This window comes from Cololabis saira, chromosome 24 (assembly GCF_033807715.1).
Source record: "Cololabis saira isolate AMF1-May2022 chromosome 24, fColSai1.1, whole genome shotgun sequence".
Taxonomy (NCBI): Eukaryota; Metazoa; Chordata; class Actinopteri; order Beloniformes; family Belonidae; genus Cololabis; species Cololabis saira.
The window spans coordinates 5,694,472-5,838,650 of NC_084610.1; the positions used below are offsets into that span (position 1 = coordinate 5,694,472).

The 144,179-nt window shown below is 42.2% G+C and overlaps 2 protein-coding genes and 2 non-coding genes across 4 annotated transcripts; 1 reads left to right on the forward strand and 3 right to left on the reverse strand.

Moving 5' to 3' along the window:
- Nucleotides 1-8,357: 8,357 nt before the first annotated feature.
- On the reverse strand, nucleotides 8,358-55,300 carry klf7a (Kruppel like factor 7a). The gene is made up of 4 exons (XM_061715623.1): nucleotides 54,985-55,300; nucleotides 24,428-25,055; nucleotides 14,522-14,645; nucleotides 8,358-8,496 (listed from the first exon to the last, which is right to left on the reverse strand). Exons 1-4 carry the CDS (start codon nucleotides 55,084-55,086, stop codon nucleotides 8,445-8,447), a joined length of 906 nt encoding a protein of 301 aa, XP_061571607.1. The 5' UTR covers nucleotides 55,087-55,300; the 3' UTR covers nucleotides 8,358-8,444.
- A 10,237-nt stretch (nucleotides 55,301-65,537) lies between these two features.
- Nucleotides 65,538-67,472, forward strand: LOC133425444 (uncharacterized). Its single transcript, XM_061716299.1, has 6 exons — nucleotides 65,538-65,671; nucleotides 65,814-66,003; nucleotides 66,105-66,129; nucleotides 66,275-66,341; nucleotides 66,520-66,685; nucleotides 67,311-67,472. The coding sequence occupies exons 1-6, from the start codon at nucleotides 65,566-65,568 to the stop codon at nucleotides 67,423-67,425; spliced, it is 669 nt and encodes a 222-aa protein (XP_061572283.1). The 5' UTR covers nucleotides 65,538-65,565; the 3' UTR covers nucleotides 67,426-67,472.
- Nucleotides 67,473-125,471: 57,999 nt separating this feature from the next.
- trnai-aau (transfer RNA isoleucine (anticodon AAU)) lies at nucleotides 125,472-125,545 on the reverse strand. Its single transcript has one exon. It is a non-coding gene; the product is annotated as a tRNA-Ile (tRNA).
- A 511-nt stretch (nucleotides 125,546-126,056) lies between these two features.
- On the reverse strand, nucleotides 126,057-126,130 carry trnai-aau (transfer RNA isoleucine (anticodon AAU)). Its single transcript has one exon. It is a non-coding gene; the product is annotated as a tRNA-Ile (tRNA).
- Between the last annotated feature and the right edge of the window lie 18,049 nt (nucleotides 126,131-144,179).

Consider the following 144,179-nt stretch of genomic DNA (forward strand, 5'->3'; position numbering starts at 1 on the left):
GGTTTGAATCTTTCTCTGTCAGTTATAAGACAACTGCTGTTAGATTGATTGTAAGATCTCTGGTTTTAGTGTTTATTACTCTGGAACTTGTACCTTGAAAAAACCCATGTATGCATGCATGTGCATGGGGACAGCATGTGAACTCCTCATAACAAGAGCCCCAGGAACCCTCTAGCTGTGAGGCAACAGTCGTTAGCGCTGTTCCACGGGGCTTTGTGTTTCGCACCAGGTTGCAAGGTGGCTTAGTGATTAGCTTGCTGTTGTTCTTGCTCTGTCCTGGCCCTCAGGTACAACCGCCCTGCAAGATGCGTCCTGCTCCAGCACACCTGACTCAGATAATGGATCATTAGCATTATTATGCTGACCTTCATGACAAGCTGAGAAAGGATACATTCATTTGAATCAGTTGTGTCGGTGCAGGAAAACCTCTAAAACATGTGGTTGGGTTGGTGGTTAGCCTGGAGTTGACCACCAAATATGTTAATAATTCATAAGTATTAAACTTACATGACATCTTTATGCATCTTGAGTCACTTTGTAGTATATGTTAGTGAAGTTGGTTCACAACCAAGTGCAGATCAGAGCCCTTACCAACTATTACCCACATGATTTACAACTGTCCTCTTTAAAAATTGTCTTTGAACTTGGATACCATCGTAATCTGCTGTACATATCAACTGCAGCCTTTACTGGCTGTCTGGCTGTGCATCTACCTACGCCAGATGCTTTGTTGCTCTCATTGGTTGCATGCCTGTCCAGTGGCGTCCAGAGGCAGTTTCGTCTGTGCAGGAAAATTCTTCTAAGCAGGAAATAAGAAAAACTAAAGTTTCTCGACTGCTGGTTCTAAAATCGAGTTAATTTCCATTTAATTGTTGCAACTCTGTCTAATGACTATTAACAGCCGGGTTCAAGAAACAGTTTTGGTAGATTTTCCATCAATGACATCTGCATGAAAGGTGAATGTATTCTGTCATTTCAGGTATGATAAAAAAGGCAAATAATGCTATGTATTGGGGTTTGGTGGCCTGCAAAGTTTAGAACTGTATTAACTTCTGAGCTGTGAATTAAAACCTAACAGAGTACAATCATTCATATTAAAAAAAAATTAAAAATGATGCTATTATTTTGACTAACACAGCGCTGTGATTGGCTGTGTTTATTTAAGCAGCTCGTGCAAGCGAACTTTTGGCTAAACCAAATCCAGAGGAGCCAGACTCACTCTACGTGCAGAAGTCTGACTGTAGCCACGTTTTACTTATTATTTTAGCTGTTTAGCCAAAGTCACTGCCATAGTTACCTCTGTAGCGCTTTTAGGTGAATTGCAGACATCTTCCGTGCTCAGTGAATACAGGAAGTGGCCAGACTCTGTAAACAGGCTCTAGCGAGACTACGTGGAGTCACTGTAGGACTGTGGATGTGTGTGTTAACCTTTAATATGTACTGATGTGCGTGCTGTCCATTCTCTGCCGGAACACATTAAGACCACTTAGCTCTGCTGTGAACTCACAGACCAGCTCATTTCCATCACATGGGATGAGAATGATGCTCGAAAAGCGCTCATGGGACATGCGACCTTTACTGAAAAATGACTCCATCGTTTCTAATTTCATAATGTGTCTCCGCGTTTGACGTAGTAGGTGTAGTTATGTAGATAATATGCAGTCTGTCTGTAATTACAGATAAAAGAACATTAGGTTCGACAGATACATGTAAGCTTCTTGATGAGGGTGCCCATTTCAATTAGGGCGCATTAAATGAAACAAAAAACCTTGTGGGAGTTTCTCACTGCCAGACCTAAGGAGAATTAATACACTGCATAGGGCCATTTACCAGGCAGTAATTACTCCCTAATTAGCCATTAGTTATTCGATTACCCTTTTATCAGCTAGTCATGGTCAAAAAGCAGGAATAGTGGATAAGTCATCACCTTGGTTGGTAACAGATGTAATTAACATGCTGTAGCTCCCTTGGAGGGAGACGAGTGTGTGCATTCAGGCAAAGTGAAGGCATTCTGGCCTATTTCCTGTGTTTGATGAAAGGGAACAATAAATCAGAAGTCCTTTTATTCATCCAAAAGAAGGTTTGCTGCAAATAGCAGAAACAGGAGCTTTTCACTGTGATTTCCCTGTCCGTGCATGTATTTAACTCCACCAACGCAGGCAGTCTATAAAAATGCACTGGTCAGTGAGAAATAAAGCAAAAAAGGGGTATGTAAATGTGCTCTGGGCACTCATTGTTAACAAACTGAATGGATCTGTGATTGGGACTTGATAAGAAATCAGACAACATTCAGGTTGAAGATGGATGATTGGTGCATATTGTTGCTGAAAGAAACCGCCATTAACAGACCAGCCAAGAAGCGTGAATACTCCATGCCAAACTGCTTCTACCATTTATTACACATAATTACATTCTTAAATAAAAACGATTCAACGAACAGTTCCTTGCATAGAGATATTACAATACCAATTTAAAAAAGGAATTATGAAACAAACTGGTAACAAAAATAAATCTTTCTCATTTTTCCATAATAAAGAACATTATCGTACCCATACATCATAATATACAAATGATAAATTTGAAACACTTTGTACAGAGAAAGAAAAGGAGAAAGACAACAGAGGAAAAAAAGGGGTTAGAAGAGGGTGGTTGGGGTGGGGGAGGGTCGGGGCGGTCATATGGAGGAGAAGAGTTGAAAGGGATCATAGCTGAGAAAATGGCAGGACGGGATGAGGGAGAGAAGGGAGAAACAGGAGGGGGAAGCGATGAGAGGATGCTGGTACAAAAAATGGGGAGGTTTTGATTTAAAATTCAGACCTGGTGGAAACAGAGGTGGTGTCACACATAGTAATGTGAACCCCCCCCTCCCCAAATACACCCCTCGGCTGAGAGCAAGAGCTGCAGACTCTGACTCGCACGAGGTGGCATGAAAAACGGAGAGAAACACACAGGGAGACCGCAGAAAAACGTGTTTGTGTGCATTTCCGAGTAGGTGTCTGACTACCATGTGTTTGTGCAGGTGTTTTGAGTTCGTCAGCAGGTGCCTGGATGTATTTGAGCGTTTAACGGCAATGTTGTTTGTGCGTTTGGGCATCTGTGGTCCCAGGTAACGACAAAGATTTGGCCCATATCTGTAGCTTTTCTTCTCCATTGACTCAGCCCGGCCACATATCCACCAAATTCCTAGACTTTTGTTCAGGATGTGGTCCACACCTGGCCTTTGAAACACTTTGGTCCCAATCTGGCCCATATGCCAGAGCCGTCACTGAGACAGATGTGCCGATAGTAGCCCAGATCAGACCCCGGTATGTCTGCTATCTCTAGTGTATGTAAATGCATGTGGCATGTATGCATGAGCGTGCTCACTTTGTGCTAAAAAACAGCTACTATACAGATTTCGTGACCATCACCAAGGATTGCGTGGAGTGTAGTGTACAAGCAGACGGTAAAACAACAGATATGCAAGTGATTTTTCCAAAAATTCAGAGTGCAAATACAAACAGACGAAGAACACACAGGCACAGCAGAATTGACAATCATTCATTAAGATGACACAGAACTGAAGCGCATCCTCAGAGACAACATGAAACAAGCTTTCAAGAAAACACATTCACATTTGAAATCCCAGTTTATGAGCTCCTGGCATACACACAAAGAGAACTATTTGTTTATGCCAGCTTCCAAGAAGAGTCGGACAAAAATTTTAAACCATCTTGCAATTGTTATGTTTTCATGTCTCGGCTCCTTCAAGTCTAAATGAACATGAAAAACAACACATTTAATGCTTCTTTCCGGAATCCTCAGCTGTTCTCGATTGATAGGGGATATGAAAAAGAAAGGAAAGAAAAGAAAAAACGACACTCCAGAGTCCATTTTCCTCACATTCTTAGCAGTTCAGTTTGACGAGAGTGTCTCACTGAAATACTGAAACACACACATAGAGCTGCCATCAATGACGCAGGTTTCACGCACAGGTTAACATGCTTTCTTTCATTTGTCTTCCACCTGAAGAAAAGGCTAAGTAGGGGGAAAAAAAGGCCAATAAGACTGTCGGTTGACTAAATATCAAATGTTTGATCTATTAATGAGTTTTATCAATGCTTGGATGGCTTGTGGCCTTCACAAAGATAAAGAAGTTGTGGTCGATCCCATTTTTCTTTGCAAATGTCGACTTAGACACCTCTGTGTTCAATCAGCTCAGTCGCCAGAGTAAGTGATGCTATTTCATAGTTTTCAAAACCACTGACATGACTAAAAACCAACATTCTTCAACCAAAATGAGTCCTGCGTTGGGGGGGATGCTGTAGAGAAACTGCAGTTTTCAAAGGCTCTGTGCATGATATTTTCCTAAACTTGACCCGCTTGGTTTAGATTTAGGAAGGATCGTGCGGCTTGTACCTGAATTTACAGGGCATAATGGAGAGCTGAACTGCTGAACAGAAGGCACCTTCAGGATCCAGTGTGTTTTCTTCGCCCCCTCAGTGGAAGTTACTGTACAGTTATCACGCGAGTTACGATAGAACGGGTCACCCCAAAGTCGAAATTTGTTAACGCTGCAGGAGGTGACAGAAAACTTGATTGTATTCTGATTAAATATTCTGACAGGACTTTTGGATCGACAAATGTAGAAACCCTTTCAGGAAAAAAAAAGCCCATTGTCTCTACCTACAAATAAATACATATAAAATGTAGATAGCTGTTGTATCTGGATTGATATCTCGAGCAAAGAGTGATTAATAAAGACTGAACACGTCTAATCACGTCTCACGGCCATTTATCCCGACCAAAAGTGCTTTGAATCCCTTTGCTTTGGCTGGCTACACTTCTTTTTTAAACCTTAAATGATTTTAAGGATATTGGGAGTCCACACCATAGTCTGATCATATTTTTATTATAATCTCCCGGACGCACAATATGTACGATTTAGTTAGGCTGCACACCAAAAGCATTGAGTAAGAATTTAACAGTGATGATTCCATAGACAAAAGATTTCACACAAACCCGTGTGTTTAAATATGACTAAACGTTTAGAGACGCCACCCACTCCGCTCGCTCTCACGGGATATTTGGTTTTCCGTTAGAGGCTCAGAACAGAAAACGTTCAGTGTTGACAATTTGGGCTCAGGCAGGCTCTGACATGATTAGGAGCAGTAAAGACAAAATCTTGTTAACACCACATTGTGAAGAATTTTTGGGAAAAATCCTTTCCAATAGGATTTAAATCAAGTCGCGCCCCCACAATGTTGCGGAGGTCAAATCTTTAGTATGTTGAAGCCTGGATTTATGTGATCCCTCACCCTGAAGATCTGGAATCATGAATGTGAAACGCTCCTGCGTCCAGATTCATGCGAGTATCATTTATCTCCTGCATCGACAGTGAAGAGAAGATTCAGCTTCGATTTCCAGATCTGCGTGTTTTATCTGAGCCGATCCTGATTAATCAACCTGGATCTGTCATTTGTGTTGTGCCTGTGAGAATTTCTGCAGGGAATTTCCTGCAGGACTTCTGTTCCAACTCCTTTGGCATAAAAGTCTAGCAAACTCGCTACAAGCTTGAGCAGTAGACGCTGAAAGGTTTGTTCAGGATATATGGTAAAATTACAGTGGTAAAATTACAGTTGATCAAGTTTGGATGTATGTATTTGAGCTCCTGTTTGTCTGGTAAGATTTCTACATTTGTGTATTCAAGTCAGGGAACCCAAAAGCTTTTTCTATTTATGAATGTTTGACCTGCCAACAAAGGGATCCTCAAGTCCATATAAGCGTGTTTAGGGTTGTTCCTGTAATTCGCAGGTCCGCCACATGGTGGCAGCACCTATTCCAATGCTGTTCAGAGCTGCATTTTTTGAAGAGAAAAAGAAAGGCCCACGCCAAACCCGAGCTCGACCTATTAACATCTGCTGTTACAACTTTCTAGCTGACTGATGTTGATTAAAAAACTACCAAAGAACATTGTTTCTATGTCCATATCGAGAGCTGCTAGTAGCTAAAACTATAATTCCCAGGTACTGTAAAAATGCTGGACAAACAAGCTCTAAAGGGTCAACTGTAAATCGCATATGTTTCTAAGCTTTTAAATTATTTCTCCTTTTTATATGTTGCGTCCTATTTTTTTGTAGGCTTCATACACCTTTGGTTTTCCAGATAAAGGTTTAATGATTTCCTGTCTGTCTTAATTCCTTAGGTTAAGGCTTCTTACTCTGGCGACTTTGTTCTTGAATCCAAAAAAGAAATCGGGTTGTTTCCACATTAAGAATGGGTGAATACACTGTTCTTGCAAAGCAGGACTTGATCCACAGTCTACTTTTAGAGCTGCTGAGAGATCATGTCTAGATAAGATTGATCTGGACTCCATTTGTACGGTAAAATTGAAATGTGCCTCTGGTAAACAGTCCGAAATCAATTTCCTCTCCATTGCCAAAACTGCTTTGTGCCTCGCTTAGCCTCAAGTACAAAAGAAAAGTAATAAAAACCCCTTAATATATCTGTTTCCAATAAAGTTCAACAGTATCTTTACAATTTACTTTTGTCCAAGCTGCCCGTTTGACTTGTGTGCGCTTGTATGTTCATCCAAAATGTATCAGTGGATTCAAGATGGGACATCTCAGAGCTGGATTTTATTCGTTTTTGTTCCATTTGACAAAAGTCGGGTCACACGGGATAAATGCTAATTCCACTTTTCATGGAGTGAATGCATGTGTGTCTTTGTGCGTGTGGGTTTCTCTCTGCTGCAGCTACATGAGCTGATGGGGCAGTTATCATCGCTGACCGAGCAGATCCATCCTCCCTCAACACATTTCAGCCGCCTCCTGGAAATGTGCTCTCACTCTGCTCCGAGAGAAGTAGTGAAATGTCAGAAGCTATCGCAGCTTCGACCGCCCGGTTATTCCGAGTCACAAATGGCGTCTGTTATGACGGCGCCAACCGTTCCAGTGTTTCCACGGCTCTGGCAACATGTTCAGGCTCGCAACAGATACATTCATATTGATTTTCTTTGACAAGACCCAATTGATTGGAAGTGCTTCCCTGCGAGTCCTTCCAGCAGGGCAAAACATCTGCATTCAGGCGTTCATGTTGGTCGGGAAGTCAGCGGGAATGTCCATGGATATGCATAGGGCCAGATTTTTTCAGAGAGGTGCTTAATTGGAAGAATTCGGCATGAATATGGAGAGGACCTTTCTCAGTTCAGCGGCTAGTTTGGTGCCAATCACTCTCAAAGGTCAAAGAGATCATTTCAGGCATCCCTATTTATTTTTTTATTTTATTTTCTTAACTCCATCCTTTCCCACTGAGTTTTTCCAAGCCGTCTTTTTTCCGACAAAATTGGTCAATCCTCTTGGAAGGTCTGTAGCCTTGAAATATGCGGTGAACTCGTTTGTTTCTCGTGTGCTGTCGCAGTCGGCTAGCTAGCTGCTTTGGACTTGTGCATGTGGCCGTCCACGCTTCGAAAGCCAGCGTTGTTTCCAGACGGTGGAACTTTTTTTTTTTTTTTTTTTACAAAAAGCTTGCAAAGAGGCAATTGTGCAAGAGTTCCTAACAATCCTTAAGAGCGAAGTTCCCAGAGAGGAGGAAAAAAAAACCCCACTCTCCCCGGATCGCTTGCAGTTCTCTCTCAATTCGCTCAGTTTCGGCCGACATTCCAGGAGTCTTTCCCAGAGTACATTAATTAGTCTCAGTGGATGATGATCATAAAGTAAGCCAGCCCCCTGGATGACCTCAATCAGTCTTCACGGCACATCAGTGCAACACGCTTCCTTCTTCAAGTCTTGCAGAAATCCAATCTAACACCCTATTCAAACAAACGCTCCGCTGCTATCAAACTAGAGGGGTTTATAAATGGATCCAATTGGCAGATGTGACAGAGGTCAGCTGTCATTTTATTATTTGTGCAGAGGAGTGGATAATAAACCCTTTGGTGAATAGTAAAGGCGCTGGCGAACTTGAAGGAGTGAAAACAAGCTTTCTTGCTGAGTCTGTTGGAACTGAAGAGTTCTGTTCAAATTAGGGAAGTCTCTAAGAGGAGGGGATCTGTGATGGTTCTGGCACAAAGTTAGCGCTTTGGGAGGCTTTCGTGGAAATTTTGCTGGAAAAAAAACCACAGAAAAACAAAAAGGGACCAGCAGCATCCTCTCCATAACAAAGGTAGGACGGAGCATTTCTATCGTCCACAAAACAGGGGAAGTTGATAGGTGATGTTGTGTTACGGTGGATTTCTAGACCAAACGGTTGGTCGTAGATTTGTGTCAGTCATCCCTGTGTGGCCACTCCCCCTTTGCTTCATAATGATCAAATCCAGTGTTTTTTTTTGTTCGTTATGTTTTTTTTTATACCCCATCTCCCCCAAGTCCTTCTTTTCCAAGCCTCTCTGTGTTATTTTCCTGCAGTTCGCTCCATCCCGGCTCTTCCACTCTCTTCCACTCCCGCTGACCTCTCTTTCAGATTCCTCAGATGTGCCTCTTCATGTGCAGCGCCAAGTGATCCGACCGCGAGAAACACCTGCAAGGGGAGCAGAGAGGAAGGAGAGAACGGCTCGTTAGGTCTTTAACAGTGCAAGGGGAAGAAGTTTGTTTTGTCGATTGGGCTAAATGTTGCTGTTAGCTAGTGAGTGCCGAGCCGCTAATGCACACACAATTAGTATATGTGTAACTAATTCATAATCAGCATTTTCAGTGCCACTCCTAATGACTTCAGCTGCGCCATGAATAACGAGAGCGCCTGCAGATGAATCTGTTTGAAACAGTGTGGGAGGGAGGGGAGCAGCATGAGAAACATGTGCTGCAAAGCGCTGGCTAAATTAGATGAATCGAAGCCTCTCATCCAAAATCGCGCTTGTGGAACTGTTGGGGCGTTGCTCCACGATGAAAAATCCAACTGCTCAGAGCTCTTTAAAAAATGTTCATTAAATATGAGTATTTCAACCTGATTGCCACAAACTGACATAATAAGTGCTTTCAGATGGTGTTTGCTTGTACACACAGATGCCGCTATAATGAGACATATTTCTTTCTGAAATCAACTATTTCCTTTGCAAAGTAATACAAAAGCTGCATTCCCAAAGGAAGTGCTTTCCAAAACAAGTGTTTCTCTCTTTGAGATAATTGGGAGTTGCATGTTTTGGTGATTAGCGTGACAACTTCCTTTAGGCTTTAAATTTAACAATGTTTATCGCAGGAAAAGACCACAAACGCTACTAAATTGCTCTTGTAACACCTCTTTTATATGTATGTTGTAAATTAAGGACTTTGAAGAACATTTGCAGCGTGTAAATTCTGTTTGTTGTGCCAAAAAGAGTTTCTTAGACCTCACAGGAGCCCATCTTTATAATGCATTACATTGCAAGAAGGTACACATCATCTGCAAAAAGCGGAGATGAAATCATCTCCCCACCAAACAGGACCTCCTCCTCCCTTAGGCTGTACCAAAAAAAGATCTGTCTATAAATGTTATGGAGAGGGTACTTGCAGTGTACTAGGTTATAATTTATGACAAAAAAGGCCTTTTTGTTCTTGAGGATTCATTTGTGTGTCTGAAGTCTGTGCCAAGTCAAAAACTAACACCCTATCAAAAACGTAAGAAACAAAACCCGGTAAGTCACCTTAGTCTGAAGATGAGTCTTAGGTAATGAGTCGCCCAGATCTACAAGGCACCGTGACATCACAGACCCAGATGAGATAAGAATTGTTGAGTAACTGAGTCCAAACCCTAAACTGCTGCTATGAATAAAACATTTATGATATGGCTGGTTTTTGTACTCTCAAACTGCATTTTCACTACCCTTGAAATGGGATTTGCAATAGAAAATATGCAAAAACTCCCATTTATCACAAAAACGTTTCCATGAGGTGTTTTTTGTGATGATAAAAAATTGATTAAGTTGCAAAACTGCAATGGAAGCTCGTTTTTTGCCTCTAAACAGTCATATTTGCTTTTCTGTAGGAACCTGTTCCCTTTAACAAGAGGAGATACCTCACGTAATTTATCAAAAGTTGCGTGAGTCCTACTGAAGTTATTTTGTGTAACAGTGGGCAATGACTTCCCAGAAACCCCTTCCCTTGTGACAATTAATTACATCTTCGGGTAAAAATAACGACTGGTTGGTTGCAGAAATAGAAACCTGTTAAATTCAACAGTCTGGCCTTGTCTCATGCAACAGACTACATGTTATTCAAAGACCCACAATCTCAAGTTTGTGACTTGAAACACTGACTTCAGACGTGAAACGGTGTCATGGATTTGTCTTTGCAAATGTTTTTGCAAAGCCTCCTCATACGAGTTTCATCATTGTTGATACAGTATGTGACTTGGTGCTATTAGGTGAAAGTTGGACGTATCTTTGGTTACTTTTTTGTAAGTCATCAAAAGTTCCCTTAAAAGAAGTTGAAACCAATATTTTCACATGAAAAGACCTCTTATGTTGCTTTAATATTTGTGATGGAGGCAGAGCTTCTTTGCAATTTCTGCCAACTTTTGAAAAAAAAAAGGTAATCATAGGATGAAACAGCATGGAATTTGAACCCAAGAAAAAAGGCGTCTACATGTCTCCACCTGTTGCTCGGTCTCTCCTGCGAGCGACGGGGCAGCTGTCTGAGGTGCCAGTGTGAGTCAGTGTTTGGCCAAGAGGCGGAGACGTCCCATGTAAATGTGACATGTGGGGTACTGCTCATCTGTCTTACTGTCACCTGCATCTGTGTGTGTGTCCGTGTGTGTGTGTGCGTTTCAACATGAGAACACACACGTGAATGAACGGCTTCGGAGGCATTCAGCTGTGTTCGCGTGCCAGGTTTGGTGCATGTGCGCGCTCATCAAGACAGATGGTAAAGTATGAGTCACGACCCGGGGGCACGGCACCAGCTGGCACACTGTGGCTCTACCCCCCACCCCCCCCTCGATCTTCAATCTTCCACCCCGACTTCTCTGTCTCCCCTGTTTTCCCCACGGTCTTCCTTCATCTCAGCAGGGTGCACGCGTTCGCTTGTGTGTCGCGGCCAGAGGGGGCCGGGCCCTTTGTGGCACATGACAGAGGTGGGAGCGATTTGGGGTTGTGTCTGCAGGGGGTGGGTCTGGGAGATACTGTATTTACAGTCTGGCCAGCTGAGACCTGATGAAGCTGACACTGCCAGGCCGGCTGTTCCCTCACACACACACACACACACACGCCCCCCAAGACGTCCACTCTCATGGACATTAAGGCAAAGTACCCAGGGTCATCTGGGGTTCCTTTTTGTCCTTTCACAATAAACCTATGCATGATTCAAGAGGTCACATATTCAATCAACCACTGTATTGTGACCGATTTTCACACTGTCACTGTTCTTCAAAACGTGCATGCAGATCTTTGTTCGTGCCTCACAGTAAAAAAAATGGATGACATCTTTGTCAATTTCCAGGTTCATGAATAAATAAAACACTGCTGCGTTTCATTTCATTAAGAAGCATGCAACTTAATAAAACAGAAGGTTAGAACCCTGCAAAAGAAATGTGTAGGGGACAAAAAATACCGTATGTATAAAAAATATTGGAAACTGTTTGAATATGAGAATAAACTCATATTAAGGTGACTGTACAAAAAACAAACTGCAGTCTGCAGTGGCAGAAAAGTGTAATCTAGTAGTAGAGGACATGTGAAAGCAGTATGGCAGCAGTAGGAGTAACAGGGGGCTCCAGGTGGAAGTGGGACCACATCAAGGACCAGCCTGAGCTGTCTCTCGTTCGCCATGCTGACTGACAGGTTGACAGATTAGCTGAAACAGGCGTCTCCATGGACTATGATGTTTGCAGATGACACCGTGACCTTTGGTGAGAGCACGGAGCAGATGGATGAAAAGGAGATAAGTGCTAGAGAAAAGAGGGATAAGGTTTATCGGTAGGCAGGTGTCATGGTGAGGATGCAAAGGGTGGAGGTTAAGAAGCTTTAGGAGTGGATAAACTATGACAGAGCCGAGACTGAGATGTTCTGGACATGCAGAGAGCAGGGATGCTGCAGATGCTGTCAGGCAGGAAAAATACAAAAAATTAACCTTAAAAATAACTTGTTTTTTATATATATGTAACCATGTACATTGTTGTATGCAACATTTAATTTACCCTTTTAAGAGGGGGAAAAATAAACATTTGAAAGCAAAATATTCCAACTTTATGGGCAACGGTGTAAAAGTGAAAAGAGATCTGTAATGTAACTTCTTAAAATCTTAAAATCTTCTTAATTCTGCTTTTCTCTTATAGGTTAGGTTAGTGGTTAGTTACCATCGTGCACTCTCTTCTGCATCTAAAAAAAATAAAATCTAACTCATCTGAACTCAAACTAAAGCACAAATGTGGCTCGTTTGGAACTACAGAGCAGGATTGTGTTGGCTTAGTATTGCTGAGACAATACGGTCAGATGCCAGAAAGAAGAATAAAAATACGATTGATAGGTTTGAGCTGATGTTTTTGCACTGCAAAAACTCAAAATCTTAACAAGAATATTTGTCTTATTTCTAGTTAAAATGTCTCATTTTATGTAAAAAAAATCTCATTACACTCAAAACAAGACTCACCACTGGAAAAAATAACAATTTTCACCTGTTTCAAGTAGATTTTCACTTAAAATAAGTAGAAAAATCGGCCAGTGGAACAAGATTTTTTTGCTTGTAATGAGAAGATAAATCTTGTCCCACTGGCAGATTTTTCTACTAATTTCAAGTGAAAATTTACCTGAAACAGGTGAAAATTGTCAAATAGCAAGTTATTTTTTCTGGTAATGACTCTTGTTTTAAGTGTAATGAGATTTTTTGACAAAAAAATTGACATTTTAACTAGAAATAAGACAAATATTCCTAGTAAGATTTTGAGTTTTTGCAGTGTGCCAGCCAATGCTGGCTGTCAGCTGTTATAATGTTTCATTTTGCTTTATAGTTCAACAAAAATCGGGGTGACGAATCATGAAGTGTCACAGGGGAATTAGATCAGCACCCCCGTACGACCGACTATCATCAAAGAGGGTTTTCAAAAGGGGGAATAGTATGATAATCTGAGTAGAATTATCCAAATTCCACATCTTTGTCTCCTCTAAACATCACGTTATCCTGCGTTGACTAGACCCCTGAGATGGTTAGCAGAAAGCTGTAATTTCCAAAGAGGCACAACAACCTGCATAACACAGGTCCACTGAAGACGACCCCCCTCCTCCTACACTGATGTGATCTGGTCGGGCCCAGGTCGGCAAAATGGACCCATTACTCCTGTCATTAGTGCAGCTGCGATTTGCCACTTTAACCGTGTCCTGTTGGGACTCAGCTAGTTTTATGTAATTTGCTTACAGCTGGACTCGGCGGTCATGAAATGACCTTGACTGTACCAGGAGCCGGGGCCTCAACTTAAGTCTGGTAAGGAGAAAAAACGCTCTACATTAGTCTGTCCTGGAGTCGGTGCTTTGGATTTGATGCTGCAGGTTGACTCGTACTTGTCTGTGTTTTCTGTTGATTTTGCATCCTTTTTTAAATAAAATAAAAGACTTTCTGTTTAACCACTCCAAACCAGTTTTAGCACTCAGAGAGATGGCTAATGTTATACAGAGGACTTCATAAATGGCTCCGTGACTCTAAGGTGTTTTGGTTCACCAGTCATCAAAAAAAAAAAATTCTAGTCTGGATTTCTCTTCATGGATGACTTGAATGCGTTCCACTTGTGAATAATCGTCCTCACTGCAGAACAGTAAACTCTGAATTGTTTGAAAATACAAGCCTTCCAGACAGATCTGCAGCAACGATTGCTTCTCTCAAACCAATGCTTATATCCTTTCCTTCTGGCACTGTTTTCACAGATCAGCAAGCTGCCAAAACATCTGCTTTTGTGGAGGTCTGAACACCTGCTGATGAACAATTGATCAAGAGCTGAGCCTATTTTCTATTCAAGCAGAAGGGGGGTACTTAGTATTGATTATTGATTTTTCTTTTTAAATCAATAATGGCTTGGCGTAAACTTGTATGTCTGAGGTCGTATTTATATATCCCCCAGTAAAACCAGACAATTCTTCTGTTTTTACACTAAAAACATTATTAAAAGAAGGGGTACCAGCTTTTTGCGCAGGACTTTATTTGTAGTTTCATTAACGGCTGAATTCACAACCCCAAAACTTGAGTTTTACGTCTGTGCGGTTGTGTGTGTCAGTACTCGCGGTTCCGCACCTCTGCTCTCGTCTGAAAGCTGCACATCAAGGCCGTGCATTATCCTGCGAGAAGATTCGCTATTAAAATGCAGCACCCGGTCTAATTTGAGCATAGAGAGCGCCCCTTTGGATCCTCGCTGAAAGTCTAAGCAAGTCGGAGCGCACATTAGTAATCCTGCCAACGTACTTTCAAACTGGGTCAGTACCAAACACGTTTCGAGTCTGTTACCGGCATCTTGTAGTGCTTTTTTTTTTCTTCTTTTTAAACTGCACCAAAATGTACAAAAACAGCGTACTTCAAATGCTGCGCCTGGAAAACGGAAGAAAAGCGTATCAGACAGAGGGAGAAGGAGGGAGAGTTGTGTTTTGACAGACCTGTCACAGTGGTTGCACTTAAAAGGCTTGGCGCCGGTGTGTTTGCGGTAGTGCCTCGTCAGCTCGTCGCTCCTGGCGAATCGCCACTCGCAGCCCTCCCATGAGCACTTGTATGGCTTCTCACCTGGGGCATAAAAAAGGAAAAGAAGTTGAATCGCTTACACACAGATCACACGCTGATTTTGTGCACCGGCGTGAACTGTGACCTCAAACACCATGTGGTATTCTGCAGATTCCAGTTCCACCTGCACACTGTGATTCATCTCAGCTTCATTCCTCTCGTAAAGACCCCCGTGCTTTTGCTTTGCGTCACTCTTTCCCTTTTTTTTTTCTTTTTACGGGACTAAACAGAGAGCAATGTTTAACGGGAATGGAGAAGTTCCCCCTGGTCTGCGATCTTGCTGAACATGCAGAAGAGAGGGTGGAGGGCTGAGAGTGAAGTGGAGCGAGAGAAGAGGAGGGGGAAGGAGGAGGGGGATTAGAGACGAGGTGGATGAGAGACTGAGAGGAGGAGGTGAGATGAGACCAAGGAGAGAAGGAAAGTGGAGTAGGGGATGGGTTAGGGAAGTGTTGCTCAAGTGGATTAGGGCAGAGGAGGCTGCAGATATGCCGGCAGGGAAAGGTGGTGGTGGTGGTGGGGGGGGGTGATTATTAGGCCGGTCTCATAATGGCAAGGAAGCCACAGTCTGCCAGCTGCGTCCAGCTCCAAAGACATCACCTGACATCACTCACATCCCATCTGGACCGGTGCTCACGTCGGATACAGGCCGCTTGAACGGCCTTGACACAAACGCTGCTTTAAATCAGTAAGAGCGATTATCAAAAAGAACCCAATCAATGGGTCAACGGCTTCCAGGATAAAGAAAAGTGGTTTAGCACCTACAGGACTGTGTCAGAAAATTAGAATATTGTGATAAAGTTCTTTAATTTATGTAATGCAATTAAAAAAACAAAAATGTCATACATTCTGGATTCATTACAAATCAACTGAAATATTGCAAGCCTTTTATTATTTTAATATTGCTGATTATGGCTTACAGTTTAAGATAAAGATTCCCAGAATATTCACATTTTTTGAGATAGGATATTTGAGTTTTCTTAAACTGTAAGCCATGATCATCAATATTAAAATAATAAAAAGGCTTGCAATATTTCAGTTGATTTGTAATGAATCCAGAATGTATGACATTTTTGCATTACAGAAAATAAAGGACTTTATCACAATATTCTAATTTTCTGAGACAGTCCTGTATTTGTAGGAAGACCTGCAGAAACTCACACATCCTGGGGATGAGAGAGATCCAGTTTCATGAAAAAGTTGAGCAAAGCTGGAAATCAGGTGAGAGAGATGACAGAAATCTATCAAGGAACGTAGTAAGGCGAGAAACAGAGAAGCAGAGGGTTCTGACGCTGATGAGGTGAGGAATACAAAGTGATAAAACAGTAGCCTCCCCTGAGTCTAACACTGACAAATATTGCCTGATAACACTTTATTTTGACCGTCACCGTTGAGTTCTTTTGATTTAGATCCAGAGATTAGACTCATCCCTGTCCATCATGGAGATGCATCTTCACATACACCTCATTTCCCAGAAAGGCAGGTTTGGGCCATCCGGCTCTGGCCAATGAAATTCCCAGGAGGCAGAGATGCCTGAGAGTGTTGCCTAGCAATGGCAGCAAAGGGGAGGGGCTTCTCTGTGAATGTGTGTGTGTGTGGATGGGGAGGGGAGGATGGGAGGACGGGAGGAGGAGAGGAGGAGAGGGGGGTTGTTGAAAGACGAGGAGGCAGTAGTCAGTGCAGCTGGCTGGATCTGGCAACAGCATGCCGCCACGCCACCGGCCAATTACCGAGCACGCTGGCAGGGGAACGGAGCGCGGAGGCAGTTGCCTAGTGACGGTAACTGTAGAGCCGTACAGGGCAAGAGGCGGGGGGTTGGCAGGAGGGGGGCGGGCGAGGGAACGGGCTGCAGCTCCGATGGTGGTGGTGGTAGTGGTGGTGGTGCAGGAGGAGGAGGAGGAGGAGGAAGGCACTAAGAGACCAGAGCCTGCAGCAGTACATAACCACTCAGCTACCAACTCCTCCAACGATACACTGCCCACGTCGCCTAGCAACAGACCCCCCCTCCAGCCTCCGCTCTCTCTCCCTCAAGATTCTCACATAGAAACAGGCACAGAGTTGAACAGGTACATGCTTTGCCTTCGGGAAGTCAAAAACAAACAACAAAAAAGTGGGCAATCTTAAGCACCGGAGGAGTGGAAGGTCTGGAGCGGAAACTTTAACATACTGACTGACAGTTTCAAATGCCAATCAGTGAACTAATCCAGTGGATTATCCTGAACTCTGAAGATTAATCTGATTATGTTATGTTACTTTTGGATTACTTAGCCTGTAAAACATATAATATAGATTATAAAGCTAAGTGGATTATGTGGACTGTGGACAGAGGGGGGGTGAGAGTGGCTTAATAAGAGCACCATTAACTGCCATAGTGCCACCATCCATTCAGTTCAGAAAAAAAACATATGTGCAACGAAAACGCCCCACCCCGCCTCCACTTCCAAAACATAATTCTCATCTGTAATCTGATAACTGGGTGTTTCCTGAGTCGCTGTAATCCCATTATGTGGAATCTGTTACTTCCGAATGCTCTCACACGCACGCACGGGGCTCGTGCACACACGCTCTCTCCAGCCTCTCAGGTGCCAGCGTTGGAAGTTAATTACATTCCCTCCATTAGCCGGAGCTGGAGCAGGGCATCCGGGTCTCTGAGGTCATTACGGAGGCTCTCGGAGAGCGCTTTATGGGCGCCCGCCTGCAGCTACCAGTGTAGGCTTTTGGAGATGAGCGAGAGGAAAGAGAAGCACGCTAAGAGCTAAAGATGAGAGAGAATTATGACAGAGGAAGGCATGAAAGCGAAAGGGGATGTGAGATGAACACGTATGCAAAGTTTTTAGATTTTGTAGGAGACGATCCGTGGCAAATATTATTTAAATGCACAAGAAAATGGAGGAAAAAGAAAGAGCAAAGTGATGATAAAATACGAGCTGGATAAATAGGAAGACAGAGTATTGTTGAAGTACCAATTTAAGAGGGATGGAGATGGGAGCAAAGGAGAGGACAAAAACGAACGACGGAACGACCGAGGGCAGAATAACCCAAGAGTCCTCGTGTTTTACCCTTCCCCAAAATCTAATTGTACCATTCCTTATCTCCCATAAGCCTATTCACAAAAAGCTCTACAGGGCACTGTCATTTTAACTCAGCCCGTCTAATTCCAGATTAAATCGTAGCCTTTTCTCCGTCTGTAATTTATGGAAATAACAACTAAGAAAAAAGAGGATTTGAGTAATGACATCTTTAAACTTGTCAGGATAATGGCTGGGTGAATGAGGGAGCCCGTGGCACCGCTGTCTCTTTCTGAAGAGGGTCCCTCCACTGTACCTCCCCCATTCTTGTCTTCATCTACTCTTTGTTTCACTCCACGTCGCACACTCGCCTTTTATGCTGCCTTTTGTGTTTCCTTCTGTCATCTTGTGTCAACTAGTTCCCCCTTCATCATTCTGCGCTGCTGGTTTGAATAACACGACAGATGTTCCTTTTCCACGCTGTTAAGATGAAGCACCTAAAAGTGATGCTGATGAGGGGGAGGGTCTCCTAGAGGAACCTTGTTCTTTATATAGAACATATACCACAATCATTAGATCATTATTATGGAAACGCTTCATTATTTTCCTGGGTAGAGGAAAAGGAATGTCACATTAGCTGAAATATGACATGGCGGGGACCTTACTCAGTTTCTAGAATCAAATAATAATTAAGTCATCTATCAAGTAAAATAGACTGAAATAAAACAGCTGCTCTGATAGGAAGATTTGAAAAATGAATAAAATGGTTAATAACTAATCCCTGAAACAATAAAACATAGCAGGACCTCCTTCCAGGAGTATTACACCTAAGCTCTCGACTTACTGAAGTTAAAAATGTGATGCTGTATTTAGGGTTTAAATACAAGAAGCCGGGAAAGAAAACACAAAAGCACAAATTTTGGACCTTGACAACTTAAGTGCAGCAGACAGTTTGTCATCCAGCAGAGGGCGGCCTAAAAACTCAGCTCAACCCCTTGTACTTTCCTTTGGATGGTCCCAAATGTTACTACATGTTGCAACGATGCTCCACCAGTCATCATTGTTCTTCAACCCCGGTCTGTCCTGCATGTTTTAGCTTCTCCTTCAAATGATTGGGTCATCAAGGTCTACACAGCTAGTGGCCCTACTGTACCTTTCTTCTGCAGATTGGGAAAGACTTGTGATTTTAAAAGGCTATTTGAGGCAAATGCTTAATGCTTCCCCCACCACAACCAAGTACTGTTTAAAAACAGCAAACAGTGGGTGAAAACTATAAAAATGGCAAAAAATTGTTCAAGAAATCTATACTATGGAGAAATTGACATTTGCTCTAAGGCTACAATCAGAGACATTTGAGAGATGGTACTACAAATGGACAGGATACATAGGAGCACGGAGACCTGAACTGCTATAAGTACCTTTGTGCATGACTTGAAGTTTTTTTTACCAGATTTCTGACTTGCAGATATTGGAAAGGAAGTGTGACATCCATTGTTCCGATGTTCATGTTATATTTTACATATTACAAAATGGAAGGGAGAGTAACAGAGGGAAATAAGTAAGTCAATCTGTAACATATCTGTCTGCCTTGCTGTGAAAGTATGGTTGTGTTGAAGCATGTATGTTTCTCTCAGAAAAATAAAATGATAAATAAATATAAAAAAAAAGAAAACTATAAAAACTTTGACAAACTTCCACTCATAAATGTCTTCATGCTCTGAACGTCTGCCTGTGTTAGCAGGCTGAAGATTGAATGCCTGTATATTACGATCTGGGCCATTACTGTCCATGTGCTCGCTTTAATAAGAGGATTTTGGTATTTGTGGTTATCATTTGGTAAGATCTTGTAGTCATATTCAGAGAGTCAGATTGGTGTGTAAAATCTTCTCCGCGACGTCCCGCAGATTCCCGGTGGGACTAAGGTTGGAACTCTACCGTGGGCCATCCATGCGTGAAAAACATGCCTCGTGCTCCGTGAAATACTCCTTTACAGCACAACTGATGAATCCTGGTGTTGAATATCATCAGGAAAGAAATAAAAACCTGTTAAAAACCTGCTAAGGATGAAAAACCTGGTCAGGTGTTCAGCTAACCTCATTTTTTGGATGTTGACCAGTTGCTGAAATCCCAGGTGATAATACTGCCCCCTCAGGCGTAGGACCGAGGCATGACGGGTGAACCGGTTCAGGAATTCTGGGTTGGCTGCAGTGCTCTTGTGTTATCAGCTGAGCTTATTTTGCACTCTGCATTCTAGAAACCAAATATGAGCCATGTGTAGATTCCTGTTTGACTATATTTACACTTCCAGTCCAGCACGGTGGGCAGCATTTGTGACTGGACATCACCAGTGGCACGCTGCTCTGGTCTCCCCGCGCTGGCCCAGTTGGCAACGTATTTAATTAGAGCAGCTGTAGACATGCCTCGCTGGGGGAAATCACCGATGGCATGCCTGTGCCCTCTGCTGCAGTCGGGCTCATGCATGTGTGCCGCAAAGAGTGTGATCACACATACAGCGTGTTTCTATTATCCCCAACATGCAGAGGTTGACAGGTTGAATTTCTTCAAATTCACACCCATCAAAACACAAGCGCATACATGTCGGGTCTTTGCAGGGCAGCTTGGTGATCTGTCAACTGAGCAGCGGATAAATTTAGAAGGCGGGGAGCAAAGAAATCTAATCTGAGATGCTGTAACTTCATTTAGCATGATGGACACACATTTGAAGCAGCTTTCTCTAGCATGTGCCAATACGCATCTGATTATACCCTTGAGCTGCTTCTTTGGAGGGAAGTCCATTATTTCTACCAAAATATGAGAAATACTGCTCCTACCTTGGGAATCAAACCAAAATGGTATGGTACAAGGATTATAGTGTCATTAAAGCAGCTAATTCATAACAATAAACACTAATATCTATATCAAATATTGTTTTTTGCTGTATTTATACAGTAAGCACACTTAAAGGGGACCTATTATGGCATCTAATACCATTACAGTCACTCTATTTTACATTTTTTGATATTTTAATTATTTTTTTGTACATACGATACATGCTTTATTTATCTGCATTTATTCTGTACTTTCAACGTCATGCTGCTTAGTTGTTTTTGCCATTGCCCCTCGGGATAAATAAAGTTTTTCTGAATCTTAATCTGAATCTGAATCTAATACCTATTTCAAACAGGCCTTGAATGTCTTAAAAACAAGCTTTTGATTGTTTTTGCTAAATAAATTAGAAATTCAGCCTCTAAACCATGTCTTTATCATCCCATTCTCTAACCTCATTATCTATGCAGGATTCTGAGTGGGCGGGGCTATGATAATGAGGCTCTGTGCTGATTGGCTGCCTGACGCAATGACGCAATACACCGCTACGAAAAAATGGCGGAAGCTCTGGCTAGCGGAGTTAGTTGTGGGCGTGGTTTCACACATCGCTCCTTTCGTTACGTAACGACAGGAGCAGAATCTGAACGGCTCGTAGCACTGCAGAATTTGGTTGCTTTCTTCCTTCTCTGAGTTGGCAGGCTGAGGGGTATGAAGCTAGAACAGTCTCATAATTGACAAATGCACAGGACAAGTTTTACAAATGCACAGACCGATTTGCAAATACACACACCGTTTCACAAATGCACAGAACAATTCACAGACAAAAAAACATTTGTAAATCAGGTTATATTTGTGTGTGCATCAAAAATACATTTGTATATCTTGTCCTACGCACGTGTGAATTGTTCTGTGCATTTGTGATACGGTGTGTGTATTTGCAAAACTTGTCCTGTGCATTTGTCAATAATGAGACTGTTGTAGCTCCATAGAGGGGAGACAACTTTATATATGTTAAAGCAAGAAAAAACGTGTTTTTCATAATAGGTCCCCTTTAATCATCTCTCAGTTTGTAATATACATTAAAAACATATTTTCCAGATCTTAAAAACTGTTGCCCTGCCATTGGTGTGATATTAGACGGTCCCCGACATCAGACTGAGAAATGTCAACCCAGACTTACAGAACAAATAGAGGACAGGAGGACCTGGAGTAAAGCAGGGAAATGGTGGCCTATCCAGGTCAATCCATCCATCACCGTGCAGTTACTCAGACAGAGGACAGCTCCCTGACAGAGGTCTGAGTGGTTTGGGATTGAGATGGAAGAGCGGCAGAGTTATAGCATCTGAACCCCCCCCCACCCCTCCTTTCTTGAGAGGAACCTTGAGAAGGAGGACCTGCTCCGGTTCGGCACAGAGAAGTACTTAGGTAGAAAGAGTGCGATAAGAGAAGTGGGTCTTTCTTAAATCATCACGTTTTTATCTTGCTTTGTGATATTTCCACGTGGCACGGAGCCTGTTCTGCGATTACAGAGCTCTTTCTTTTGACATCTTCTTATCTTGTGCATTTTGTTCCAAGAAGCAGATGGATTTTCCTCAATTATCTCAAGTCAGGTTATCAAGGCGTTCAGAAACGGAGAGGGTTAGAAGGATCGGAGAATGAACGGGTGGATTGATCTGATGCCCGTAAAGATAGTGAACTTTCCAAAATGGTCCACTTCTTATTTCTCTTCTGTAGCAAAAAAAAAAGAGGAAAAAAGACTTCAGTAGACCAAAATCCCAGAACTGAGAAGCTGAACCCTGGACAACAAGTGGTAGAACATTGAGAAGGAGGCAAAAAGTAAAATCCTCATGCAAAGTAAAGAAGTGAGTATAGATTACCAGCCGAGGGTTTGCAAAGGTGGGCTCAAAGTTGCCTCTCTGAAAGTCTCCCGAGGTGCTTTAGCCGATGTTCACACTGCCAGCCCAAATCAGATTCTCAGCAAATCCAGGCAATAGATTATTTTGACAGTTTGAACCACAGGAAACCACATGAAAGGCAAGGTTTCCAGTCCAATCCAATTCTAATCAGATCTGCACCAATGTCACTCAATATGAACAGTGTAACTGCTCAAATACGATTTTAAATAGTCTTTTCTGTCACTTGCACTGGGACACAAACATCTCGAGCAGTATTTATGTTTGCTTTCACTCCTCTGCATGGTTCAATCCAACCGTTCATAGATCTACGTAAACGGCTTTCACATGCCCTCTGATGTTCCTTGCCCACCAAGCTTGCTGCCACTCCTTTTGGGGATTTCGGCACACTAGTCAAACAAGTTGGTATCAGCTAAGCAAAGAGAGTTTGGCTCAAATACGGCCCTCGTCTGCAGTTTTCTTTGGCTCCCTTTTGGCATTGACATTTCTTCCATCTTTGAAGATGAGTGAGCTGCCTAAATCCTGCCACACACCCACCACATATAATTGATCTGCACTTGCTTTGGGACTTTGGGCCTCAATACACTTTGCGTGACCCATTTCAAAGCATTTTGGCCACACATGGCCCATACAGTACAACTCAGGGCTTGACCCAAGTTTGGTCGTGACCACTGGGTCTTATTGAGCCTTATTGAGCCCTAGGGCTGGGCGATATATCGAGATTTTAATATATATCGATATATTTTCAAACGCGATATGGTACGAGACAATATCGTTTATATCGATTTAAAAAAAAAAAAAAAATTATGATTTTGATATAGCTTATTTTGTGACAAATTGAATGTTTTATTTGAGATTTGCACAACTGTCAACCTCAGTGGAAAAGTCTGCCTGTTACTGTCTACATTGTATTAATTGCACAGGGTATTTTAATTTAACTGTTATGCAGGAAAGGGATATTTGTTTTATTTTATTCAAGAAGCATTTTTATTCTATATATGCAGGCAGTTTATTTTTATTTCATTTGTTTTATACATTTTGATTTTGTGCAGACTTCTGTTAATAAAGGAACCTGTGTGACATTTGGCACGAGGCTTTGTATAGACTGTTTTTTTAAGGGTTTGCCTCAGAAAAAATGAAGCTAACAGAGATGCTATGCTATAATGCTTCGGGGGAAAAAATATCGATATATATCGAGTATCGCCATGCAGCAATAAAATATCGAGATATGACTTTTGGTCCATATCGCCCAGCCCTATTGAGCCCAGAAAACACTTGTCAGAACCCATGTGTGCTCTTACAAATGAATTCAAAACAAACGGCTTTGGCATGGCGCCTAAACCTGGGTAGAGTGTACTTTAAATGCCTTTGATATGGATGAATATAAAGAATAGTCAAAAATTACCTTGTATAGTCTTTCTCTGAACATATTTTTTTGGTGTCATTGAGAAACATCATAACATTAAAGAAAATGGCAAAAACATGACTGTCTTTAAACGAGAATCTGACCACATGAAAATACGATGTGGGTCTGAGATAGCGACCAATATTTCCAGAAATGCTCTTCCAGTATTTCACCATATCTATTCTTATTAGCTCATTTCTCGGTGAATATATTACAAACCATATTAGGAAACGAAAACATAGCAAATCTTACATAATCTGAATTGGTGCTTCAAAAGTCTAAATGCCTGACACCTGAAGCACCTGGACCTCTCTGAGTACGCCAGGTTGGAGATTGGGTCATTATCTGAAAAGTGCGCTCTTAGTCGAAAATTGTTATTTGAAACATAACTATATCATTTTGAATATAAAATGTGCCCTGAAAGCAGTGAGAAAGCAGATTATCCACTGAGTTGTGTGTGTCAGAGATGACTGCAGAGTGTGTTTCAGATACTAGACGTGCATTTAAGATAAAAGATTTAATTAAAAAGATGAACTTTTGCACCCCGATTCTGTTCTTCACATCTGCATTATGAATTATCTTTATATAATTGGGCAGACATGTTGATAAAACCATTTAAACTTGGACGTTTCTCACCTGTATGTGTCCTCTGATGGGCTTTTAGGTGGGAGCTCTTGGTGTACACCTTTCTGCAGCCGTTGAACTGGCAGCGGTGGATCCTCTTCTTGTTCTCCGGTAGCTCCCCGACCCCGATCACGCACGCCGCGCCCTCTTCTTCGTCCTTCATCCGGACAGGAAGCGCGTGCCCCGCCACCAACCGGGCGGCGCTGAGCCCCACCTTCCTGGCTACCAGCTTCAGGGTGAGGGTCCCGTCGGCCGAGGCCGTCAGGGTCTGGTTGGGTTTGACGAGGTGCCGGCCGAGCTCTGGCGATGACGGCGGAGTCAGGGAGGTGACGGCGCTCAGCTGGGCCTGGTGGACGCCCTCCATTCCCTCCGTGCTTTCCGACGCCTGCACTTTGAGCTTGAGATCTCGCGTCATGGTCTCGGAGGTGGGGGAGTTCTTCCGTGTGGGGCACAGGATGAGCGGCGGGGGGCTGGGGGGCTCAGGGAGGCGGGGCAGACTGGGGAGAAGAGAGTCTGACAGCTCTTCCTCTCCATCCTCCTTCAGGTAAGCCGGAGTTAGGAGGCCGTCCAGGTCCTGGTCAAAGAGCTCCGACAGGCGTTTGGGCTCCGTCTGCAGATAACGTTCCAATTCCAGGCAAGTCTACAACCAAGAAAAAATAGATATATACTCAGTTTAGGGCACACATTTTGGGATCTGCAGCGGAGATACCGATCCCCCACTCTCAAAATCCACTTGACAATTTCAACAGCAATCTGCACGGTGCCTTCCTCTCCCCCAGCCAGGCAACTTAGCAGCTCTGCACGGCTGTCGCATGCACACAGACAGCCACCAAGACAGCCAGGATTACCTGGCAACTCCGGCAAGACGGCTGATTAAACCCTGATTGATTGCAACCGCTGCGGCGCGGAACGAAAGCGAGGCAAGTGGATCGTGGGAGGAAGTCCTAAACTGCACAGAACTCCTATCAAACAACATTTTATGGAGCTTTGACAAACCGTGCGTGCGCCTGTATCCACTGAGGCAAGATAGGAAGATTTATTCAGCTGTAGTTATTGTCTGCTTCATCCCTATTACCTCACACACCTCTCCCTGTGGAGGGCAAATAGAAACGGCTGCATCCCCGATTTGTGTAAACTGGCATCCTGAGAAGTCTATTACTTTACAACAAGCTGGCAAGGTTCTAAGAAAGCAGAAGGTAGAGAGGAAAAGACACGCTCCATGTCCAAGGATGAAGCTATTATAATTGAATGGACGGCGCCGGTTTGATCCCAGGGATGGTTGTGTTTCGCTTGTAGCCGCTAACCTGCTTTGACAGCTGAGATGGAGGCTAGCGGCTCCACTGGGTGCGTGCAACTCGCCACTTCATTTGTGTGTAAATAGGCACTGACAGACGGAGTAGCTGGTTCCATTATCAGGAATAAGGCTGCACAGACTGAGCACATCAGAGACATTTACAATCTTACAACTCCCCCATTTCCTTGTTTGCACCTTCTAAAAATAAAACCGCACTTTTCTTTTTTGGCAAAGGGGGGGTAGTCTGTTGCTAAGGGACTGTGATTTCTCCTCCAAGTCATTTTTCTTCAAGGAACAAGGAGGAATTTTGACTGTATTTTTATACTGACAGCAAATTAAAAAGAAAACCCAAGTCCACATGTAGAGAGAGAAATAAAGATAATGCCTCGTGCCTCCTCCCTCCAATGCAAGCTTACCTGTCTTTTTCTGTGATGGGTTTGAAATAATTACTCTGTACCTGCACTACAGAGTGAATTAAATTAGATGGACCCCCCCCCACCCCAATTTATTCCTTCTTTTTGAGCACAATTAAATATTGAAGGTGTGCAGACACGATAAGGCGAGAAGCACACTCTGCACAAAGCACAAATCTGCTTTGTTCACGAGGTTATCCTCAATATCTCTCCTGACCTGTTCTCATAACTAATTTTGGCCCTTCTACCCAGATCGATTTGCTAAAGTTTCACCTTTTCCATCCTTTTCTTTATCCTCCTTATTGTCATCCCCCTCCCCCATCAAGGTGAGGACTAATTATCTTTTAAAACCAGCCAGTTAAAGGAGACTTTGTACAGCAAAACGCTGAGGACTGCAAACCAAGGTGTGTTTGAGGTGCTTCAAGAGAGCGGAAAAGAGGATAGAGAAGGGCCTGAGTGGAGGGGGGGGAGGAGGAGGAGTGATGGAAGCACAAGGTGAAGGAGGCAGGAGAGGAGAGGGAGAAAGATGGCCTCGACTTCATTTTCACCACTGGGGGTGAATCCTTTTTGGAAGCGTGACATTTGGCGTAACAGGATCCTTTCAGCAGGAAAGCCACAGGCCTCTCTCACACATGCACATGCGTGTGCGTGGAAAAGAGGTTCATGCACGGCAAATGTTAGGCTACGACCCGCGGTGACGCACCGGGATGCGTGTCGTGGCATGAGATGAAGTGTGCGTGTGTGTAAGTGTGAGTTCATCCAAACTGCGATGTGTTTGACAAGCTAAGGAGGATGAAACAGGCTCCAGGTGAGTAGGTGGCAGGTATGACAAGCATATCATGCGCTCTTTTATTTCGCCTGTCTTTCTCTTTCTTTTCCTCCATCACTCCATCAAGCCCCCCCATTCCCACCCCCTTCTCTCTTCGTTCCTTCCTGCCTTCCTTCCTTGCTTCGCCGTCCTCCCCCAGGTGGTGACATTAACATTGTTGGAGAGAAGGTCATGCAGCTGATCAGCAGTTCCTGTGAGCGCGGCGTGGAGTGGCGTGGTGCGGTGTGGTGTGGATGTATGCAGCCCGTAATTAGGCGAGTGTGCGTGCACATCGTCGCCCACGTGCACCGGCATGTGTGTGCAATTATGCAGCTCGTGTATGCACGTTTGTGCGGACGCCTCCACGCATGCATAAACACGTCTTCTCGCTGCGGTCCCGTGGCCTCAAGTGGATGGGGCGGCCCGCAACTGTGTGTTCAGGGGAAAACAATCGAGAGCCAAATGCACGGCACGACGGCCAACAATCAAGGAACGCTCGCGGCTTGTTTCAAGTCCATTTGGACGGACGCCGATCTGGAGAGCCAACTTCGACTGGCTCCACACAAAGCCAGGGTCCATTTCCTCGAGGGCTTTTCAGGATGATTCCTTCGTGCTAGCCAAGATAATCCAGCGCCTGTTGAGCAGCTGCCCCCCCCCCCCGTCTAAATGATGCGAATCTCACTGCTGCTGGTGGTTATGAATCTCTGTATACATCATGTTAATCATCTCATCATGTCAAATTACAAAAACAGCTCAAGGTTTCAGCTCTCTAATGTTGTGTTTCATGCAATCTTCAGGTCGACTAATAAGCTTCTTTTGGCCAAAAACAATTTGTCAAGTTAATTAATAAAATCTACATGCTTTAGGGGGTTGCTTTTAAACCGTGCACCTGCTTTCAATTTTATAATTTTTAGCGATGTAGGTCCGTATATTGGTGTGCAGCACAAGCCGGTAACTTGTTTTCTCTCCCATCATCCCTTTTCTGAGTCTCCTGTGAACTATGAGCTAGTTTCATCAACACTGATCTGTGACTTACCACCATAAAGCAATAAGCCGTTGTTGCAAGAGTAGACCGAGACTTAAGTCCCAAGTGCCTTTGGATGTTTTCATGACGATAGCAGGGACACCACAACAGCCAAATTACACTTTTCTCAACTGTATGCACAAACTCTGGCTTCAAGTCTCAAGAGCCAGTTCTCAACCCCTCCCAGCCCTTCCTGCAGGTTGTTACCCCACATGAGTCTTTTTGGTTTTTCCCATTGTGTTTATGGTCTTGATTGTTATTTAAAAGTATTTTATACAACATGATGTTTATTTTGCATGACTGTGGATTACAAAACGTGTTATGTTTGAGTAAGGGGCTACACTCCTGTTGACAAGTCACCATCCCTACAGGAATGTGCTGTTTCTTAGCCACATCCAAACACATGGGGGTGCCAACCAGATAACAAAATTTGGGTTTTTAATGGCACTTGGCCTCAAAATGGTTGACACTGTGGTGGCTTCATCCATCCTTTAGGTAGGATTTGTGCTTGAGGCAGTCCTTCAAGAAAAATATATTAATTTAATTTCTAAACAGACAAGCGTCTCTCTGAGCTTGCAAAGAGCTTAAATTGAGAGTGTGGCATTGTCTCAACTCAAAAATAGCAAAACTTGAAATGTATTTTTCGTTTGAGGTGGTACTTCTGCAGTCGTCATACTACATACAACATAGCTGTTAGCAGAGAATTCCTCCCTGATCCTCCAGTTTCCGAGCACACTCGTACGTTTACATGCATTAACAGTCGAATTGTTGCCTTAATCTGACCGATATCAAATGTTTAAAAGCCATGTACGTTAGCTGGGCTGCAGTCGAACTGAACTGAAGCTCTTGATATCGAGCTTTTAGTGCCAGATAATGCGTCCTAATCAGAGTTATATCGGCATGTATACACAACCCACACTTAACCGAGCTAGCGACCGCCCCGGTACCCCCCCTTCTGGAAGTGACAAAAACTGCGAAAGCCAGAATATCAACACAGTAGGAAAAGAAGAAGACGAACAACAAAGAAGGAACCGGAAGAACGCCAACGCAAAAGTGTGTGTGGTGCCTCACTCAATCATTGATTGTCTTCTTGCGCATGTAAACTTGGATTTCTTGGAAACTCCAGTTTAATCCTTAGCTAGATTGTTGCCAATAGCTTGATTTAGATGTGCATGTAACCGCACTGACTAACTTTACTTCACACAATCCCAGTTTTGAAAATCTGAAACATCCCTTGAACAGAAATGACAACTTGTGGAGCCTTTGAGCACACACCTATCACAACATAAGACCAGAAAAAAAACACAAAAAAAACACTTTATCAAGCCAGCATGCAGGGTGTTGTGCTCTATATTTACATACATTTACATATTGGCTTTTATGGAGCTGATGTACATGAATTAAGGTCCAAATAGTTCTAAACATGTAGGGAGCCTTTAAGAGTACATGGGAATGACTAAAACCAGGATGCACTGTCCCTGATTATAAGGAATGCAAAATACAGGTCACTTTTAACCCCCTTGTGAACAATTTACAGCAGAACGTGAGTTGTTTTCAGCTATAAATTGTCATATTTAGCTTTTCTCTTTCTATTAGATTCCAATTTCTATTTCTCAGTGAGTGAGACTTCTTTTCACATGGCCGGTTTTATGAACACTACCCACAGCAAAATGGGCAGCAGACGACCGTGCAGAGACAAAGTGGCCAAGAATAAATAGGTCTTTTTCACAGCTGATGTTTTGTCATAGCAAGAAAATGAAATCAGTAGTGTTACTAATAACTTCAATAACGGCTCAATTCCATTCAAGTGTAGCAATAAGCTGTGTGACAGCGAGTAACCAGCTCCCTGAACCCGGAGCAGCTAAATGGAATTCAGTGATCATTAATTTTACTATGCGCACTTGCGACGCTCTCGCTGTGACGTGTCAAAATGCCAGAGATAAAAAGAAAAAGCTCCGTTGAGATAAAACAAGGAGTACGAGGTGCACGAGACCTGTTTTGACCTTTTTGTCCATCACCAGCCACTTTCCTGGTTATGTCAGGCAGCGTCTCGTGTAATTGGTTGAGCAGTGAAAGGTTACAGCTAATTCAGGTCGAAGTTGATGCTGAATGATGTTTGAGTGCACCAGCGAGGCGTGCAAACCTACCGACAGGTGCAAGATTGTCACTCTCTCCACCAGGATCCCGCATGCAGGTGAGAGAAGCTTAAAATACAGCAAGTGTGACAAATATTTGCTGATCACGAGACACACTTCTCACAAAGCCAAGCAGGCTGAGAGCTGTGAACCAAACCTGATTTTCCTACTGCTATTTTCTGGTCTTAATCTCCTCACTTCTCCTTCTCTTCCTCATCTCCGTCTTACCCTCCCTTCTTTCAGGGGGCCCTGGGCCTGGCAGCTGATCCTCTCTCCTCGCCGCCTCCCTTCGCATTTGGCCAGAGCCAAGCCGCCTGCCATCAGCATCAAAGTGCACACTGCCTCCCAACTGTTAGCACCCCACCACTTTGCTAATAAAAAGCCTGGGTTATAAATATGAACAGAGGAGCATGCATAATGCCCTAAAGGAAGGCCCAAAACACCACTAAACAGATAAATGTAATGGGAGGGATACGGCTCATTAATTTAAGGATGATCGTGTTTGGTTTTTACAGATGACGTGATAGAGACAAGGTGCTATGAATATCATTTAGCTCTCATGCTAGCCGGGTTGAAAAGGACAGGACTATCAGGGGGGGCCCTGAGCTGTATGGGGTGATGCATCACAATTGTTGAATGCGCGGATGTTGGGGGTATGATGCTGTCACATCATTTAAGAGATGATGACCCATGATTCCCTGCAGCACTTTCCTTGCGGGGTTGCATAATTCTGCATTAAGGAGAAGTCTTTGTGTAACAGTGTTTATGTGTAATAAAACATCACTTATGTGATTATTTTATACAACTAGTGATGTCTGCACGATGGCAGGCCTGAGATTTGACTACAGTACTGCAAATAAAATAACGTTTATGCCAGTTTTACAGCAAATAGGCTGGTTTTTGGCAACCCCTTTGCATGCGCAGCTGACGCAAGCTAAGTTTGCTGGGTAGTAAAAAGAAGATTCTCTTGCTAGATAGCGATAAAAAGCTATATAACACCAACATATTGTCGCCTTATTTGACAGCAGAGCAAGGCAAGCTGTGGACCCCTGTTTTCAGTCTATACTAAACTAAACTAATTGGCTGAAAAGGTTGTTAATGCTCATCAGACTGGAAAAGGTTACAAAATTAAAAGCCAATCAATCAGTCCACACGCAGTTGCTGCCCATCTGTTTGCTTCAGTCAGACAGCTGCAGCAAAACCGAAAAGAAAAGAGCTGAGCTCTGCTCGTAGAAAGGAAACAACTGCAAGCACAAGAGTTAAACCCCTTCTGTGGAACACGGTGGAGGTCGTGTCACGCCGTTTTGACCATTTTGCTTCATCTATTCTTTTTGGTGCCTTTCTTGGTGATGAATTCTGAATTTTAATTGTTGAGGAGAAATGTTCGTGCACCTGTCAGTGAACTGAAGAGGGAGTGACAACTAGGGATGGACTAAAAAATGTATCACAATAATTTCTGGCATTTATCTCGATAACGATAAAAATGACGATAAAAAAAATACCAATTCAACTCCATCTTTTTAACTACAAATTTATCTCGCTCTCAGATCCGCCTTCCGCCATGTTTGTTACACAAAAACGTCATCAACGGGAATTTCTTTCTCTCTTTCTCTCTTTCTTTCTTTCTTTCTTTCTTTCACGTCATCAACGGGAATTTATCGTTTTTACCGCGAGATGACAAATTCTTACCGTGGGGAATTTTTTTGACGGTTTATCGTGAACGGTAAAACGGCTTTCCTTCTTTCTTTCTTTCTTTCTTTCTTTCTTTCTTTCTTTCTTTCTTTCTTTCTTTCTTTCTTTCTTTCTTTCTTTCTTTCTTTCTTTCTTTCTTTCTTTCTTTCTTTCTTTCTTTCTTTCTTTCTTTCTTTCTTTCTTTCTTTCTTTCTTTCTTTCACGTCATCAAAGGGAATTTATCGTTTTTACCGCGAGATGACAAATTCTTACCGTGGGGAATTTTTTTGACGGTATATCGTGAACGGTAAAATATCGCCCATTCCTAGTGACAACCCATAGCAAGTGAAACAAACATATTAAAAAAACGTTGTTTTGTAAAATCCGGACTGAAAACCAGTGGAAATGTTGTTTAAGGATCGTAGGTGAGCACTTCATGTTTGGGGAACCTGACAATATCAGTGCTGACGACTATTTCTGATGTGGAAGGAGCAAAGCTTTATGGGTCTGGTACCCCTCCCATTCAAAGCCAAGGCCACTGGTACAGAACGTACCAAACCCATTGCAACATGTTTGCATGCTTTATGCAACGACTCATACAGGAGCTTCCTAACGCCACCATTCAAACCAACCAAAACAGCTCAGAAGTGGTAAAAAATACCATCAAATCAACATTGCATCTGTTAGTCCTGCCCACTGGAAATCAGAGTCAAAACCAGAGAAGCCAGACCAGCTCTTTGTATCAAAGAGGGAAAAAAGTTGGATAATTTTCCCCAACAGAGTACAATCCTTTCATCTCATAGTTTAATTGGCTTCTCTTTCATTTTGTTGTGGACTTGTATGAAACTCTGATTCCGCTTTAGTTTTATTGATGTAGAAATACATTTAAAAACACGATGCTTCACAAACTTTCAAGCGCTATTATGGTTTTTCGCTTCATATTTTATAGCATCACTCTTGATTAGTGCATCCTTTTGTTGACTACAGATGCATTCAGAGCAGATACAGCTTTTTTCCTTTGATTGTTATCATTTTCCACAAACTGGAAAAAAACAACCCTTTTGTCATCAACATGACGCATTTTTTATTTGTTTTGACCATTTTCATAGCGGGCGCTTGCTTACACATTTCAAAAAGTGAGTAACATTCATGTCATGGATGAATTAACATACGCTTTGCTCTGCTTCTTTTGTTGTTTCCCGTTCAAATGAAAGTCTATTTGTTGCTCGTTTTGTGCTTTTATTTAAACCACACAATGCCGTTGGTCACAGAAAATAAGATAGCCGTGCTTCTATTCACAGGGTGTCAATGCAATATCACTGTGACATCAGCTCTGATTAAAACCCCTCTGAAAATTAATCATAGCATTACCCTACAAGTAGTTAACAATCATGTCAGCTCTCACATCAAAATGAAAATGTTTCCCGCATTGAATCGGCCGACCCGACCATATTATCGCTTCTCTTATTCTTTGACTTTATTTCTATGGCCCACTATTTTGCTTTACCAACATTGTTTCTAGTCATCTTTGTTATTGCTACTTGTAATTCAGCAACGCACTTGACACTTTTATCGAAGTAAAAGTTTGGCTTGGTACTTGATTCAAAGCGCAGTTTTGTCCGAGTGGTGTGTGTTTCCACGCGTGTGCGTGTGTGTGTGTGTGTGTGTGTGTTTCATCCTGCCACCGCGTGTTATTGGGTCTATGTCTCCCATTGATCTGGTGAGCCAGGCCAAGCCATCACTTTGAGGTGACAGCTAAATGACCGGTAGCCCGAGGCGGCGGCCATCTCGCCAACAGCCTTTGTGTGTTTGTGAGTGTGTGTGTGAGTCTGTGAGTGTGTGTGTGTGTGTGTTTGCGTCGTGGCGCCTAATCGATAAGAAATGATACCAAGCAGGAGCTCATCAGCAGTGGCCGTCGCAGCTGACAGGGATGGTAATCTATAGCTTCACTGAGCAATACTTATACAGCCACCCCCACCAAACCTAACACACCATACGTGCAGAAAACCTCCCCAAAAAAAAAAAGAAGCACGCCCTTCCTCCTAATCTTGCCTTCGGGGTTTGCGACTCACTAAGAACCCCCGGATTTCAGACTCGTGGAGCAGCTTGGCGTCATCACCAGATCCCAGCTGAGCGGGGGAACCTGCCTAAGGGTCGGGGAGCTGGTGGAGACATAACCCCCAAGTTTCTCTCCGACATTGATCTGAACAGCAGAAGCTCATCGCGTCATCTGTTATTCTCAACGGGGAGAGCAGCAGGGGGTGCAGAGTCTGTCCTGGAGGGATCTTTGAGCTCCCGAAGACGGGAGAAAGGGGTGAAAGGCCGACCCTGATGAGACAGGAAGAACAGACCTGGGTGGAATAAGTGCTACGGAATAGGTTTGATAGTGAAGGAAACATAGGGATAGAAATGACGCTGCAGATTAGAGGAGGGAAGCAAAACTGGAGAAAGATATGAAGCTTGAAATGCCACAGACAGGAGACGGGGAGTTCGCCTCCTCATTGACGAACAGCTCCATCTCTCCAGGCAGCCACCTAGCTACAGATAACACACTACGGAAACAGCTTAATTACACACACGGCCTTATCAGACGACATTAGCCTCGCAGTAATAATCAGTCCCTCCGTCAAAGCCTGGCAACGCAGCACCTTGAGGCAGTTTTACACAGAGCGGGCTTCCAGCTGATAACGGAGACTGCCAGTTGTTAAATCACAATTTGCTGACGGAGTTTGAGGCACTAATCCACATTTGGTTGTAAACCTGCCACCTTCTCTATACACAGTCAATTTCTGTTTGGATGGGTGCTCTAATAGACATTTGAAGCTGTTGCAAGCAGCAGATTCTGGTCCGCTGGTCTGGACACACTTGCTTAAAAAGAGGGATTGTTCCTTTTGTAGCCCAGTGAGAGAATCAGGTTTAGTCTGATAGTTTTAGGCAAGACATCTTCCGACTAAGCCCTTTGTTACAGGAGGTTTATGTGACGTGTGTGTGTGTATGTGTGTGTTTGTGAGTGATCTTCAAAGCGCCTTTCATCTGGCAGGAAAACCACAATGATGGAGCACTCAGAGCGCAAAAACCTTGTGACCTCTGCTTAATGGAGCAGAGAGATGTTTCCCGTTGCTTTCTCTGAGCAGACACAACAGAAAAGGCACGCGTCCACGTCAGATTGACGGTGGAGGCCAGCTCCCCGTCTACACATAGCACAACAGCACTGACGCAACACTGATGGGGAGCAGATAAGAACAGATTATGATGTGGGGCTCACGAAATCCTGCATATTTACTGTAAAAATCACTCAATCCAAAAATCACTTACAGTATTACATCATGTCCACTTTTATTTGGTTTAGTCTTGAAGGACAACTATTGAACCTTGTTCATAAATTTATCAAATCTGAGGCAAGCATTTGGAAGCAGCTTCAGACAGCCCTCTCGAGCAGAGGACAAGAGGTACATATTACTGGTAAGTGGGTACTGATCGGCTGGAGGCCACCCAAACACTTGGCTGTTAAGCTTGAGACCTTTTTCCAATTTGTTTGTAAGAAGATAGTTGAGTCTCTAAAGTGACTATAAACACAAAAACATAGACATAATACGGACCTGTCACATTGTCCAGGTATTTTACACTGACCTGTGTGACATTTATTTGGTAAAATATCCAGGTTGCCAATCTTTATCCCTACTTAAATTCTCATTTTGCTCATGTACCTCAGAAATGGGTAGGGTAAGCCTTAAAACCAACCCCAGAAAACCAGCTGCAATAAGCAGAACCACAAAGATGTGGTGGAAAAGGCTACCTTGATAATTTTATCACAATATGTCATATATTTCATTAATGCCTGAGAAAACTGCTTGCTTTTGACAAAAGGGAATAACATGTCCCTCCAAATGTTCAAGTATTCAAGCTTTGAAATAAACAACAAAAAAGTGTGTATGAATGCTTATGTTCAAACTGCCCAAACTGTTACCCCAAAGTAGTGCTGGGCAGTATACCGGTTCATACTGAATACCGGTGTTTATTTTTCTTATGATATGAATTTTTCATATACCGTAATACCGGTGAGTATGTACAGTAGCGTACACAACGTTGGGAACGCCGCGCCGCGCTACGTAGCGGAACGTAGCGCCGCTGGACACTGTTTGTGAGGAGACTGCAGTAGTGATGCACCGATTGTTCGGTAACCAAAATTGTTCGGCCGAAAATGGCAAAAAAACACTTTCGGTGTTCGGAGGAATAAGTGGGAAAAAAACTGAACAATTAATAACGGCGTTGTAATATAAGAAAATAAAATGGCCGCTCCTGTACCGTTTGCGCACCACAAACATAAATCGTTGGCCAACCAAAAAGTAACCACATAAGAAGTTTTCCTAACATTCACCAGGAGGTGGAACCAAAACAACATAATGCTGGGAAATTAAAAAATGTTCAGTTTTTTTATGTTAAATAAAGCATAAATCAATAAATATTGATTTATGCATCCTCCTCATGACAGTAAAATAGGCCATTCTAAGCCAATTTACTGCAGCAATTCCTTTCCAAATCATTAGAAAATGTGGTTAACACCCAGTTGTGCATGAAAAAAAAAATACCGTGATATACCGTGAAACCGATATAATTTTGAAAAATACCGTGATATACATTTTTGGTCATACCGCCCAGCACTACCCCAAAGGTTAGAGATTAAATAATCTCTAAACTTTTTACCAATGGGGACTTGTATGGATTTTTGTGTTTTAAGTGAACACTTTGGAACATTTTTCGTTATAATCCCAAGTGGATTAAAGTGACTGGGCCCTTCACTTTATACCGCGACTGGAGTGGCCAAACAGGAAGTTGGAAACTTCCCTCATCTGGCTTCCCACATGTTTTACAGCCCGGAAATTTTCCAGTGCAGGGGTGGCATCAATGGAAATGTCCACCGCACACTTCTTCCAGAAGGTTTCCAGTCAGTTCTGTAATAACACCTCTTAAGTGCCATGGAGCGAGACAGTTTGTGAATATAGCAGTTCTTCTTCTGAGGGTTTTCCTCTGAGCAAGTGTGCATGCTTCTGGCCCCGTCAGCAGGAAATCTCCAACGACAGAAGGATCTTCATGTGTGAAATTTGCTTTAGTCGGCAACATTTGTGTTCGTGTGCTTAACAGTTGAGGTTTGCTAAAAAAAAGAAGATGCTAGTGATTAAAACCAACAACGCACCACTTATTTCATCCCATTAGCAGATGACAACCCAAAATCTCCAGATCAGCCGGTATAGCACTTGTGATGCAGTCATGGCATTAGAAAGTGTTATGTGGCCCAGACACGGCCCAGATGTCATGACTAGGAACTAACTTTGGTTATGGTATGTTTTACACGGGGTAAGTGTAGCCCAGACGTCATAAACCGGATTTGAGATGGTTTACAGCAGGTATGAGGGCCTGATGTGATCCAAAAGCCAAATAAAATGCAGATGGGGGCCATGTCTGGTGGATGTGTTTAGTAACCCACATTTACTCAGTCAATGCTATCAATCAAGGTGAAATGTGGGCAAGGAAAAAGGCAAATGTGGTCCATAGTTGGGTCAAATCTTTTTTTTTATTACCCAGGACCAAATAACTATGTGCTTGTGGTTCTATATTTTTGAATTTCTTTGGGATATTCCTACATTCAGATCCACACTAGCTCACCTTGTGATAGTAATCCCTCAGATAGTGCCCACATCTGGACTACTTTTGTTTTCTATGGCTAAATTGGAGTAGAGGCAAGTGCTATGTGGTCCAGACATGGACCGCTGCTCATCAGCTGGGTCTAGCTTGGGTTATGACTTGCATTGCAGGGTTCCTCAGCGCAGCTCGCTTGTTTTTTTTATGAATTTGCAATATGTGAATGGGCTCTCTCAATTGGATTAACTGAATTACAGTGAAATGGATTAAACTAGAACATAATGAAATTATTGGATTGTCATTGATTGGACTGTGTGAAAGTTGTGTAATGTGCCCTGATATGACTTTTCTGGTGAATTACTGCTTTGCAAATGAAAGTGAATTGTACTGGCCAGATGTGGCCCCAAAAAGCCAAAGATTGTCAACATTTAACATTTTATACTGTATTATACCTTCTCTCATTTCCTTAAATGTAAAAGTATGACTTTAAGCATTTTGTACTGTAAATACTAAGATCCCATTTCACACATTTGCTACATTATTTTTGTACCAGAATAAACTGCTGCTGTCACATTTGGATAATCCGTCTTCCCCCACGGACAAAGCAACGTGTGTTTCCTTTAAATGCTGAGAAAAGCTTGACAAGTAAACAGATTGAACTCATGAGGATCTGCTGACCTTGAGAGCCATACAGACTTTATTAAGATGTTATTATTGTCAGGGTACAACAAGTGTACTGCATATAAAGACCTCTTTTGCTCCATCTAAATAGCTTGTGACAAAGTGTGGAGAATGTCTTTGTTCTGGTATTAAGTCGAGGGTAGGAGAGGTGAGGGTGAAATAGGATCAAGAGAAAAGAAGAAGCATCTCGAGACCGATGGCAGAGAGGATGAGATAGAAGCAAAGGAGGAGAATAGCATGGCACGGAGGATCGGGAGGGGGGGTTTATAATCCCGACGACTGTTGCACTCACTGGGGAGGGGAACTCTGTCTCTCTTTAACTGGATTTGGGTGAGCTGCTGTTTATCGGCGTATGAGTCGCCAAGCGCTCCCTCTCAGCTGTCAAACCCGTCCTAATCTAATCAGCGGGGCATTTCAGCCATTTGCTTTCAACACGACAGAGTGCAGAGAGCATTTTGGGCTTGGGTTTGTGTGCCGGTGCGTGTGTCTGAATGGAGGAGGCCACGCTTATGTGTGCGTGGGGTTTTGTGGCCGAGGGGGTCGGCAGCATCAGTGGTTTTTACACCGGGGTTAGCAGCTTGCGGCAGGATTTGGGGAGTCTGCGCTCCGGATGTTGGGACCCCATTGTGTGCGGCGGGCTGGCTAATCTTCATTACCGCACACAATGACGGGGCAAGAGAATGGGGCCTTGGCTGGAAAAAGGCACGGAGAAACAAAAGAGCAGCAGGCAGCGAAAAAGAGAGGGAGCGATAAAGAGAACAGTGAAGCGGAAAAACTCTGCTTCCGCCTCATACAGTATCAGTCGGAAAGAGCTGCTTGGTACCTTAGTCACATCCACATGGTCAAACCATGAAGTGTGACCATGGCGTGCTCATAAGAGTCTGTTCTTGCCTGGTTCTTCAGCATGTAAGGCTAAACACGGCTAAATACCCTGCTTTTGCAAGTGTTGCATAATAGTTTGACTGGTGTGGCCACAGTTTAAGACCCTGTTACTCATTACACCAGCGGATCTCTGGGTTAACTGAGAAAGGCACAAGGGCAGCATGTGTGGGAGCGAGCATGAGCAGCGAAAGCAGGTCAGTGGCACAGTGTCGCAAGGCCGTCGCAGATTAGCCCAGTGTCGTAGAAACGTGCCGGACTACGGGTTTGTTTGGTTACGCAAGAGTGTGACTTCAAACAAGAGGTGGGGCTCTGGCGCTCCCTTCATCCCACGGCAATGCTTTCAAAACAAACCTGAGTGACAAAGATTAGCCCAAGCTGCTTAAAATATTGAAAGATGTCTCCTTGCCGCCACGGCTGCTGTGGGCTGTCCTCCAAGAGATAGCAGAGAGAGAGTGAGAGAGAGAGAGAGTGTGTGTTCGTGTGTGAGTTTAGGTTGTACAAGGGAAAGCGGAGGCAGCACGGCAGGCTGAACCCATTCACCTTTCGGTGCAGAGCGGCTGGCTTTTCAGCGGGAAGCGCGAGGACTTTTCACCCCAATTTCATCTTGACAATGTACGGCTGCTCGGCAGAGAGGGGAGGAGGGCGGTTAGACACACTGGGAAAGGTGTTAGGAACTCATTGACTTTGGCCTTTTGGGTCTGCTTGTGTTGGTGCATGTTTGTGTTCGCGCCTTGGCCGGCCAAGCCTTCACTTTGAAAAAGTGGGTGATTACCGGGCAAAGGGCAAAGCCTTGAATTAGAGCCGCCTTAAGATTACGGGTTAAAGTTTAAAGGCTGGCAAATTAATGTGTTTTAAATTAATAGGAGGTCATGACAGTTAAAGTTAAGTGTGTGCAAGTGTTTATTATGTGCACCACCTGTTCTGCTGAATATTCAACGCAAATTCAAACCCAGTAAACTCTGTCTATCCCTGCCTTTCTTGCTTATTCGCGTACACACCAATTATTGATGTGCTCTCTTATAAAACACTGGCTGGTCCCCTAAGTATTTCTGGCAACATTGCAGACTGAAAATAGCTGCCGACCCAAATAACTTTCCCCGCCGGAACGTGGAGGGAGCCAGACCACAGCCACTGGCGACTGGATTTACTAATTGGCATCATTTTACAATGAAATAATATCTGGGGCAGTAGACTGAATAGAACATAGCAGCAAACCAGAGCGCTGGAGGATCAGCTGTCTGGCCACACGAAAGCTTGCAGGAGTGATTTTGAGGAAGTATCCAGTCAGGGAGGGACTGGCCAAGGGTGGGCATCCTTTTAGTCTCGTTAGCATAAGTTATCAAATTCCTTTCCCTGAAAACATGCAAAGGGAATTGGGTAGTGAAACATTTATGCGACAGCATTGCTTTAGTTGAAAGAAGGAGGGAAAACCATGTAGGAGCAGAAGTCACAAACTGGTATTCATTGAGATTTGCATTGCTGATCCCCATAAGGATAGTGTATCTTTTCAACGCCTTTGCTGGAGAGCGGTTCTGAACTTCTGTCGGCATCTGACGCATTTTTCCACAGAATTATAGCAGAAACATTTGGCCGTAGCACAGGAATTGTCAGCCTCATTGGCTGTAAATCATCTACTTCTTTTTCGTGAACAACATTAACAAGCTGGCAGAAGAAGCACAAGAACATAAGGACCTTGAAGCAAGCTTGTTTAAACAAATCTTCCAAATATGGGATGTTAAACAATGCAAAGGAAACAAAACTGATGGCAAACTGTCTGTGAGCTCCAAGAACAAAATAAATGATACAAAGCACAAAGGAAAAACCAAAGTCAGACAATGGCAGTGCAGTAGAGGCACCTTGGTAATACTGAGATGGGTGATAAAAGATTTCTGAGCTAAAGAACTGTGATAAAAAGTAACCCAAACCCAAAAAAACATGGGTGAGATTAAAAAAAACCAACATATTTTTCTTTCTTTTTCTTCTTTCTTCTTAACTGAGGGCTTTCATTGGATGTATACATTTGGTGCCAAACAAAACAATTAAACAAAACAAAAGTGTGTGTTGGGAGTAGAGGTGGGTGCAATTCATCGATGTGTCGATGCATCGCGATGCGTCACGTGACGATTTGTAATCGATTATGGTCCAGTAAAAAAAAAAAAAATAATATATATTTCTTTTTTAAGTTATCCTATCCAGATTCCAGACTGAATAAGCTGCGGAATCATTTCATTTTCAAGAATGCACATTTCTTATTATTCACTTGAAATATGGCAGATATGTTTACACTAAATACATTTGATGGAAGTACATATCTTGTTTACTTGAATTAATGAACTCATTAAATCCAGGGCTTGACCGTTTTCAGTGTTTTCCACCAATAGAGGGCGCTCTCATGCAAGTGCAGCTTTCCCTGGTCAAAGTTAAGTAAGTCAAAGAGCAAATGTTTACATAGTCATAAAATAAATTATTTTGTGTCTTTGAAAAATACATGTCAAATGTTCAAAAAACCTTGTTATTTACTTAATGAGTGTTGTTAGAGGAACTGAGTTCATTGATTGGCTATTTATTTACAAATGTAGCCACAGATGAAGACAAAATCAATCTTGTATGGAAAAAAGCATTAAAAATCACAATAATCGAAAAATCGTGGCACCAATAATCGAATCGAATCGACAATCGTTATAATCGAAGAATCGAAGAATCGAAGCTCCAATAATCGAAATCGAATCGAATCGTGAGGTACCCTTGTTTGCACACCCCTAGTTGGGAGAAGCCAAGTTAGTACCCTCTTATCCTCCAACCCTTCAAACTCCACATTGAGACCTGGCTACTCATCTGCAACACATGGGCTCATAAACATAAATATACCCAGGCCATCTCCTGTAAAATAGAATAATGTGAAACGGGAAAAGTTGACACATCTAGCCAAAAAATATTTTATGTTCTTGGTTGGCATCTACACAGAAAGGTTATTGCAAACCATGAAAAGTAACGGCTCAAAAGACCCTGGGCCTCGATTATGAAAGTCATGTGACCAGAGATACGCTCGATATGCAGAGCTTTTGGTAGCAGAAAACGGTAGAACAGTACAGCCCTCCCAAGATCTCTGGGCTTGATGGATCCCATTACCCAGCAGAAGCCGTGGAAAGAGGTCAAAAGGTGTTCAGCAACGCAGGTCCTCATGGGTCACAGCTCTTCTCTTTCCCTGCTTCAACACACCTGCTTCGAATGAATGAATGCCATCAGCTTGTGATCACGGTCTGTAAATGACCCATTCATTTGACACAGGTGTGTTGTAGCATGGAAACCGTGCAGGCCAGTGGCCCTCGAGGACCTGGTTGAGGAATTCTGATCTGGAAAAATAGCAGGAAAAGGAAGAAATGGATGGAAGAAGAATTCCAACCACGACGGGCTGAGATATCCTCGTGTGTGTGCTGTAGTGGCCCGATTCCCCCCTCGGCTGTAAAGCTCTTTGCTATAACTGACAATGGTGAGATCTATGAAGAGAAACTTTCTTTTTTTACTGCCATGAGTTATATAAAAGACCCTAACGTGAATAAGACATTAACTTTAATGACTGAGACATTATTTTAATGACTTCAATACAGACAAAAATGACCTGATACTAAGATTTTATGCACTGATGACCATCTTTTACCTCATAAAGTCTGGATTTCAAGAACAAATCAAACCAGAATTGAATGCATGTTTCATTTGAAGTGACCAATTGCTCTTGCTGAAAGGCATGGCGTATATTTCCAATTGCAGGTCAGCACCCAAACAAGCAATTTAAGCCAAAATATCCAAAGGACCGTGCTGTAAATTACACACACTGGCATGCACGTACTTCCAGGAAAACAGAGAGAGCAGAAGACATAAACACAGATGTCATTTGGCAGCCTAAATCTTAACTAGCACCAGGAGATTCATCAAATCAAAGGGTTGCTGGCCCATCATTAAGGCTAAAACACACACTGCTCTCTCCACATACCAGAAGAGAACAATGGGAAACAGAGGTACACTGTCAAGCTGATGAATGGCTCTTCCCTCAGGTCTCATTAAATCACACAGGGGGCAATTCCCAGGCCATTCCAGGAGTAAAGCAAGGTGCAAAATCTCTTCACCCCCTCCGTCTGTCTACTCAGACACTTTTACAGCCTTTTTCCAAGCGTGCATGTTAATATGATATATTTCACTGCGAAAACCTGCCATTGCAGAATTTGACATAATCCTAATTCAGGCAGAATCTGTCCGGTTTTGAGGAAACAAGTCATATCTTTATCAGAAAACTCAACCCTGCAGGGCTTGGAACGACAGGAACTACATGATGTACCCAGTTGGTTCAAGATATCAGTGTCTTCAGGGTAATTTGAGACCCTGTCAAATCTCCCAGTGAGTTTAGCACCAGCTGCTGACAATGGAAAACAGCCTTTATCTATTTCTGACCACACATCTGTGTCCTCAACACTTGTTTCAAGCTGCCAAAACAAGTATGATGCTCTGGAAATCTAAATGATGGAAAGTAGCTTTGAGACGCTGAAGGAGTGCGAGTGAGGATAAGAGAAGAGCTGGATCTTAGTGAGATGAGAAGGATAAGACAGGGAAAAGAAGTTCTGCATAAAATGGGAATAAGATTAAGTGAAATGCTGATAAAAAAAAGATTCTGACACACTGACCGACCAGCTGGAAGGCTTTGGAGGTGAGAGCCCTGGCAGTTGGAAATGCACAAACCGGTTTTGCATGCTGGACCACCAGAGTGAGCTCTGATTCCGGCATGCAAAGCGCGCGCGCTCCAGATGATACGCAAAGGCACTCAAGCTCTCGGGAGCTTACGTAAGAAAGGAAAAGAAAGTCACCCTTGCAGTTGCGGACACCTTGAGCACCACCGCACGATGACCCGACATCATTTTTAAAACCAGTCACTCTCCTTTAATGTCAACAAGGCGATCATTAGCGATGCAGACCCAGCTTTTCAAACTTTTCAGCCGATTTCAGGGGGTGTCATGTCCTTGCAGCTGTCACCAACAAGAGCTTAGGGCCTTGATTGATGATTGCTTCGGATGACAACAACAAACAGCGGTGTTTACTCAGGGCAAATTGCCCTTGTCTCTCTCCCTGGTTCATTTCTTTCTCACAAACTCTTTAGAGAGAGATGGTCCACATGGCTGGATCTCTGGTTTCTGGATGGATAAAACTCCCTCGGGGTGGGATTAGCCTCTCAGACTGACAGCTAAACAAACAAAAAGCTGATTGTCCTGTTTGCCAAGGCTGCCTAGCAACAGGTAGGTTGGAAGATGGCACATAACGCTCTGGATTTCACAGCTAAATGGTGCTATAAAATGCCTCCATACAATGTGAACGCTGGGTCATTTTCAAAGCCCACAGCTGGGGTGATAAAACAAACTGGGAGAAATTACTTGGAGCCTCTGCATCGTAAAGGAATTTCTGCATCGTGTTACTGCCGGGTAGTATTTTGCATAAACCACTTGAATCACATCTCTGAATAAAGTAATGCAAACAACGCTTGCTTCCCTCTGATTTTGCTCAGCAATTAGACAGTGACACAACACCCTAACATTGACTTCTACCATAGCTGGTTTTCTTTGATCAAGCACATAAAAAATACAATTATCACCCTTTTCCTTCAAAATGAGCACTTCTGCAGCTTTCTTACACCTGCTGAAACAAAGTTAATTGGCTCTTTTTGCCATTGCTAGAAGCAGTGTGGCAATAGAGAGGACATGAATTGAATTATAGCTGACTGCTAAAACTGAAAGGGGTTGCATTCAAATATCCTGCAGGGTGTGTTGGATAGGCAATTTCTAGCAACACAGCAGGACTGACAATTAGCTGCCGGCCACCATGTAGATTTAAATAAATCGGCTGTACAGCTTTTTATCCACCAGTTTGTGCTTTTATCAGTTTTAGAGTGTCGAAGAGAGATGTTTTAGCCATTAAACTTGGGGAAGTGCTCATGCTCACACAGGTGTCACATTTCAATCACTCCCTGTCGGAGCTGGTACTGATAGCCATGGCTACTGTAGAGTTGTTTTACCCAGAACTGAATGCGCGAATCCCATTAAGGACAAAACCTGATCTTGGTGAGGGTTTTCTGGCCAGTAGAAATCAAGCTTTTGATGCCAGATAGCACAGATTTACGCTAAACCTGGAGCACACCTGCAGGTTTCTTTGGCCCAAATGAGACCTTGACTGGCAGCATTGATTCAAGACGTCAAAACAGAGCAAACAACATGAACCAAACCTGCATTTTCCATAGATTGTTGGACTGTGTCTGGCCATCATTTTTCCCGTAACTCATATCAGAGCTAGTGTAACATCTGAGCGAGCAGGCCCAGATGTTATAGGCTAGTGTGACTCAAATTAGCTCCAACTCATAGTCTTTGTGCTACACACAACACTTGTCAGTGATGTTACTGAGCCCAAAAGTGCCAACAGTAGTCGAAAGACGTCTTTAGATTGGATCCCTGGATGATGAACGCGTGTTTAACGCGCGTTGGCAATATAAACGCAAGGCGTGTTGTTTGTCACCTCATGCCTGAAGGCCAGTTGAGGGGAGGGAAGGAAACCGCACAACAAAACGTAAAATATTGTCTAAGCTAACTTTGGGGTCACATTTAATGTGACTCAAGCTAAATATAGCCTTATATTTGTTGCTAACCCAAACTAACTTTATCCTAATGTTTTAATGCAAACCCATAACTTAAGGTAGGGATTAAATACGAACAAGCTACCATTCTTCTCATGTAACTTTTTCAAGTCTTTAAGCCCATTATTAACACCATAAAGTCTTTTTTTCTGTGGACTCTCTAAAGCTCATCTCTCTCTTTTCCACTGATGCAGCGATGCACTTTTCCCTGAAAGGGAAAGGTTTGACTTCAGGTAATTGGTGGTGCCAAATCCTGTTCGGATGCAAAAAGGGAAGTAAAAAAAGTCATTTGAATATTGAAAAGTTGTCAAATGTGTTCTCCTGGCAATATATGATATTAAAGGAATTATGACCACTTCCAGCCTCGACAACATGAACTCTGCAACTTGATGACAAGCTCACTCCATCAAGCTGATTTAATAAGTCCACATTAGCATCAGAAGAAGAAGACTACATCTCCGCCCCAAGTTTGTTCATGTATGAAGTAATTTGGTTTGCAAATTGGTGCCGAGTAAACGCGCGAGTAAAGATGGATGTGCAGTGTCACCAATGCTGTGGCTTCCTACGTGACATTATTATTACCCTGCACTCCAGTTTGTGCTTGAAAATCATCTTTGGACTGAATTTTGTTTGATTCAGGACTGAATCTGTTTGTTGGTCTTGTTCCATAAAAGACACAAACACTTTCCCAGCGTAGATCCATGCATGTCTAATATTAAAGCAGTTTTTGAGAAACTTTTCAGATTAAGAGAGGAGCTTCTTCTCAATTTCTCAGCTGATAGTGTATTTTCAGTGCCACATGTTCTATGTAAAAGTGAGACTTTTCTTCCTTTCTCTTTTCTTCCTGCAGTTGCCGAGACGGATGGCAGCAGTGAAGCATGTCGGATCACCGTAAGGTGCTGTAACAGCTTCCCGATGTTGCCTCAAACGCTGTGCAAGTCATTGCCAGGCCATGTGTGCTGGTGTGACCCCCCCCAAAAATTACCGGCTTCTCTTTTTACTGTTAATAAAACCTGGGATGGATAAAGTGGTTCACAGGCTGAAGTCATACATAAAGATGTGCTTGTTCAACACTCCTGCGACTCTCCCCCTCCTCCCTCCGCCGCTTTCCCTCGCGCCACCTTGCCTGTCCCTCCCTTTCTGTCACCAGAGCATCAGACAAATGAATACTTCCCCAGCCATCCTCTCTTTCATCAGCGCTTCCCACCTTTTCATCAGCGCCCATAAAGCAGTAGCCGGCACCGATCACCGGCAATCGCCTCTCGGCTGAGTGATGAGACAGATGTGGCAGAGTTCACTAAGCGCTCTTATGGCAGAATGGATGTTACTGGGTCAGAGGGTCGCTCGCACATCTCATTACACAACATACACAGACACACAGACGCGGCGGTGTGTGCATGGGAAGGAAATACATCCTGACTGGGAGAATATCCTGGAAAATCTCAGTAAAGCGATGTCATTCAGCCTGAACAAGCACACGCTTGGACTTAGTGGTGGGAGACGGCCATGTGCAAAAGTTAGTACCCCTTCTTTTATTTCTGTCTTTTTTGTTTGATATTTGTTTTGTGTGCAGAAACTTTATTTAAAAAAATGATTTGCAGCCTTAATGTTTAAAGTAGAAATACACCCCTTGGTGAACAACAACATATAATTTTAAGCAGACCTCAATAAAAGAAGATATATTTGAGCGTCCAGATGTAGGTTAACACAATGCCAAAAAGTAAAGAGACAAGCAAGGTCTTAGAGAAGCAACTGTTACTGCATATCAGTTCGCGAAAGGTTATAAAACCACTTTCATTCAACAGTGACAGAGATTACTAACAAATGGAAAGCATTCAAGAGAGTCTGCATCGTCCCTGGAGAAGACGACCCCGCAAATTTATCCCAAGGTCAAACCATGCGACACTAACAGAAACACAAAAAGCCCAAAAGATACATTTATGGTCCTGCAGGCGTCACTGATGTTTAAATTTAATGTCCATACACGTTTAGAAGAAGACTAAAGAAATATTGTTTTGACAAGCAAGACTAAGGTTTGCAATGCTGCATCTGAACACGCTTCAATACACATGACAGTGTTATGCACAGGTGAGAGCGTTTAACACCTCATACCTGCGGTCAAGCGCGGCAGAGGGGGGATGATTTGGGATTATTGTGCCGCCGCAGGACCTGGGCACCTTGCTGACACTGAATCAACCAGTATTCAGGTATTCAGTACCAGGCCTTCTCTCCCACAGCTGAAGCTTGGATGAAAGTGGATCATGCAACAAGACAATGTTCCCAAAAACACCAATAAATCCACATCGGAATCCTTGAAGAAGAAAATAATGATGACATTACAGATTTTAACAGAAATGAATATTGGGGTACTTTTTTGTGGGTTTTTTTTAATACAAAACTGAACAAGATGCTCTGTCCTCTTCAGACACTGAAATTAAGTGCCTGTAAAAGTTTGTTCTCGAGAGCCAGAATGGACTTTTTACTGTTGGAGCTCATTTATCTGTTTATACTAACCAAATGAAGACATCACTCTTGTGATACAGGGTAAGAGTCCTCAATAGATATATTTTCCCAGGATCAATGCAATGAGTAATAACCTCGTGGCTGAAAAAAAAACTGCTTAAAGGAGCCCGGCAGAGATGCTGCACCGAGCGGCGCCGCACAAAGGCTTCCTTTCATGCCTGGCTGCGTCACGGGCCAGGCCATGTCAAATACCTCGAACGTGGTTTCCATCTTCAATATCATCTGACTGATGTGGGGCTGGAGGCGAGCAGAGCGACATCTGCGTGTCATGAGACGGTGAAAAACAAATCAGGACCAAATGTCAGTTTAATTAAATGACAGTTTACTTTTCTTTTCTTTTCTTTTTTTTTTCTTCAGCTGAGAGCCCAAACTTGATTTCCAGAATTTCACGTCTCGCATTTAGAGTAAATGTGACATTTTAATAAAGAACATGTCTGGAACGGAAGCAGTTCCAGGAGCTCTTCTGAGACAAATAAGATTACGGCCCAGTTTGTCCTTCCTTAACAGGATTGATTGAATTTTAATTTCCATGAAATTACATCAGGTTGACGCCGGTAAAAGGTCGTCAAAATCTTGCGAGGTGATTTCCAGACTGGTTAGGTATGTTTCTGTGAAATGCATGCATTTTGTTGCTGGCGTTCCTGGAGGCAACGGCGGCGACGGGGAGGGCTCCCGTACCTGCGCTTCAGCAGCGTAGTGCACAGCGAACAGGTCCGGAGCTTACACAACAGCTCTGCAGAGATCAAAAATCCATACTGTGTTGATTCTATATGAGGAAGAAAACGCAGCGAGACTGAAAGAAAGGAGAAGCGAGGGATGGAGGAAGACAGGAAGGAGGGGGCCAGTTGGCTTTGCTCCCCAGCAAGCCTGCTGTGTGTGTGAGAAAGCAGCTGTGGCCAACTGAGGATTACATAACACACTGAGACACACACACTCAGACGAGAACAAGTCTGCATATGGAGGCAGATGTACAGTTCCGCTCAGCTTCTTTTGTCGCTCCTTCTTTAATCCTCATCATGATCCCTCCAGAAGTCGAGTAAGAAAGAGCCTGATGTGGGTTTTTTAATGTTTTCTCATTCTTGGCACTGGCTACAACTATAACAGCCCAGTGTGGAGCAGCTTCCTCCGTGGAGTCTCCGCGCATCCCCGTTGCCGCTGCTCATCAGGATGCCGCTCTTGTTGTCTGGAGATGCCCTCCACCCTTGCTGGGGTGGGTGGAGGTGGAGGGGAGGGGGGGTTCAAGGCTGGCGGACTGTGAAATGCAAAGCGCCCGCTGTGGGGAGAATCTGCATGCTCTGCAACATCCTCAGACCCCCTAACTGGGCTGATGCCGCTGCTGCCGGAGAGATGCACACATGCAATCGATGTGGGTGATGCGTACGAAAGATCTGGACCCCCCCCCTCTCTCCTCTCACCGTGTGATGTCAAACAGAGGTCTTCAGGACGCTGGTTTGGGTTTGAGGCCCAGTTTGTTCTGAGCTCTAGATTGATGCCATCTTGTCTGGATCTGACTCCACCCAGCTCTGGCTCATCCAATAATTAGCATGCACTGCAAAAACTTAATCTTACCAGGAATATTTGTCTTATTTCTAGTTAAAATGTCTCATTTTTATTCCAAAATATCTCATGACACTAAAAACAAGAGTCATTAACAGAAAAATAACTTGTTATTTGAACATTTTCACCTGTTTCAAGTAAATTTTCACTTGAAATAAGTATAAAAATCTGCCAGTGGGACAAGATTTATCTTCTCATTACAAGCAAAAAAATCTTGTTTCACTGGCAGATTTGTGGAAATCTACTTGAAACAGGTGAAAATTGTTGTTTTTTCCAGTGATTTGACAAAAAATTAGACATTTTAACTAGAAATAAGACAAATATTCTTGTTAAGGTTTTGAGTTGGTGCAGTGTGTTCACCACCTAACCTGCCTCAAGCTAGATGTTAGATCTTGGTTTACTTCTGGCTAACCTCCAAGGCTCATTATACACAATTAGTTTAAAATCATTTAAACTGATATGGTGCAAAAAACGTTCACCCCCATTCTGAGCTCACGCCCCTATTGGTCATCCAGTGAACTACAAGTTTCCCTGCTCCTGCAGTGGCTTCAGCCTTGAAAGCTGGATGTTGCCGCTTGGTTAAGGTGAATAAATTAGTTTATTTAGCAAGTAATGAGGGAGATTATTGGTCATTTTTTAGTGACTGGTATCAGCCAAAGCTCAGGAATACCCAAACTGTTGACATGCAGGCACCTCAGTGATGATTTCTGCATCAATCATCATTTTAGTCGTTAAATTTACTTTTTATTTTTTTTAATCAAATTGACCAATTTTGTGCATCACTTGTTACAATGGCTGTGTATGCATTATGATTTTGTGCATAGTGTTACACAAATAATTGCATACTTCTGCAAAGTAGCACAAATCATATATGACATAAGGATGTGAAAAGCAAGAAAGGCCAATTAACATAATAAAAATACATGTAATCTAACCCGATATTGATCATTGACGACGCCAGTGGAACATAGTTCCAGCGAAATTTGTTCTTTCCTCTTCACAAAAGGCAAAAGTAGTGTCAAAAATAGAGAATAATTGTGTAAAAACAACTGTCTCTGTTTACTTCTTTAACATTAGTATACATTTTAATGTCCAGTCGCTTTAACTTCATCCTCATTTTTCATTTTTGAACAGTTAAATGTTACATGTAGCATGAAAAATAGGACAATTATGTCATATATCACCCTGATTTCTAAAGACCAACATTTGTATCAGCCACAGACAAACCCACATCGGTCTACTTGTGGATTTATTGTTGTTCTGATGTTTTTTTCCCAGAGCGCCTTGCTGGCCCTCGCTGGAACCTCGTGCAGTCAGGCAACATCCACATGAAGAACTCGATGCACCGAGCAGCCGCAGTCAGTTTGCTAGGATCAGCATCAGGCACTGGTTTGTGCGCGGCGAACCCCTGAGGGATGATATATGTGTCGGGGGGAGCGTTTCCCGAGGTCAATGACGGACAACCGCGGGCGGTGTCCGGTTACATGCTGCCCGTCAGGGTCAAGTGCCGGAGAAGAGGCCGTGCCATCACCAGTGCCTGAAGGCGCATGAAAAATCCCTCGCATCAGCCTGAAATTCAGTTCAGAAGTGCTTTAAACGCCGGCGTCTAGATGTGAAGATGCTGATCGAGCATCTAACTGGGGCTTTATCTGAGCTGAGGATAACAAGCTTTGGAAATCGCAGCCGAGATAACAGCAACCCATTTGTTGGTCCAAAGACTCAAAAATAACACGCGCTCTTTTTTTTTTGATTTATTTATTTGTATATTTTTTGCTTTGAGGGAGACTGGGTTCCACACATAACAAGTCAGATCTGACCAGCTCTGCTTGTTCCAAATCCAGCTCAGCACTGCTGTTTGTTCCAACTCTGAACAACCGACTGTCCTGGGATTTGGAAGAGAGACGGCGCGGTTCAGTTTGGCACTGTTAAGTTCAATAATGGAACACATAGCAGCCTCAAATGTACCATCTGCAGACCTGCTAAATACTTTTCTTCTCCTCTGCTCCCCGCCCCCCCCTGTAGCCGGCTGAATCATGCCTCACAGACACCAACAGGGGACACAGTCATCATTCTTGCCATCCCGTCTCAGGGACCCATTTAGGGGCCGACCACAACGGCCCCCTATCTCACCATCAGATGCCATAAAAGCATCAAATTCTAAATTGTGCTGAGAATACAGAGGGGACGGCAGGAGACGGGGCTTTTAAGGCTGATAATTCCTGCATTCAGACGGGGGCTTGTGGCGTCTTCATCCCGCTAGAATGAGCACAAGGGCTGCCTTGCCAAGAATGTCTCTGTGCTGCATGGGGAGAGGGGGTTTCAAAGTGTGGGGCCACTCATAATCCTTGTACTCACAAGCATGCACTGTGATCTTCTTAGCCATAATAAGGGCTGTTTTTCCAATGAAAAACATTTAAAAAAAAACTTCTAAAATATTTACTCCACAGTGATTCATGGTGGGACCGAGACTGAATTCTTTGAGGGCGGCTCTAGAAAGAGGGAAGACTGTTTCAAAACTCTCTTAATGGTTTTCAGCCCAAATGTTGCAGTTTTGTTAATAAAGTGGCATCATGCTTGAATGTAGAAATGCACAACGCAAGACAATAGCGAGGAGGCAAGAGTGCAATGTAAAGACTTTAGCTCTGCATTTAGTTTAATTGACACTTTTAACTTGGCGTACATTTTTGGTTAGGGTTAGGAACTAATTGGTTATGATTAAGAAAGGACAATGGTTGGATCTGAAATACGCCGATTGAAGATGTTAAGCTTTAAAGAAGGAAAAACTGGAAAAAGTGATTCAAAATTCTGTTAATCGGCTCGTTTTCCATCTAAATATTGTAGTTTTGTCATTGCAGTTGGCATCAAACTTGGTGTATCCAGTAACACACCAACACAGCATCTGACAAAGGAGTGACAATCAAGTGGTTTTGAAGAGTCCCTAGGTTCAAAACTGAAGTGGTGGAACTTTTTTTTCTTACTTTTAACTTCCTGTTCAATTTTTGTTACTTTTAGGCTCCAAGACTAGTTGTTTAGCATTAGGCAGTGATATAATGGTTGGGCTTTAAATACAGTGATTTACAACTATGAATAGTGATTGTTATTCATCTGGTTTTCATCCCACATTTTGCAGATTTGCTACTGCAGGTGGCGTCACACTCTTTACATCCAGCAAACACAGAGAAAAAAATACATTTAATAAAATGTAACACCAATAGCAATGATCTTTTAAAGAGTTAGCATGAAGAGGCTGGAGTGGTATCAGATGATGAAGTGGTGGGACTGTCGTTTATTTGTTATATTTTCCATTAACCTTTAACTTGCTGTTCACTTTTGGTTAGGTTTAGGGACTGTGACTGTTTGGGAAAAACTAGGAGAGGATCATGGTTTGACCTAAAACACACAATACACACAATGATTCACAATACTAAGCTTTGAAGGAGAGCCAACAAACTGTAAATCATCTGCTTTTCGTCCCATATATTGCAGTTTTGTCATCAACAACAACATTTTAACAAGTGCTTGGTTAGGATTATGGAAATAAAACTATATTTTGGTCTTAAATACACTGATTGCCAATGTTCAGCCAGCTCATTTAACAATAATGTGAAATTTGTTTAGAAAACTGATGGTAAGAGTTTGTGTTTTTTGCAAACTTCAGTCACTATTGTTCTATTTTCAACTCAGGATTCTTGGTGAGGGAAAAAAAAATCTTCATGCAAGAATGGCAATAGGAAATCAATGCTTTTGACACATGCCGAGGGTAAAGGTGGACAAGACATGCCAGCAAACTGAGCTTCCCTGACAGGTGTATCTATAAATAAAAAATAGTCTCTATAAAAACTGAATGTAACTCTTTCATATAACATCAGAAGATGGATGCAAACTGCTAAAGAAGGGGAGAGTCAGTGTTTTGTTTGTCTTTTAATTCCAGGTGGAAGTTTTAATGGGAAGAACGGGCAGCAACCAGTCCTTTCAGTGAGAGAAAGCATGGCATTTTCCTCCTCTCTGCAGATAAGAGATTTCCCAGCCTACACACGCAGCTGTCTCCCTCTTCCATTTGCATTAGGTATTGATTTTGATATGCGGGCTGTGGGTGAGAAGCAGGAGAGAGACGCGCGCCGCATATGGTGCACGTAGGCCCGTGCAATTTCAAAATGACAGCGAAGGCAGGGAGTTGGAGACTTGTTATGAAAAGATGCGTCGGTGGCGAACAGTAGGATGCCAATTAGGCTGCTCGGCCCCGGCGAGATCCGCGGTCACGCACCGGCTTCTCTCTCCCCATCTCCATCTCCCCCCCACTCCTCCATCCTCCTCCGGGGGGGCGGGGGTCAAGCTCATATTTCATGAACAATACTGGAATCAAATTTCCATGCAATGATTTTAAAAAACTCTTTTCTTTCTTTCTTTTTTACAGTTTGGCATTGCAAGCAGCATCTCCAGCAGCAATGCAGGTGACTCTGGTATTAACTTAGGGATTTGGGGGAAAAAAAGAAAAGGAGGGAGGTTGTTAAGGAGAAGAACTGCTTGCTGTGTCTGACAGGTGAGGGAAAAACTGAAAGGATAGTTGGATAAATCAGTAAATATTGCTGTAAAACAAAGATTTGACTCATTGAACCACCAAATATTATTTCATAGACTCCAAAACGTCAAAAACCAGCATTTCTTTTAAATAGTTAAAGGTCCTTACTGGTCCAAATGCACACAGCACGTGTAATTAAATATACCTTGCGTGGGCTGATATCAGGATAAAAGAGAAGCGTTTGATGAATATCTAATGAAGTGGAGGTGCCGTGCACCATGCGCTCTCTGGAGCTCCATGCCTTATACTTCTCCTTAAGCGCCCATATATCCCCAACTTACATTAAGAAAGAGTGTAAATTAGAGCAAAAAATAAATTGTAAGAAGCAGCACGCACATGACGGCTCTTGCCCTCTTGCGCCGCCCTCGTACATTTTTTTCCAGGGCATTTAAAGATGGCACAAAGGCAGACGTGACACTATATCTATTATGAATAAAAGAGGGCACTTCTCACTGCAAAGGGGGGGTTCACAACTCAGTAATCTGAGGGATGCATATGTATTATTCACGATCAATTCAGCCCCCATTACGGGATGCGGATCTTCATTTTTATGGATGCGTTTGACAGCTTTATTACGCGCCGCTGCGCTTTTACTCAGAGGAGACAGTAAGCCTTTTTAATTTATTCTTAAATTGTATGCCCACTCTTGAAAAAAGTTGACGCCCGCAATCCCGGATTTGAAAGTTGGCACGTACCTGCTGCCAGTTCTCCTCCAGCGACGGCATGGCAGAGAAGTAGCCGGTGTCGTGCACCAGCTGAAGTTCCTGAAAGATGCTGTGGTTCGCCAAGACATCCATGCTGACGCTCGGGGATGGAAAAAACAGGAACGATCCACAACAAATGTGCCTCCTTTTCTTGGCTCTGTCAGACCTCTACATCCACTTCTTTCATATTAGTCCTTTAAAAAGGTTGGTTAATAGCGCGGCGCAGCGGCGGAAAGCGTGTCTACTGGGCTCCGGGTACCTGCGCGCATAACCGGTGCGTAACTGAGACTGGAGGCGGCGGCGGCTCCATGCGTATCCGCGGTGCCAAAACAGCCACTGATAGGGAACCAATCGAGGGGAGGGGCTTTGTAAAACGAAGAGGCGTGGCTAGACGTGTCAATCAACTCCCATTTGCTTGTCCATTTAAGGCCAATGGGCGGTGGAGGGTTATTAGAGCCGCGGCGGCGCGTGGAGAGGCGGGCTGAGGGCTGATCCCGCGCCGCTGATTGGCTCCGCCGACACGTCAATCACCTAGAATATGAGCTCGATAGGTGAGCTATTTATGGATGGGTATATAGATTTGGAAGAAGGACTGAGAGGCTAGTCTGAGGAGAGAAGCCATGGTGTAAACATCATGTGTACAAACATTCCTGTAAAAAGAAAATCATGTGTATTCCTGTAAAACACGTGGAGGGGAGATTCCTATGGGGACTGAGCTTTAATGAGCGTATAGACTAACCTTGGGGAAAGGTTGGGGTCTTTTGAGACTGCCATGCGAGTTAGTTGAGGTTAAAAGTGCTGTTTTTTGCTTCATGTGACAGAGAAAAGCCTGATTTTACAGACTCACATTGGGGGCAAATCAAATATCACGCAGCTCATGTGCTCCGAGTAAGAGGTGAAGAGGTCCACTGCGTGTGTAGAATGACAGATAAGTGCCCAAATCTTCCCCGATTTGATGTGTTTGCTGGTGTGAGCAATGCCGGTTATTCTCTCTCCTCGTGTAAGCCACCGAAATTGTGTCTTTTCCACACAAGACTGGATAGTATTCCGCCTCATGCTGCTCACACACACAGACTGGGAGTATTGTAGAGGTTTGTAATCTCATTACAGTGCTTGGGGAGGCTGGCTGAAGGCCCTGGCGACGCGATTTACACATGGCATTTTGGGAAGGAGAGCTCAGCTCAGACAGACGATGAAGCTCCGACTGACATTTATCCATTTGACACAACTCACTCCGCTGCTTGCTGCTTCCTCCGACTTCCTCCTATTTCTCTGCTTTTTTCTTCCCCCCTCCTTGCTGTCTCCAGCCTCCCTGTACCTCCTTCTGTTTCTCATCTTTTTCCTCTCCATCTGATCATATCCATCCTCTGTCCTCTTGGCTGCACGTAATCGTGCACCCTGTTCTGAATTTTGCTCAGCGATAATGTGTAAAAGGTGTGACTGAAGGAGACAAACACATGATGGACACATGAATGCAGCATCATGTGCTCTGCAGAAAACAACAGCCGAGCACGCCTTGTCCTGTTTAGGAGAACTCTGCACGGATGACTGAAGTGTAAAATATTTAGCAGATAAACTCTGCTTTAATGCAGAGGTTATGGGGGTCCTTGGATTGCAGAACAGGCAGCAGAAATGTGTTTTTTTCACTGCTTAACCAACTGAAACATTGTTTTTATTCAATGATGATGATTATCCCATTTGACAGAACCATTTCTTTGACATAGAGTGGCTGGTATTTGTTCATGTGCCAACTATTTTTGTTCAAATCAGAAAAGAAACAGGCGTCCTGCAGCTTTGCAGTTACTGTGGGTTGTGAAAATGTCTTAAAACCCTATAAAAAAAAGGTTAAATGGTGTCAAAATGCATTCATATTTTACTGATTAAAGCAGTTTATGGTTTAATTCATTTGCTGAGAAGCACCTTCTTTGCCAGTTTTGGGCTCTGCCACCTAGAGGGCATATTAATTAAGATTATGGGCATGTAATCTCTCAAATACATTTCCTTTCCAACTATTCTACTATTCTTTGAGCTGCTTTCAGGAGCAAAGAGAGTGTGTCATCCCTCTAAGAACAGCTTTCAGCATCAGTTAAGTGCCCCCAAAAAAAGGAGATATAATTACATCCGTGTGACACGCGGTGAGTAGATGTAGTAGTCGTGACAGGAACAAAGGAGAGAGGCATTGCAGGTAGACGGCTGAAGCTGATCGATTGCAGCTAAATGTCAGCACACTCGGCCGTGTGTATCAAAAGTGAGGCTGATGTTTGAAAATAAATAAAGCTAAGTGGAGTTAAGTGGAGAGTAATTGTTTCCAGATTTGTCTAAGCTGTGGTTGTGTGGATTCTGAGCACTTTGGACTCAAATGTGGAGGCTGATAAATCTCACCAAGTGACATAATTCTGGAAAAGTCTCACTTTCTAGCAGGTATTCCTGGTCCATATGTTCCTTGTCATCTCACTTCTGGATTTGGCATCCTGAGATATAACATAAAAGTTCAGATGTGATATATGTATTATTAATAGATGCAGCAGTCGTTCAGATATTGAACGGCAGAGTCGTTCATACACACCCAAAACGGTGATGGAAAGTGTCATGGTGTGCACCCTTCCCATAAGATTTGACAGCCTATGAAATAATGGAGTTGCTTTGGTTTGATCCTCAGAAAATCTGTATTTCCAACATAGTTAAAGTGGACGTGGCATAATTTCCGTGTTTCATCACTGATTCAAAGTGACTTCTCACCCTTAGACGTCTTTGTAACAAAATGATGAACAAGGTGGTGTTGTACTTTTATGCAATATAAGCTCTACAAACATCTTCCAGTTCCCCAAAGACCTACAAACCAATAACCAGTATAAGCAGAAAGTAATAGAGTTCTGCAAATGTATTTCTTCATCATTTCAGTTGGCAATTTGAATTTTGTGACAAAGTCCCAATCTGACACTGGATTTTCTAGCAGACTGAACTTGAAGTCCATGTGTTTGTATCTTCTAGATTACTGTAAATTATCATTCACAGGAAGTCCAAGTAATTCTATGAATATCCTCCAGCTGATCCAACATGCAGCAGGACAGGAATCAACGAGAGACCACATCTCTCCTGTGTTGGCCTCCCTCACTAAAAAGTTTCTTTTAATATTTGGATCAAGTTCTGGGTCTCTAACAAGTGCCTGGAGACAATTTGTATCATAATAGATGCTATATTAATAACATTAAGCTGAACTGAAGTGAAGCAATGCTATTCTGATTTTGGAAAGTTGTGAGTCTGAACGGCTAGCGGTGGGATATGCTGTTTTATTTGTCTGCATTCTTTTTGCGATCGGCATTTGCACATATTTTCGTGCAAACATCGTGGATAAACAAAGTTAAAAATTTAACAAAGGGAGCTAACTTCATTGGTGTTTCTAAATTTGATCACTGGGCCACCAAACATGTCCAGAAAACACTCAAGACAACAGCATCATGTTTAAAGGAAGTAGCATTACTTTTTCCTTTATCTTTCCAAATGACTAACTGTTTGGAGGTATTATGGGCAGTACTTGAGTTGTAAAAAAAAAAAAATCAAGGGGAATGGTGGATTTTATCATATGGGGACAGATAATTTGTGCTGATTACAAATAATATAATATATTACAAATAATAGCAGTGACCAAAACACCTGCAGAAATACTGCAGGAATGACATAGCAGCAGTTAAATGCAGCCTTCTGTAAGCTTTAAATATCCACTGGGCTTACATCAAATACATCAAAACACAACAATAAAAAACACTTTTCTGAACTTATCAATATGACTCTGTCCTTCACAGGATAAGTAAAATGGATCACTGCAAAAACTCAAAATCTTAACAAGATTTGTCTTATTTCTAGTTAAAATGTCTCATTTTAGTAACAAAATCTCATTACACTTAAAACAAGACTCATCACTGGAAAAAACAACAATTTTCACCTGTTTCAAGTAGATTTTCACTTGAAATAAGTAGAAAAATCTGCCAGTGGATTATTTTTCTTGTAATAAGAAGATAAATCGTGTCCCACTGGCAGATTTACTTGAAACAGATGGGAATTGTCAAATAAGTTATATTTCTGGTGTTATTAAATGTTGAAATAGCAGTAGAACCACATTCATTGATGAAATGACATAAGGGATGGAAAGGGGGGATGGCAGTTTTACAGGGGGGATGATTTTGACCGTTTTTATTTCAGGGGGGGATGCCATCCCCCTCATCCCCCCCAACTCCAGTACTGATTATGGGAGTGAAGTTTATGCAGTAGCATCCTCAGTTAGGGACTGGGGTGATTTGCAGCCAGGATGAGCGGAGGATGGACAACCACGACAGGTTGTGGGGGGGTGGACACTGTACTCATCGTTCCTGGTGGAAACGAGGACTTGGTCAACAGATGAAGAAGTTGATTTGCCAGTCGATTGACATTCCAACTCTTACGTCAGGTCATGACCTGCGCTGAGCGACGTAAAGAATGGGATCAATGAAACAAGGTGCTGAAAAGAACTTCCTTTGAAGGGTGCTCGGACCAACGCTGAGAGAAGGGTTAAGTCATCCTCACCCCGGATGGGCTTAGAGTAGAGCCACCTCTCCTGCGTGTTGTACAGGACCAGTTGAGTTGGTTTGGCCAGAGGTGTCAAAAGTATTCACATTCATTACTCACGTAGAAGTATAAAAGTACTGGTTTCAAAACTACTTAAAGTATAAAAGTAAAAGTAATGTAAGGGGGAAAAAAGCCATTAAGGACAAAAGCAATTGAAATTGAATGCATCTTGATATAATGCAAATATATTAAAGAACCATATATGTGTACTATTGAGCATTAACATGTGTTTCAGAGAGCAGGAGATATGATGACTAGTTGCCTATAAGTATTGTAATGGTGCAAAAAGTCAAACTTCAGAGGCATGTTATCATTTATCCTAACCTTTATTGGAATGTACATCCAAGTTTAGTTGCAGGAATCTGAGGGAACGGATGTAAGAACAAAACTGGACAAGAACATCTGAAACAACCACAACCAAATTCACTCTATCCGGATGGAGCAATTTAACTGGATAGTTTTTTTTTAAAGGCCGAAATGAAATAGAGTAACAAGGCTGTTTTTAAAATGTAAGGAGTAAAAAGTACAGATAATTGCGTGAAAATGTAAGGAGTAAAAGTAAAAAGTCGTCTGAAAAATAATTACTCCAGTGAAGTATAGATAACCCAAATTTCTACTTAAGTAAGGTAACGAAGTATTTTATTACTTCATTACTTGACACCTCTGGGTTTGGCCCCGGGTCGGGATGCTTTTGAGACACCGTCGAGGGGAGGGGTTTCACAAATGTCCCTTTTGAAGGGGGGACATTTCTGACTATGCACAAACTGAGCTTCCTGATTACGAGCAGCATGTTTCACACCACGGTGCCTCGGTAGCCTTGAGACTTCATTATGTCCTGATCCAAAGTTGCCTGTGCTGACTGCAGCAAAGCAGCACCGAATCGTTTCTTTTCTCTGAAACTGTTGTTCAAAAGGCAAAATAAGATACACTTGGACCTTGGAGTTCAACTTGACGTCCTCTGGATGTTTTCTTCACCTCTTTATCTACCATCAGGGTTAGGTGTCCTCTTCAACTACATGCTGGGAGGTTTGGTTTCAGTCACACTCACTTCACTTTTTAGTAATATTTGCAGCTCCAGTCACAAGAACATGAAACCGCTCTGATTTGCACCGATAACCAACAACACACTGGAGACTTTTCTCCCTTTAAATGAGCTAATTAGCGGATACAAAAACACATGACAGCCGCTGGACTAATCAGGGTTAAAACTGAGCTTGAAGATCATTTTTAGTGATAAAACCCCCCAAAATATTTTAGAACGTGAAAGATAAATCCTAAATGACTTCGTGTCATACTTTGGATCAGTCTGTCGTACTGTATATTGAAGGCATGCAGGTGTATAACTGCCTTCAGTTTTAATGGTCTTCATGAAATGAAAGTGAGACAAATTTGTCTGCAACATGTGTCAACACCATGTTAAACTTTATTAAGACTGCCACGAGCCTTTAAAAATAATAGTGAAAAAAATTGAATTAATATTCCCTTTTCATTTTTTTGAAATGAAGCTTGAGAAACATGAAAAATTATTGAATTTATTTGTCTCACAGCGATCGGCCCCAGCACCGGTGGGAATTAGCAGCACTGAAAGCTTCCTGCTAATGCTGTGTACCCCTCTCCGGGTTCCTCTTCTGCCTCCGAAGCCCGTGCATATCATAGATAAAAAATAAGTGCTCACCATTATCCGTGGGCACACGGCGTTATATTGTGGATGCTGACATTGCTCTTACCTGGCAGTTGGTGCTTTTACTATATTAATAATGGAGCAGGCACCATCCATCATGGGGATATGAGGCTGCTAATCATGTCAGCTCCCTGCATATTCACTCCTTTCATCAAAAGAGGAGGAGAAGGCACCAGGAGAGAGGCAGAGGAAGCAACAGCGGGGGGAAGAGCAGCAGAGTTACGGTGAGAAGTGGCGATTAACGGAGTGGGGAAGTGACGGAAGGAAAAGAGAGGAAAAGAGGGGGAAGAAGGAGACGGAAAGGGACGATATCAATGTGCTGAACACATGACAGATGCCCTTGGCCTTTTGCTGAATGGCTTCCCTGTTGGCAGGAGTTAACCAGTGTATTTAAACAGGACAAGACGAATGGGACCTCTACTCCCTGTGCTCACTGAACCAACCCATTTCTATTCCAACTCACAGCCGTCCCCCATGTGGGAATGCTAATATGGTTAGCTGACATTGCTGGGGTTAAAACTTCATAATGCTGTTTTATTGTAAAATTCACTTTACTGTGACTTTCCAAACCTTTTTCTGGAAGCCTCCACTGAGCATCGCGGCTGAGTCGGCATCTGTGCTGCTTGAAATGCCACAAAAACAAGGTTAGCGCTAAAAAGCGAAAGGGCCGGCATTATTTCCCCAGTTTACCGTAGGATGTTTTTGCTTGTTTCTCCATCACCAAATTTCTTGGAACGAGTTGATTTGCATGTAAAACGGCACCTCATTTTTGCAGGGACACACTTCCCAGCTGGCCTCTGTAGCCATATTAGTCTCCTGCATCCGAGGATCCCTGAGTGTCTGTGTTTTTCCCTCATTTGCTGTAATATGACACCCGCGTCCTGATGTGTTTGAACATAACATTTACACAAATCTGCAGTTTTTTTCCCGCAGCTGAAATTGCCTCAGTGTAATATTATGATAACTTTCATGCTTTGAGGGAATAAAACCACACAATTATTTCCCAGAATGCCCGCCCTTGAACGTGCCTTTTTGCTCGGCGATCGGCACAAGAAAAGGAAATTTTCCCAGTGATTGATGGACCTGGTTAAGTAAAGATAAGATTTTGAAAACGTGGCCATATGTTTGGCATATGTATGTCTCTTTTGGCTCAGAGCCTGGATGCAGAAGCATCTTCAATATCCAGACATCTTCCTCACGCTCCACGGGGGGAAAAAGGGAGAAGGTGCAGATCGGTGATGAGTTGCAGGAGGGGAAGAGGGGTGGATTTCAGAGCGACAGGCCAACTGAGAAGAGCGATAATGAGCGCTCGGGGCTGTCTGGGGTGCAGACTCCTTCCTGCACCAGATAGCTGTGAGAGGAAGGAGTAGAGATGTGGAACAGGGGGGCAACGTGAGCACAGAGGGCAGGCAAAAGTGGCCTCTGGGTGATGTTTGATGCGACACTGCTGCTTCCTACGCCAGGAAAAAAGCAAGCTAGTGACGAGGCCATGAGGGGCAGCTGTTAAGTGCCAATTAGGCGGCGATGAGTGGGAGAAGGAAATACCCATTTGCATGCACACCACCGCAAAGCAGGAAGGATGGGAGTGGTGAGAAAGTGAAACAAATAGGCCGTAATCCCTGTCAGTTTTCACACAGGCGCTTTCCCTCTCACCCGCTATCTTTCCTCCCGCCTGTTAGGTAACGGCACATCAGTGGCAGTTGGAAATGTGGGTTATGATTCGCTGCTCCATTTAGCTCCGTCTCCGTCTGGCCAGAGCTTCATCTGAGGGCCACTGAAAGGAACGTTTCATAAGAGCTTGTCACGTTATGCCAAAGGACAATGGCTGTTGTCAGGGGTCCAATTAGTGGCCAAATTCACATAGTTTTTAGCTCATGACACACAAAACGATAAGGTGGGATGAGGAGAATCCAGCCTCTTTGCTTTTTCAGAGCTCATTTTCACCAATAGTTAGTATTTCTTGCAGTTTTATATAAATTTAGAGGTAGTTAGGATGGGATGGGAAATGCTAATACTATTAATAATAGTAATAGAAAAAAAAAACATACCGTGATTGTGATTATGTCAAAATGTGCACAAGCAGGAACAATAAAACTAAATCCTTTATTTAAACGTAATAACTCAACTAAAAGTGCTCCAAAAGGAAGGATTAATGAGGTAAAGCAAGCACCCAGAGGAAGTACGAAGGGAATCACACGAGCTGAGGAGAAACTGGAGTGGCAGAGTGGCGATGGAGCAGCAGGAAACGCAGGAAACGCAGGACAGTTTATCGACATCTGAGCAGGTGAAACAACTGGAGAGAAAGCCAGACAGGAAGGGCCGTAAATGAACCCTCACTTATAGACTTACCCCGTTGTATTGCTCCGTATACAACCTGCAACACTTTCCCCAAACAAGTTGTGACAAATAAAAATCTTCCATTTCAATATTGCCATTTTTTTCACAACACAGAAGACACCAAGGGATGAAGCTTCTCTGTTGTTATTGTGCACCATTCTCCTCTTAAAGCCTGTCTTAAGGAGTCCAACCGAACGGCTTTGCTCATGTCTTATTGTTTTGTGTTTCATATTTCTCCACAGATTCTCCGTTTGGGGGAAGTCAAGACTGAAGATAACCCATCCCAGTTTCTTTCCCTGTGTTAGGGCTGGGCGATATATCGAGATTTTAATATATATCGATATATTTTCAAACGCGATATGGTACGAGACAATATCGTTTATATCGATTTAAAAAAAATAAATAAAATGTATGATTTTGATATAGCTTATTTTGTGACAAATTGACTTGAATGTTTTATTTGAGATTTGCACAAATGTTTTGTTATTTGCACAACTGTCAACCTCAGTGGAAAAGTCTGCCTGTTACTGTCTACATTGTATTAATTGCACAGTGTATTTTAATTTAATTGTTATGCAGGAAAGGGATATTTGTTTTATTTTATTCTAGAAGCATTTTTATTCTATATATGCAGGCAGTTTATTTTTATTTCATTTGTTGTATACATTTTGATATTGTGCAGACCTCTGTTAACAAAGGTACCTGTGTGACATTTGGCACAAGGCTTTGTATTAAAACTGACTGTTTTTTTAAGGGTTTGCCTCAGAAAAAAATGAAGCTAACAGAGATGCTATGCTATAATGGAAACCCCAATTATGGCACAGAAAAAATATCGATATATATCGAGTATCGCCATTCAGCTAGAAAATATCGAGATATGACTTTTGGTCCATATCGCCCAGCCCTACCCTGTGTAGAAAGTGCATGCATTACAAAGTCATTGTCTTCTTAAAAAAGTCTCTGGAAAAGACGTGGTCTTGAGGGCAGTAGGTACAAGTTGCTGTAAAATAGAATAAATACACCTTTACACCAAAAGTACACCTTTTAACCACATAGCGGTCCATCCCTTCGCCTCAAAGCCCAGAGGTGTCGCCACTTTGGCTGGACAGGGTTCACACTACACTGTTAAAATTTACCAGCATTTCACAATAATTAACAGTATTATTTCACAGTAACTTGTTGTAATTAGGTTTCCCTGTAATATCCCAATGAATACCTGTAAAAAGTACAGTATCCTTGGATTTTACAGTATTTAACTCTTGTTTTACAGTAAAATCCTGCAATCTAAAACCTGCTGTTATATCACAACAAGGTCTGTAATATCACAGCAACACTGTAAAAAAATGCAAGGATTTCACAGCATTAAACAGTATTATTACAGTGAAATATTGTGTTGAAATGCACCCTGGGAAGTCACATGACCTAACCGAACTACTATTTTGAACTGAAGGCGCCATATCCCACATTTCTCTTCTGGGCTGAATGGAAAAGGTAAGCAGCATGCATGTTTGCAGCACTTACACCCATGTTATTTTAATATGATAATAATATTTACTTTCAAATGAACGTTTATTGCATGACACAGTTCATATTTTGTTACCAAGGGCCCGAAATTGTTTAAAGTTCTCTTACAGCATTTGCTTATAGTAGTAAGGTTAGTAATGACGAGAGTTTCGGTATAATTTTTCATGTCACTATCACCGTTTAGACAAATGTAGTGTTTGTAAAGTTTATAAAACCAATGATAGGACAAAAATTACTAGTTATGTGTGCACATTTTTGTAATTAGTCAAGGTTATCATAGATTAGCCGGGCTAACAGTTAGCTGTTTAACTTTAATGACTTAGTGATTCAAATGAAAAAATATTTTTCCAGCGGATATCTTAGTTACAACGTTGTACGTTGTACTAACGTTGTACTAACGTTGTACTAACGTTGTTAGTTACCCTGTGATGCCCACTTCTAGGTGTGTCAGGTGGGGCCCAGCAGATTTGCCAGAGGGGGAGACCGAGGCAACGTTGGAGAATATGAAGAGGGATATGCTGAACATCTACTCAGGCATGCCATCTACTGTCTTTTTGGGTCATTTTGTTTAGACTTTAGTAATTGGTCAAGATCTGAACATTGTGTGTGTTGGGTGGCTACAAGACCAAATTGTTACTTGGGTACTAACAATGCATTTGTATGTCTGTAAACACAGAGGAAGGAATGAATGGGGCAGAGAGAGCAGAACCAATGATGGAAAAGACATACATCATCCTGCGGAAATACCTTAACAAAGAGCCTGCTGCAGCAATGTCTGAGATCAAACAGGAGTGGCCATTTCTCTTCTCTCAGAAATGCCTATTCTCACACTTTGGCCTCCTGACGGACGTCAATGTCCTTCAGAAGCTACAGGAGAAAATTAGTCGACGAGGACAGACCATCCTGGATTACTGTGCAACACTGGACAACCCCAAGATCCATGATGTCCTGGCCTGCTATGATCCAGTTTGAGTTTGATGCTTGAAGTTGATGTAAGATTTTTTATTCAAATATTTAAAATGCAAAATGAGTGATTACATTATCAACATTTACCTTGTATGATATGCTACCTCTGACCAATGAACAATATTTATCCTTTATCCTAAATCCATGCCATTGTGTGTTACTATGTTACAGCCATGTGCCACTTCTGTGGACGTCAATACTTCAGAGCTCCCCAGCACCCCCTGCTTGATCATTCAAGGTAATGTTAATTTCATGTAGTATCGACATTTCTAACAAATTATTTTGTTTTCATTCTAGAAATCTACCCGATCACAATAAATAATAATTATTATAAGAATTACATTTGTATAGCCCTTTTTATCTGAAGCAGATCGCAAAGTGCTCATAACACATAATGTTGTATCTGTTCATTTCAGGTGACACGATGAAGCCCTCTGGATGGCTTATATCCATCGAGGGACATGTCGTGATGGGCCCACACCCTTTCTTTTTGCACGGAGTAGCTGCTTTCTTCAGCAGCTATTACGTCTTCAACCTTGAGTATCCTGCCACTGGATCATCAACGCTGGAGTTCATTCAAAGGTATTTTATAAAGATCACATTTTAATCTTCTAATTCACATTATAGTACAGGCTTCCAACTTAATGATTGTCTTGAGGTCTAATATGCTGACAAACGAGGTACCTGAGGCTAGCCTGGTGAGACTATCCTGATCTCGCAAACTCATATTCAGTTTCGCTCTGCAGATCAGTATGGGTATCTACACGTTATGCTGACAAATACCTGCTGGTCCAATCACAGCTGTTTATTCTGTTTTGGGGCAGGCTATGTGATTTCGAAACGTCTATTGCAAAATGTGAATGTATTGAATGAAGTAGAGGAAATTTTCTTTAAAAGCAGAACAAAATCCTCTCAGACCCTTAATTGACAAGGATGTATTTGTCATACTTTGAACAGGGTTTAGTTTAATTTACTAACTGGTCAATTGCGTGAAGACGCATTTCAGTGGCGGCGCACGTTGATATGGCCTCTCATCAACCACTTGGCTACAACTAATTATGGTGACAGGAAGGTCTAACAAGTTTGGATTATAAATCTACCAGGGTTTGATGTGGGAAAAGGCACAGGTGAACACCTTGATAAATGTTGCCTGCAATACATATTGTAAGTCTGTTTTAAAACTGAAACTATCTTTGCTTATTAACAGGTGCTTCCTGGGCATCAATCCTGAAAGAGGCTCAAAGACCAAGAAGCGGACAACAATGAACCCTCATGTGAGCACCCTTTGGAGGAAACTTGTTGACTTTGAGTGGGCATCATAGTATTTTTTTGCAGCAGTAGTTTTCAGGCTCAGTTTTGAGTAGCCTCGTTCTTTATGTCATTTTTTTTAAAGACAACTTTGCACTACAAGATTTTTACACAATGCTGTTGCGTGTGGACTCATTATAATGTTTGAGACTGAGAAGAGTGCCTGACTCCTTTACGACATCCCTTCATCGCTCTCCCTTCCTCTCTTATCTTGCCATGAAGGCCTCATGTCCATCCTGTCCATTACTGTTTTTGTGACACAGCTAGTTAAAGTTAAAGTTGTGAGACAGGTAGTTGAATTGCAAGTTTGCACAATTTCTCTGCATTTTCTGCATTTTAAGGTGGCTTTTATGACTAGAAATTCAACTTTCTAGTCATAAAAGCCATCTTAAAATGCAGAAAATAAAGTTCTTGGCATCTGCTGTATTCATATTGTACATATTGTTCTGTAGTGCTGTACAATATTATTAAATATGCCATTGGGCTAACATTGACTTTACCTCAGAGTTGTTTGTTTACAATGTTTGTAAATTCACAGTAAATGGAAGCTTCTGCATTACTTTTACAGTAAATTATTGAACAATTTTAGCATGACTTCCACAGTATACATTGTAAATTCACAGTAAATTATTGTCAACTTGTACATTACTTTCACAGTACACAATGTAAAAGTACAGGGCCTTGTTGTAATGATGTACAGCAAAAGGTTGTAATTCTCCAGTAATGTACTGTAATATCACAGTAATTGCTTTGTCATTGAAGCTGTAAAGTTACAGTATTCAGTTGTGTTATTACAACAATGCATTGTAATCTCACAGATATAAATTACAGTAAATTTCTGTGAGTATATTTCACAGTATATTGCTGTAATCCTTACTGTGAAAGTAATGCAAAACTTATCCAATTATTTACTGTAAGTTCACAACAAAAAAATTTACAGTGTAGGTTTGATAAAGGTTTAAGTGGCCTTTGTTAATGTAGGTTAACAAAAGGTTATATCCAGGAGGGGAAGGTGATTTGACAGTCAGTGTCTTGGAAATATGAAAGATCTGCAGCAGTACGCTGGCAGAAACTGGTGCTCACTTTAACTAGATGTACTGACTCAGACAATTCAGGGGTAATTTCAGACGAATTACAAGCATTTAAGGTTGTGTTAGTGCCAATCCTGGCACTTAACCATCATATATATGCATATAAGAGAGTAAAAAGAACCATTTAAGAAGGGAGTGGATTTATGTTAGCAGATGTGTTCTGCTGTGACTGGCTTCGAGTGTGGGTTTGGAAGAAACAGCTGCTCACTTCTTTTTCCTGATTTGCGTTTAATCGCAAGGATATTTTCCAGGAACATGGTTCCAGGCCGTTCTTTCCCCCCTGGTCATAGCAGCTCTTGATGAATGACCAGTCCTGATCCGGTGCCATCAGAGGAAACCAGAGATCACGGGTGTCCCGTCGGCTTTTCCCACACACTGAAATACCTTGAGTGCTCTTGAATCAGTAAATGAAATCATGCCCCGTAGCACAAATATGTAAATCGGTTCCAATCTTTCTTTGAGGGACATTGTTTTGAAATATTTTAACGCCTCAGTAATTAACTCATTTTGGTCTGCTGCCTGTGTAACTGCAGCCTTTCCATCCCTGTGAAGTGGATGACGACAGTTAACATCTGCAATGTTGTTATTGTCCATAATCATGACCTGTCTCTATTCATACTAACTAAATATCAGATCTTACAGCATGAAACCAAACAGAAATGACACATTATGTATTTTATTTCTCTGCAAATGGAAGCAGGGTCGAAGAGGAGCGCCAGCTAAAGCGCTAATGAAGCCGTTGACCTTGTTTGCATCAAAAGACGACATGTACAATCACCTGAATTTAACACCTACAGGTGCACACACAGGCACACATAATCAAGGGGTATGATTTTCTATCCTCTCTGATGAAATTGCACAACGGGGTAAATTACGGCGATATATATTCACAATGGTTCCAGATGTAAAAGTGTCATTCGTCATCAGGGTCGCTGACAGTGAATGAGTCTTTTCATGTCCGAGCTTCCAGTCAATCTTGTTTCTATGCATGCTGCACATCTGAGGCCTAAGTAATTTCCCTGGGCTGCCGCCTCAGATCCGCCCGCGCCATACTGCGTTTTGTATATTCATGTGTGTACTTTCCTATCTTAATCCTAGCTATTACTCGCATGGCTGGCCATGTCAAGGGGAGATTTGCTCACTCACAGTGAATGGGCCAATATTGACAGCACGCCCACTGCATCAGCGATCAGTGTTAGGGCTTAGCGCACTAGATTCACAGGTTTGGGGCGCGATTCAATGAGGGGGGTGGCGTGTTAGAAAACAGTCCTCACAGGGAATCTATGCAAATGCTAAATGCTACTCTTAGACTGTCAGGAGCGATAATTTAGCAGCGGGGGATGATGTGATGTCCACGTGCTGCTTATCTTTCTAAAAGGTTGTGTTGTACCCAGTTGTTAGATGTGGTTTTTAGGGACAATTTGCAATGTGGTAAAAATTTATACTCAAATTCATCTTTTATTTTGAGTCAATAGTGACATAGGTCTGGCATGTGTAGTAGCAGATGTGCTGTTGCTAATGAACCCTTAATTCAGACATGTTTGCATCATGATTTCATGCTTGTTTTCAGTGATATACAGGACTGTCTCAGAAAATTTGAATATTGCTATTTTCTGTAATGCAATTACGAAAACAAAAATGTCATACATTCTGGATTCATTACAGATCAACTGAAATATTGCAAGCCTTTTATTATTTTAATATTGCTGATCATGGCTTACAGCTTAAGAAAACTCAAATATCCTATCCAAAAAATTAGAATATTCTGGGAATCTTAATCTTAAACTGTAAACCATAATCAGCAATATTAAAACAATAAAAGGCTTGAAATATTTCAGTTGATTTGTAATGAATCCAGAATGTCAGACATTTTTGTTTTTTTAATTGCATTACAGAAAATAAAGAACTTTATCACAATATTCTAATTTTCTGAGACAGTCCTGTTTACGTAGGCCAACACTTATGAGACAGCGAGTCCCAACGCTGGTGCAGAGCAGAGACAAAACCCAGTTCAAGTGGATGTTCTGCCACGGTCTGTTGGTTTTGTTGTGCAGCTTGTTTCTTTGTGTTCGTTTCACCCTGTCTTGTCATTTTATGTATTTATTTATGTTCTGTTTTTTTCTCTGCTCTGTTTTGTTTTAAACTAGATCATTCGTGTACATTTTTCTGTCATACCTGTTTTCTGTGACTGAGCGCCCCGCGTGACTCATGTTAGTCATCAACACCATTCATTATTTTTCCTGGTCTTGTCCTCCCATCACATTTTCATCCTCATTCTTTCCTGTGATATGTGTTTTGTTCATTTTTTCAAATAATTTTTTTTTCTGTTTAATATAGAGCACTCTTGGGTTAATCTTTTGGAACGTGGAATTCTGTCTTTTATCTCACAACTGCTTTCATTTTCACCTTTATCTCCTTTCAAAGATTTAAAAAAGAAAACATTTTGTAGCCATTCACCAGATTGGCATCGTTTGTTGCTGAAAAAACAAATGTTTCAACGATGACCCTAGCAGTCTGAGTCCAGAAAGTCATTAAGGTAACTTTATATGAACATTAGCCCGACTGAAAGTGGGGAACTATCCATGGTGGAGGTTTACATGCTCGGGTTAGTCGGCTGATTCCCCTCACATGTACTTTTACTGGGACAAAACAAAAAGCTTGAGTCACAACTGATTGATGACACCTTCTTTTGATCGCAACAAAATTGGCAAAAGCTTTCAGCTGCATATTGTTTTTCACTTGATGAATGATATCGTCAGAAAATAAGTCAAGGTTTCTCACTTGTGTGCAAAAGCAGTGGTGAGATGCGTTCGTGAACAGCACCTGGAGAGAAAGTCCAGACTAAATCCTGTGAGGTTGGATGGAACTGGATGAAAGGTTAGCGCAAGGATTTATACATTGGTCCTACTTGCACCACAAATCCCAGTTGAACTGCTACTGGATATCCATCCATTACATTGTGCCTGATACACAAAAGCCTCCTCACCTCAGCCACTGATGTATTCTGCTGAATAGATTCAATTTACTGCGGCAATCCTTGAAAGTCTGAAGGCTTTGAGTGTGAAGTATTTCCTGTAATGTCAAATATGTTTGCAACAATCTACTGTTGCCACATTACATGACATGGACCATAGTCTGTTTCACGAGGAGGTTCCAGTCAAGAGAGGAAAAGGGCTAAAGGGGGTTTTGGCCTAGATTTAAAATTGTATTTCATGTCCATCTTTCTCCACCTTTAAATCTTTGTATCCAGTTTGGTGTAAGCTGGAGTCATTTCAGTAAGGTTTAATCATATGCTGTACTCTTTAATTGCAGCAACAGTTTATTGCTGCTGAACCAGGACAGACAGTCTCCAGATTGATTAGGATTGATTAAGATTTGTCACAGATCTGCAGTTTGGTGTCCCCGTGACATTTTGACCCTCCCTCAACAAATGAGCTGCAGTACATGTTGACCAGAGATAACAGTTTATCAGGGGTTGATCGAGGGACATCATCCGGTTCTTCTCTTTCAATTGAGTGCTGGTGTGCAGTTCCTTGAGTGACCTCAAGGGGGCTGGTTCCATAAGTATGTCAAGCTCAGTCAGACTTCGGCCAAACCTGCCGTTTTTGTAGTGGAATCAGAAATGAAGATGGATGAACAGATTCAGTTAGATCAGGGGTCGGCAACCCAAAATGTTGAAAGAGCCATATTGGACCAAACCACAAAAAACAAATATGTCTGGAGCCACAAACAATGAAAAGTCTTGTATCAGCCTTAGAATGAAGGAAACACATGCTGCATGAATCTATATTAGTTATAACTGGGGGAAGATTTTTTTTTTCATTATGCACTTCGATAAAAAAGTCGAAATGTCGTGAAAAAAGTCGAAATGTTGAGATTAATGTTGAAGTACAATCTCGAGAAAAAAGTCGAAATCTTGAGAAAAAAGTCAAAATGTCGAGATTAAAAAGGAAAGGAAAAAGGAAAAAAAAGAGAAAAAAGGGAAAAAAAGAAGAAAAAAGAAAAAAGGAAAAAAGAAGAAAAAAGGAAAAAAAAGAAGAAAAAAAGGAAGAAAAAAAGGAAAAAAAGGTCAAACATTTTTGAAAAAGCTCCAGGGAGCCACTAGGGCGGCGCTAAAGAGCCGCATGCGGCTCTAGAGCCGTGGGTTGCCGACCCCTGAGTTAGATCATATGCATGTAAGGCAGGGGTGGACTGGCCATCGGGCATACCGGGCATTTGCCCGGTGGGCCGATGGTGATTTTGGGCCGGGCCGAGCCTCCCCAAAAAAAAAAAAAAAAAAAAAAAAAAAAAATTTTTTTTTTTTTTTTTTTTTTTTTTTTGGCCCGGGCCGGCCCAAAATCACCATCGGCCGGCCCGATTTTGGGCTGTCCGATTTTTTTTATTTTTTTTGGCCCGGGCAGGCCCATCGGCCCATTTGATTTTGTTTTTTACCTGACAACAACTGGTACCACTGGCCGATTGGTTATGATGAGTTAGATTGGTTATGGGCTGAAGTCTCGCGCCCCAGGGGCCTTGCGCCCCAAGGGGCCTCGCGCCCCAAGGGGCCCTGGGCCGTTTTTTTTTTTTTTCAAATTCTTTTTTTTTTTCAAATTCTTTTTCGTTTTTTCCCTTATAAATATCAACAGTCACGTTCCATTACAGACCTAAATGTGTACTAGTCTGTGCATATCAATAAATATATGTGCAATGATGCGCGTGTCTGTTGTTCAATACAACTGCGTCAAACCAAGCGCAGACACAAGGTGCTCTGATCCAGACGGGTGGATTTGGAACAAACTGTCACACAATGTCGAGAGAACGAGACAGAATCAGGAAATTTCCATCAGGGGATGAAAAAAGAAAAAAAACTAAAGAAAATGGAAGAGTTTAATGCCTCTCTGAAAGGCTCGTTTGATAAATTTGTTACAAAAATCACCGATCCAACCGGGTCTCAAGCAGCCGTGGGGCCCTGCGTCGAGGCAAGCCAAATGATGATGAGGCAGGGGAAGTTATCCAGTATTTTGCTAATGTGAGAGTTAAAATTATAGCGCATATAGACACCCGATCCGACCCGAAAAACCCAAAAAATTTCGCGCGCGCTCGCTACGCTCACGCGCGAGGGCCCCCCCCCAGCCTGAAAATCACAGGACTTATCTGTGGTGGTGAAAGAAGTCAGCAGTATGAATTTGAAAGATGTGTGAGCATCCCTTCATGATAAACAGAGGGGGAACGCATACTGACAGCAGTATTTCACGCTGTCAGAATGCGTTCCCCCTGTTTAAAATGGGTTAATATATCATTGTAGATATCTGAAATGTTCTTTTTGACTAGGAACAATTGAATTACAGATATCTGCAACAAATGTTAAAACGGCTTGCCATACAAGTTTGCTGGTCTACTCAGAAACAGTACTAAGTACATCTATAACGGGACTGGGGGGGATGGTGTAGGTTTAGGTTTATTAGACAAGAACATACACACCAACAAGACAGTGTACAAGCGGTGTCACAAGAACGTTTGTTTTCATTCATAGGCTTCATTTTCTTTCCATCAATACCTGGTGGGCCGGTCTAGGCTCAAAATGCCCGGGCCGATTTTTTGTCCCAGTCCAGCCCTGATGTAAGGGAGGTAATGCCAGTTACCATATAGCTAAACCATTTGCTATTCTCATTTGTTATAACCATTTGTCTTTTTCCTGCTTCAAAGACACTTCAGGAAACCTGCAATGACCTCACAGAGGGGTTGTCCAATTCCTTTTGATCACTTTTTCTTTGACAAAACCAGATATATTTTGAAATAATCACATTGATTTGAGTGAATCAGGTTCCACTTAGGTGTTTTTAAGCAAAACGAGGCCCTCAGAACTCTTTAGTCCCAGTAAATTGTTGAGCTATAATTTAGCTAATTTGAGCTCATTTCAATATTTTTTAACTTACTTTGCATGTTTTCTCAGAAGGGGAAAACTCACCGTCTGCAGCAGCATCTGGCCCAAACCCCAAATGATCCCTAACTTACATATAGAGGTCAAAAGTTGACGAAAAGCTGATTCCCCTTTCATCCTGCAAACCGCCGGCGTCTCGTTGCATTTTCCAGAGGCGTGTCACCACTTCAAAAGGTGTTAGCGGAATGATTTGCAGACGAAAGCACCAGCGCTTCTCTCCCTTGGCTGCTTCGCAGTCGTCGCTGTCGCACTTTGTTTTGGTTAAATGAAATGATTGAATCCTGGCTCTGCGACGCCATTTCAAGGGAAAGCAGCCTCACATCATTACCGGTGACATTAGCAGGTGACAGCGGCCGCCGCAGACACGAGGTACGATGCAACGGAGGTTCAAAGCTTCTTAGCGGCGCGAGCAGATGAAACGAAATAAAGCCACAGAGAGAGGGGAGAAAAAGACTTAAAAACATTTCCTTTCGCTCCCTTTTCCTCTAAATATTTACAACTGAGAACAGTTTTGGACCATCCAGATATTATTCTCCTCATAATCAAACCTCTTTTTGCTTTATAGTGAAGCGTCTTACATCAGAAAAACATCAAATATTCGCTCCTGTTCTGTTAAACTCAGCTTTAAAGCTCTGGAAGCAGAGATCAATACTGTATAAAATACCATGTAGGGTTGCATTTCCTCTGTACCTCTCCAATCTCCCAAGTGCAGAGGCCATGTAGTCAGATACTTTAAATTCTCTTAAGACGATCGATTTAGGTTGCAGGTTGCAGAGTCCAGCGCTTCAGCAGCAGAGCAAACTGACCCCGGGGCACACGGAAAAGTAAAGCAAACCCTGTAAAGTTGGACCATGAAATATCTTAAATAGTCACATTCATGCTTGAAAATGTGTTGTGGTAATTTGATCTGCAGCTGAACAACACAAAGGACAACGAGACGGCTGTAGCCGCATGATAGTCATATGACATCGAGGTTGAACTCAGATTTGAGCCCTTCGGGCGTTTTCCAGAGGAAAAGACAGAGTCTTTTGTGTGATGCAGCACATTTACACCCAATAGGATGCATGAAAGTGAAGGGAAAATAAGCTATCTTAAATCAAATGGACCCAGATAGCGCAGTCTGAGAATGTATCTTTATCTGTCACATTGTGGTCTTTTGTAATGCTCTTCGGGTCAAGCCTGCACAAACTTACTGGCTGAGGAAAACACGCCTGTCATGCAGATTAAACACATTTATCATGCAGCTTTGGACTGATCCTGCAACACTTTTGCTAACAGTAAACATACTCCTTGTTCAAAGAGCGGGGTGGCTATTTATTTAGCAAAAAAAGCACTCCCCCATTAGCGTCTAAATTGTTGTCGGAAATAGAGGCAGTCTGCATTAACAAGCTCGTCCTCTGTGCATAATGCTCCCAGCACCAGCGTTCCTTGTCATTACGACCATTTCTACTCCATTATTTCAATACCAAATCACCAAATCCCCCCCTTTTTCGATTCGTTGTGCCCCTCCTGCTTGCCTCGTCGCAGTTGAGCTTGCACTTCAAACTGCTCTAAAAATGAGCTTGCTTTGCCAGGCCGGCAGCAAGCCAGCCCAATCATCCATCTGCAATAATAGAAATCTTCAGGCTGATGATAGACTGAGGCAATCACCGGGCAGGCTAAGTGGGCTCTTCAGGCTGGCCTCTCCACCCCTGCTGCTGGTTGATAGCAGGGGAGGACCGGGGCATGTTGGCACGAGTGTCTGCTGGGTATCGGCCTCCCAGTGCCACGTCTGGCCGGCAGACTGGATGGATGCAGATGGAGGGTCAAAGGTACGCTGTGGAAACAAAAAAAAACGAAGTAAAATAATCCAGATGTGTACCATTTAAGGGGCGCTTTGCTTTCAGAAGATGTTCTATTATTCGGTCCCCACACTCTTTTAATGAGAAAACCTTTTCTGTTATATATATATTTATATATATATTAGGGCTGTCAAAGTTAACGCGTTAATAACGCGTTAACTTAATGTCCTCTTAACGCCGACAATTTTTTTTTGTATCCCCCTGTTTTGATCCCACTTAGGAGAAGGGAATATTTTTTGAGCCTTTTATTTTCTTCCATATGACATTAAACATAATCACATGGAAAATGTAACTGACCAATGCACTTCTTCTCCAATGTTTGTGATGCATATGGTTCATTGTTTTACAGTGAGCTGCTTAAAAAAACAATGAATCTTAAGTTAGTCTTTACAAGTGTAAAGTTGGGGACTACATTGTGTTTGTATTTATGAAGGAACGTTACATTCAGGTCAAAAGCTTTTTTTGTGGAAAGTTATAAACATTGGCATAAAGCAAGCATATTTGCCCCTTCTCATGTTGTTAACAGTATTAAAAACGTAAAAAAATACCTTAAGGTAATTTAGAATAGCAAAAAAATGTGTGAATAAATGTGCAATTAATCGCGAGTTAACTATGGGCAACATGCGATTAATCGTTATAATAAAAATATAAATATAAAAAATAATCGTTTGACAGCCCTAATATATATATATATATATATATATATACTTTTAAAGTTGCTCTCACTATATATATATATATATATATATATATATATATATATATATATATATATATATATATATATATATTCCTTCATTTCTACCACACCATGCAGGAGAGGGTGGACAGCGGACGTTAGATTCTGCCTCCACCCCATAAACCAGCTGCTATGCAGTTTTGACACTGGGGCTTTTTTAAAACATAACGCCTGCGGTCTTTTGACCAAAACATGTCAGAGATTTCAAAAAGATGTCAGGAAATGGTTTTCCCCTTTTGAAAAAAGGAGGGTGTAACAGACATCTCTTTTAAAGTTGCTCTCACTGTCATTTCAGTTCAAATAGGGTCAAGTGAAAAAAACGAGCACACGCTAGTTTGTACTGAATCCAAATGTTAAGGAACTTGGTAGGAAATAAAAATACGTCTTTTTGATTTGATTTGATTCATACAAAAAGGAAACAAAATCTGAGAAAACATCATAAACACAAAATAACAAGAAGTCAAACACCAGTCCGCATAGAAATGCACCACACACGTATTTCTACTTTTATTGTAGTGTTTTATTTGTATTATTATTGATGTTGTTTTATTTTTTGTGAAGCACCTTGTGACATTCCGTTGTCTGTGAAAGGTGCTATATAAATAAACTTTACTTACTTACACACACCCCTAGTGGATCACAATGCATGACTGATTGGAATTAGTATTGTCTGATTTTGGGGAATCTTAGACATGCCATATCCTAGGAAGAAGGGTGCACATCCTCCGTGCGGGGGCATATCCATGTCAAAGGGAGATAAGAGAATTCATCACATAAATGCTTTAAGTCTAAAAGTAACTTAAGCAAAAACAACTAATAAAAATTGTGTGCTTCAGTAAAGAAGAAGCACTGAGCGTTTAGGAACAAGTAGCTTCCATCTTCAGGTCTCAAATACTCAGTAGATCTTGAAGCTAATAAAACCAGAGAGCGGTGCTTCACTGACAGGAGAGGTGACACTCAGTTCACCCCTCCACATATCCCAGCATCCTTCTGCTCCTCTCTCTGCATCAGAGGCGCCGTAGCGTCAGGCCACGAGGCGGTTGTCAGGGATTGTGCCGCCCACACTGCATCTCCCTGCTCCGTCGGCCTTTCACTGCACCGCGCCAGCCTCCCCATCCCCGACAAGCCAGCAGTCCTCAAGACCCTCAAAGACCCTCGTCAAGATGAAGGTATAGAACAGGGATCAGCACATCGCGGCTCTAGAGCTGCATACGGCTCTTTAGCGCCGCCCTAGTGGCTCCCTGGAGTTTTTTCAAAAATGTTTGACCTATTTTTTCCTTTTTTTCTTCTTTTTTTTCTCTTTTTTTCTCTTTTTTTTCTCTTTTTTTCCTTTTTTTCTTTTTTTCTTCCTTTTTCCTTTCCTTTTTAATCTCGACATTTGGACTTTTTCCTGACATTTCGACTTTTTTCTCACCATCTCAACTTTTTTCTCTAATAGTACTTCAACATTAATCTCGATATTTCGACCATTTTCTCGAAATTTTGACTTTTTTCTCGATATCTCGGCTTTTTTCTCAACATTTCGGCTTTTTTCTCAACATTTCCACTTTTTTCTCAGCATTTCCACTTTTTTCTCGAGATTGTACTTCAACATTAATCTCGACATTTTGACTTTTTTCTCGAAATTTGACTTTTTTCTCGAAATTTTGACTTTTTTCTCTACATTTCGACTTTTTTCTCGACATTTCGCTTTTCGCCATTTGCCTTCATTCTAAGGCTTATACAAGATTTTATTTTTTGCGGCTCCAGACATATTTGTTTTTTGTGTTTTTGGTCCAATATGGCTCTTTCAACATTTTGTGTTGCCGACCCCTAGTATAGAAAATGGATGGATGGATAGAAGTATTTTCACTGATGTAGCTGTTGAAGGTGGGCCTGACTTTAACCACGTCATTAGCGGGACTGTGTACGCAGGGAAACCAGACCAGAAGTCTGTGTGGTCACAGGATGAATTATGGACATTAATGGAAGACTTAAGCAACTGATCCGGACAACAACAGTGTTTCCATGCCTGCATAAAGACACATTTCATCACAGCTAATCACCTCTACAAGTGTTTATTCATGACTGCTTGACTGGTGTGCTGCATGGCTGGATAGTCATCCAGCCATCGTGGCTCCTTCAGATTCTGCCACCCTTCCTCTCTTTCATCTCCTCATTATTTCTCTCTCAACCTCCCACCGCATCTCAGCACCCTCTCCCTGCCCCGAGCACCTCAATCCCTCAATCATCCCGCGTGTCCCCAGCTCTCCACACCTCCTCTTCGACCTCATCCCATCCTTCCATCCATCCCTCCACCTCTCCACTGTATTCATCTGCATGAAGAGCGTTGCATTCTGCCCGGGCTAATTGGCTGTAATTAGAGTCATTCAGCAGGGGTTAATCAAGGATGACTTGCGCAGATTATGACTGGTCGGGGGAGGAATCTGAGGGAACAGACAGCCGATGTGCCAAGCACATATCTCTCCTCCCAACGTAACCTGGGGGCTTGGCACTGGCGAGTGTTTTTAAACCTCTACTACCACATGGCATTTTAAGATATGTGCTCTTGAAAAGCATCCATCTACTACAACTACTAATCTGTTTTATTCCACTTTGTCAAAATGATATATGATGGGTTTGTTTGATTCAAAGAAACTCAAAGAAGAGCACTAAATTACTCTCAATGCAGAAGAAAAAGTGTCTCAAACAGCAATGTTATATCCTGTATATGTTACTTGTGGGATATAGTTTTGTCTTTTGACCTAAATTTAGTCTAATTTTATGTCAGGGGGGCCTGGATGACTTTAGGACATTAAAGCAGGCATGTGTCACATACATCAGGGTAACATCATCTGAGCAAACAAACAAAAAAAAGCATTTCCACTGGTACAGAACATACCGGCAGTTTCTTCCTTATCTGTCGGCCCTGCTGACTGGAAACCAACTTCAAATACAGACGAACCAAACTGTACTTAAACTTTTTGGATTTGTTTTGTTCTCAACCAAAGCAATGATTTTAAATTTAGTCATGGACTATTATATTTAGACAACGTCCATCCTTCTCTCTTGCAAATGAGAGAGGCAAGTCAACAACTGTGTGGAATTGATTTAAAGTTTTTTAAAGTATTGTATTCTCTGATCTTACCACATTCTGCAGTCTAAAACTCGGGCTGAATTTCACATAGGAAATGAATTACTGCTAATTCATGAGCACCAGAAGTGCACCGCCAGTTTCAGTTGCAGAGGTGTCTTCAGTATTCACATTCATTACTCAGGTAGAAGTATAGATACTAGAGTTTAAAAATACTCCTGTAGAAGTTGAAGTATCAACTCAAGTTTTTTACTCAAGTAAAAGTATAAAAGTACTGGTTTCAAAACTACTTAAAGTATAAAAGTAAAAGTAATGTAAGGGGGAAAAAAGCCATTAAGGACAAAAGCCATTGAAAATTAATGCATCTTAGTATAATGCAAATATATTAAAGAACCATATATGTGTACTATTGAGCATTAACATGTGTTTCAGAGAGCAGGAGATATGATGACTAGTTGCCTATAAGTATTGTAATGGTGCAAAAAGTCAAACTTCATGTTCATGTTATCATTTATCCTAACCTTTATTGGAATGTACATCCAAGTTTAGTTGCAGGAATCTGAGGGAACGGATGTAAGAACAAAACTGGACAAGAACATCCGTGCCACAACCACAACCAAATTCACTCTATCCGGATGGAGCAATTTAACTGGATAGTTTTTTTTTAAAGGCCGAAATGAAACATAGTAACGAGGCTGTTTTTAAAATGTAAGGAGTAAAAAGTACAGATAATTGCGTGAAAATGTAAGGAGTAAAAGTAAAAAGTCGTCTGAAAAATAATTACTCCAGTGAAGTATAGATAACCAAAATTTCTACTTAAGTAAGGTAACGAAGTGTTTGTACTTTGTTACTTGACTCATCTGTTCAGTTGGCATTCATAGGATGTAATCACAGCCTTATGATGTTAGTGAATTCAGATTTTTCTTAATGAGGTGATTTACACTCAAGTTTACTCACAAACTTAGGACCATTTCATTACTGGAGCCCAAAGAAGTGTTAGCATCATAGTTTGGGTTGCTTTGAGCATCTCGGCCCGAGCAGCTTGTTATTTCTGGAACAATAAAGAGCACAAAACACCAATTTAAAAAACAAAAACACCATTATGTTGCTCTTTTAACTGAACCTCAAGAGAACCAAAAGATGGCTGAAGAAACGAGTTAATGTCTTGAAACTTTCTGAAATTGTAATGTATAATATTCCTATTTATTTCCTTTAAGCAGTCACATGAAGCACTTCCACCTTTCCCTATAAAACCCTCCATCTCTGTAATCTTTTGCATTTAACTCGGCACTCTTCCACGGATTCACCCAACTGGATCCTCTGATGAAACCACTGCTTTCTGAATATTGCGAACTGTTTTCATTGCAGGTCCACTGAGTTACCGCCCAACGCGTTTCCATGTAGTCCTCCTCACACTCTTTATATCAGTTTAATATGCACAATGCAATCTCATAAGTATCTTTATTGCCGTTGCGTTCAGCACAAGACGGGCTGTGATAATTATTGAAGGGGCCGAAGTGTTCTGAAACCCCTCTGGGACTGGGACATTATAGCCGGCGCTCGCACACTCATTCACACGGGGATGCTGGACAGAGAGTAATGGCCCAACCCGCGGTGGTAATGGCTTCTCTTTCGGCTCGCGAGTGTGTGCGCACGGTGACGTACATGCATGCCCCTACCAAGTCTATTTGATGTGACTAGTCCATTTGATTTTCAATGGGCTTCTACACCATAATCCTGACTACACTAAGGTTTTTTTTTTCCTCCCCCGATGGGCTCTTCATTGGAACTGCCCTACAGTACAGATTGCTCCTGTCACTGTTGAAGCAGACAAATTCCCCTTCATATCCTCCGCATATGGGATGAGATTGTCTCGTTATGGCCCTCTTACATTCCCCTACGGCAACATTAGCCAGTGGCTGTAAAAAGACTATTAGGATCCAAATATCTCTGGACTGAAGACAACGAAACCCAGAGAAGTGAGCTGTGGGGGGGGGTGGGGTGATGGGAAAGAGAAAGGTCGTGGAAAGAAATTAAGGCAGACCTCCAACGTAGCTCCACAGGCACATATTATTTTTCATATACACACACACACAGGGACATATATAAACCTCACATACGCTCTGCAGCAATGTTGCCATCCTAATCCACCACAGCCAATCAATAAGCACTTGACAGGTACTGAATATAGAGAGCTGCACTCGCCTGCTGGTTCTTCTGCTCCATTTAAACTGCAGTTTGACAGCTGAGGAGGAGAGAGATGCGTTCAGAGATGTCCCGACTGGGCCTGACTCAGGGCCCCGTCACGAGTGGCAGACACGGTGGCTACGTTGATGCAGCAAAAATTGGAGAAGTTTCATCAAGTTAGTTCTGAAAGTATAAAAAGTCCCAGATGTGATTTTTAAACAATCCAGTAGGAAAAAAAGAAAGAAAAGAAATATTTCAAGTGGCCTGTTAGCTTGTAATTGTTGGCTGTCAAAATGGTTTTGCTTGAAACTCTTTCAGCGTCGGAGGCGTCAGAAGAGATCCTCTTCATCAAGATGCCTTTCTCAGGCTCTGCAGATGAAATAAATATGTGCATTATCTGGTTTGATTGGGTTGAAGCTATGCATGTAAATTCAGATGCATCTTGGGAATTTGCACCGTATCCTTAGATGTATCCATCAAGCCAGACCTTGCAAGAACCTGCTGTTGGAGTAGTCATGTTAAATCAGTGTCCCTTTGGACCCGTCACTACTCTTGGGCAGATCTGACGAGACCTTGGGATCTCTGGACCGAAGGAGCTACCGTACATCCCACTTGCTAAACTGTCACCATCGTGGAAGTGGAAATGTGTTTCCATGAATGACCGCAAGGACTCAAGTCCAAAAGTGAGTCAGTCTATATTGACCACCAACATTTCAGCAGAAATAAACATGTACAGCCTGGTACAAACAATGATTCTGGTCTCCGTAACTGTTTTTCACTTCCATGAGAGCAGTACAGGAGTGGATTTTCATCTAGCCCGTTGGTTAAAAACCCGTTGCCGCTCTGACGTCCAGTCCATATTTGGTGCACACTCAGTCCAAAATTTACAAAACTAGGCCATTTACAAATCTTACAAATCTTGCACAAACCTTACAAATCTTGTTTAGAAAGCTAAGATTCTTGTGATTCCAGCAATATAAACCATTTCAGGATATAATCATAGCAGCTGGTACATCGACACTACAAATAAAACAAACAAGGATTTGCACAGATGACACAACTTACCGATGAATCCTCATAAATCACCTCCAGGCAAAAATATTCCCACAAAAATGGTCTGGTTACAGTGTGAAAGGTCCAGTAGATCCAATCCAGTAAAGTATTTAGTCCAAAATACATTATTATACCAGTAAATATCCACAAACAGCCGCTCTTCATTGTGACCTTCGTCGGAGAACCACATGTTCACGTGTTTACATGTCTGTTACTCCATTCTGCGCGTCTCAGACGGGAGACCGCGATGGTAAAATGGAGCGTACACCTTCTCGTTTTGATTGACAGCTCATCCGACCATACAGGAGTATCCCTGTCCCCTCCACCAACTTCATGGCGAATGAGCGCCTGTATGGAAATGACGCCCACGTCCGGCTTTTGTCATGAAAAAAACTTAGCCAATTGCAGCAATCGCCCTGATGACGGTGCCATTGTATAGCCAATGAAATGCTGAAAACAACGATATGCGGCCCGAGGCGGTCCGGATAAATCCTACAGTAGGAAATTCACTCCGAATGTGAGAATCGCTGCTTGGATCAGACGCGCGTCCGTGTTTTGACTCTTTATATGTATTTATATATATTTCAGCAATATTTATAGTGAATCTGGATATATGATAGGATACCTCTAAGTGTCAACTTTCATTAGAGACTGAAATTATGACTGTATGTTCAAAGGTTCAAGAGTTATGGCCATAGGACATAATCTAATGTCTAATTATAATAATAAAAGTCTTTGTAAGACATAGTCTTACAAAAACATGTGTAAAATACTCATTTTTTGTGGTATTGTTATCAAATTTGAAATTGCACTAGATAAGGTTTCGGGCTTTGGTCTCAATGTGTTTTCCAGCCAATAAGTCACAGATTCTCTCATCTGCAGACATCTGATTACGAAACAAATTTCCGGCTGAAATAAAAACTTTCTATTTCAGTGTGTTCAAAGTGAGATTACTGAATCGTAGCAGTAGTTACAGTGATTCTGACAGTTGGGGGAAGAACTTCAGAGTGTTACCTGTCAAAAGATACCAGAACCATCCATCTACTTAAAACGGTTCAAGAACAGCTTTCAATTTACTTTGGGTATAACTTGGATAGGCGTTTTGGGCGACTTTTACAAGAGCTGGATCGCTATACGAAAGCAAACATGTATGCATAATTAGAGACTATTTATCCAGTCATCTCTTTAGTCCACACGTGGAAGATGACATGCGGGCTGTGAGGGCCAAGAGAGCGTAATCACTCTTTATAAATGATAATACAGCTTGTTGTGGCGGTAATAGCCTTCAAAGTGCACTGTGACTGGCTCCGGATAGGCAAAGGTGGCTTCCTGGATGACGCTACATTAAGGACTACAGCGGCCATTTAACCAACCCTAAATCACCTTTAGATCTATGCACGCTCCCTCAATCTCATGACCAAGAAGTCCAGAGATTAAACTTATCTCATTGGTCTACTTTTGCAACTGTGCATCCCACACAGGTGTGTGGTGGAGCGTTATCGACTGCCCCAGCGATTTCTTCACTTTTGAAAGTGCGCGGAACCCAATGGTGGAGGCCAGTGTGAAAATGTATCCACATGCACGTGTTGGTGGGTATTTTCTGAAGAAAAGGAAGAAAGACAGGAAATGTAAAGCATCCTTAATTGTTTCCTACTCTCTTTCTTTCCCTCTGTCTTCAGTGGCAGATGAAGAGTCGGTGCTAATGTCTCTCTTCCATCATCGCTCGTCTCCAGCTGCAAAATGCTGATTGGAGCCTGAACCTCCTCATGATTGCGCTCTTATAGAGCACCAAAAAACAAACAGACATATAGAGGGAGAAAATCCTTGTTTAATTCATTCTGCTTCTATCTCTCCAGCCATCTCTGGGTGTTTGGGGAAGGTGGAAATTGGAAACGCCCTGCAAATATGTTAGGGAGACATCCCAGACCGAATTAAGGTGCCATTACATCCATGGTTGAAGCACAGCGAGGCTGAAAAATCTTCGGCTTGCTCTCTCTCACTCAATGATTGTCTCATCAGCGGGAGTAATTTGAGTTTCTGGTTATCGCGTCATTTCTGATGCCGACGAGGGGGGAGAAACGGGGAGGAACGTAATTACTTCCCTCCGCAGACGGATGAGGGATCGGGGAGTAATTAATAACTGGCTGGTACCCCGGTGGAGTGGAGGGCTACCTTGCAGCGCCGCCGTCCCTCTCCTCTGAGAGAGACTTCACTCACTGTGAGAAAAGAGTGGGAACACACTCCAGTCGCAGGCTTGATGGATCAGCAACAGGCATTTCAAAGAGGGAGAAAGAGAAAGGAATGAGATGGTGAGGTGAAAGTGAAAGAGGCGGGAGGGAAGGGGGGGAGACAGCGGTGGGAAGGAGATGAGATAGATAGAGGGGTGATAGGAGAGAAGAAGAAGATGGGGAAGAAGTGGATGGATGGATGGCGAGGGGACAGATTGGCCCCAGCTGAAAAAGCGAAAGGAAAGAAATAAGAGCTAGTAGAGGCTGGGAGGAAAAGGAGGAGGTGAGAAGGATGGTGGAGGAGTAGATGCATTACGCAAATGTAAAAACTCGTCAGTATTGATAAAAGCCTGCCAAAGGGGGCTTTTTTTCTTACTCACTGCAGGAATATTACAAAAGGATTCGCTCCTCCTTCCCTTACTGACCATTCTCATTTCCTCACCTATGTTTGAATAATCTCTGGCTCTTCCGCTCCCATCTCCGGTATGCACAGATTACTTTCTGGAGCTCCCCGGCAACCACATTCGCAATCCTGCCGGGGCTTCCTCTTCTTATCTCCTCCGTCTGGGGCGTTTTTTTCCTTCAGTCATGAAAACACATTAGACTGCACTTCACTGATGAACATGTCTCCGTTTCTCTCTACACGGGCTGACGTTGAGAACCTCCAGCAAAACTGACCGCCTTGCAAAAGAGAAGAGGCCATCATCTTTTTTGTATTTTATTAAAATCCGGCCTGCTCTTCCATCTCCTTCTGATTAGGAAGCCTGTTCAGCCTCACATTTTCATTCCACACCACTTCCTCTCATGTAATGTTTAATAAGATCTCTGCGGCGGGGTGTGGGATGGCAGGATCGGAGCGAGATGATCGGCGCTGTCAGAGTACAATCTGGAGGCTTAGGTGAAATCAACAAGATGAGAGACGAGAGGAAGGGAGGGCTGGCGAGGATGTTTACCTGTCTGTCTGGGCTCCCACAATCAAAACTACACACACATGGAGTGATGGTTATCTCTCAAACAAGAGCATAAACTGATAGCTATCACACACAATTGCGTGAGATAAAGAAAACATAACAGACATGCATACCCGTTTAGCACATATGAGGACACACACAGGCAGCGATGGTTATCTTCCCCGCGGCGGCACCAACACAGGCCGATAACAATCCTGCGTTCGCAGAAATGGCTTCACAGAAGCTAAATGACCTTTCTTCATGAAGCCCGGTGATGAATGTTCTGCTCGGACCGCATAGCGGGACTGTAATATTCAAAAACGATGCATAAAGGGCCTGATTGAGGATCGGAGCTGATAAAGCTGCAGACAGATAGAGGAATCGAAAGGCAGTGCCAGTAAAGGTAAATGAGTCTGAGCGCAATGAGGAAGCACACATTGTTACAGGCCAGCACCAATCAATCACACTCACCAGAGTCTCGGACAGGGTTTATTAACAATTCAGGAAGCAGTCGGCCACATTTTGACCAATTGCTGACTCCTGCTTGCCGTTGGTCTCCATTTACATCTATTTGCCCTGGCACCGCGCTCTTCTGTGGCCTCGAGGAACTTCAGTATCTTGGATACTTTTTTATCCGTGATGCAGAATGCAAAATGAGCCCATAGGGGGGAAGTTTGATCCTTCACTTCCACTTTGTCATTTACTACAACATCTCCAAGTCTTACAGTCATGCAAAAGTTTTAATCTTTTTCCATCGTACCTCTGAAGCTAAAAAAAAAACAAGGTGGGCAATACTAAGTACCCACTTTTTGCATACTGTTGCTTTAATGAATGAATTGATCATCAGCAGGCATGCAGACTCCTCATAAAGCAGATGTTCATCAGTTCTTCATTCAGACTTCTATAAACCCAGATGTTTTGGCAGTTTTCAGGTCTGTAGTATTCAGGTGGGATTTAACACGATGCCAAGAGGGAGAGACATAAGCAGGGATCTTAGAAAAGCAATTGTTGCTCAACATTAACCTTGAAAGCGTTAAAATGTGCGAGCAACAAACCTAAGAGCTGAATTTCAGACCCTGCAGGCCTCACTGAGCATGCTAAATGCTAAAGTCCATACCAGCACAGTTAGGGTAATTACACTGATTAGTAATGGTGTGATTAAAAGAGCAACTAACCATAACTCATTTTTCACCAAACTGCGTGAGGACAAAGCAGAAGACTTCAGGAACAATGTCCTACAGACGGATGAGACCGGAGGGGGGTTTGGCCCTGACACTTAATGTTTGGCAGCTTTTCAGCAGGAGCACCTCACACCAACTGTCAAGCACAGTGGTGGAGATGATGATTTGGGCTCGTTTTGCAGCCGCAGGACCCGGACACCCTGTAGTCAGTGATTCAATCAGGAACTCCCGATGTGAGCATATGCTCAGCAGCTGAAGCTTGGTGGAACCTGTGTCGTAGTGAAGGACGGTGATCTGATGTGCACGCGCTAATCTACTTCAGAGTGGCTGGAAAAGAAAAAGTGACTGAGGCAAAGTCCAGAGCAGCTGCTACTGAAGCTATTGAATCATGGGGTTACTTAGTATTGCCCACATTATTAGGGCCCGAGCACTTATAGTGTGAAGGCCCTATTGTATCTGTAGGAATTTTTTTTTTTTCTTCTCGTTTTTATCCTTCTTCCGACGAAATGAGGGCTTTTTTTTGCCCCCCTAAACGTGCTCCAAAAGTCACCAAATTTTGCACACAAGCCAGGCCTGGCGAAAAATGTGATATTTAATGGTTTGCATTAATGGGCGTGGCCTAATGGCTCAACAGCGCCCCCTAGAAAACTTCATGCCTCAAGCCCCACAATACGGTTTGACGTACATGCACAAAAATCGGTACACACCTGTATCATGTCGCAACTTAAAGAAAAGTCTATTGGCGCCATGGCCGAAACTGAACAAGAAGTCGGCCATTTTGAATTAATCGTGTAATTTTGCCCTAATTTATGCCATTCCTTCGGCAGTTAATGCGGCCCCAACGTAACGTGCACCCAGGTGTTATACATCAAAATGTGCGTCTCTATCCTGTGACGACGCGCATTACTTTTCTCAGTCAAAAGCGGTACCGTGGCGACGCTAGACGCCAAAAAGCGTGCCCCCCCTTCATCTGATTGTTCCATATATTGGTCCCTATTCTCTTCCATAACTTTTGAACGTGGGTGGTGTCATCGGACTCGGTATTGAGTACTTGACCTTCATTGGCCTGAATTAGCCCCGCCCCTTCTTCTGATTGGTCAATATTTGATAGTCCCTATTTTCTGCTATAACTTTTGAATGGTTTCCCATGGGGAGTCGTGGGTGGTGTCATCGGACTTGGTTTTGACTCCTTCACCTTAATTGGTGCAAATTAGCCCCGCCCCTTCTTCTGATTGGTCGATATGTGATAGTTCCTACATTCTGCCATAACTTTTGAATGGTTTGATATAGAGAGTCGTGGCTGGTGTCATCCGCTAAATGTCCAGGCCTGAAGAATCTACATCAAGTCATACAAGCTTCCACTGCAGCCTGAACGTACACAAGGGTGCGAGGGCCCGTTCATCGCTGCTTGCAGCTTTAATTATTTATTCTTTTTGGATAATTTTTTGTGTTAATTATTGTAAATAAATAATGGCACAGTGGAAAAAATCTACATGTTGTATTTATCTAATGTTAAGATCAGTGATGGCCAGGTGATGCTTCTGTTTTTACTCATCAAATGCCACATTAGAGCATAAGAACTCTGCTCAGAGATCAATCTGCATGAATGGGCTCCTTCTCCTCCCATCATTTCTTCAATCAAAACACCTATTTCTTCTTTCCAGCCTGGTGGTTAGAAATAGCTTCCTCCGCCAGTGTTTGTGTGGAGTCAAATCCCCTTTGGGTCACGATGATGACGCCAGGTGCGGTTGCTAGGCGATTGGTGATGCAACCGCAGTGTGTAGAAGCCAGCAGGAGCCTTCCTGCAAACACACACCGTGGCAAGCATCTGTGCGTGAGCTCCAATGAGCCGCACTCCAGCGTGTTAGAGGAGGTCTGTCTGTGTTTGTTTCTCTGCCTCCTCTTGTATCCTCTGTTGACAACACCTGTGGAAAGCAGCTGGCTGGATCGCGGGGTGCTTTGCATCTTTGTGCAGGCAGAAGCGGGCTGCTTAAACCCACTGGGGCCACGGGGATGTTTCACACCATGACAACAGTCAGACACCCTGCTGCTGATGCAACTAACCACACGGGACACAAAGGTGGGGTGATGGGAGGGAGCTGGAAACGGGGTTTTGAACTGATGTATGTGTGTGTGTGTGTGTGTGTGTGTGTTTGTTTTTCTGTGACTGCACGGCAAGAAGACACGCCTGCGTGAGAGAGCTGCATCTGCTCGAGGTGTGAGAGAGGTGGGAAGCTCATGCAAGAAATGGGATGGATGTTTCACAGGATTAAAATGCCAAAAGAATGTGCATGAAGCCATTTCCAAAAGGAGTTCTGTGAAATGCAATAAAACCAGATTATCATCCAAATATTGAAAACTGAAATTTTATTACTTGAGGAAGACTGTTTGCTCATTCTGAACACGCGTCGGAAAAAGTTGAGCGTGTTTACCACTTTGTTGCATCACCTGTTCCTTTAACAACACTTTAAGCGACCAGGAACTGAGGAGATTACTCGCTGGAGTTTTGAATATGAAATGTTTTCTCATTCTTGCCTGATACAGGAACCGAAGCTGCTTAACAGTTCCAGCCGTCTGACTCTTCTCCATTCTTAGCTTTAGTTTAATTACTGGTTTTAAGCCTTTTCTGTCTCCCTGCAGAGGTTTCACATTCATGATATTATATATGGTGGGCAATTTAATCACAGATCCTTTTCCAATTTGACATAGACGGTTTTATTAGGGTTCTTTTGCATCTCCATTCGTTTGTTTGGGTCTTAATGACACATACATACATACATTATATGTATTTCTTTCTTTCTTTTTGCTTGTATTTATCAGATAACCTATTATCAGTACTCGAGTTGAGGGGGGATGAGGGGGGATGGCATCCCCCCTGAAATAAAAACGGTCAAAATCATCCCCCCTGTCCATCCCTTATGTCATTTCATCAATGAATGTGGTTTTACTGCTATTTCAACATTTAGAGTCATCACCAGAAAAATAACTAATTTGACCATTTTCACCTGTTTCAAGTAAATTTTCACTTGAAATTAGTAGGAAAATCTGCCAGTGGGACAAGATTTATCTTCTTATTACAAGCAAAAAAATCTTGTTCCACTGGCAGATTTTCTACTTATTTCAAGTGAAAATCTACTTGAAACAGGTGGAAATTGTTGTTTTTTCCAGTGATGAGTCTTGTTTTAAGTTAATTAGATTTTTTTTTTACTAAAATGAGACATTTTAACTAGAAATAAGACAAATATTCTTGTTAAGATTTTGAGTTTTTGCAGTGATCCATTTTACTTATCCTGTGAAGGACAGAGTCATATTGATAAGTTCAGAAAAGTGTTTTTTATTGTTGTGTTTTGATGTATTTGATGTAAGTCCAGTGGATATTTAAAGCTTACAGAAGGCTGCATTTAACTGCTGCTATGTCATTCCTGCAGTATTTCTGCAGGTGTTTTGGTCACTGCTATTATTTGTAATATATTATATTTGTAATCAGCACAAATTATCTGTCCCCATATGATAAAATCCACCATCCCCCCTGATTGTTTTTTACAACTCGAATACTGCCTATTATTGACTGTATTAATAGAACTGGAAAGAATCCTATGTGATGTCACTCATAGGAAGAGTGCTCTTTAGCTCGGCTGGTGTTCCCAAGTCAGCTGACAGACGCAACCCCTAAACCGTGTCCTGGGCATCTGTCAGTTGGAAATGCCCGAGGCATCCCAACCTCAACTGGCCCCTCTCGTGATGTGGATAAGTTTCAGCACCTGTCCAAGTCTCCACGAGGAAGTCCAGCAAACCTATGAAGGGAGAAGAGCACCAGTAAACCGAGGGTCACAACCAAAATCCTGCTGTTTTCTCAGCATTTTTCTTTCCCTGTCCCAGTCTTTTTTGTAACATATTATAGCATGTCTGTGCTGTCACTTTAATTTTAAATTTCCATGATCTGAAACACTTTCAGCATTGTTGATGTTGCAAGAGGATTTGTATTGATCCGTATTAGATGATGCATGAACATAATTTGGACAATCAATCCGAACGCTTCCTCTGTAAAGTGCCTCAAGATGACTTTGTTGAAAAGTGGCACCGTGCAAGTAAAGTGAACTGAAGCAAACTCTTAAACCACATCAGCTTTAAACTGCTTCTTTGTAAAAGAAAAATATGTTTCCAAGAAAATCCTGGAGTAACAACACCGGTGCAGTAAACAGCTTTAACTCAGATCACACAACACAGGCTCGCGTATCAGCGACTATGATAAGAATCAGCATCTAAATCAAAGACTGTGGCTTGTTATTAGGTTTCATATGCAGCTTGAGGATCAGGGGTATATAATGTAATAAAACAGGTGCTCGACGGGAGAGTTGGGATGGTATTACGCCTGGTGCTCTGGGCCAGGAATCAGCCTCACAGCCTCGGATGCATAACTTACACTTCCTGTAAACGAATGCTGTATAGATGCTGCCACACGGAAGCATCTTTATACCCCAGAACCTGCTTCAACAGGAAAACTTAAATACATTGAAATTAACATTTTACTCAAGATTAAGAAACTCCAGAAACAATCAGTCATATCACAGCATCCCCACTGAAGTATGGCTCAATCCCCTCTCCACTGCCAGACACGACAACCTCACCCCCGTCGGAAATCCAATCCCGCCTCTGTGTGAGTGGGGAGGCACCGTGACGGATGGCTTGTAAGCATCCCACCATGTTTCATCAAGCCTTCTCCTCTCTTTGTCAGGGCTAAAGATGGAAGACTTCCATGCAGCGCCTCACCTTAGGGACGCCGCTCTGTTCAATAATTCAGCGGCTGTTGCTCCAGTCCTGTGGAGAGCGCTCATCAGTGACCGATGAACATCCTGAGTGGACCACAGCCTGTCAAGCATGGTTTCCCACCCCCGAGAAGCCCAAAATGGATCATAAATTAAATTTCTAATTACTATTTTGTCTGCCAATTTAATAAAATTTGTTCTCTTTTTCTTCCTACACTCGCAGTGTAGCTCTCCTGGCACGATGTTTTAATATAGGAGGACTTGCTGCCAAGTGCAAGGTAAATTTCAGTTTGGTTTATGAATGCATATGAAGGCAGATTTGACAAGAAAGCAGAACCGAAGCAAACAGATCCTCCTCACTGAACTGCAAAAAGCTTCATTAAAGTCAGTTTAAAGCATAAAATTAACATTCTCCTTACAGCTAATGAGTTGCCTATTACATTTCATTAGTAATTGGCTGAAAAGATCTAAATGTGAAGCTTGCAAGAGGCGTGTTTACTTTACCTAAGCTAATTGCAGGCGGAATGAGAACCGAATCACGCATGCCATGTTCTTGTCTGTAGAGCCATCCCAGCGTTGCAGGTCTGTTATGCATTCTTAGAAAAAGAAACAGCTGGGAGGGAGATGTGAGTTAACGTGAAAGGAAATGTCTGTGAGGAGATGAGCAAATGGGTCGGGGATGTCCAATTGTTCCACTAATGAAAGAGAAAAAAATGATTGAAATGAATAATAATAATATTGACAATTGGAAGGGATTTGCATATTTTTCTATATAAAGTGTAAAATAGCATTAAAAGATTTGAAGAGTCTGAAGGTTGGAAAGGGCAAGGGTTCAAGCCGATGAACACCTCTGATCTCTGATCCCTCACACGACATGATCAGTCATCCTCTGGCAGGTGATAAAATGACAAGGACGATGGATTATGTTGGAGAAACTCTGTCAAGCACAACAATACACAGAGCTATAATGCTGCTCAAAACCTGACTGTAAAAAAAAGAAAGAAAGAACAAAAAGGCCTAAACTCTCCTTTTCAAGAGTCTGCATCGACATCCCTGGGCTCGGAGGCATTTAGGATGCAGCGTGTGTTCTGAATTGGTGTCGCTACATCCAGTTACTCTGATAGATGGAGCAGATGTTTGATTTGTCACGGCGAGACAAGCCCATGCTAATAAGGCTAATCAATACTATTGTAGCATCAGTAACTCTGCTGCACTTTATGAGTTCAGCCATTTCCAAAGTGAAGTGAATGACAGTTGTGGTGTGAAAGCCACAATTTCATTTTGGAACTGCAAAAAGATGTTCATCATATTTCACTCTGTGCTCCCAAGATGATCTTTTCTTTCTCACTGAAAACAGTCACAATAAATGACTCCCAAGGCTTCTTCGTACTGGAAAGATGAGATGTTTCATCTGAACTTTTTGCAGTTTTCATTTTGAAGCAACAACTTAGAGTTCATTCACCCCAACGGTTTACTGTACATTGTTTGAGCTCTTTAGTAATCTTGGACGCAGCGCCCCCACAGGTGAGGAGGGGAATACTTTATTCTAAAAGGTTCAGTTTGTCTGTCAAAGTGCAGCAAACTCAGAGCAATTTACAGGACTGTCTCAGAAAATTAGAATATTGTGATGAAGTTCTTTATTTTCTGTAATGCAAACATGTCATACATTCTGGATTCATTACAAATCAACTGAAATATTGCAAGCCTTTTATTATTTTAATATTGCTGATCATGGCTTACAACTTAAGAAAACTCAAATATCCTATCTCAAAAAATTTGAATATTCTGGGAATCTTAATCTTAATCTGTAAACCATAATCAGCAATATTAAAATAATAAAAGGCTTGCAATATTTCAGTTGATTTGTAATGAATCCAGAATGTATGACATTTTTGTTTTTTTAATTGCATTACAGAAAATAAAGAACTTTATCACAATATTCTAATTGTCTTAGACAGTCCTGTAATGTTGCAACCCTAATCAAGCCTACCGGACTAATTGGTGTGAAAAAGACCTGTCATTCAGCCATCACTTTGTCTTCTCTTAAAACTTTTATGCTGAAGTGTCAATGCTGACACCAAAACCAAACTTTGTCCCTCAGCAGTTTGCACTCATTCAACGTCTGGTGTCAAAAACAAAAGTCTTCTGGTAGGAAAGGTGAACCGGTCAATCTAGAGTGAACCGGCAGAGACACGACCGCATACATGTTGACCAATTAGGCACCACTGGTGATGTTCCAGCCCCCTGGAGGTTTAGAAGCTTTTCAAAGCGAGCTGGAGGTTAATGTACGTCTGTGGAGAACACATCAGATAACATTCTCCACAGGGTGAAACCAACAACAACTAAAATCAATGCTCTGCTCTGCTCACTTCAGTTTGATTCATCCTTTCAATACCGCTTGACTGGCATGCCGCTCAGAAATTTTTAGCTGGACTGCCAGAAAGTCCGCTATACATTACCCTCACTCCCAAAGCGGTGATATTGAACATGTTGGATGGGAATAGCCAGTTGAGTTATATATATTTTATGAGTCTACGGGGGTGCATTTCATTCCCCAAGACTACTTTGGGGAAAAGGGTTAATTCTTAATGGTCATGTCTCTCTTTTCTGCCCCACACACACACCTTGTTGTCTTAGAAATAAAGAGTGCGTCCCATTCTTGGACTGTCCTGTTGGGAATTTAGGGAGCGATAACTTTCTTCCCTGTAACATTTATGTGCCATCTCTTAAAACAAGTCTTAGCAGCCGGGGAAACAGCCGCTAAGGGAACCTGGCAGGAGTCCTGGGTGACATGTTGGCTGGACTGCATCGGGCCTTGTTAGCCGAGGAAGGGTAGGGAGCTGGAAAATGAGGACGAGGGGATCTGTCATGGTATAAAAGGAGCAAGGAGAGGAGGGAAGAAGACTGGCAAAAAAAAAAAAGTCTTGGAGACTTAGATTCAGCTCTTAGTTCAGTGAATAAATGTGCGTCCGAGGTTTATGCTGGACAACGCAGACTGACAACTAGAGCCAATTAATGTGCAGCAGCGTCTGAGCAGCCCAACCGTAGCATGGCATTGGGAATCAAAAAGAAGCTTTGTTTTCACAATACTGGCCAGGAAAAAAAAAAAAAAGAAAAAGGGTTGCAACCCATGTCGGGCATTTGCACCAAACAATGCTCCAACAACTGCTCAGTCACGATAACCAACGCTTTGTTCTCTCTCAGCTGCCGATCTCCCTCTGTAGATAGGAGACACATAAAGCATATAAAGCACGCACACACACATACGAGGGGGCTTTTTCTCCCTCCTCGGTCCAGCAGTGTTTTCTAAGTAGCGAGCTGAAGAAACAGCATGATCTAAATAGCTCATTAACTTTTGATGACTGGGTCCTTTGGCTGTAGATCTTGAAAGCAAACGGGAGCCAGACTCCTTATGGCTATTGATTCAGCAGCACCACCGCCCCCCCCCACACACTCCTGAAACGTCCCGAGGAGGGCTGCTAGGGACACCAAATAATTCATGCCAAGATCCATGCATTTGTTAATGTCTGATTGGGACATTGACTGTCCTGCTCTATCTTAAAAGCACAAACCGCATTTGTTACAACATTCGCTACAGCTGTATGACATTACTGATACAGTCACTCTGAGACTAAAACAGCCCACATGAGCACGGTGGACATGTTGTGGTGAATTCTGTACATAAACTAGTATCCAGCTTCCAGCTGGGACAGCAGTTCAAGCATTTTTTACTTCTAGATTCATTAAAGAAAGGGGATGTGTGTGCATCTGTATAACAGCGTCTTATCCCACACTGTTGTAAGTTTGGTGGTATAAAAGAATGAAGCGGAGTGTTTGTCTCGCTGGATTTCAGATGTTGGTCAATCTTTTGCAATTGGATTATGCAACGATTCAGACCTGCGCAAGTGAAGCCAGTCATGCAAGAGCAAGCTAGGACAGCTCAGAGATGGGAAAGACTCCTCTGCAGCACACATGATGAGGTTCTTAATGACTAGTTCATGTCTCCACAGTCTTAGTCTTCTCCAGAATATGAATGTGCACAGCAATTATGTGCACAGATCTTTTTATTCTGCAAAGAGGGGCTGTGCACATGCATGACATGAATGATCAAACGGAGTTACATACATGCTTGTGGTGGAACAACAAGAAAAATGCTAATTTAGAAAAGAAAAGAAACATGCGGGCAATACTAAGTAACCTCAGGATTTAATAGCTTGAGGAGTTTGTGGCTGACTGTAAGGTTCCTAGGTCCTGGTGCTGTAAACAAACTCAAATAATCATCCCTCCAGCACTCTGCTTGACAGTAGCTGTGAGGTGTTTCTGTGTAAGAGCTTGGCTTTCGTCAATTGGACATTCAGGCGAAGCAGCTCAACTTTGATCTTCACTGTCCATTCAACATTGTTCCAGAAATCATGGTTTGTTCAGATGCAGTCCTGCGAACCTCAGTCATATTTAAACAGTATGTTCTTTTTAGACAAGAGGTTTTCTCCTGGAAACCCTTCCGAACAAACTAATCTTTTTCCAGTCTACTTTTTGTGCTGAAATGTCTAGCAAAGCCTGTTGTATTTGAGCTGCAGCACTTGCTGCAACGCTGATTTATGCTCCTACTTAATAGCAACGCACGTAGGGCACGCAGAGCCCCAACCCCATTTCTGGCATTTAGAGTCGTGCATCTGTTATTGGTTGCGTTGCTCTGTAATGACACCACCAGCCACCAGGTGGTAGTGTAGGTGTTTTGCTGCAGCTTGTTGTGCTGAGTTTTGTTTATATGGAGCTAGAACAGTCTCATAATTCGCAAATGCACACACCGATTCACAAATGCACAGGACAAAATTCACAAATGCACACACCGATTCACAAATGCACAGGACAAAATTCACAAATGCACACACCGATTCGCAAATGCACACACCGTTTCACAAATGCACACACCGTTTCACAAATGCACACACCGATTCACAAATGCACACACCGTTTCACAAATGCACAAACCGATTCGCAAATGCACAGAACAATTCACATGTGCGTAGGACAAGATATACAAATGTATTTTTGATGCACACACAAATATAACCTGATTTACAAACGTTTTTTCGTCTGTGAGCTGCGCTGGATTATGAGACTGTTCTAGCTCCATATGTTTACCCTCAGTATTTCGCTCAGACATAGCAACGGCACAAGTCAGAATCAGAATCATGTTTATTTGGCCATGCCAGGTCAAACAAGACTGTTATTTTTGCTCACTGTACAGTGAATAGGCAAATGACAGCTCTTATTAATATATATACAATTTTTCTTTAAAGTGAAAGGTGAAAGTCAAGTATGTTTTACAGACATTGCAACAGTGTTGCAACAAACACCTTGAAAACGACAATGAAGAAATAGCATTGGGAAATTCAAAAAGGAACAAATCCATCAATTGCGTTTCTGTGGTCCGTGTCGACGGAATTCGATGGAAAAGCATAAACTAGGCTTTAGTTTCGTCTGTGTTTTCTGAGCATTGCACTATCTGACCTTGAGGTAAATTTGCAGGGATGTCCACTCTCGGAAGACTAATAACCGTCTTAAATGCTTTCCATTTCTGAATGATCCAGAATCTTGAACAGAAAAATGTTTGGAGGTGGTTTAATAACCCTTTTGATACCACTCTGCAGCAACGATTGCTTTCTAAGACTTTTAATTAAAACATTGACATTAAAAGATGGCAAACTGAAAAAATAAATACAAATATTTCTTATGAGATTAACACATTAGCCCTTAGAAGATGTCTGTAAGCATCCAAGCAAATCATTTTCATTGCTCATTATTCGAAAAAGATGACATCAGTAAAAAAAAAAGTTCTTTATCAAGGTTGAGCCCGGTGCATTTACCTCATAAGCTTGATTACGAGATGCACTGATGTATGCTCCCGTTTTATTTCCTGCATCTACATCTGATTTGCAGCAACTCCACATCTCAGCCCTTTGGTCCCACCAGGATCAGCGTAGACACTAAGCCCAGTGTTGAGGTTATTTGCATGCAAGAGGGAGGGGGTTTAATGCTTTTGATGGAATACCAAACGGAAGTGATGTATGTAAATTTGGATTAAGGGGATAAGGCCCCTGTCAGCTTCAATAAGTATTGTTGCCATTGTGTATTTGTTTGTGTGCAAGCGTGGCCAAGAAATACATACAAATGAGCTTTTTTACCTGCATTATTGTATCAATTAAAGGTTTCAGCTCAGGAAAGCACATAGCTGAGTATTTTCAGAGGGACTGCCGACGTGTGCGTTTGTGTCTGCGTTCTCTTCGACATATGTCTGTCTATATATGCCTGAGGGAAGGAACTGTCCATACTTTTAAAAATCACACCTTGAGCTGCTCAATGACTGCGGGCCACTGGGCTCCGTGTCCAAGGCTGATAGTGCCGCTTCATGACTCAACCTATATCTGCCGTTATTTTTCCAGCATCGCGTTCCACGAGACGCCGGGGGGAGGAAGACAGAGGGAGCGCGGAAAGCACTGATAAGCCGCGGAGCTGGTCGTGTAGAGGGTCAGTGCGGCAGAGAGATAGGGCAGCTACATGGTAAATGGAAGCCAAGCGTGACCACTTTCTTACTCTTTCACTCATCCATCCTTCCTTTCCCGTCTCGTCGCCCCCTCCGGTCATCCTCAACATGCTCTCGTTATCGCACACGGCACTGATGGCTACTCTGTATCTGCGTGGCTTCTATTTGTGTATGGATTTGTGCATGCCGGCCCCCCCACTTTGCCATCGTTTTGTGTTCGATTGCTCTAAACATCACTTTGACGTTTGCAGCAGCAAACACAGGAGTCCTGTTTTCAGCATGGACAAAAAGTAAGGATGAGATGAAGAAAAAGCCTCTGCATCGATTTTACACCCACTCCCCGGCTGCAGCTGTCCTTGAATATAAATGACGGTGTTTCAGCCCACTCCTCTTTGCAAGGGTCTCAGAGTTCTTTATAGCTATCATCGTCAGGATCTCCTTCATTTTCTAACCTCATACCCAAACCTGCTCGACTTGAATCCCCGGCAGACACTCCAGGATAGACCTCGACGGCGGCCTCCCCACCGAAACTAATTTTGACACCCAAGAGGGAAGCAAACTAAGAGAATTTGATCTCTTTGAGCGAGTTCTCTAATCTTTGCCCGACCAATCCATTGGGGCAGGGACGCTTACTGTACAACTCACTCATCTCCAATGGCGGCTTTGATTCTCTCGCTCCCCTCTGCTGATTTCGCATAATCACACGGTAATGAGGTTGGCTGCGGTGCGCTGGCACCGTCCCAGTGCCCAGCTAGCTCGTGCTTGCATATTAAGGGGGGCTGCAAGAAGGATTTACTTAAGAGGGGGAGGGAGGGGGAGGAGCCGGCAGGAGAAAAAAGGTCTGAAGCCCCTAACTTTGCAAGCACATTTGTTAGAAATACAATTACACGGGCGCACAGAAGCATACCAGACTCCACAATGATTTCTCCATTCTCCATCCGCTGGAGCGGCTAATTTCCTTAGCAGCTAAGTACTTATAGATTGTTTTGTAACAGAAGCTTGTGATGATGGAGTGAAGCCCGGTGGACGAGGGCAATGTATCGCATGATTGTTTCTGCCTCATATCTGCCATATAGTGAAGGTTGTTCTCATTGCAGGGGCTGCATTAACATGTTACACACCGAGCAGGCAAACATTGAGGCTAGGGGGGTCTGAAGGAGGTGGGAATGACAGGAACATCTCATCCAATATAACTACAGGGCTATTATACTGCCTGTGTTTCAACTATCCAGTGATGGAAAATTACTCATTTCATATACTCAGGTACTTCACGTAAGCACAGTTTCATGGTACGCTGGCTGATGCAGCCTTAACAGCACAAACAGACCATCATTTACAAAGTACTTTGTCTTCATCAGAGTGAAAATCATTTGTAAGTAAATCAGTCATTATGATGCAGTTCCCTCAGCCCCCCCACTTTGCCATGAACACCTGACTGCTGAAACATGACAAGAGAAAAATGGTACCAAAAATATGTGAAACGACCTTAACTCTTCACTACCCACTACCAGAGTTGTCAAAAGTATTTACATTCATTACTCAGGTAGAAGTATAGATACTAGAGTTTAAAAATACTCCTGTAGAAGTTGAAGTATCAACTCAAGTTTTTTACTCAAGTAAAAGTATAAAAGTACTGGTTTCAAAATTACTTAAAGTATAAAAGTAAAAGTAATGTAAGGGGGAAAAAGCCATTAAGGACAAACGCCATTGAAAATGAATGTATCTTAGTATAATACAAATATATTAAAGAAGCATATATGTGTACTATTGAGCATTAACATGTGTTTCAGAGAGCAGGAGATATGATGACTAGTTGCCTATAAGTATTGTAATGGTGCAAAAAGTCAAACTTCAGAGGCATGTTATCATTTATCCTAACCTTTATTGGAATGTACATCCAAGTTTAGTTGCAGGAATCTGAGGGAACGGATGTAAGAACAAAACTGGACAAGAACATCTGAAACAACCACAACCAAATTCACTCTATCCGGATGGAGCAATTTAACTGGATAGTTTTTATTTAAAGGCTGAAATGAAATAGAGTAACGAGGCTGTTTTTAAAATGTAAGGAGTAAAAAGTACAGATAATTGCATGAAAATGTAAGGAGTAAAAGTAAAAACTCGTCTGAAAAATAATGACTCCAGTGAAGTATAGATAACCAAAATTTCTACTTAAGTAAGGTAACGAAGTATTTGTACTTTGTTACTTGACACCTTTGCCCATTACTTTGTGGTGATACTTAATGGCAGTGTCAGTTTGTGTTCTTTTTGTTAGTTAGTTAGTTAGTTAGTGATTTATTCTTGCTTGTACTTAAGTTCTCGTGAACTTGTTGTGCAGTCGTAGCAAAGTCAGGATCTTTCCACGTGTGGTCGAAATCTCCACACTTGAGGATGGTAAACTTACCAAGACCAGAGTTCATTTGTTTGATCCGCATCAGACTTCAAACCACTTTCCGAGCAAACGGACCAAACAGCTCTGGAGTGAATGTGCCCCGTGTTAAACTCCAAATTCAGTGGAACCAGACTAATTCTTTGTTTCAAAGAGAAAAGGGACTGAAACGGCTGCCCAGGCTGGGGAACCCTACCATGACAGCATCAAAATTAATGTTTGATGAGAAATAAATCATATGGTTCCATCCAGTTTGTTCATCTCCAGTGTAAACAAAGTTGATTTGATTTAATTTATATGCATATTTATTTAACCATTTCAACCTCCTCTGCAGCCTTTTCCTCCAAAATCTACCACCGTAGTCAAAACAGATCTAAGTCAAAATGCACACCTATCAGCGAAACTTTAATTACACTTCTTTACCTTGCACATAAAAAAAATATGTATAAATTTGCCTCTTAAAAATTGTACCAGTGCAGAAAAAAGCTATGAAACTGTACATATTCATGGGATCGGTTGCACTCTCTCTCATTTGTAAAGTTATTTCCCAAAAGCAGCTGGGCATGGTAGCTTTTAGCTAAAAATTACTTCAACAGAAGCCCAACAGCTGGAGATGAATACAAATGATTAACAAACAAATGACACTTAAATGGCTGTGTTCATCATAGTGGGACATGGTACTGAGTGAACTGTAATGAGTTGTGTGTTGTTGGTACATAGTTCCACTAGTTTAGGCTTCTGGGAAATCATTTGTGGAATTCATCAAGTCATTTACTGAGACTGACCTTTAAGACAGCGTTTATTTGGTCGGGGTCCCTCAAGACGGCTAATTCCATCAACGTCCCTTCAAAATGGGCTCCGATCGGTGGGAGTGGAGTTGCACTGCAGCCGCGTGGTGTTTGTGTGAATATCTCATAACATCCTGGGTGCCAGACGTCCCGCTGAGGTTGGACATGAGGTGATGGAGCGCTGCGAGCTGCTGTCAGACACCGCGGGGGGTGTCATTTGCCCGTCGCGCAGTGTTGTGGAAACTAAGGCATCACCAGTCGTGTCATTAACCCTTTACGTGTGACTGCGTCGCATCTCATTTTGGGCTCCGAGGAAGTCACCGCTGTGCCAACACCAATTTACTGTAACGGTTTAATGCAGGTCACTGAGTCTCAAATCTGATCGGCGGGGGTTCAAAGTCAAGCTACACATATTAGAGTCAGGGTTTTTGTGTAGCACTTTTTGTGCCCGTGGTTGTTTCGTCTATAGCTTAAATATCATTTTCTTTCTTTTAATTACAGCTAAAGTTTTTCATTCACATTTTGGTTGCAGTGACCTTTGGTTCATGTATTTGCCTTTTGGATGGCTATTTGGCAACAGCAATGTTATTAATGAAATGTTTCTGGGAGAAAAAACTAAACAAAAAGGACTCAAAAAGGAAAGAAGAAATGAAGACGAAGCCCAGTGCCACTCCGGGTAGGAGCTGACTCCACTTAACCCTGGTTAATCCCCAAAAAATGGGTGGAGCTTATGATGCTAACTGACATCTTTAATTCATTCAAAGAGAATAGAATAGAATAAAATGTCTTTATTGTCATTTGTACAGGTACAACGGAATTGGATGCAATCTTCTTTAAGGTGCATGGTTTAAAAAAAAATATTAAAACAACAACAACTATAAAAAATAAATAATCTCTAAAAGGACAAAAACAGGAACACAACATACAGTATTCACATTTGGCAGGTATTGCACGATTCTATGGCAGGTATTGCACAGTTCTATGGCATGTGTTGCACGGTTCTATGGCAGGTATTACAGGATTCTATGGCAGGTATTGCACGATTCTATGGCAGGTATTGCACGATTCTATGGCAGGTATTGCACGATTCTATGGCAGGTATTGCACGGTTCTATGGCAGGTATTACAGGATTCTATGGCAGGTATTGCACGGTTCTATGGCAGGTATTACAGGATTCTATGGCAGGTATTGCACGGTTCTATGGCAGGTATTACAGGATTCTATGGCAGGTATTGCACGATTCTATGGCAGGTATTGCACGATTCTATGGCAGGTATTGCACGATTCTATGGCAGGTATTGCACGATTCTATGGCAGGTATTGCACGGTTCGGTCAGTATTGCACATGGAAAAAGTCAGTTTGAGTATTTAGCAGTATTGAGTGTAGTTATGGCTCTGGCATAGAAACTGTTCTTGAGTCTGTTTGTGCGTGATTTCAGTGTCCTGAAACGTCTGCCTGATGGCAACAGTTCAAAGAGTGAGTGTCCGGGGTGAGATGGTCTTTGATGATTTTCCTCACTTTCCATGTCTGCCATCCCTGCTTATTTCAGATGTCATATTTGAAACATGTGAATTATGAACTACCTTAAACAAGGGCTCCTGTAGCTCAACTAGGACCTGCTGTCGCTTGGTCCAAATGTTTAGCGGCTGCTTTGCTCAGCCTCATCCTCGGGCCCTCCAGATCGAGCCAGAATTACCTGCAGCACTCTGTCGGTACAATTAACACCAAGCCAGATTATCTTTCAATGACAATAACGAGGTGCCATTATGTCTTTATTCACAGCTCAGAATTTATTTTCAACAAAAGTGCTAATGGAGGAAAGTGTTGATATCATCAAATGTAATGTAGCTGTCACTCAAGAAACCAGATATGTGTGGTTTAATAATAATAAAATTAAATTATGAATTAAAATAAATCACTTTTGGACTCTGGCCTTAGTGGTCACCCAATGACCTGTAGATGTGAAAATGTTGTTGCATTGCCTTGGCCATTTCCTCTAAATTAAATAACAGAGAAAAAGCTATTGTGCGTGCAGACAAAGTGATAATGTTAATGATAATAATAATTGACTGGATTTGGCCTGCTGAGGGAAGACTGGCACAGTTTCACGGTCCTGGGTGTTCGTGTCTTCCACAGAGGATGCAACACATTTGGTTATCGAGCAGTTTTTTACAAATCAGACTTTAAACATTTCTTTTACAAACTTGTGGGCGTTGCTTTAATTTGCATCTCCAGGAAGTTTCACCAAAAACTCTCAGCCTCTTTCCAAGCTCATATGAGGACATCAGTCAGCTGAACTTCACCAGCTCCTCTTCAACTGCAGACTTATGCCAGATGTTCATTTTCACCAGAAATGGTTGTGCTTTTTTCCTGTAATAACTCTTGAATTTCAGTATCATGTGGCAGAACAGATTATGGAGGCTGTTAGACTGTCCTTTCATGTCTTGTCAGACCGTGTAAGTTAAACTGCATCTTAAAGTGTGCACGTCAATACTTGTGATTCCGACACAGTCTAAACGCTTTCGTAGAAGGATGACAGGAAATCATGTCAGATCTTTTTCAGACAAGTTAAATCGAGCATCAGATGGCCATTTCCAGACACGTTTGATTTATTCAGGGTACTTCTAGGTTTGCTGTGCACCCACCCTTTGTTATTATTTTAGTATCACAAGTATCTAATTTCCTAATTTCCTTGAAAACCCCCCAAAAATCCAGCCATATGCAAGAAAGTCAAACATCAGACAAAAAAACCTCTAATATTTCCAACCTGGGATGACTGGAAAATGTTTGTTGTGTCAGAAATTATGAAAAGAGAAAAAAAGCTTCTTATTATATGTTATGTGTCATTGTACTTTACACATCAGAGCCCCAAAATTGGATTTTTAATTCTTTAAGATCAGCATTTAAACAAAAAAAACACTATTGACTAGGATTTAATCACATTGGTAATGTTTACAGAAAGAAGGAGATGCAATTTGCTAGGATTAATTAATTTTCATCATTGATCTTTTTTTTCTTTCCAGTCTTCAGTGGCTATTAAATTTGGTGGCAGATATTTAATTAAAAATGTTAAATAATCATGTTTCAATGCGTTTTGTGTAGATTTTTTTGGCTGAACTGTGAAGAGAGTTGTTTCACAAGAGTTTTAAAAAAGAAAAAAAAACAAAAAAACGGCCAAACTTTCCTGATCCGAGAGGCTGCCACACACACACACACACACACACACACACACACAGTCCAACATACCCCACTGACCTGCTTTCTCAACAGAGCCGATGACTTTCCCTCCTCCTGGTTCTTTCTCTTTCCCTTCTCCTCGAGACACACACACACACAGAAGTGTGGAGAGGTCTTGTGGGTCCACAACCAACACACACACACACACACACACTTGACAGAAGCAGCGCTCTTGGCAAAGGAGGAGCTACATGATATATGAAGATGGCCACTTTGAGCTCAGCACATACACACTCACACTTGCACACACAAACACACACTCATCAGCCCCCTGCCCGACAACCAGCTCTCGAGACTCTCATGGTGACATATATGGAACACATGCAGACTGAAGCCTGTTAAATATTCATGCGTCGTCTGTGTGCCTGTAAATCGCCGTGTGCATCCCAGACAGAGTTGTGTCTGTCCGTGTGTGTGTGTGTGTGTGTGTGTGTGTCTGCACCCATACATTAACAGACAGATGTCAGCCTGGGTTTACTTCTGTGTGCAAGTCGGCTACATGCTCACCGTTCAGCGTGAACGTCTCTTAACTGTCACCATAACCATAAAACCTAAGACTCTACTCATACAATCTCTAGATTTTCCTCATCTTTTTTCACCACATCAGCAAGTTTTCTCCATCCGAGGGTGATCTATAGTGTTTTTGACTTTTTATATGCGGTAAATATAATAAGTGAATATACGAAATATACGTTTTTCACCCTGACACATAAATATCACAAGGGTAATACTAAGTACCCACTTGCTTTCCCCACAGGTGCTGCCGGTCAACAGTATTTGAATTCATCATCAGTAGGTGTCTAGACCTACTTACCTACTTATATAAAAACCACACATTTCGGCTATTTCCTGGTATATATTGTTCAAGTATGTCTTAACACAAGGCCAAGAGGAAAATACATTAGCAAGGTTCTTATCAATCTGGATAGGGCTTACAAAACCACTTCAAAAGCACTTTGGAGTTAATTAATTGGATTTCCAGTACTCTTTTTTGCAAAGTAAAATTGAAACTTCAGAAATGGCGACAAGGTACCGCTGAAGGAGGGGCGATAAACATGACGCTCTCCTTTCCTCTTACAATCCACCTAATAGCAAAAAAGACATGAATTATCCACAAAATAATAAAGAAGGATCAATTTTAATGAGACAACCAAAACCAAACTTTCTAATGAGCAGGTAAATATGCAGATTTGCTAGAAAGCTTTAGTAAATATAAAGTAAATATGGGCCATTAGATTGCTAAATAATACAAAACAAAACATAACATAACAGGTGTATTTTTTTTAATGGTGTGGGAGTTTGTTGCACTTTGCCAGATATTGTTTGTATTGCTTTTATGTTTTTATACTGTGCTTTTCATATTTATTTATTCCTCTTATTTTTGCTTCCTTTGCACTTTGGTGGGAACATCCCAACCAATCTCATTGTAACCTGAGCACAATGACAATAAAGTCTATTCTATTCTATTCTAAAGTCTCTAATATCACAAATCCCTAAACTTGTAAATAGTACCTTTTCATCTTAATACACCTAAATTACCATGTGAAACATGAACTTAATTTACCTTCCACATCTGGATTTAGGCTTCTACACACACACACTTTATCAGCGTAACTCTCCTAAAATCTTGTCTTCTCTTCAAAGAGAGTATAAAAAAAAGAAGGAGATGGACAGAAACAGCTTTAGTTTTGGACAAATTATCGGCCGCCGTTCAGAAATTGCTCGACGGAAGACAAAGGCAGCGAATCATTCAAATGGTCATACAGTGTGGACATATGACCAGCTCTGCAACATCCAGTGATACTGGATGTGCAAATATGTGCATTCATCACACTTTTGTGCTAAACTGGACCATCGACCCGTCTGAAAACAGCCCTCGTGAAAGAAAGAAATTAAAAAAATCTTTTATGGCATTTGACGGTTTTCAAATTCCAGGCATTTACAAGTCTTTGCGACATTTTTGCGACAAGTTTAGTGATAATGGAAAAATAACTGTTCAACAGTCAGAAAGATTTAAAAGTGGAAAGATTTCAAGAACATTTCCAGGAAGTGTATCCAAAATAAATAAATAAAAAGGAGGTCAGATCAGCTTCAGGTCAGATACCTCACGGAGTAGGAGGAGCTGCCCGGATGGAGACTCTGTCCAGCATCGACACCTTGGACTTAAGGAGTCCACCTTTGACTCTTTCGTATACCAGATTATTTTAGCGACAAACGTATGACCACCTTAGAGATAAACTACAGCTCTGATCATACAAGTAGGTCTTAGTGGGTGAGGTCAGCCCCTTTAACCCTCCCCCCTCATGTGGCGGGATGTGCCTTTTATCGCTTCAGAGTTACACAAAAATGCAGCATGGTGTCAAGTCAAGGCTGGAAATGAAGCTGGGGATGCTGGACAAATATATACTGATCTGGGTTTGTGATGTCAAAGTACAATCATGGGCTATGCTAACTGATGAGACTTAGGCCACGTTTACACAGAGCCGGGTATTTACAAAAACGGATATTTCCCCATCTACGTTTTGAAAAATACCATCATTTACACGAACCCACATAAATAGCTGTTAAGGTGCTATGAGCAGCCAAACCTACAGGGGGCAGTGTAACAAGAAGATAAAGTCATGCTAGCCAATCAGAATACTGGAAAAAAACATCAACAAATGACACGAGTAACTTCCAGTTACTTCCAAGATGAACGAGAGTCTTTCGTTTGGAGTGACAGAGAAGTGGAGTTACTTTTAAGTGTGACTTTAGAATATAAAACAGGTCAAATACAAGAAAATATTGACGGTGGCCAAACTAATTGTAAACACAGGTCGCACACATGACGCTGCACTGCAAAAACTCAAAATCTTACCAGGAATATTTGTCTTATTTCTGGTTAAAATGTCAAATTTTTTGTCAAAAAATCACATTACACTTAAAACAAGAGTCGTCACCAGATAAATAACATTTTCACCTGTTTCAAGTAAATTTTCACTTTTTTCCAGTGATGAGTCTTGTTTTAAGTGTAAGGAGATTTTTTGGACTAAAAATGAAACATTTTAACTAGAAATAAGACTGTGGCATAATGTGACGTTCTGAAGCCTAAATGTCCGTTTACAAGCAAAGGTGAAGACGGAGTTTTTGCAAATCTCTACTTTGGCCGCAGTTTTCAGAAATGGTTGTTTTTGGTGACCTTGAGCTTCGTTTTCCTGTAAACGAACGGCCAAAACGCATGAAAACGCCACCGTTTTTGCTACGTGTAAACGGGGCCTAACTAGCATCACCTTACAGTCATTCTGGTTGAATCTGTCCATCCATCCTCACTTCAAATGATGCTGCTGAAGCTCCATCTGAAACGAGGACTGCCGGAGCTGAGATGAGGGTTGCTGAAGCTCCAACCGAGCTTCCCTGGGACGCTCAGCTCGTGGTGGCGGTTGAAGCAGACACCGACTATTGGGCTGGTTAGTCAACCTGGACCGTGGATGAGCAGGCTGCTGCAGCTGCTTCATGGAATCCGGGTAACTCCCTTGCGCGGCCTCCTGTTATCCTCAACAAGCTTGTAGCACCCTATAATGTAATAATTTCCTGAAAATGTAATACAATTTGCACTTAACTCAATCTAAAATGTAATAAAATACAATAATGTAATAATTTCACCAATAATGTAATAAAATATCCTGACTGATATTGTAATAACATTTTTACCGATAATGTAATACCCTATTACATTGTTGGGAATTTATTCAATTTTCAGGTGGGTCTGATAATGTTATACTTGACAAATAATGTAATATATATGTTCATATATAAATGTACATTTTGTGTTTTAAATATCTAAGAATGTCATATACACTGGATTTGAAACACCAGAATGACTATTGGGTTAAATTGCAGAGTTTGAGTAGCATGTAATAAAATCCCAATAATGTAATAAGGTATTACATTATCGGTAAAAATGTTATTACAATATCAGTCAGGATATTTTATTACATTATTGGTGAAGTTATTACATTATTGGATTTTATTACATTTTCGATTGAGTTAAGTGCAAATGTTATTACATTTTCAGGCGTTATTACATTTTCAGGAAATGATTACATTATAGGGTGCTACAAAGCTGCTGCTGGGCGTCTAAGCTTCCATCCTGGACCCTTCCAGGATGATCTTTGCATCAGGCTGTACAAATGAGTTTATGTATTGCATTATGGGGGTCAGTAGAGACTGAGTGTTTGGAGCCAGCTCCTAGTGGTCATGTGAGGTACTGAAACCTCCCCAGTGGCTTCAGCGTTGTAATCAGGATGGTTCCCCTTGTAAGTATAACATGGCTCGGTGCTGTGAACTCCAACACATCACAGTGACCTGTCTCAGCTCTGCAACAGGCCTGCAGCGGTTTAACACTCTGATGAGTCTCCAGCAGACTCCAGCCCAAACAGCTGTCAGCTCAGGATGTGAGTGTCCCCCACTTGTCGTGTTCTCCAAGTAACCTTTGGGCCCGTACGAGTCGTCCAGAAGATGCTGCTTAAATGAAAGCTGTCGCCTCAAGGTCTGCCTCGATGCCGTAATGCTCGGTCGAGAGTCTGGGCCCATTTGCCGTTATAACACTTGAATCTAATCAGTGGATAGGCCACTTTTTGGAGTGTTTGGAGAAACCACTTGTGCCCACAGGCAATCAACACCTCATCAGAGTCAACCCCTCTCATGTGGAGAGAACGGGGCACGAGGCCCAGCGCTGAAGAGCACCATCCAACCTCCTCATCTTCCTTCCCTCCCTCGCTTTTCTTTTTTTTCCTGCACCCTTTGTCTTGTGTGCTTCTCAGTTTTTGTCTAATTGCAATTGCAAACATTCACACTAAAGCCGGCCTACTTGTCATGTGAAGTCAAGTCGAGCTGCAAACCCCCAAAAGTGGCCACTGATGGCAAATTCAAGTTTTTATCTCATGTCAGTTACAGACGTCTATGCAAGGAGGGCTATAACTGAGTGAGTTTTCCTGCACAGTCGAGGGATGAAACTCGTATCGCGAGCCCGACTGGGGAAAAATACTGTTCAACGTGGGCTCAGACTGAGATTCTCTCCACTTCTGCAGTTAAAATCATCTTCTCTTCGTCTCCATTATCACCTGCTGGATGTGCATATCTCCACTCCTGCACACTGATCTGCTCCTGAAACTTAAACAGGGGGAAGTGTATGATGTCTGCGAACCGTCTTCCACCTGTTTCCCCGCAATTCCCGTCGAGAGAGACGGGTGAAGCGAAAGCGGGGGAGAGGGTGAAAGAGGTAAGAGCAAGAAGAAAGAAGATGTAATACACGGAGACAGAACCACACTAATGATGTTGTCAGAAAGGCTGTGAGTCTTTGAACACATTCCCAGTTGTGTTTGTGAGTGCGCTTCTGCGCGCACAAGTGCGGACTAACACATCATTGTGTTAGACAGGCACTCCATCAATGTCAAGCGGCAAATTTGGAGGGATAGGCGGCTTCCTGCAGTTGCAACAAATCTCAGAAAGCTCTTTTGTGTCTGTCATTCTGGGACTCTTTCATTTTGATGGCGGAGTGAGGCAACAACATCAGGCTTAACAGCGTTGTTTTTCATCTAACAGAGTAGAAAGAAATACCAACAAACTGGTTATGTCCGCCATCGCCGCATCAAATGATCCAACGTTATACAGGAGCCACGGAGAGATGCAATTTTTGACTGGAGATTGTCAAGATCTGAAGAGCCACTCAGTGGTCATTATCCAGTAAATGTCACCGTCCTGTGTTTCAAAATGCACTCAAATCTTTTTTTTCCCACTATTTTGCCATCATGCTCATATTTTTCTAGGAACCAGCCATCATTAATGTCCATCGTGGTCTCCCTGGCAGTTGGTTAGTTATCCCTATACGGAGTCCCCAGTAGAACCATCTGGAAACATTTCATTAGATGCCACTTAGCCAATCACATGACCAAAACTCAAACTGAACCTTGAATGACGACTCAAGCTTGAGTTTCTGTAAACCTCCCCACTGTATTTTGTCTTTCGAATGCCAAAATTGCCCAATTTGGTATTATTCAGCCAATTGAACCCAATATCCATTTTTAATTTTATATTAATATTAGTCCACATGTCTAAAATATGGAAATAGTAAGATGATACTGCCTCCTTGATTCTAGTGTTGTGGAAAGGACCGTCTAGATCAGTGATTCTTAACCATAGGGCCGCGGCCCACACTTGGGCCGCGAGCGCCATCTAGTGGGCCGCCAAAAAAAATTCAGTTTTGTACATGTGGGCCGCGAGGGCCGCAGGACTGCATAGCAACTCCCAACCAAATGAGGAGAAGAAGACACTCAGCTAGCTGTACGTGTAATAGTAAGAGAAATGGTGTGTCTTTACAGAGAAAATCCTTCATTTTGCACAGAGTAGGTTTAGATCCGCCAGGATTAGGGATCGATTAATTGGGTCTGCGCCCAGAGCGAGCGAGCGCGGCGTGATCATTTATCCTGACGCGTCCCCGCGGCCAGGGAGGTCGGCTGAGGCTGCCGCTCGGGCGGCGGCTCCGTCGTTACTGCTGAAGGATGGTAGATGTAGATGCGTGGGCTGTCGTGTCTGCTGGACTGGACTGTTCGGGCTTTCGAAAAAGCATCGGAAAGTAACTGCTGCAGCGCGACCAGAGAGCTGCGGTGCGGGCTGTGCCCGTCGCAGCTGATCAGGCTCGGATGAAACCCGACACACTGAGTCCTGACAACTTATTAATGTAAATAACTTTAAATAACTTTTTAAATAACTAAGTTTTGTCCTCGCTGTACTTTTAAATATGCAACCCGGAATGGACAAATTCATCCTGTTCAGTCTTCCCACTGGGACAAAGAAAAACTGCAAAACTGTTAAATTGTTAAGATGTGTTTATATTAATTTAGTATAAAAATGTGTTGAGACAATTAACAAAGAAAAGGGGAAATTCAAACTGCTGGTAGAGAAATAAAATAAGATAGCATTTGAAAAATAAAATAAAATCTACTTTATTTTTAAGAGAAAAAAATATGTTTAATTCAAGTTAAACATGTTAATTGGCAAATATGTACTTTTTTTAATATAACAGTCAGATGCAGATGTTGATACAACTATGAGGCTACTTGAATATATACACACACACACACACACACACACACACACACACACACACATATACATATATATATATATATATATATATATATATATATATATATATATATATATATATATTATGATGTTCTGGACCTTCGCTTGAGTAAATTTTCTCTAAATGGACCTCCTTAAAGTTTTAGTTGAATACCCCTGCTATACAGTTTATATTTAATGGGCCCCGGGCCACTCTGTACTGAAAAAATTGGGCCCCAAGGTCAGAAAGGTTAAGAACCCCTGGTCTAGATGACTGGGCCCAAACCATAACCATTTGAAAACCCTAACCATTTGATCTCATTTTCAAATGGTTAGGTTTAAGAAATAAAATTGTTGGATGAGTCTTAACTGGAGTTTCCTCCTCCTCTCTCCTTAAAGGAGCATGAGGCAGGATTGAGGCAGGATTTATGAAAAAAATTTGTATACGTTTTAAGTTTTCTAGTGATAATGTCAGATGAAGCGTTCCAAACCAAAAAGAATGAGCCCTCTAGTGTATCTCTACGTTGCCTTGAACAGGTTGTGTGCTGCAAAATATGCTGCAATTGTGACCGGAATTTCCTGCGCTGGGCTGCGGATGTGACGTCACATGACGCTGCATGCACGTTCTCCCCGTTCTCCCGTGCCGGCTTCGCTGTTGGCTGCAGTACCCCCGACGGCCATCGTGGTGGCGCTAATGAGTCTCATTTCTTAAAAGGAGACTCATGCTCCTTTAAGGGAAGACTGTGACGAGTAACGTCAAACCTGGCTTCTTTAAGGGATTTGACTCGCTTTGAATCCATCTCTGCACAGATTCGGATCTAACGCGTTCTTCAGATACCTCAACTTTCTATAAACAAATGTAGAAATCTTACCAGTGAAACATAAATACATCATGTCTAATTACAAATAAATACAGTATATAAATATTGAATTGTGAATGAAATCGATGATTTACGCAAAAAATGATTTGCATTTCTTACACCCCCATGATGTGAGCATCAAACCTTGTACTAGGATTGTGTGCCTTAGGGGTAGGGATTTGGGACTCCCGAGTCTGCCCACACATCTGGGTGATAAACCTGGATCTGCAAGGATTCACATCTCCGTTTGTGACCAGATTAACAGTGTTGAATGCTCACATCACCATGTAGCGAGATAGTGAATGTCATAACAAAGTGTGGACATCATCAACAAGTGAGATGGAGGGCATCTACAACACCATCATCACATCTAAAACCAAACTGTGTCTATGTTTGAAAATTAGTAAGAAAATCAAACTAGCTTTCATTCCAAAGGCTGGGTAAGATGGCACAGACCAATTGATTTCAATTTTCTACGTTCTTGAAAAATATATTTTGTCTAGTTTTCTCACATTTGCCTCCATTCCTGTTGCCTTCTGTCGAAATGTGTTGCCCAGAAAGACCCAGAAAGACTTTGAAATTAAAGGCAACCTTGATGCCACCACTGTGACTGGTTACTTGTATTAGTGGACCATTGCAGTATGGGACACCAATGCAACAGTTAACAGGTCATATGTGTACTTGCGATGCAATTGTTTGCATACTACATCCTGTGTACAAGATTGTCAAAATTAATACAAATGAAAAGTAAAGTACTGAGTTTTGAAAACAGCCCAGGCATACGCCTTTAACTGCTCCCAGATTGGTACTAAACATATGCAGCTAAAATGCTTACGCAGATTCTTGGAGCACTTTATTTTCATTTAGTCTTGCACATAAAATTTTGATGTGCATGTTTCTAAGCAGGGGGGTGTCCACAAAGATTCACGGTTAAATAAGAGCATTGACAATTACAGCTACATGTAGGTGCTCGACTTTCCTTCAAGCACATACTCTTTCAAGGTACAACAGAAGGCGTGGACAAGAGTATCAACTATGGAAACCCAAAGGGAAAGGTTGACACTTACACCAAGGACACAGGAGAAACTGTAAACCTAATATTGCTGTTTTATTTTTCAGTCCAACGGTCTCACTTTGTCACAATCATTCCCTTCTCAGTTTTGTTGTTGCGACTCTCAAATTTCCGTTTCTCCTTCATCCTTGAAGCCAATCAGCCACGCATACCTGCCGTTTAAAATTCACTGCCATTTCCTTCAGTCTGCCTTTCAGACGTCTTTCAAACAGCCCCCCCTCGCCCCAAATCCTCCTTCCCATCTGCACCTAATCCTAGTTGTCTGAGGTGTGTCACCTGAGGTTTCCATCAGCCATATGCTAACTCTGCTCGACCACCACGAGCAGCGTCTGCTCTCCCGCAGTCCTGTCCTACTTCCTGCCTTCACTCGTGTCAGGTGTAATTCTTTCAAGACTTGACTTCATGTACACCAGTAAATACTGTCTTGGTAAATCATTAACACACTGTCAGACCTTCCTACTGGATATGAGGCATAGTTTTGCAGCTATACATTAGCTTAGTTTAGTAGTTTATTTTTTTATTTGGTCGATCAGTTTCAATTGATACAATACATTGCATTTCATTTCCTTTTGTAGGAGAGAAATAATAAAAAAAAAAGAAGTAAAAAAAAAGTAGTAAGGAATAAACCGACCAAAAGGTGTAGGCTGAAGCCAGGCTTATTTTGCCTACCCTTTTTAACTTAGTTTACTTCATACTAGATACTAATACAAGGACAAACAATCTACAACAGCAAAAAACAGCCAAGTAAACACACATGCAAAACAAGAAGGAAGACAAACGTAAATATGATTGAAAAATCAAGTAAAAAACAAACAGAAGACAGATCTCAGAAAACAACTAACAGAGAAAGTAAATAATCAATGCTTAGAGGAGAAAAAAAAGTATATATCTGTGGGAGGATGTTGGCTCTTTTCTGAGGTTTTTGCACACGCATGTTAACTTTGCATGGTGTTTATTTAAAATTGAATTTAGTTAAAAATTCACAAGGTTATAAGAATGCCAGTTTCGATGTGTTGTAAAATGTGCCTTCATTATACATCTGAACTCGGCATCACATTTTTAAATTGTGTTTGAGAAAACTAAAGGAATCAGGTTCCGGGCTAGAGGATCGTGACCTTAATCTAAACACACAAAATTAGCAATTAAAAGTCTGTTTTATTCCAATCAAAAGTTGAATCACTGCAGGACATGGAAAAAGAAACATCAGGGAAACATAAGCATGAAGAGAAAGACCAGGGGCACAAAAAACTAAATGGGAACATGACAAATAAACTGGCAAAAGGAGGAAAGAAAACTCAGGCTCTTATAAAGACAATTAGATGAGCTGAGGAGACACAGGTGTGGACAATTAAAATGGAGCAAATCAACAAAATGAAATGACACATCAAGATAATACTATCAAAATAACAAAGGGAATCAAACTAAACACAAACAAAGAAGAATAAATTATAGAATGAACAAAAAAGTAGTTAACCAAGGCTTTCAAAATAAAATAACTGCATAAGACTGAAATGTTGTCATAACAATATTTCACTAACTCAATCAGTAGGAACCAATTTTTCTGTCTTTTTCTGAAATGAGCAATAACTTCTTTTCCTTGCTTTCCTTCCGTGTTATGATTTTCTCTGTCAAATCATGTCTGCTTTTTTAAAAATGCAGCACCCCCCTGTGTAGCTGAAGATTACCTGCATTGGTCTTCAGCTTTGTCTTGTGCAAATAAAGATTTCTTAAGATCCTAGGAATCTGCAAATTAAATGAATTCCATATTAATACTTTATTTCCCTACAGGGAATCTATATTTTTAAAAATATAAAAATGTGTTGAAGTGTAGCAGATGCAGCGCCGCCGGGTGAATTGACTTGACCACTTCAATATCTGGGAAGCAGAAACGCTCCTTCACTGTAACACGTTGAGAATAACATCATAGGTTATGAAGGACTGCAACCCCTCCTCCATCAGCCTTTACTCACACACACGCATTGGAAGCATCAACAGTATTGCAGTTCATTGACAATGAAAAGAGTTACGTCAAGAGTTGCTTCAGAGTTATGTGAAGAAGAAAGAGAAATTCCACTTTTCAACCTTTGACAATCAAATTGGGGCTACACAGCCTAATCCTAGCCCCTGAAAGTGTACATGAGGGCTGGATACTGTCAAAGCATCTGGTTTTCTGCTATAGGGAAGAGATTTAATTGGTTGTTTATAGGTGTGACATAGGCGTTGCTAATGCACAGCCTAAGGTGTCAGAAATGCCCAGTCAAGTATCATGGGATTGTCCTGTTTTGTTTTGTTTTTTTTGAAAATTATATTTTTTGGGTTTTCAGATTTAACATGACATATTCATTAAAGATGATTTACATGTCCACATAAATAGAGAAAAGAAAAGACAAAACCAAGAACTACTGAAAAAATATATAAATGAATAAAAATTCAATAAAATAAAAAATAAATAAATAAATAAATAAAAATATATATATAACCCTGCGTTTCCTATAGAGCTGATGTGTTGAATATTACATTTTCTTTATACACTTCCTGATTGGTGACTTTCAAGATATTTAATAAAATGTCCCCATAACTTAAAGGAGCTTGAGGCAGGATTGAGGCAGGATTTATGAAAAAAATCCGTATACGTTTTAAGTTTTCTAGTAATAATGTCAGATGAAGCATTCCAAATCAAAAAGAATGAGCCCTCTAGTGTGTCTCTCCTTTGCCTTGAACAGGCTGTGTGCTGCAAAATGTGCTGCAATTCGGGCCCAAATTTCCCGCGCTGGGCTGCGGATGTGACGTCACATGACGCTGCATGCGCGTTCTCCCCGTTCTCCTGTGCCGGCTTCACTGTTGGGTGCAGTACCCCCAACGGCCGTCGTGGTGAAGGGTGGCGCTAGAGAGTCTCATTTCTTAAAGGAGCTGTATGTAAGAGCAATAATAAAACGAATCATAAAATGACCCTGATATGTCAACAGACATTTAAAAATCATGTTAATTTCAAATACTTATGTCACTGACAACAGCACTCAAGCCAGGATATTCCAGTTTAAAAAGAGGAGTTGCAGCCCTCAACTGATGTTTATGTTGTCATTTTTTGTTTTGGCCTGAAGCTCCACCCTCCACCTATCTCCCAATCACCAAGTCAGTATTGTTTCTGAAGCTCCACCCTCCACCTATCTCCCAATCACGAAGTCAGTATTGTTTCGGCATCCGGGTTGCCAGCTCGGCTCTAATTATCGCAGCCATGGCAGCCTACGTTCCTGCTGCATTCTGCAGCCTACCTGGCAACCTCTGGTCGGGGGGAGGAGGGGGAGGGTACAAGCCGCTCAACAATATTTTGAAAGTGACTGCAGTACCAGTTGTGGACATTTCTTACAGACGGCTCCTTTAAAAGGAGCCTCATGCTCTTTTAAAGAAACTCTGTATTTTCCCCTTGGTGGAGTAGGTTAACTTCTCCATGGCTAGAATGTTGGAAAGACTGTTAAACCAATGTTTAACTCTGGGAGGTTCAGTGCTCTTCCAGGAAGTTGCTATACAGCGTTTAGCCTGAAGTGAGCACAAAATGACAATCTTTTTATTCGCACCGGACACTCCTAACTCATCTGAAAATAGTCCTGACATAAATACCCGACGGCAGACCGGCAGTTTGATAGATTTAATATCAGATACAGTTTGTATGACCTTTTCCCAGAATTTTTTAGTTTTGGGGCAGTGTAATAAAGTTCCTTCTTCTTGGCTACATTTAATACAGAAATCAGGATTATTGTTGGATTGTCCTGTTTAAGCGCAAAGTTACTCTTACCGCTTTGACTGTAGTCTCTTTGTTAAAGTTTTCAATCGGTATATAGAGGTGATTTAGTAGGGTAGAAGATCCTACAACCTTGTTTCCACGAAACCAAGGATAAGACCCATCACATATTCCTGCTGTGACCTCATCAACGCTTCAAGCTCAAGCGTTTTATTTGCCTGTGATCAAATGTTCCCCAGGATGACTGAGGGTGAGGACAGTGAGGAAGAAGGTTTAATCTTCCTTACACCCTTGCTGGGAATACGACACGGTAACCTCAAACGTAGTGTGATGCGCATCTCTCAAGACATTTTACCAAGCGTTGCATGAGTAAACCACAGCTTCCCGCCGCTACTGATAGTTTTCAGGCCAGGTAGAAAGACAGATTGCTATAATGTCAGTAAAAAATTCTGTTGCGCAACATTCGTCACCGAAAATAACTTTAGGTATTATTTAATCCATTGTACAGACTTTGCCTTTCTTCCTTCGTTGCCTCATAATCCAACCCCTGTCGCTACAAGTGTGTTATACTTTAAAAAACCACAACGGCTGCCGCCGCCTGAGCTCTGATAGTGATTGATGTCGATAAAATGAGAGCGAAACTGGCAGGAGGCATCATATTATGTAAAAATATGCCTTAAGAAGCGATTCACAACAGGATGCCACAATGTTAAATTAGCTTTCAATAACGCAGCCGAGCTGTTAACTAACCAAATATGCTAAACAGGCGCGTTAGTGCCGCAGAACAAAGACAACAAAATGCCAACACTGCGATACAAATCTGCCATGTTGTGTCTCTGTGCATGAATTGTTTGACACCCTCTAGTTCTATATCATGCCCCCCCACCCAAGCCCCACCACCCCTTCATCCAACTTGGAGAGACAATTCCTCTGTTCCTTAATGATGGCTGCATGGGAGGGGCTTTCACTTTTTTTAACAGCATCAAAGACAAGACACTCAAAGGCGAGTATAAGAAATGACTTAATCATTGCAACAGTGTGCATTCTGTCTGTCTTCCATCTTTCTCTTTCTTTTGCCTTCTCACACACACACACCCACACACACACACACACATCTCCCCTTCTGTGTAACTTTGCTAGAGGCAGCGGTTTGGCACCTTCTCTCTTTCTTTAGAACATTCTCACACTAATCAGCGGAGCCCTGTCCTCAGCCAACACACATGGGAAGTGTGTGAGGGCATGAATAAGGCACCAGAATATCAGCGGTGTGCTTTTTCCTATCTATTCTCCATGACATCCCACCTCGAAAAAAAGAAAACACCCCAACCCCTCCCTCCGGAGCCCTGGGTGACTCCTTTTGGAAACAGCACCCTTCTTTTTGATGTTTGACAACTGAGAGAGGGGAGAGAGGGGAAGGGTGAGGGGAGGTGGGCCGGGTGGGGGTGGTGGTGGTGAAGGGGGGGGGGGGGCTGCACCTTTCATCCAAGCGGATGCTATCCTAAAGGGAACGAGGGGATGTTAGTGTGTGAGTGTGTGTGTGACAGCCTGTGTGCATATTCAGGGTCTGTGTCTGCACAGGCCAAGGCCGCCTGACAAAATGACACGACACGGCTATGAATGATTTCAGTCTACGCTTCTGAAGCAAACCTCCAACAGGTAGAATATTGCGCATAAAACACACATTGATGCACCAAAAAAAAAAAAAAATGAAGCCCATATGAAATTGCTTTGCTTTATTTTAAACATCAAAAATGAGAATTTCCTTTTTGTCCATAAAAGTAGCTTTTTATATGCACACTCCTGTGGATTTAAAAGCTATTAAAAAAAGAAAAAAACAGTTACAGGCAAAATTGACATGCTTATCATTCAATAAGATGAGGAGGGATCATCAAAATACGTAGTCATCCTTTTACTGAATCACTTCTCCGTTTTTCAGGAGCATCTTGGTTCATCCAGGAAGTCTGTAAATACAAGGAACAACGTCCGGATGCCGTGTCAACATCTGGAAAAGTGCACTTCTGTGAATGACCACTAGGGACTAACCAGTCTCTCCTGGTTGGCCTTTGAGTGACAGCTTTTGAGCTAAGAAACAAAGACCTAACAGATGATTATTAGGCTTATTTTTAAAAAGAATATAATTTCCTGTGTTGCTGACAATACTAAGAGTCTTTTCTGGAACGTCCCACTCAGCTCAGGTGCACTAACCCTAACACTAACCCTAAGTAAAATACATTCTGATCAAATCCATCAATCCATCCTCATTTTATGACTGTCAGCATCTGGAAAGAGGATGTATGGATGGTTATCTTGTGTTAAGTATTTCAAAAAAAATAACAGGTATCTAAGGAGCACTTTGATGGACATCAGTCACCTTTTAGAACATTACTTAATATATTTAAGTATCAAAATAAACGTTCTGTTATTAAAGTAAAAATATCAGAACGTGAGCAGTTTAGTTGGTACTTTAGCCTGGCTATCCTGATGTCTGCAAGGGTAATAATATTAAAAACACTCATGTTGTGGCTTCAGTTAATGAATAATTGGACCTGCATTTGTTAGAACGGTGAGACATTTCCATGGCGGTGACAGAATCAGTCATTTTCAACGTGATTAGCAGACAGGACTCCAGCATGAATTAAGAGGCACTGATTCGCTAAACAAACTTCTAGTTAGATCTTGTTTTAATAAAGATGGCCAGGGAAAATGTATCTGGGTAAAACTAGAGAAGTAAAAGAGAACTTTAAGTACAAATATGTGTACTTAGTGCTTAAGGAGAGCAACAAAACATTTGGACTTACTTACATGACAGCACTGATGATGGATGTGATCAGAATGTTAATTAGCATCACATTTAAAGCAGCAAGCTTCACTGAGGTCCGGATGACCCTTCATAAACCTATGGATGATGTCAATGAAGGGTTTTTGTGGGTCTCTTTGTATAATCTATGCTTACACTGAATAGTTAGTCAGAATTAGTGGTGACTCACAGCTTCACCAAGAGCCAGTACACCAGACCGTTATGGCAGATACTGTAGCAACAATGATTTTTAAGTGATGACATCCACCCTTTCCATGATGTGTTTAAGCTTCTTCCCCCTGTACAGATGTTTTTAGAGATATGCAACCAGTTGCATATGCAACTACAGCCATATTTGCACACACAAGGACAATTTTATCTTATGTAACTCCTAATTTGGGGTGTTTTAACTGGAGCGTTGCAATACTTTATTATATTTTGTTCTGTCTTTTTTGTTGGAGTTGTGAGCATTTGGTCACATTATAGATTACTGTAAATGCTCATATTGTCATGTTACATTTTACAAAACAAATCCAGCACTGTGTACAAACAAAGCAACCTGGACCTGAATGTGAATCGAACATAAAACTACTAAAATTCTGCAGCTCATTTTGCAGAACGGCTCTTTTCCAGCACCCTTCCTGATAATAATTGGTGTGTCTACATGTGCACACCACATCCTCTGTGACAGGGATGTGCAGCGATGAACCTCCGATCCCGGCTCCACTCTGAACCGCAGGTGTGAATGCACGCAGGTCACTAACAGGAACCGGGAGACAGCTGAAGTCCCATGTGTCCTTGTCCCCACATGGAGGCTCTTATCAACGCGCAGCAATGGGCTTGTGATCTCCCCCCCTCCGCCGGTGTGCCAACATAAAGCCCCCTCAGGCTCCTCTCTCGCCCACCTAAGGTTTCAAGGTTGCTCCTCTGCTGTCACAGTCTGACTATTTCTTTTTTCTTTTTTCTTTTCCTTTCTGTTCCTCTGCTGTGAATAGAGTGTTCTCCTCCCCCTCACCGACTTCACTCTGAGCTTATCATTACGCTCAGATCAGGCTTTGGTAATGGTGTCTTCGAGTCGGTTAATAAAAAACACTGCCGCCTTCTTCAGCACTGAATATTTCTTGCAAAAGCAGCAAACTCAGGTTGTCATTTTTAGAAAGTGTATCTGGAATAAAACAGCACGAGGTACAATGTCTCACAGCGATCCGCTTTGCAATTTAATCAACAGTGTCAGTACAAAGAAATCTCTTATGTGGGCACAGTTAATGAGATACATGTATGTAATGAGTACATACTGTGTCTGATGCCTATACTTGGAAATCGGGGGCACACTAAGCATATTCATACATGCATGTGTCCTTGTGCATGTGCATAGTAACATTCCTTTAGGTTGAGTTCCTTGGCGTGGGAGGGTTGGAGATAGAGCTTTTCCCTGGTTATTGTGATGTGGAGGTGAAGGGTTTATACACCACACCACATGGGAAAAAAGGACCTACATAAGGAGGGTTTGCATTACAATATAATAGCATGTTACAGGACTTCACAGACCTGTCCTCTGCTCTTGGGGAGGGAAAAGAAAAATCAGTGTTGATTGCATTTCAATGCATCTTCCAAGAAGGTAAAAGGTGAATCGCTGCTTAGTACGGTGGCCGACAAGGGCCAAACGCACTGCAACGGCCTAATGCGTCTCAGATAAGGAAAACGGCTTCAAGTACAGAAACGATTCAAATTCACAAACTCAAAACAAGGTACAAAAAGAGGAACGTCGTGGTGCAAATGAAAAAAACGTGCTGCAAAAAACAAAGACAAATGCAGCATCATCCAACGCGCTGCAAATAGAGAAACGATGCAAAGCACAAAACGATATAAAACAAGAAACCATCTTCAAAAGAAAAACGCTTCATAACCGGTCACTACAACCGGAAGTGCTCCAAACCTGCAGGGGGCGCTCTCGGCGTAACAGCTCAATGGACAGACACACGGGATGTATGCAGCCTTGTATCGTCTGGTGTAACATTAAAATATAATAAAGAAACGTCTCGTAATGTACAGCGTATATAAATATAGTCAGATAAAAATCACATTACCATTCCCACTGTATGTTTAAACCATGGATGTAAACACTGTGGTTCAGTCAGCAGCGCCCCCTGCAGGTTTGGAGCACTTCCGATAGTAGTGACCGGTTATGAAGCGTTTTTCTTTTGAAGATGGTTTCTTGTTTTATATTGTTTTGTGCTTTGCATCGTTTCTATATTTGCAGCGTGTTTGATGATGCTGCATTTGTCTTTGTTTTTTGCAGCACGTTTTTTCATCAGCACCACGTTCCTCTTTTTGTACCTCGTTTTGAGTTTGTGAATTTGAATCGTTATTGAAGCCGTTTTCCTTAACTAAGACCGTTGCAGCGTTTGGCCCTTGTCGGCCACCGTAGCTTAGAGATTATGTCCAATGCCAAAGTCAGTACCTTATCCCTGTAGTTCTAGAGAAAAGGATCTGGATCTGCACCTTCAACCCTAATCCACTTTGGCAAGACGTTTCAAGAAAGTCAGCTGTTATTTTCACATCATTTGCTTGGAAACAGATTCTCTCCCGTGCAAGATAAAAGCGTCGCATCACAAAGTGATTTATTTGCAATCACTTTCGTTTATGTATTTTCTACTTAAAAAAATCCTGTTATGTCCTCAGCATTGTGACAAGGATGCAACAAGTTTTGTGGTGCAACATCATTCACCGGCCAGCAAGAAATTATCTTCACGGGACAAAATTTGACACATTATGGGATAACGCTGTAAATCACAAAATAACTCCTGCACGCCTCGATCACGTGCAGCAGATTTATTGGTGTATAAGAGCATGTGAGGGCAGAACTGTCTTTTAAGTGCCTCTTAAAACGTTCATGTATTGCTCTTCACTTAATAAGCCCACTGGAAATGGACAATGTCATTGCACCGGATGAATTCAAAGAGTTTTTAGGGGTTTTACAAGGTCAGCAGCGGTGTTAGGATGTTTAGAGTTCAGACACACACACTTGTGCACATAAATCGAAGCGTGTCGGCCTTGGTGCAGTAAAATCGTCTGTCTCTCTGTCATTTCTTACAGTCGTCATACACCTCAACACATTCGTCCTCTTCTCATCTTTTTCCTTCATTCAGTCAGCCCAGACCTTGGAAAATTCATAAGTGAATGCAGTCAAAATACCAAGGAGTAAAAAAAAAAAAAAAAGAAAGGGTTGCACTTGATTCTTCTTCTATTGAATTGTCCTGCATTCGTCTTGCAAGATCACTTACTTTCTCAAACTTTTCACATATTTCTCTTTTTGTGACACAAAAACTTCCTCACCGAGTGACAACAATCAATTTTTTTTTTTTTCAAACTCAGAGTGAAGAGTGATTTATGAGCCTGGAAGTCTCCAAATTCTTCATCCAAAGGATGATGGTGACAAAAACTCAGGGCCAAGTAAAGATTTCTTACTCTATTCTCATCCAAAGCACTGCTTTTTCCTTCTTGCTTTAGAGGTCAATCTGGAGGACGACAAAATGTCAGAAATTCAGAGTATATAGGATTTTCTTTCTGCTTTCTACATCCTTATGAGGTTTTCAGTTGCGCCGTTTCATGCATATCTAAACTTGATATTATTTTGTCTCTTAACCACACACAGTTATCAGTGGCAGCAATTCAGGTAACAATAAAAAAGGTTAAAAGGAAGCTGGTCATGTGAGGACAGTGATGAAACGTACACGGATATGCAGTTCCTTCAATTGCCACTAGAGGCTGGTGACAAAAGCGAGTCAACCTCCACTGATCTCCCTGTTAAAATGTTAACAATGGTCATAAGATGAATCTCTTTATTGTCTCCCTTAGGAGAAATTTGTCTTGGACACGAGGCACGGCGACAATCATACTCCAACAAACATATAAACAACCCTGAAGTCTTTGCCCAAACATAGAATCAACCACACTATAATTAACCCACATCAGTTCCCACTCCCAGAAAACCCATTACACAATAGAAGAAGAAACTTATTGCACAGAGTCCGACTGAACTTATTGCACGGATGTCCACATTATTGCACTGACCTACACAAAAGAACCTACACATTATTGCAAAGCCTGACTAAACATATTGCACAAATGTCCACATTATTGCACTGACCCACACAGAAAAACCTCATATTCAAGACAAATGTACTGGAGGTTTATGTGAAGCAACAAATTTGTGCATAATTAGAAGCATGTTTTTTTGGAGTGACAGCTGTAGTTTGTAAAGTTAAATTTGAACAAACTTCATCACAGTTGATTGATTGAGATCAATACCTTGATCAAATCATTCTAAAGCCATTATTCTTGAAGTTTTTGTACTCATTGTGACGAAGAGCCATTGTCACTCATACGCTTTGAACGGTTGTCCTGACAACATTTTACCCATTTTTATCGTAGTCAGAACAATATCCTCCAGACTCAAAACCACCTCTGTTAACGCTCCCCAAAATATCTTGGACTGGCCAGTACGGGGATCGAACCCGCGACCTTGGCGTTATTAGCACCACGCTCTAACCAACTGAGCTAACCGGCCATGTGTACAGGATACCAGATGTCATTTTACACAACTCACTGCCAGTACATGGTGGCGCATGACTTATGACTTTATATCGCTGTTTTATGACAAACATTTGCCCCAAAATTTAGAAATTGTGTGAGATAACCTACACCCTTCCTCCTCCCACAGGAATTAGAGGTGCTGCTAATAAAATGAGCTTGATATCATAACGCCTCTATAAACATAGGAGCATTGGCAGGGTGTGAGTTCATCCCAGGGTTCGCCCGTTTGCCTGGTAAAAGTTAAATCTGAACAAACTTCATCACAGTTGATGGTTGGTTGTGATCAATACCTGGATCAGGTCATTCCAAAACCTCAATTCTTGAAGATTTTTTCTCATTGTGACGAGGAGCCATTCTCACGCAAAAGCTTTGATCGGTTGTCCTGACAATGTTTTACCCATTTTTATCGTGGTCAGATCGATATCCTCCAGACCCAAATTGACCTCTGTTACCGCTAGACCAGCACTCCCCAAAATATCTTGGACTGGCCCGTACGGGGATCGAACCCGCGACCTTGGCGTTATTAGCACCACGCTCTAACCAACTGAGCTAACCGGCCACATCTGCAGGTGTATACATGTCATGTTACACGACTCACTGCTATTAGATGGTGGCGCATGCTGCTAATAAAATAAACTTCATATCATAACACCTCCATAAACATAGGAGCGTTGGCAGGGTGTGAGTTCATCCCAGGGTTCACCAGTTTGTCTGGTAAAAGTTAAATCTGAACAAACTTTATTTGTAGTGTGATTAGTTGGATAACAAACCTTCTGTCGTAGACTGCTGCGCGACATAACTGCAAACCCTCAAAATGCCTGGACAGTTTCTTTTTTTAGCTGCCACAGTGCACACATGCTCATACCAGCAGACACAAAAAGCACCGACGCCAATTATTTCGTGGACCATGAGAGCGCAGTGAGCCTTAGGTTTAGGTTTTTACCGGCATTGGTATCAACCATTAATATGTGTGCAGACAAAAAAAAAAAAAATAAATAAATAAATATTTTTTTTTGTCCCTCTGTCTGGGCCCCTCCCCTGTCAATCGGGCCCTAGGCACATGGCTAGTTTGCCTTTGCGTTAATCCGGCTCTGTGTGTTCCAGTCTGTGGAGGTAACAGTTAGCTCTCACCGCTTTAGCTACTTAGAGCTTATGGTGAATTTGACTTTTGAGTTGTGATTAAAGACTTAAGAAACCTTTAATATTCTTATTCTAAAGATAATATCTCTTGTTTTGTTGTTAACTATACTGCAGCCGTCTGTAGCACTAGTGGCCGGCTCCAAAACCATCTCCATTAACTCCCATGTAAAAACCTCTAACCTTGAAGCAGAAGTAAACATATTTCCAGTTCAAAGAATAGTTTTGGTCTCCATAGCTAGAGTTCACCTCCACCACGACCGTGCTGGCTGGATCGTCTTCTCCAACCAGTAACCAGGCTCATTCATTACACCCACCGGTTTTGACGTCATCTTTTGCAAACATGGCACCACACATAGATCTGTAAAAAAGAACAACAAATTAAAACCAATTCTTCAGAAAACGTGTGGATGAGTGACACGGTAAGTCCATCCCTGGATCTGGGAGGTATCCCAGCTTGGAAACCTGCTTATACTATAACCTTTAATTAGGAGTCATCAAGTCCCGGTGGAGACAGAAGTGACAAGAATCTAGACCGGTGGAAATCGGTTTTAATCCATCAGTTAGTAATTATGCAACTTCCAAAGTTTAGCTCATGCATTTTAAAAAATGGCAAGAGCGTTTAGCGTTTATTTTTTTTCTTCCCCCCTATTACCTGTAGCATCTGTGGTCTAAAAATATTAAGTCATTCGATGGATGTCTGGGTTAACCATGACCCTTGGACTTGCTCACACACTCAAGTCTTTTGTCTTGCTGGCCAGATTTAAACTGTGATCGCTTGTGCTTCATGGAGTTTACAACAGATATTTGGATTCATTGCAAATATAAACAGATATAAACCCAAAACAAGCTTTTTAAGACTACTGAATTTTTGGTTATTGGCATTATTACAGTGGTAAAGTGAAGTTTAAATGAGGTGATTCACTTTATCTCTTTTGAAGCTCCATATTGAAGTTACAAGAGCAATCATTTCTTTCACACTCCCGTGCCCCCACGCGTCCTCTTTCCTTCATTCCTTCATCATTCATATCTCCCCCCATCCCTCTTGTCCACACTTAAAGGTGTACAGGTTTATTTTTACAAGGACATATACAGCTAGGATGACATACTGCCGGCAATTTCCTGTCAACTTGTATCGCAGTATTCTTGCTTAAGTGTTGGCAAAGTGGTAACGCTCCAATATCTGTCAGGTATGGATTTAAGGTGCCGTTGGATCATGGAGACTTCTTTTTTTCATTATCAGTTATTGAACTTGCAACCTTTCAACAATAAAGCGTCAACGTCTTCTTCAATACCCGCTTTGTTGCCGAGAGTAAAGGAAGAGATCTGGATCGAAGGGAAGGAAAACAGGGAGCAGAGGAGCTCCGAGGAGGAGTTTATCTACGTGTAGCACATGATATTTTCTTCACTTTAAGACTCTGAAGCTGACAAGATGATGGATAATGTTTTAGGGCCAATTCTGTTGGGAGTGATCTGTTGTCTCTACCATCAAGTCTGGAGAGCAGAGACAGGAAGAGAAAGAGAGAATGAGAGGAGCTGACAGAGGGCAGCGGACGGAGAGAGAAGAAGCCGTCCTCATTACAGCCCAGCCTGCTGGGGTTTCACCAAAATGGTTCCATTTCAACTCCGAAGTTTAAAGAATTTCCCAGTTTTATTTTTTTCTTCCCGAGCACGCTGTTTCCAGACTTAAATAACAAAGAGAGACACACATACATACACCTCTGTGAATGCCCTATCGCTGGCCTGTGGGAACTCATTATCTTCCCAGACGAGCGGTGCCACAAGTCGCTGGTCTCCTGCCACCGCGTCGCTTTGTGACAGAGGTTTCAAATGCAGGGGCTGTAAAAACAGTTGTTTGGGAGGAGACAAAGAGGCGAGAAGCTGCTTACCCGCAGGGCACGGTTTTGGCCTTTTGGGTGTCGCGCAGTGCGCCTGTGGAGGATTTCAAGCACCCGAGAAGCCCAGGGAGCTGGGGATGGCCTGAATGTGAATGCTGTTTAAAATCAGGAACCACAAAGAGACACAAAAAGCAACCACAAAGATGCACTAAGCACTGAGAAGCTGACTAAACCAGGGTAAAATGACATTACACTGAAACTTTTGAATTACTGTTTTAAGGTGTGGACTCACTTCTGCACGTGCACACCGAGAAATTGTCTGTTTATATCCATCTTTTTGGAACGCTGTTTTTTTTTGTTTTTCTGTTTTTTGTTCTTGCTATTATTTCAATACAATGTATTTTCTTGGTGAGAACTTTGAATAAGTCAATTTAGGGCTTCCTTTCTCACCTGCACATATTTTCATGCTTTTTATGTTCATTTAAACTTTTGTACCGTTTTTTTATGTTGTGCAAATAAACAAATCAAATCAAATCAAAAGGTTTTTAATCCTGACTTGACTCTTTCTGTTTTATGCTTCAACATCTCATGTAAAAAGCTTTTAAAATTCAACCCAGTTTAAGCGTAAACCGGCGTGGTAATGTCCAGTCAGGGTTCCCTGTGAGGTCTCTGGCTCGACCGCTGCACCAAACACTGGTTCATTGTTTCACGTGGTGCCATGTCTATAAATCAAAAAGATTTGAAACAGATATTTTAGACAAGGCTGTCTTTTCTTCTCGGCCGTCCACAACGACTAACTTTTAGCTGATACTTAATGTAACAACGTGATCAGGTTTGCAGAGGTGGCTTAAACCAGAGTAAACTGAGACCAGACCAGCAGGAACATCAGGAGGAAAGTTAAATATTGCCTGAACATGATAAGATACAACAGTTGAATTTGGATGCCAGCACCACACAACGTTTACTTAAGAACACATTTTCTTGCAGGATTGTTATAAGTAGTTGATCTCTCTTAATGTATTAACCAATAAAAATACGGAGTTTATTTAGAAATATATCAATGTACATTGATATATTTCTAAATAAACTCTGTATTTCTGTTGGCTAAGACATAAAGAGAGATACAAAATAAGCACAAAAATGAAAAAAGCACTAAAAAAATGAAATGAAAAAAATGAAATGAAATGAAAATGAAAAAAGCACTAAAATAAAGTGCTTTTTTCATGTTTGTGCTTATTTTGTATCTCTCTTGATGTATTAACCAACAGAAATACAGTTTATTTAAAAATATATCAATGTACATTGATATATTTCTAAATAAACTCTGAGAAAAAAATGAGAAAAGCACTTTATTTTGGAAAAAAACGAAGTGAAAGAATACAAAAATTAGTACAAATGACTAAGTGTGGTTGTATGACTATTACGGATGGGGAAATGATAATGGCTCTATAAGAAATATATTCATTGGTTTATATCAATTCTCCTGGCCTTGTACAAAAAAAATTCACTCCCCTCACAATTCAGATCAAAACAGCTTTTTGAATCAGACTGTAAATATGTTTATTTCTGCTCTGAAGTTGGACATTTAAATACGGGAATAAGTGGAGATTGACTCACTTTTGGCGCCGGCCTTTAGCGGTCAGTCGAGGACCTGCAACGACTCTTTGCTCCACATGAGCCTCAACCCGGGAGTGAGATGGCTGGCACTTGGTTTATTTATGTGTTTCCTCCACAACCCACAATGCACCAGCCAGCTGTCAGCGCAGGCCTTTTTAGCTCAAACATACGGCGCACACCCTGAAGTCAGGTCAGATCTGTTAATAAACTATCAGAAAGCAGGAAGTGTAGTGGAGAAATGTCCATGATTGATAACTATGAATGCATCGGGGTGCTGACTTTGTAGCCTGCAACAATCTAGCTGGTGATGTCATTTGTCTGTATTGAATACAGGAGAACTTTATTTTTTGGACAACACATGGAAACTCAAAGCCAACACTTCAGCATCCAGGGTGCAGAGATGCTCTTTCACGGTCACATGTCTCATTATCTGCAGTTAAACAAGAACCTCCTTCATTCTTACTGCTCATTCATGTTAAAGTTGAGGTTTAAACTTCTTACTTTCTCTCTAGTTCTGCTACCTTTGGCATTGCTTGGTGTTTGGAAAGCTCAATCAGCTGTTCCCACATGTAACCGGTTTCCAGCTGTCATAGTTACTCATTATAAGTGCTAACATATCATCAAATATTTCAAAACTCGTCATTCATTTTTATTATTGCAGGGTCTGCAGGGTAAGAAAAGGATGACAGAGTAGAGCAACAACTGGTGTTTTAAGACTCTTTCCTCTCCAAAGTGTTTGTGATGCGGTGCGTCTCTTATCATTAAAATGACTCAAACCTTTTATTGATGCTAAATTCCCAACTCATAATTCTCTTGTGTTATCTGCGATGCTTTAAAATGTCAAAAACAACAGCATTTTGACAGACGCTTCTCAGCTGACGCTCCAGATTTGACACGCTGGAGGCGCAAACAGACGAGGCTCTTTGTGGGAGATTGTGCCTTTTTCCCTCTAATTTATGCATTTAAGGGGCAGAACAGACACAAAAACCCTCGTCAAAAGATGTGCCATTATGATTTGAATTGTGTTTTTATTATCAAGCTGCAGCTTTACATCAAAAGCGTAAGCGACGACTGCGAGTAAAGAACGTGTTTCCACAAAGAGGAGCGTGATCTTCCAGAATTCAACCTTCACACACCAAAAGAGGCTTCTCTCTTTTTTTTTTCAAGTGGAAAGCCTCTTCAAACCTGCATCAATTTTCCCGGAGAATCTATAAGGTAGATGACAGGTAAAGCCGCTATCTCAGGAGGAGCGGCGGGCATTGATGCGGTGACCCTGGATGGAGGTTAGCAGGTCATCCGCTCACAGTTGCGCCGATGATCTACGCACAAGCTCACAAAAATAGGTCGATGGCATAAACTAAATCCAATAGGATATTGCTTTTCATTGATTTTTTTTTTTTTTTCCCCCACCTTGGGATAATACACATATTTCAGGGAACGGATGAGTCTAGATCTGTATGTGTGTGTGTGTGTGTGAGTATGTGTGTGCATAAACAACTGATGGATAAAAGCAGTGATGATTAGTCATTATAGCAGGTGTTGACAAATGCCTTCATCACTGGAGTATATAGAAACATAATTCCTCTCAGACATATAGGAGACATAATACAGTATAAGACTATAACTTAGAGCGAGTGTGTTAATATCACTGCGGAGGGCTGGCGCGCGCTGAGAGAGACAGAGGAGAGTTATTTGTTAAATGCCACTTCGACTGTACTGAGGTCTTAATTGGATTTCTTCTCACGCTCAAAACGTCCCCGCTGCTTTTTATGGGAGTGACCTCGGAGTCTGTCACATACACTCGCACACACACGTGCCCTTTTATTCAGGTGCACATCCACACATAGTTGGTATGCGCAAAAACACACGTTTGCTTAATCACTGGCAGAAAAAAAAAATGAGGCAATTCAGTTGAGGTTAGTATGAAATGTTGCAGAAAAACTGATTTAGATTTGCTCAGTGTTGGAAACGTTGTGTTCAAAGACCCCGTTTAGACATGTAAAAAACATGATCGGATTCGGCGGCGGTCCACTTTTCAATTCGGCTTTACTTACATAGCACCAAATCACGGCAAATGTCAGCTCGAGGCAGTTCAAGAATACAATTCCACTCATTCTTTGTGCAACTAATATAAAATTAGAATTCCAACCCACCCCGAGGAAGCATGGTGGGAAGGAAAAACTCCCCTACTAAGGCAGAACCAGGCTCGGTGTACATCCACCTCTACCGGCTTGGGGTTGAGAGGAAAAGGAAAGAAAGGAGAAGAAGAACGAGAACAACAGATCAGGAAGACCTGCTGGGTAGGGATGGGCGGTATGGACCAAAAGATTTATCACGATAATTTCTGGCATTTATCCCGATAACGATAAAAATGACGATAAAAAAAATACCAATTCAACTCTACCTTTTTAACTATATTTAACTGTCTTTGGAGCCCCCAAAACACTGCTCTAAAAGATACTAAATGCTACTAAACTACACCAATTAAATTGAATTGATAAAAACCAATTAAATGAGTTACACCTGTACTGTAAAACTGTAACAACTCAAGCTCCTCGCTCTCAGATCCTTTCTTTCTTTCTTTCTTTCTTTCTTTCTTTCTTTCTTTCTTTCTTTCTTTCTTTCTTTCTTTCTTTCTTTCTTTCTTTCTTTCTTTCTTTCTTTCTTTCTTTCTTTCTGGCTCATTTCTTTCTTTCTTTCTTTCTGGCTCATTTCTTTCTTTCTTTCTTTCTTTCTTTCTTTCTTTCTTTCTTTCTTTCTTTCTTTCTTTCTTTCTTTCTGGCTCATTTCTTTCTTTCTGGCTCGTTTCTTTCTTTCTTTCTTTCTGGCTCATTTCTTTCTGGCTCATTTCTTTCTTTCTTTCTTTCTGGCTCATTTCTTTCTTTCTTTCTTTCTTTCTTTCTGGCTCATATCCTTCCTTCCTTCCTTCCTTCCTTCCTTCCTTCCTTCCTTCCTTCCTTCCTTCCTTCCTTCCTTCCTTCCTTCCTTCCTTCCTTCCTTCCTTCCTTCCTTCCTTCCTTCCTTCCTTCCTTCCTTCCTTCCTTCCTTCCTTCCTTCACCTATGTTGTGTATCGATTTAATGCAGAACCATAAATCAGCTTTACACAAAAAGTTCACCAACGCAAATTTATAGTTTTTACCGCGAGATGATAAATTCTTACCGTGGGGAATTTTTTTGACGGTTTATCGTGAACGGTAAAATATCGCCCATTCCTACTGCTGGGAACTGAAAACTGTTTCAGAAAGAAAGTTTTCAGCTTAATCTTAAAAGTTAGAGTGGTAAAATGGTTTTTGAGATGGTCTGGGTCACATGTGGCTAAATGCAATGCATCCTGCGCCACATTAAAAGACACAGCTGGCAACGTCACATCACATGAGCATCTAATAAAAGTGAAAAAAGTGGGAGTCACAACAACCAAGAACAGACCTTGGGAAAATGGTGTTTCATGGGGATCCATCTCCTCCATCCATCATCTGCTTATTCCAGGGATCTGCTAGAGCTTATCCTAGCTCTCTCTGGGCAGAAATCCTCAAATGGCCAAAGGGTTAGAAGAAACAGTCCCAGCTAAGCTCAGCCAAGGCCTGCGACCCTCTGCTGTCCAGGGACCTGAGCTCCGCCAGGACCTAGCCCTGCTCAGAGCTCTCTAGCTCTGCTGCTCTGCTCCCCCTGGTCCAAGTACAGGTCTACAAGGTCAAATTAATTATAAAACTTCACTAATTATGCATCAATTTGTGGATTTACAGGACTGTCTCAGAAAATTAGAATATTGTGATAAAGTCCTTTATTTTCTGTAATGCAAAAATGTCATACATTCTGGATTCATTACAAATCAACTGAAATATTGCAAGCCTTTTATTATTTTAATATTGCTGATCATGGCTTACAGCTTAAGAAAACTCAAATATCCTATCTCAAAAAATTAGAATATTCTGGGAATCTTAATCTTAAACTGTAAACCATAATCAGCAATATTAAAATAATAAAAGGCTTGCAATATTTCAGTTGATTTGTAATGAATCCAGAATGTATGACATTTTTGTTTTTTTTAATTGCATTACAGAAAATAAAGAACTTTATCCCAATATTCTAATTTTCTGAGACAGTCCTGTATATAATTTTACTCAAAGAGATAAAGAGATTTCCCCTGGGTGTGACGTCTAGCTATGGAGACCAAAACTTACCCCAGTAACATGGTCTCTGAAAACCAGATGTTTCCCGTTGCTTGCACCCTAATATCTTCGTCTTATTCTAATTTCTAACAGACAGGAGGCAAGATCTGCTCGCCGCTTGTCACTAGCGTCACATTTGGAGACGGGTGTTAATACCAGGTGTGAACAAGATCCTTTTATATACCAAGTCTAATCAGGGCCACAGATACACATCTATGCCCAAACCTGTGGGACTTAAAACCTTAACTGTACCTACATCGATCTGCACGACCAAGTTGGCACCACGGTGCACAAATTGAAAGAGTTTTGTCGTTTGGCAAAAAAACCCCAACATGCACCAAAATAATCTAAAGCTGTCCAATTATTATTCTCATCTACAGCATGCAGGCTGCTGACTTTGTTTGTTTTTGCTGGTTTACTTTCACTACCTCGTCATTCTGGAAACAAACCTGTCCGCCTGTTTACAGATGGCAGAGCTGAGAATAATCCTCATGCACGCCCACACACACTGGCTCCATGCGTACCCTTTCCTTCGCTCTTGTGCATTTTCCACTCCTACTTTAATAACTGCTCCTGCATGCAGACCTCGGTACGCCCACGCACTTCCTCGTTATATGTCTTTTACTTTGCAGAAATCGGGCTGTCGCTGCACCGAATCCTGAAACCACAGGTGTTTGAGATTGGTTAATTTTGCCTAATTAGACTTAATGAATGCTAACGAGGCTATCAATGAGGAATCACGTGTGTCGGCAGTGTTTAATTACCGACTGCATAAATAAAGTGAAGCGTTAACATGAAGTCAGCATATTGTTGACTGTTTATGTTTGGCCAACACACCGCCAGCCAATGTGTTCATTTACATACATGATAAGAAAATTGCACTGCATGGCTATTAGCATGTAAATGGCCTCATTCAATATCTAGCCCATTGAGGCAACAATCACACCTCTCAGAGGGCAGAAGAAATAAGCTCTTTACATGCTGTGAAAGCAGGTTTTAGATGATTTAAATGCAGTTTCTTTTTTTTTCTGCAGGAAAATTTCAACAACAATTAGAAGAGACGGAATGAGGAAGTGAACTGTGGACGCTTATTTCCTCTTTCTCTTTTCTTCTCCTTTTGTAAGCAAAGGCAGAATGTCACATTTAATATTCACAACGAGCACCGTGCCAATCCCCCTGTGTTCCCTGGTGCCAGATGACAAGCAGGCTGTCAGGGGTCACCCGGCAATCCGGTCACTCTCTAAACACCCCCTCGGTCCTCTGCGGAAGTGACCCAGTAGCGTTGCCAGGCCCTCGCCGCGCCCTGCTGTCTCGTGATCTCGCCATCGAGGATTACCGCCGCCCCCTCGCCCATCTCCCATCGCCTCCAGGAATCCTCCGCTCCTCAGACCCACTCAACAGTTTTACGAGTTGGGATTTTATGAGTTTCATCGTCTTGTGTTTTTTTTTCTCTCTCTCCTCTCTTTATTTTATTCTAACAGACATTTTTTGCAGACAGCTTTCTCAGCTCATTTCCATCGGATGCCCCACGGGGGAATTGGCAAGCGTAAAGTTGTGTCTATCCCCTCGCTGCCGCTCGACTTCTTCGGCCATAAAGCAAAGTAGAAATCTGCTTTAGTGATTTGTCAACTTCTGTCCTCGGGGGAGATATAATGTGGATGTGGGTTATCCTTGAAATCTACTGAGCATAGACGCAGAAGGAGTCATCTTTCAGGAAGTGTTCAACGTTTTCCGTGCGGTGCTACACATGTACTTTTTTGTTTGTTTGTCCCTGTGATACGATCTGTCTCCATTCATGTGTGGACTGCAGACAAGTCAGCTGCCACCACTTCATTTCCTTTGTCATTCATACGCGATTCCACCTCTATCCTCTATTGTCCTCCTCTTCCTCCTTAACTCTCTCCTAACACATGCTTGCATGAAAGAAATCTCCTCGTGACCTCCCGTTATCTTCCATCCCTTCCTGCTTTTGCCGCCCCTCCCTCTCATTCACACCCAGTCCATTACCGTCAGACGGGCCCGCCACGTGCTGCTCCCTTCGTCCCTCGCCGCTCCAACGGGCGGCAACAATAGAGACAGGAGAGCCAAAATGGCAGCCCCCGCGCACCCCCGCCCCTGTCTGGCCCGTCCCCATGGGGCCGGGCGCATATCGGCCGAGCCAATCTTAATGCACGTCTTCCGCAACAAATTGGCCAGTTTACTTAAGAGTCTGCTGTGGCCCATGAATATTTGATGTGGTCAGGGCTGTGGAGTGGAGGGATACAATGACAGCGGCTTATCTTATTTAGCCAGACAGAGGGGGTCGGATCCTGGCCCGACCCAGAACACTCCAATCCTCTCCGGAGATCTGGAAGAGTCCAATCCAGGAGAAGTATAGACACGATGAAAACATTTTCTTTCCAGTTGTCCGCACCTTTGAAGTGTAAAAAGCCCAGGTCTTGCAATGGTACCAGGCAGCCGCTGCCACTGGATGAAAACCAAGCGGAGAGCCAAGCGCTTTCTCTTTCTGTCCCTGTGATTGACATTTGGGAAACATACAATGGGCTTTTTGCACATTTAATGGACCCCAGGAGCGATACAACGTACTCCAGGAGGCTCAGTGGGTTCACAGTAAATGAAAATGCTAATTTCGGTCCAAATAAAAAATTAAACGATGTCCACGATTCCAGAAAGGGCCGCGGTGCCAGGAGCAGGTGCAAGCCCTCCGTTACATCCTCTGCATCTTCTTTAGGTTGTGCATCCTTACTTTGATTCAATTGCAAAACATGAAGACATCGTCCTGGAGGACGAGTGTGAATTATGTGATTTCTCTTCGTGATCACATCCAGGCAGGGACGAAGGAGAGGAAACAAAGTAAGGATAGTTTTCCCAATTATCCCTTCCCCCATCTCGTCTCCGCGTGCCTTCCCTCCGTCCCTCTGGGCCTCGGGTGGCTGTGTGATTTAAAAAAGGCCTCTCATATTGCCTCGCCTGTGATGGCCAGTAATACTGTAGCCTCCAAATCAATGGAGCCTGTCCTAGATTTCGCTGCGGTCTCAACTCTCTCTCTATAAAGGGATCTGGAGGGCACTCTATATTTTTATTACCTGGAGAGAGAGATGGAGAGACCAGGACCTGGATCTCATTTCACCAAAAAAAAACACACCTACACACACACAATCATGTGGTTTACACTGATGCACACTCGCACAGACACATGCATGAGCTGATAAATATGTTAAAGTGAAGAAAAAAAAAGTCAAAGAACGCTGATGTCCACCGACTACCCGAGAGCCTTCATGGTGTTATAAAAAGGAAGTCCAGCCGCGACTGTCTCTCTTCATTAGACTGATCACACGCACGTAAACACACGCTCTCGGAGGGGCGTGATGCAAATGCCATGTTGGGCGACGCAGACCCCTCTGCTGACGCTGCAGCAGGGCAGCTTTCTGCAAACACAAATTAGATTGGGCCGCATGTCGGCGAGAAGCCACAGCGAGACGCATCCTCAAACTTTGCAAAATCCAATAAAGCTCCTTTTTTTTTCTGCGCGGCAACAAGTTTTGACTTTGAGAGACGCTAACAAATTCTATCGCAAATCTTTAGAGTATGCTGGTCGGCAGTTTTTGAGCCATATTTCAAGCGAACTGCTGCTCTGTGGTTGACGAGACTCTCCTTATCACCTTGAAGGATTAAAATTAAATTGTCAGGCTAGTTTTTTTTTTCTTTTCCAGAATCAGTCTGAACGTTATTCGACACGCCACTTGAAAGATTACGAGCCTTTTTAGAAGTTCCTAGTATTTGCATGAATGCCTACTGTAATAATCAGATGTTCACAGGGAGGAGGATTCTGTTTCAAAGGAAAGAAACAACAAACTTAAAAAGGGCAGTACTGCAAATCTGAGTGTGTCAAAGGTTTGTGACAGATCACGTTTGGCATGTGTGAGAGCCGTCTGCAGCTGAACATTTGTAGTTACTTGATCAGTTCAGAGGACTTTTAGACCTTTTTCTCTGAACGAAATGGCATCAAATCCTTCTTTCCAAATGACTCCTGCTGGAATAAAGGTGGGCTTTGACCGAAGGGAAATCAGAAGAACTGCAGTTCCTTAAAGGACCACTAAGAGCTGGCTCTAAAAGCGGCTTCATCTCCGCTGACACCCCCCCATGTTGTAATTTTACAGCATAAATAACTTCAAGGAAGAAAAATAAATCTTTTTCTTCCTATTGAACAATTGTAATAGGAAGAACAAAGTATATGTACAGCACAAATCAGCAGAGGTGTCAAAAGTATTCACATTCATTACTCAGGTAGAAGTATAGATACTAGAGTTTAAAAATAGTATCAACTCAAGTTTTTTACTCAAGTAAAAGTATAAAAGTACTGGTTTCAAAACTACTTAAAGTATAAAAGTAAAAGTAATGTAAGGGGAAAAAAGCCATTAAGGACAAAAGCCATTGAAAATGAATGCATGTTAGTATAATGCAAATATATTAAAGAAGCATATATGTGTACTATTGAGCATTAACATGTGTTTCAGAGAGCAGCAGATATGATGACTAGTTGCCTATAAGTATTGTAATGGTGCAAAAAGTCAAACTTCAGAGGCATGTTATCATTTATCCTAACCTTTATTGGAATGTACCTGTACATCCAAGTTTAGTTGCAGGAATCTGAGGGAACGGATGTAAGAACAAAACTGGACAAGAACATCTGAAACAACCACAACCAAATTCACTCTATCCGGATGGAGCAATTTAACTGGATAGTTTTTTTTTAAAGGCTGAAATGAAATAGAGTAACGAGGCTGTTTTTAAAATATAAGGAGTAAAAAGTACAGATAATTGCGTGAAAATGTAAGGAGTAAAAGTAAAAAGTCGTCTGACAAAAAATTACTCCAGTGAAGTATAGATAACCAAAATTTCTACTTAAGTAAGGTAACAAAGTATTTGTACTTCGTTACTTGACACCTCTGCAAATCAGGGTGCAACAAATAACCTCATTGTGGTCATTCATGCACAAAAACAAATGAGTCACTGCAGAAGCCAAAGATGTGGTCCAGGAATCTTTCCCAGAATGCTGTTGTGTTCAAACTACAAAGACAATCTGGACACAATTCAGACTTGATGATCAGATATGGATCAGTCCTTGCCTGAACATTTACTACCTGCTGACAGATTCCACGTCTGAACGGGCTCTTAGCTGCTCCGTCGTCACCACAGCCCTTTTGACCTCATATTTATTTGCTGACCACTCTTGAGGAGGTCGATGGTGGTTGTTCTCCAATGGCTTTGCAATCTCAAAAATGTCTATATCTTTAAAAAGTCCAAGAACCAAACCAACTTAAACTTTGAGTTTAAAAAAGGACACAAAGTTAGTGCCTCAAACTATCCTCCAAACATAAAATCTGCTACATTTTTCCGCAAGTACAAGACAAAATGACTTCATGAGTTGATGAAACTTCTTTGGGGTGTATGTGGGCATGTGAGTAATCTATTGAGACATCTTCGGGGGGGGTTATGAGTTCATCTTTAAAACCAGTCTCTCGCTCGCAGGCCGGACCGGCTAACTCAATTTCACACACTGCAGGACTGCATGCAAAATATGTGCCAACTTGCCAGCTAACTCTCTTCACCTCCTCGCCATGGCTGGGTGAGAGGGGAGCATCGTCCGCCCCCCCCCCCTGAACCTCGGAGCCCCATCCGCCCACCCCGACTACCATCCCGTCATCCATCCCGCGCAACCTTCGTCAGCGGCTAATTACATCTGCTGCAATTCATTTGGCCCTAATGTGCTTTTAATTGGATTACAGGGCCGGTCGCGGGGATGGGTTCAGGAAGGGGTGAGGAGGAAAAACGCAGAGCGGGCCGTGAGGTGAGGGGACGCGGGAGGAGAGGCCGACATCAGGGAGGTAACCTTATTATTCTCTCTGAGCACCAGGGAGGCAGAGCAAGGAGGAAAAGATTGGAAAGAAAGGATGAAGCGTTAATCATGATGCGTAAGAGTTAGGGGGGGGGGGTGTTGGAGTCAGCGGGATTTAGGCCCTAAGAGAAAGTCTGCACATCTGCAACCAACATGAGTGGGGAGAACACGAGGAGGGGCAGGTGCTCGCAAGGAGTCAAAAAGAGGCTTTGATGTGGTGATTAAAAAAAGAAAAGAAGAGGAAAAAAAGCTGCCCTGTGAAGGTGCATTTGGGCATTTATGAGTAATATAAGAGCGGGAAAGACAGGCGGCTGCCGGTGGTAGCCAGCGAGGGAAGAGAAAAGATCAGAGCAGCAGGAGAAGGGACGAGAACACGGAGGCTGCAGCGGAGAGTGGAGAGCCGAGGGTTCGGCGCGGCAGCGAGACGCGGGAGAGCTGTTTACTGTCAGAAGCCCCCAGTCCTGGGGGTTTAGGGGAGGCAGGAGAGAGAACGAGCTGAAGTCTGGAGCTTTTAATAGTCTTAGTTCTGAAATCTGAAGCAAGACGAAGGAGGAAGAAAAGATGCTGTTTCACCCTGACCTGTTTAACTTTTCCAAATGAAAGCCCCCCCCCGCATTTGGTATTCAAGTCACTCCGTCCAGCGAGATTAAAAAGAAGGATTTTCAAAGAACGAGGTCAATGTTTAATTTTTAGTTGAATTGATAAATAAATTACAGCTGGATCGATGGACTTTTAATCTGCGGCTGGTCTTGACAGGCAGCCAAGTCTTGCCCTCCCGCCCACCGTTTGCAGCCAGCGCTGGCTGCATGATTACTGATTTCAGCCTGTGTCCAGCAGGCTGACCCTTCATCTCTAATGTCTACGCCGCCTCATGCACATTTAACACGAGTAAACAAGGCCGAACTCACAGACGTGCACTTCCCAACCTCTTCACTGGGAGGTGACCTGGTATCACTTTAATGAAAAAGCCAGGAAGCAGAAATCTTTTCATTCACGCAGGTTGCCTTCGGCCCTGGACCACGTGTCTTTAGCTGGTGGGCTAAATGACAACAAGGACTATGTTGAAACATCTTGCGCGACTGATCGTTGGCGTTTTGTGCAGCTTGAACTCCAGAGGTGAATTTACCTGCAGTTCCTCATCTGACCACTAGGGGTCTCCACTGACCTCCGTGTTAAAATGTCAAACTTTACTGATGATACAAATGTATTTACAGCCTGGTTTATGAACTGGTTTTGATCTTCATGGCTTGATTTGATATCCATGACAACTGCAGAGGTGATTTTTCTTTTTTTTTTGTATGAATGACTCACTTTGCCCAGACCGAGACCCAACTATGAAGAAGCCACGGGGGACACAACACCGAGTCTACAATAACCTCCTGGTCTGCTGGTCCACAGTGGCATCCTCGACAAGGTGATGAAGGGGTCATTTCAGATGTCACCACTGAAAGAACCTTTTAAAGGAGCTTGAGGCAGGATTTATGAAAAAAATCCGTATACATTTTAAGTTTTCTAGTAATAATGTCAGATGAAGCGTTCCAAACCAAAAAGAATGAGCCCTCTACTGTATCTCTCCGTTGCCTTGAACAGGCTGTGTGCTGCAAAATGTGCTGCAATTCCGGGCCCGAATTTCCCGCGCTGTCCTGCGGATGTGACGTCACATGACGCTGCATGCGCGTTCTCGACGGCACACCAGTAAACATTGGATACGCGTTTGAGTCATGGAGGCAGCTTCAACTTGAATTGGGACTGAAAACAGATGCTGACATGGCTCATTTCCTACTAACAAGGTAAGATAACATTGTAAGTAATATTTAAAGCTTGATTTGAACGGCGCTGCACGTGCCGGCTTTGCTATTGGCTGCAGGAACCCCGATGGTCGTCGTAGCGCTAATGAGTCTCATTTCTTATTCTTGCCTCATGCTCCTTTAAACAGGGGTTTCTACGTCACATTCATCAGAACCTCCTGCGGTGCGGCCTGGCTGAAGGAGCCAGGAGTTTCAGGTGAGGACGGCTGGACAGATCGGATCAGAATGAAGTTTTTCGAGGACGAGGTTTGGTTCGGGCATGTGCACTAAGAGGCTGCTGTCCCGCACATTTGAGATGTTTCCCTGCTCCAACACACCTAACTGTAATGAACCGGTCAGCTCATGCGTGTGGTTCTATTCCTCCCTCATGCTGTGCATGTTGCCTCCTCCTCCTCCGTGCAGGTTCCTCCTCCCTGTGGTCTGAATCAGCAGGCTGGTCCGTTTTAAACGCCTTTACAAAGTCTGCTCCATCCATCCATCGCGTGGTTAGACTTTCCATAAAATTAATGGATCTTGTTAATCCAGGGAAATGTCACCCCAACAAAAGTCTTTTGGTTGCAGTCTGGACTCTCGCCTCCTAGACGCCGTTTGTATTCGACAAAAACACTTCTGGCATCTTCTTCTGGATGAAAATCATCACAACAGACATGTTTCCAGCTTGGACACTCAGTCTATGACTGCTAACGGTAACAGCACGACTGAAAGTATGTTTGTAATTAGTTACACTACTCGTTACTGGAAACTCACTTGGAAAAGGGTTTCATTTGGTCCAATAAAGCAACTCCAGTGCACTTCGACTCACAACACAAATGCAGTGTAGAGTTAGTTTAATTCCTATCATTGGTACCGGCGTATTAATGCGGCAGCGATGAGCTGATATCTTTTATATATTGGAGGTGTAAGAGGCCACCAGCGAGTTTTCTCGTCTGCAGCTGCTGCGTGTTCCTCTCCTGCTTAATCTCACCACCCAGAGCTCACAGGCACTCACTGTTTCCATTTTTCCCCTCCTGCAGGGTATTGTTACATACATCTTGTTGCTGTCAAAACAAAAACTTAAGGAAAGAAAATTTAAGAGGGGATGTGCATTGATTTTTTTTTTTCCCCAGTTCCAGCAGAGCGGCGCTACTTTCAATACAAACGAAATGAGCGTGGCTTCATGCAGCTACGCAGCCACGTTTGGTTGAAAATTAAAGGGGTCATCATCCATCAAGTGATGAATTGCTTTTTCTAGTGCAGTAAATGCTTTGATGCACTTTTGAAAACAATGGGAGACCCTGACCTGTGGGGTAGGAAAAAAACCTGCAGCTTTTTCAGATGAAACTTTGAAAAAATTAATTTATTTGAGAAGAAGCAACCACGTGTTTAGGGTCATCTTTTATATATGGGTCAGAAAAGAAGAATAAAAGCAATAATCCACAGGACTGAGTATGTATTATTCTTTCTGAAAGCAATAAGTTTCTATTAAAAAAAAAATGGACACAACATCCTTTATTCCAAATGATCCATTACCAGGTGATCCTTTACCTTTTACAAGGTGGCCTTGTGGGGATCTTGGCTGTGACTGTACGTTTGTTTAATTCCCAATTTGCATCACATCTCAATATGTCTCAATTCCTCCCAGCAGAGACGGGAGGAGAGAAATCGAGGCCATGCACGGGGAGCGAGGGGTGGAGATGACACGCGTTTAACAAACTGAGACGTCCTTGCAAACTATCATCAGTTTTTAATGTGATGTGTGACACAGCTGCATCATCTAACCGCTGCTTTCCTACAGCGTGCAGCTGTTTTATTACTTCTGTCGGGGGGGCATCGTGACAGCTTGTGTTTATTTCTTAATCAATATCGCTCCTGATAAATCTTGCAACAATTGGCATATTCTCTTTTAATCCTATGTTGTTGTTGTTTTATGTAAAATATAATTAAAACCATCTGAACCATCTTGGTCTTACTATTGCGTAAGTACAACCCTAAATGAATAAACACATACTTTTTAATATCATTTATTAACATAAAGGGATAAGGAAAAAAAAACCTGCAGGCAACACTAAGTACCCCCTTTACTGCTTCAATAGGATCTAAGCAGTACTCGAGTTGTAAAAAAAAATCAGGGGGGATGGTGGATTTTATCATATGGAGACA

Coding starts and splice junctions, on each gene's coding strand:
- klf7a (XM_061715623.1), bottom strand. CDS start 55,086: ATGGATGTCTTGGCGAACCACAGCATCTTTCAGGAACTTCAGCTGGTG. Junction 25,056..54,984: donor TGGAGGAGAACTGGCAGCAG/GTACGTGCCAAC, acceptor TCTTGGTTGTAG/ACTTGCCTGGAATTGGAACG. Junction 14,646..24,427: donor CCATCAGAGGACACATACAG/GTGAGAAACGTC, acceptor TTTATGCCCCAG/GTGAGAAGCCATACAAGTGC.
- LOC133425444 (XM_061716299.1), top strand. CDS start 65,566: ATGCCCACTTCTAGGTGTGTCAGGTGGGGCCCAGCAGATTTGCCAGAG. Junction 66,004..66,104: donor GACGTCAATGTCCTTCAGAA/GCTACAGGAGAA, acceptor GCTATGATCCAG/TTTGAGTTTGATGCTTGAAG. Junction 66,342..66,519: donor CCCCTGCTTGATCATTCAAG/GTAATGTTAATT, acceptor TGTTCATTTCAG/GTGACACGATGAAGCCCTCT.